The following is a 129,990-nucleotide window of genomic DNA, read 5'->3' as shown; positions in this document are numbered from 1 at the left end:
TGATTTATTCTGCCTTACAGAAACCTGGTTACAGCAGGATGAACATGTTAGTTTAAATGAATCAACACCCCCGAGTCACACTAACTGCCAGAATGCTCGAATCACAGGTCGAGGAGGAGGAGTAGCAGCAATCTTCCATTCCAGCTTATTAATTAAAAACAGATTTTCTTAAAACCTTATTTTGGGTATTGTAAGCAGACTTATTTCTTTTCTCTTTTTCTAAAAGGGACCTTAAGAGTTTAAACCAGAGAGTGAAACATAAATTCATTAGGAAGATAGTTACTAAGGTCATAGTGTAGGTGAGAAGACTTTTAAAGTACTTGCACATTAGCTTCACTTTTTAGGCCTAGAGGCTACATCCATCTTTATTACCATCTATGTTATAAACCAATCAGTGACATCACACCCGGTTCTGTCCATCTTTGTCTGTGTGCTAAGCTTAACTACCCCATCACCATTAAAGTGGCATCAATTTCCTGACCTAACTCTTTAGGGGGGAAAGGAAATAGTCCTGTTTCATAAAAATGTCAGAATAATCCATTAAATGTGACATTGCAGAGGTAGAGAGTGGCAATAAAATGTGAAGATATGCAAATCTTACAATGGTCTGAAGGATAGGGGAATGGGAGTTTAATCTAGCCTGAATAGTGGGACACATTTAAAAAGGAGCGATTTACTATAAATCGCTGCAGCAACAATATGAAGAAGTCTCTGCCATTTTGCCCTGTCTTCTTCAATAAAGCCATTTCTTGTTTATTACTGAGTCTTCCTTCAGCCTGACTCTGCAAAAAGAATTAGCTTGGGAGGCCACCTTGCTGAAATTTGAAATTATCTGCGAGTGAAGTGATGGCTGCAGTCCTGCCAAATTCACTCACTCACTGTAAGTGCTCTTAATTCAGTTGGCATTTCCTGACTCCTGCCAGTCTCCCCATGAGAGAACAAGCGCTTTTGGCCCATCCTCACAAAATTCAGGCTTTAACAATGACAGCCTATAAGGGTGATATTTATTGCTTATGCTGCAATAAAACAGCATTACTTCACTTGAAATGAGGAAAAAAATACCAATAATCCCATAAAGTGTAGTGACCTTGCAGTATATTGTGTTATATTGCTATGAGCTGCTTGAGGTGGAAAATCTTTCTAATAATAAGGAAATCACACAAATCTGATGCAACTTTATGTGTGACATAAAACAAGTAAAAGTGTTTCCTTAGTAATTGTAATTGGAGGGGTTCTTTATATTTGTTCATGAATTATATTGTAAAAATAAAGTTGTCTTGTTCTTTTAATTTTCCTCCCACTGATGATGGTCACTGATGGGTCACCACCGTGCTTTCATAAAAGCATGATTTTATCTTGTTCAGACTTTACAGGCCCTCTCATTGAAGCTACTATTAAATTGCTAATAAAACTGTGCAAGACTGAAAATGCAAGTGTTGGTTTGGTGGAGTTCTCGTGGTTTACGTGTTGTCAAAACTGAATGCATGGCAAATAAAACTCAGCTCCCAGGGGCATAAAAGCTCCTATTCTATTTTAAAGCGTTTTGTTGAGTAGAAATATGAAAAACAAAAAAAAATCATCCAACAAAACCCAGTGCTCCACTGAACTCACAGTTAATATACATAAACTGCATCAGCATGTTTTCTTTCTGCATGCTGACGCTTCCCTCAAACCCCTGAGCTGACAGTTTTAGCGTGGCCAACGACCTGCTCGGTCTCGCTGTAATCCATCATCGGATCCGATGGTTCCTGAGTCACTCATCCATCATAAAGTCATCAACATGCAGCCTTCTCCTCTCACAGGGGAGGTGATGTAGTAGTCAGGATGCTCAGATTTAGTTCAGTGGTGCATGCATTGCAGGGCTCCCTGTACTGTCTGTCTCACCTGCACCTGCCCTGCACCACCCAGTGCAACAGTGATTAAGCAGTCCTTCTGTATCCTGAGCGTCAGCAGGACGTAAACTGGAAGATGGGCCCCAATTTGTTGAAATCGGGACTTCTTCAGCATTACGGCCTTCTGATCGATTAAGGCATGCAGCCAAAGGTCCATTAGTGCGCATACTGTACTAAGAGCTACATGATGGGATTTAAATCAGGCACCACTGCTGTTTCAGAGGGACTTTCCTCAATTTACCAATAACGTCTGCATTGGTCATATAAGTGTAAGCAAGGATTTTCCTGTTTATTAAATTATATATGGCCTTTTCCTGTATTGTTAAAAGTTAAAAAATCAAATAGGATAGTATGTGCATTTATAAAATCTAGCCACAACATTAAGTACCTGCATTAATATTGCACAGGTCTGCCTTGTTTCACCAAAAGAGCTCTGACCCGTTGAGTGATGAATTCTACAAGACATCTGAGGGTGTCCTGGACAATCAGTCACAAATGTGAGCAGCAGATCCTTATAAGTCTCGTAAGTTGCGAGGTTTGGCCCTCATGGATCAAACTTGTTTTTCAGCCCACACATGCATGACAGGTAGTTTTAAGGGCAGCGTACCCTTTGTCCTGTTTCTCAAACTATTCCTGGATACTTTTTGAACTAATTTCTCATGGTAGGGCTGGATATCCTGGTAACACAAGCCACTACTGTTATGAAACGCTATGCAGAGGTGTTAATTGTTTGCGCCAAAGTTTAGGTAGGTAGTATGTGTTGTCATTTCCATGTGAATTACAGGACCCATGTTTTTTTCAGCTGAACAGCTCCCACAACCTCTGTCAGTTTATCTTCTTTCAGTTACATGACATTTAAGTTTTCTATGTTGAAAGCAAATTTAAAAGGTAAAACTAAATACGAGCCTATAAACATCAGCATGCTGCATTTTCTGTAGCTCAGAATCCATGAGCATAATTTTAGTGTATATATTACAGATTTAAACTCCAGTGTAGGAGTGTGAATATACATGCTTTAAATTTGGGGTCCAAACTTGCCTTTGGTATTTCAAAAAATAATGGCTACTAAGTTAAAATGCCTTGAGTTTAAAACTCGGCAGCACAACTTTTGGTAGTTCCATCACAAAGACAAAAGAAGGAGCTGCACTGGATTAAAATCAATAAAAGCTCCCCAAGTAACAGATAACATTGTGACAGGAGTTTACTGATTGCCCACCATTCCCCTTATAACCACTGTTGATCTCTTTATTTTGCCACATTTGTATGCAGAAATGAAGAAAACATCACATCAATCTTCTTTTGGTTGCACTTTATTGCGCAATCGATCAATAGAAACATTCTCTCTGGTGCCTGGGAACGATCTAAATCAGACTTATCGTCTCTTAATGAGTGCACATAAGGCTGTTATTTCACTCTGTGTGTGCGCGGTGGCTACGTTTTGCACCCTGTGTGTTATTAAACAAGACAATTGCTTTGGCCAAGAGTGCTTTCTCTGTTTACATATTCAGGTAAATACACTGTCGCTGTCCATTACACACAGAGATTGTTCTTCAGCTCCTTGGGCACTTTTTAAAATTGAACTGACAGCTCCAGTAACGTCCACATCTGCACGCCAACATAAACAGTGATGCTCATTCTCTGCAGCTACAGCAGATTGTATAGATTTCTGCAAACATGTTGTGTAACACACTATTAATGTCATGAGGATGAAGTAAAGGGATCTGCATGGTCCCAACAACATCTTTAACCATCTTGCTGATTGAATTCATGATGTAGTTCATTATAATAAACAACTGTAGGTAGTTTCATCCTATAGCAGATATGCTTATGGGGTAAACAAGGTCATTGTTGTCTGTGCATTTCAGTTACACTGTGCTCGAATGTGGAGGTAAATATTTCATGTAAAACTTAGATAAATTGGTCAGATTACTCAAGAAGACGTGGGTTAGTTTCTTTGAGATTTAGGCTATATCTTAAGAAAATGCAGGAGTTCCCTGATTAATCACTCTGGCAAGATCCCCAAAAATAATTTTATGGATCATCAGACCAGAAAAGGAGTCCATGAAGCCCATGCTTTATTTTAAATGACGTTGCACTTCTCATCATATTGAGCTAAAAGATTAATTCTTCTTAAAAGAAATACATTTAAAAGTGCACAAATGTAAGCTACATTTAAAAGAGGGCAAACTGCTCACCACTATTAAGATGTAATTAAGAACAATCATGGTATTAATCTTTCTACAAAAAAAATAAATCAATTATCCACAGGGATATCTTGGGTTAATCAAAGAAATCACTGGGGCACAATTCTGCTTGGCAATGCAGCAGCTGAATAATGTGTTCAATGTTTGGTAAGTGCTTTTGGTCTCACAGCACGCCAAAATCGATTTCCATTTTAATGTCAAATTGACAACACAGAGATACTGATACTGACACACTGAAACCTGAAACGAGCAAAGAGTTGTGTCATAACGATCAGAAAGGAGAGACTAGCAAATCAGAGAAGCGAATGCAAAGGAGAGAGAAACAAAGAGAGATGGTGATACAGAGGCTAACCTGCTCCTAAACTTGGACAGAAACTTTTTGGAAATAATGAAGCATTTCCCCATCATTCACCCCTTTTACTGTGGTAAGTGGGGCGCTGCAAATGATCATATAGCTTGTCACCATTAAAATGTTCAGGCTGATTCAGTTTGCATTGTTACTGTGTGATTTGTAGATTGTTTTTACTGCGCAACATTTATCATTCAGTAATAGCAGAACCATCTTTTTCCATAGAATATACATACACTCACCAGCCACTTTATAGTTAATAGTGAGTTGGACCCCCTTTTGCCTTCAGTACTGCTTTAATTCTTCATAGCACACAGTCAACAATGGACTGGGAACATTTCTTAGAGATTTTGGTTCATATTGACATGATGGCATTGATTTGAGCTTTGTAACATGGTGCATTACCCTGCTGGAAGCAGCCATCAGAAGATGGGGGTCATAAAGATATGGACATGATCAGCAATACTCTAACATGTGCCAATTAAACAATACTTAATTGGTACTAAGGTGTGCCAAAAAAAAATCTCCTACACCATTACACTACCAGCAGGATGGGTCCATGCTTGTGTTGTTCAGATCAAAGTCTGACCCCACTGTGCAAATGTTACAGCAAAAATCAAGACTCGCCAGACCAGGATTGAGGGCAGTTGTTAAGTATTAAAGCTTAATGAGATAAACATTAAAATTAATCAATTTAATTGCCTTTATTAAAACACTGAAGAATCATTAAGACTTTTTTGGCAGCTGTAACAGCTGTACAACTGCCAAAAAGTCTCCAAACACATTAGCCAGAGATGCAGCTGCAATACAGACAAATACAGATGCAAATGTAGATTTCAACACATGTGATAAGAAAGAAATTACTTAACTTCAAACTCAGCAAAAGCTACAATAGAAGTCAATTAAGGTATAGGTTTTCACTGATTTTTAATTTTCAGACATTTATTGATGTCCTGAAAGGCTGAGTAGATATAATTATATGGTGCTTGCATTGTATCCTGGCAGCTGTCCCAGCAGTCCAATCAGATGACTTCAGCAGTCATGGGAAAGAATATTACACTACAGTAACTTCCAGCCTCAGTCCTGATAGATTTTAGAAGTGCGTGGTTGCATTTTATGATAATGGGCTGATAAGAGTACTTTACCTGGATTTATTTTTATATTGTGTGAAATTGGTACTGAAGATTTTCTGTGTTTTAATTGCTGTTTATATGTATATTTTCAGAAATCTGAGCAGCATTTCATAGTTGGAGTTTAGGTGTGGAGTAATCAAGATGGGAGAATTTGCATATACAAATTGTAAATACATTGCCACACCAGTTGCATACAATTAATACTGAGGATGCAAAATAAATACATTTTAGTTTAGACTTCAAATTGTTATAGCATACTGAAAACACCAAGCGACCTATAAATGGGGTAAAATAAGCTGCTTTAGCTTAACGCGCTTCCTGTGAGGTCTTTGCATGTGTTTCAGCTGAATACAAGCTACAAGCTATACAAGTCTGAGACAGAGTGAGTTCAGGGGAGCGCAGCCAGCTGACAGTCATCACTGGGGCTATTCATTGATCTCTAGAGAGGAGGTGGAGCTTTTTGAGTGGGAATCAATGGGATTTTTTTTTTTTTGGAGACATCCAGAATCTAGTTGCTGCTTAGCATTATGGGTGAAATCACAATGAAATATCTAGTCTGTTTCTGCCAAAAGGTTAGGAAGTACACCACCAGAACCTCCAGAGCTCACTATTTATAGTGTGTATTAGTAAGCTTATGAAAGTCTAGAAGGTTTAATGTGGTCCGTATATTCTCAGAGCACCTAAGCTTATTATTTCCTTCTCTTTATTTATGACTGGTGTTTCTAATCTTGCCATCTAACTCCTGACAAGACGGTAAATACACATATTTGGAAATACAGGGCTATTTGTTTCAGCTGCTAAAACTCTAAGTAAGATTTAAAAATATAAAAATAAGAAGGGCCTCAAGCCTCAGAAGCAGCACTACAAAATGTCGCTTGAAGGCAAGATGTGTCTTTTCTATTAATCAGCCACAGACACCTCATATTTCTAATGCACCACAACCCAGCTGCACTAGAGATGAATGGACTCCAGTCAAGGGCCATTTGCATAACTGTGAGAGAGTAACACTGCTGACTCTTGCTAAAATACAAACCGATGGGTTTAATCTCATTAAGTGAGCTACTGTGTGAGAGTAGAGTAGTTGCTGATCTACAGCACAGCATGAGGCTCTAGACTGTAAAATGCAGCCGAGCTTTAGGTGGAGACGACACATGTGAAGGCAATCAAAGTGAGAGATGACACGGGGCAGGAGGTCAGCCGTGCAGATTACATCTCTCAAGGCCGCTGACCAAATTTGTGCTGAGTGGTTTGTCAGTTATATGGTCAATATAGTCATTACATGAAGTGATTTTATTTCAGCATCAAGGACAGCTGGATGCAAGCAACGCTCAAGAGATTATGTGCAATGCATACATCATGGCTACAGAGCAAACTGGAGGAGCAGTGTCCTATCATAGTTAACAAGCTGAACAAAGGTTTAAATGCTTTAAACGATTTGATGAATTTATTATTTTGTTTGTTTGTTTGTTTGTTTTTTCATGCTGTTTTCAGACAGAAAGCAAAGAACCAGTGTGCTCTACATTTCCTGCTTAATAATACACATTTCCAATTGAACCTTGTTTTTGATGAGCTGCTGTTTGCTGAATTAATAAACTGCAATTAATGACTTTAATCACAAATAATTAAAGCAATTTAAAATTTTACATTTTTTGGTTCTGAAAATTATTCTTGTCTAACATCAGTATGATCACACGCCTGTAAAAAGCATTTCCAAAGACAGTAATAAATCGTTTTTAACTGAGAGTAGAATATTTATCCATCTTTAATAAAGCAAATGTCCCAGATGTTTGGGTCCATTTGACACCTCCAGGTTGCACCTCAGACTGTCCAGGAGCTCAGTGATGTCTTGGTCCAGGTCGGGCAGGAGATAGCCCAGGTCACCAGCCGATGTTGTCGGGCATGCATACAAGAACAAGGGGGGCATATAAACTGCTGAGTACCATTTTGAGCTGCTGCAATGAAATTTTGGCAAAATGGATTAGCCTGCTGCATCATTTTTCACTTTGATTTTTGTGGAGTCTTTGAATTCAGCCCTCTGTAGGTTAATAATTTTCATTTCCATCAAAGTTTGTGGCATATTTTTTTTGTTCCTAACATGCTAGTCCATATCAGTATAGATATCAGCATGATTTTTCCCCCATTGAGTTCTGATGTGCATTCAAAGTGTTCCTTTAATTTTTTTGAGCAGCATATTTACTTCCTCCTGAAATTACCCCACCTTCCACAATAATAATGCACAGTCCTAAAAGTAGCTCTAAAATTGGAGCTGCTTCACAAAAGACAGCACTGTGTCAGTGAACAAGAGGCATTAATGCTGCTAAATGCTTAAAACAACTAAAGAAAAAGTTAGATTGTGACTCCCTTTGTATTTACCTCGAGTAGTTTTTGGTGTGGTGCACTGGTTAGCACCGTCACCTTGCAGCAAGAAGGCTTTGGGTTGGTGATAAGCTGTGCAGCATTTGCCCCACCACAACCCTGATTTGGATAATTGGTAGTAAATGTATGGATGCATGTGTTATAGTTACCTCCCACAGTCCAAAAACAAACATATAAGTTTAATTTGATTCTGATTTGGAAAGGCTTGGAGGATGCTGCAGTTTTTAAAAAAAATCTATTAACACTAACGAGAATCTTGCCTTTTTAGGTACAATATAATCCTGGAATCACTTTTCCTGAAATATCCATTTAAACTGCATGCGGAATATATAAGAAACAGGTTAGCAACATTGAATTTACCAAAATCTTTGCATATACAGATTTTTTTTTTTTTTTACTTTTTTGCCTTCATCTAGAGAACAGCAATAAAAGGAGAGAAATAGGGGACATCATGTCCTCTGTTCCTCTAATGTCCTGAGGCAGACACAAACCAGGGAGAGAGAGGTTCATGTTGCATGCCTTAACCCCTCCAGGCAACCAGGATGCTTGAGTTCGCTTTGCTTATACTCTACATATTTAAAACCATTTGTATGGATTATGACTTTGGGACAAGGTTCAGGTCTAAGCGTGATGTGTTTACTGGAATATGTTTAGTGGCACAGCAATATAGAACCAATTATATGTGTCACATTCTCTTTCATTTTATGGATAGAAAATCTCAGACAAGCAGGATGTTTGTGAAACTGACAGTTTATGTTTCAAAGCTGTAATTCAGCACCCTAGAGCACACTTTTTTTAATCAGTGAAACTCAGAAACAGACCGACAAAAGATGTAAATCCTTCTTCTGTTCTTTCACTGATGGATCAGAGTGGCAGAAAGGGAAGTGGAGCCTTTGTTTTTATCTTTCTTACCCTCCTTGTTACCCTTCTTATTCAACTAATGCATGTTCTTTATTTCCATTATTTTTTTAAACTATGAATGCACCCACTGGACACTTTATTAGATATACTTTGCTAGTGACAGGTTGGACCCCATTTCCTTCAGAACTGCTTTAATTCTTAGTGGCATAAATTCAACAAGGTGCTGGAAACAGAATTTTTGGTCCATATTGGGATGATAGCATCACACAGTTACTGCAGATTTTTCGGCTGCACATCTATGATCTAAATCTCCTGTTCCACCACATCCCAAAGGTGCTCTGTTGGATTGAGATCTGGTAACTGTGGAGGCCATTTGAATACAGTGAACTCACTGTCGTGTTTGAGAAACCAGATGATATGAGCTTTAGGACATGGCATGTTATGCTGCTGTGAGAAGCCATCAGAAGATGGGTACACTGCGGTCATAAAGGGATGGACATGGTCAGCAACAGTATTCAGGGAGGCTGCGGTGTTTAAATGAAGCTCAGTTGATACCAAGGAATTCAAAGTATGCCAAGAAAACAACCCCCTCACCATTACACCACCACCAGCAGCCTGAGCTGCTGATACAAGGCTGGATGGATCCATGTTTTCATGTTCTTCGGGCCAAATTCAGACCCTACATTACTTTATGTTACAAAGTGGCCTGAGAGTGTATTTTACTGTTGTATACCAGCACCTCTTCTGCGTTTAAGTTCATTTGTTGTTTGTTTTTGTATTTTTGTCATTTTTAATCGCTTCAATGCTAACAGAAACGAAGTATTATCACAGACTAGAAGCGAGATTTGCTCTCTCTTAGTAGCAAAAAACTTTATGATGAATATTGATTGCTTTATTTCATTTCAATCCAAAATTTTATAAATGAACCAGTATTTGAAATGCTGCCTGCTGTATGGTGCTTTATCTATGTCAGTTTCTGTGTGAGCATACTATATACTGTGGCCACAGTTTCCATCCACATACCTACCGCAAGAATGAAACTGACCTGCAGTCACACAGGCCATTCCCAGAAAATGTTTTCTAGCTCACTGACTGAACATTAATAATCTTTCTGCTTTGCGTCAGATTTAACCTTGGCCCTGCTGGAAAAGAGCCACCTATCCTCTCATTCGTCTTCCAGACATTTAGTGACATTGATTTAGCATTTAGCCTTTGTCTCCACTGTGCCACTCCAGTCTGAATTGTAATATCTTCATCTTCTAAGCCCCAAACTATTTTACTGCATCCATATAGGTAGTTAGGTTTCTAATGGAGCCTTATTAGCAGGCTCTGTGCTCAGGGGAAGACATTTGATCCTCACTGAAAACCCGTCATGCTCTGTCACAGCAAAACAGACCCTCAGGACAGTGCGGACCCCACATCATCGCACAAACTGCAAACATATAGCCACACTTTAAAAACTGATATTTTCTAAGTTGTACACTTTAAAAAGGCTAACAATCTTAGGAAGAAACATTTTGATATTTTATAAGGATATTGGTCACTTTCATGTATCTTTCATGTTTCATATTTTGTCTGTCTTTTAGAATACAAGCTGGTCCCTGAAATTATTCATCTACAAGCAATTAACTGCTGGCTTTTTACGTCCCATCACCGTAGTGCAAAATTTATGCTCATGCCACAGGTGATCCATATGGAGCAGACGACGTGATGTGATTAGATTTTAGAGCATCTTTCTGCATAAATCTGCATGAGATTAATCTGATTCATTAAAAACTCTGCCAATATGTAATGAGAAACTACTACTCTGAGCATACACTAGTAATCTGTCACTGCATTGGCCATGTAGTCCGTTGTCATGCAATAAAGCGATTTCAGCTGGGTTATAGTTGACCTTCTCCAGTGAGCTGTTTCTTTACTGTTGTGTAACCTATTTAAACCTAAATTCCCAAAGTACATTTATCCACCATATTTACATAGAATCCAATTTTAAATCTCCTCCTTGCATGTACATTTGTGCAAAGACAATTGTAAACATGGTATCTGATTTCTGCCACCAGGTTTCTCCCAGTAATCAGCTAATTTACTTGCGTGTAAACACAGGCAAATACAATAAAGCAATGACTGTGCCTCGTGCTTCTTTTAATCGTTAGAAAAATGCCAGGTAGTTAGAAATTGCTTTAATGCTGTACAGCAGTTCAATTTTTGACTCACTTTCTCAGGTCAGCCAGTAGCCAATGTGACTAATGTATTAGGATTAACGTTACATTACACAGAGGGTATGTACTGTGTATCTCAAATTCTTTGTGAACTGTTTGTCTTTGTCTATTGGAGTTTAGTGGAGCTTTCAAAACACCCTTTTTAGATGATATATTATAACGCTGGCATTATCCTTCTTCAAATATACACAGACTTTTCTGCACACCTAGAAAGAGGTTATGGGTAACTAAATATAGCAGAAACCCACAGAGGAGTCATCGTACATAAATGTCTAATGTCATGTGTGTCTGCGTGGCAAACAGACTGGTTTATTCAACTTCTGTCATAATGTGAGTCAAAACAGAGACAGAGAAGTGTGAAAGAGGCATGAATTTCACAAGATGTTGCAAAGACTCCTAATAATGCAATTTCTCAACAAAGTATTAAGCAACTAAAGCAGTATAACATGGAAATAATAAAATGCAGCATATTAGACCTCAGTAAAGTACTTGAGTAAATATATTCACAGTCCTACTGCTCCTATCCATGCTATCATAAATCACAGCGGTCAGCGGATGCTGAGGCGCGTAGTGTGCAGAGGTCACCAACTTTCTGCAGAGTCATTTGCTACAGACCTCCAGACTTCATGTGGCCTTCAGATTAGCCCAAGAACAGTGCATAGAGAGCTTCATGGGATGGGTTTCCATATCCAAGCAGCTGCATCAAAGCCTTACATCACCAAGTGCAATGCAAAGCGTTGGATGCAGTGGAGTAAAGCACGCCACCACTGGACTCTAGAGCATCAGAGATGTGTTCTCTGGAGTGACGAATCAAGCTTTTCCATCTGGCAATCTGATGGATGAGTCTGGGTTTGGTGGTTGCCAGGAGAATGGTACATTGTGCCAAGTGTAAAGTTTGGTGAAGGGGGGGTTATGGTGTGGGGTTGTTTTCAGGAGTTGGGCTCAGCCCCTTATTTCCAGTGAAAGGATCTCTTAGCGCTTCAGCATACCAAGATATTTTGGACAATTTCATGCTCCCAACTTTGTGGGAATAGTTTGGGGATGGCCCCTTCCTGTTCCAGCATGACTGCGCACCAGTGCACAAAACAAGGTCCATAAAGACATGGATGAATGGGTTTGGTGTGGAAGAACTTGACCGGCTTGCACAGAGTCCCGACCTCAACCAGATAGAACACCTTTAGGATGAATTAGGGTGGAGACTGTGAGCCAGGCCTTCTTATCCAACATCAGTGTCTGATCTCACAAATGTGATTCTGGAAGAATGGTCAAAAATTCCCATAAACACTCAATAACCTTGTGAAAAGCCTTCCCAGAAGAGTTGAAGGTGTTATAGCTGCAAAGGGTGGGCCGGCATCATATCAAACCCTATGGATTAAGAATAGGATGCCACTCAAGTTCATATGTGTGTGAAGGCAGATGAGCAAATACGCAATATAGTGTATGTGAAACTGGAGATTTTGCTACAGCTTTGGTAATAACTAAGTTATCAACAGTTTGCATTGGAATTTGAGGTAAATTATTCCTTTAATGACTTTTAATGTCATTAAAAGCCATCTGTTATCCTCATTTCCCACTACATTTTCATTCTAGGACTGTAGCAGAGAAATTCAGTACTGTTAAATATAATCCTTATTTTTTCTTATTCTAGACCATCCATTGTCTAAAACAAAATAAGGAAAAGCGTAGTAGGTGCACTTTAAATCCAAGGATCATTTGAGCAAATGTGTATTTGTTCTTACACTCATCCAAACTAAAAGTCAGATTATGTGTTTAAGGCAGCATCTGCAGCAGCAGAAAAGCACGTGAAAGCCACTCAGTCACTGATGAGGGGGAGACAGAAACAGAGCCACTTTGTCTTCAATAATCTCAGAGCAATATGCCTCGCATCTCATCTCCCGAGGGCAACATTTCCCTTTATGGCTCACACTCCTAAATGGCTGAATTATGTCACCAAAGATCAATGCAAAATTTCACCACACCCCAGCATCAGAAGACGAGTTGGCTTTGCAGCCCTTAATCTTAAAATTATAGGCCTCTGGAGCCTGTCTGGCATTCTGTGGGAGACCTGTGAGCACAGTATTAGAAGTAAGTCGCTCTCTGCCCACTAGATGTATAAGGATGTTATGATTTATGAATATAAAATGATGTAAATCTTCATACACAGAAATTTCAGACACATTTATCTCGAGCTAGTTTCCATTGATCTGTGCACAACTGTGAAGGTAAAATCTTACACCACACTGAACCTCTGCCGCCATCTGCTGGTTAACCCAAAAAAAAGACACACTCCTCAGAAGAATATATTTCTTTAATACATTTTTCAACTCATCAGTCATATTGCAGCCAACACGATTACTTTTTATATTATCAAAATTATTGCAAAATGCAGTATCATAAATATATGACAATCTCATATATACTTTTTTGTACATTTTCATTTCAAAGGTCCCTCAGTTTTTAAAATAAGTGTACAACCCACCTAAAACTTTGATAGATCTGCTAAATTCAGCGCTGCGTTTTCCTGTAAAAATGATTTGAAATAGAACTGATTCTGGCTTTAGTTTAAAGGGCAGCAACCATAAAGTGAAGATTGCTCTGATCTGGACAGTTTGCTAGAAAGACATCCTAATTTTCTTATCAAACAACCATTAAAGATTTTGACATATATTCAATTACATAAAAGATATATATATATAATAATAAAAAAAAAAAAAAAAAAAAAAAGGTCCTATTAGCAAAAGCACAGCACAAGTGCATTTATAAAAAAAAAAAAAAAAGGAAAAACATACTCTGAGTATTTCAAAAAGATAAAAATGTGAAAACGTGGAGTGCGACTTTCAGGCTGATGGTGTGAAGCTGAGTAACGGTCAAAGACAGGTCAGGAAACGAGTGAGAAGATCAACAGGAAGACTTAAAAAGCATTCACTTGTGCTTTATTCTGCTCCTCACAGGGCAGTACATATTTTTCAACACCTCCCTGCCTGATTTGTTCACCATCTCCCCTCTATTTACAGGTCAATCCATCTCATTAATGTTTGTCTTTGTTTTGCCGTCAGTGCCAGTCTTCATCGTCGTCATCCTCCCCCTCTGTTGAGTCGTCTTGGCTGCTGGCCTCAGCCTGATCTGACGCTCCGTTCCCATTACCTCCGTGAGGAGCCTGAGAGGCAGCCGCCGCCGCTGCCGCCGCCGCTGCAGCAACCACCGCCGCCTTCCTGGCTCGAGCTTGAGCTGCTGCCTGCTCAGCCTCCTCCTTCTGACGCAGCGCTGCAGCCTTCTTCTCCTGCTCGGCGTGACTCTTCATGTGAGCACTTCGGCTCTTCACTTTATAAAACACTCTGTAAGGGAGGAAAATGATGCAGCATTATGCTTAGCAGCCATTTGGAATAAAGGAGCATTACAACAAACAGTAGAAGAAGCCAGGAAAAGTCTTCTGAACTCTACAGCAAGGAGATGCCCGTGTTTAAGAGAAGTCAGCTCCAAAAATTACACGAATAAATAAATAAATACTTTTTTCAATGTGCTAATTCAAGTTTAGGGCCCCCTTCATGAGGCTGAAGGAAATCCTAGAAAGCATTTGCACTTATTCAGCAGTACTTTATATTACAGCCCACAGTGAGAACCAAAAATATCCCCCACAGACATCTCACCCAGATACATGTTAAATGTTATAGCTCCTGACAGTACAATTAGAAAAAGACTGAACAAGTATGGCTTGTTTGGAAAGGCTGCCAGGAGAAAGCCTCTTCTCTCTAAGAAGAACATGGCAGCATGACTTAGGTTTGCAAAGCTGCATTAGAACATAGACTAATGGAACAATGTCCTTTGGATAGACGAGGCTAAAGTGGAGACGTTTGGCCATAATGCACAGAGTTTGGAGAAAACCAAACAGCGTATCAGCACAAACACCTCATCCCAACTATCAAGCACTGCAGTGGAGGGGTGATGAGTTGGGCTTGTTTTGCAGCCATGGGACCTTGTAGACCTCCTCCACAATATGGGAGGTTTTACTTGTGCTGTTTAATATCTAACAAGACTTTGAGTATTTTTTTCATCATAACAATATGTGGAGATTATGTTTATAACATATCAGCATAATGTACTGCCTCAAATTAAAGTCCACACACTCACTGCTGCTATAGTTATTGCAAAAATAATGACTGAATTAACAAAACAAGCTAGTGCAGGAAAAAACAAGACATAATTTATAAAACCATACTTTGTCTATAGTCTTGAAATTGTGAAATTATGGAGTATCTGCTCACTAAATAATCCAACAACAAGGCCCATCACTGATGGGGATATCCTCCCACGATTGATGAAAATATAAAATAAATGTAGAAGTCAGGGTAACATTACAGACCCGTTTCAGGATTGAAAACCTCTGCAAAAATATTTTGCCCTAATTTGGAGGCCTTGCCCTAAACTTTTATCCAAATACTTTTAGTCACCCCTGGGTTATTACCTCCGCCAAGGAGGTTATGTTTTCGGTCGCGTTGGTTTGTTTGTTTGTTTGTTTGTCTGTTTGTTTGTTTGTCAGCAGGATTACTCCAAAAGTTATGAACAGATTTCGATTAAATTTTGTGGAGTGGTTGGAAATGATTAATGATTCTTCACTATTGCGGGATAGGGGGATTTTAATAATTTAGCTTCTAACTCCGAAACACAAGGCACAAAAGCCTGAAAAAAAATTAAGAGCGTAACATAGTCACATGTTCTATCAAACAACATAGTGAGGCCATGATCATTTTTTTATCGTTTACGGCTCAGATGATCCTAGCGTCTGGGAAAGATGCAAGATTATTTCACAGCATTTAGATACACGTATTACATGGTCAGTGACCCTATGGCCTTGGCGGAGGTTTGCGCTCTCTGAGTGCTTCTAGTTAAAGATATAATACATATTCCAGCAAAAACGTGTTTTCAATAATGCTCATTAAATCAAAACAATTGTAAGCATGCTGTGATATTCTGTGATTACCTTTAATAATTCTACAAATACTTTCTGGTAACCACATCCTACAACACACAAACCCTTTCCAAGGTAAACAAATTAGAGAAAGTACACACTGCACTCTTGTACAAGGGTGTATACTACATAATGGCTTTTGATTTATATAATCTATAACAATAAGCCAGATGTAATGCATATTTACAAGATATTTACATCCTATTATACTCATGTGTGTACAAAAATATTACTACATAATCCATCCATGCTATATAATCTGCTGATGCTACTATATACAGACCGGCTCTTTACTGAGCAATTTAGGATTCCCCAGTTTCTCACTATCACATATTAATGATAAGCCAATCAGGAATGAGAAAGAGGCTGCATATCATTAGTCATATCATATATAATATCATATCATTAGCAGCCTGAAATCCTCCATGCTGTTTACTCTCCACTTCAGATAAATACAGCCATAGGGTACAAAGGTTACTAAACACCCAGGAATATGAACATCTTGCACATCTTTGAACCATAAAGAACACACAAGCCAAATTTCATGCCTGAACTCCTTGTGGTTTTGGAGTCTATAAACCGGAAAGGTAAAACCTCAGGGACAGACACACAGTCCCAGGTATGGCAACAATATCCTCCTGCTTTCTTTTGCACGGGAGGATTAAAAACAATCCAGCCACCCATTTTTTACTGCTTATCTAACTCCGGGTGGTGGTGGTGGGGAGGTGGGGGGCTGTAACCTTATACCAGCTGGAGCCTATACATGGCCAGAGGCAGGGTATAACCTGGAGAGATCGCCAATCTGTCACAGGGTTAACACAGAGAGGCAGACAGGGCTAACAGTGCCGACCACTGTGCCACCACCCACCTCCCAAAAAAAAAGATTAATTATATTGAAATTATATTTTCCCCTGTTTATTATTAGTACATGAAACTTCTAAACATATTGTGGCACACAAAGATCAGCACACATTAACCACTGAAACCACAAACAAAAGTACTGCAGCTCCAAATATCACCAGCATTACTTGGACTGGGTGAGCAAACATTCGTAACACAAAGCAAACAGGTTAGAAATGAACATGAAGAAATTCTCGGCGCGTCGTACCTGTTACATTTCTTGCACGGAAATATCGTCTCAGGATCCTGCGGGGGCTTCTGTGGCACTCGGGGCTTCTTCGCTACAGGCTCGGCCCGAGGTCTGTGAGGTGCTGGCAGATGATGAGCCTCTTTATTAACAGTATCTGGCTCTTTGATCACCAGCACTGTTCCTGCCTGAAGCAGCAAAAACATAAGCCATATCAGTTAATATAGTAATTTAAAATAACGGCAACAAAAATAATAATAATTAAAAAAATAAAAATCACAATTTTATAAATATTATAGTCTAAACTGTGCTAAAACCCAAAGAACTACATCATGCAGTGAAATACTTACATAGTCATGAGCCTGTAGTGACTGAGCGACCCTTGCCTGCTGGCTGCTTTCACTGACCTGCTGGACATAAATGGTCTTCTTGTCACCCTCATCTGCCGCTCCTTGAATCAGCTTTGGCTGCTGTGAACTCTGTAAGGAATCCCACCAGGGAGATTAGGCAGATCATTACCCAGAAAATCCTTAAAAGTTAGCCCAATAAGGAACTGTGTTTAACACATATTCACTCTATGGGTAAATATGTGCTATTCCTTTCTTTTAAATAAATAAATCACTTCCACTTTCACATGCTGTCAAAACCACTGCATTCATAATTTGAAAGCCCACATTCAAGACAATCAGCTCCTTGTTCCTTCTTTAAAGAGGTTCTGATATTTGTTTTTCTACTCTTCCATATTAATCATCTCAAAAAAAAAAAGAGCAGATGTCCAAAGTTTATCAAAAATGCAGTTATGAGAAAAGTTATTTTTTTGGCTTTCTTAAAGAAGAAAGCACATCAACAGTGGATACAGATAATTTACGGCTCTGTTTAAGGAAGCCGAACAAGGGGCAGCCACTCAGAAGAAAGCAGGTGCCTGTTTGGACACACTCACTCATTCACGTGACACTTCTTCACTGTGGGACATGCAAATCCACGCCACTGTAGTTCCAGTGTGAACATGTGGATCTAGACATCTCCATAAAGGGCACTCTTTAAATGCAGTTATTATTCTGCACTTTCAGACCAGCTAATGAAAAACCCTCCTCCTCCTCACAACCACCAACCCAGTGGTCTTAACTTTTTCTGAAGTGATGTGTGGAGAAAACGCAGGTATTTTCATGCTTTTGATAACGCTGATATTGTCTATATATAAATATTGTCATTCACTTCTGAATGTCTTTTAAATGACTTCTAAATTCTTCTTAAGAATTCAGAAGTCATTTGATTAATAAAGAATAGGTGACACATAGCAGACACATTCAACCATAGACACAGATACATACATGATATACTGCAAATACTATATAGACTCCCGCTATATACAGCCATGATTAAAAAAAAAAAAAGTACTATCACTTCTAAGGTTTGACGTATCAGGACATAATATAAAGCATCTGGTGTTTACCATGTCTTACAATCAGGTAAATACACCCTCAGATGAGCAAAAACACAACATGTTACAAAGTGTCATAATTTCTTTAACAAATATTTTTGCCAAAAATGAAGAAGCAGTGTGTGAAAAAGCCAAATACACCCTATAATTCAACAGCTTGCAGAAGCAGTTTTAGCAGCAACAACTTAAACATTTTCGGTGTGACTTTATCAGTCTCTCACATCATTGTGGAGGAATTTTGGCCCATTCTTCGGTTCATTGAGGTTTGTGGGCATTCGCTTATTCACAGCTCTCTTAAGTTCCTGCCACATCATTTCAATTTTTCAGTCATTCTGTTATAGATTTGCTGCTGCGCTTGGGATCATTATTGTTGTGTGACTTAATTTGGGGCCAAGCTTTAGCTGTCAGACAGATGGCCTCACATTTGAATCTACAATACTTTGGCATACAGAGGAGTTCATGGTCAACACAATGACTGCAAACGTGTGTAATATGTCACATTGTAAGATCTGCTAAGGACCAGATTATACTCTGTCCTGATACGTAAAACCTTAAAATTCAGGATATACTTTCTTTTTACCATGACAGCATATTATCTCTTTTATATTCATATTTAACTGCACTTACCTTAACGTCCACCACTGCCTCTGCGTGTTTTTCCACAGGTGAATCAGGAGGGCCGAAGCTTAAAATACCACTGCGACCAATCTTCATCTGCTTCTTGTATGTGTAGTAGAACTCCACACACTGAGCCACAGTTTTAGTCCGCACCTTTAAACAGTAAGAGAAATGCGTACATGGAAAGCTGTATTAGGATTTTTTTTTTTTTTTAATTAAATAGGCACCTATAATTACAATATGTAAACAATATGAGAAACCTTGAGGAGTCATTCTGCCTCAGGTTATTTTTTACGGGTTTTTGTTTGGGTTTTTTTTGCCCACATTTCCTATAAAAGTAGTTACTTCCTGTCACGAGGAGGATGTGAGTTTTTCTGTCTGAGTGACTTTTGCACATTTTTGAAACTTTTTAAAGATGCGGCTTGCCTTTGTGTTGAGAGCTTTGTGTCCTCTTCCTGTTTGCTCATTTTCCATTGCATCTAAATTTGGCATCATGCAGCAAAGACTGAAATTTCTCACTATGACGGCCTTGTTTGATTGTAGTAATTACATGATTGCCTCGAGGAGCGTGCAGAGGATTTATTGATGCTACACAGAGCGCATTTAATCATATTCAAATGTTTGCTTTTTGTATTTTTACACCGATTCACAGTTGTTCTTGCTGCAGGGTCAAATTAACGAGCATACCAGTTTCTGCACCAGAAAGAAGTCCTTCGTGTAGGCAGAGATACCCTTATTGAAAAACCGCTTCTCCTCTGCTGTCCAGCTGTCAGAGCCTGAATGGAAAACAGATGCAGTGGAATTAAGTGAAAGAACATGGGTATAAATTACAGAGAAAAAGAAAGACAAAGAGGAAATGTGAGTTGAATGAAGTGATTAGCAAGAAAAGCTTCTTTCTTTCTTTTTTTTTTTTTTTTTTACCTGAGTAGTGATAATCTGCCAGGTGATGGCCTTTGGGGAAAATTGGATCCTGAAGCATCAAACGTCCAAGTGTTTCCTTAAAAATTGGCGTTACAGTGGGCAAAGACATGTCATTTGAATGCTATCAACTACGAAACAGTAACGAGTAGAAGTCTAATACTGTAATATCTGTAATTCACTTTACTCACAAGGAAATCTCCACCACATTCATGAAAACAGTGTAAAGCCAGCTCCTGATTGGTTCCTCCTCCTCTCAAAACACTCGAACAGGCCATGCTCATCAAATCCTCCACTAGAAAGAGAAGGTGAGGAGTGTTTATAAGAAAGGAAATAGTGACAAAAGTTCAAACTAAATAAATAATAAGAGCTGTCAGTCTATCGTGTGTAATGTGGGACACTTACTGCTCTCTTGGTCACCATGTTTAAGATTGGCATCATCCACAGGAAGCCAAACCAGGTCAGCTTTGTGCTGGTCAGACTGGGAGGAAGGTTGATCTTGCAAATCAGGAATTTCTGCCTGATACTTTTGCCCGATGTTGATCCGCCTGAACGCCGACACAAAGTGCTGAGTTATGAATCTGTCAGTAAGAGAATCCAGTGGGCTGTCTGGATGTTTGAAGTGCTACTTACGGTTCAAGGCTCACAGGTGTGGCCTCAGTGTTCAAGGACAAGAGAGGAGGCGTAACTTCTGAACTTGCTGAAAGATGCAAATAGAAAAGCTCTTTCTCATTAAATAATGATTGAAAATAATGAAGTAATTCATATATGCATAAGTACAGAAGAGCTGAAGCAACAACTGAGACTTACTGGAACGCAACAGGCTGCGAGCTGCAGACTTGGGCGTGGGCGGCGGTGGCAGGATTTGGTTGGTTACAGCTATGTTGGTGAGGAACGTGGAGAAGTAGAGCCCAGAGCCCTCCCGCACAGGAGACAGAATGGGTGGTGGTGTGTACGGGGGCAAGGTAAGGGGGTTGTCCATCAGGCGAACTGGAGAACGCAGGTTACTCTGATAGGAAGTGATGCTGGAATAGATGGATGGAGGGATGAAGGTGGATGGTTTGGGAGGAGGAATGATGAGAGGCTCGGGACGAGGTTTGCGCTTAAATTTGGCTTTTCCATCCTCATCGAGTCCCGGATCGTTTTCCCCATCCTGGATGGAAGAGGCAGAGTTAACACAAACCTACCTTTAAAAGGTGAGTTTTCACACCTGCGCTGATTAGTTTGTGTAAATTGAACTGTGGTTTGTTTTCCCCCACGATGCATTTGTGCAGATGTGAACACAGTGATTGCACTTGGGTGCAGATTTAAACGACTGCACCAAACAAACTCCAGATCACTTCATTTATGGTGAGTGTATGATCGGCCTTCAATCCAACCCAACAACCAGGTTTACGCTGCAGGTTTGAGCTAAACGCCTTGCCGGCATCCAGGTACGCTTTTTTTTTTTTGCGCTCATGCCCCAGACACATCCGATCATATAGGCAGAATGAATGTTCTCACATAGCTTGCAGTGAGGCTATTTGGCTCAATCTGAGTTTTCTCTGTATGAAAAGAAACCAAACCACAGGAAGAAGCTTTAAGCTTACCAACTCATCCGCTGATTTGGACCAGAGCAAACAAATTACAGGTGTGAAAACGCCACACCAGAAAGGTGTGACTGCAGCTGAGCATAATGTGCAAACGAGTTATATGTCTGCTTGTTCACAAACTCATCACAAGCTTCTCTGCTCTGAGCTCAACGCAGGGGTGACTGAAGTAATTCAGGGGAATAACCACTTTGTAAATGTCTAGACAAATTATAATTTATGTTTTCTTAAACTTAAATTCTGCTCTTGATAAAGAAAAAATATTTTTCAGAAGCAGCATTCTGTGCTCTATTATTTTGAAGTTCTTTATTTGCTAGCTAGTTTACATTTTCTGCACAGGCCTTGAACTGCGTTCACTCGCACAAGTGATTTGCACCTGTGATTTTTATAAACAAAAGGGCTTTATAGAGGTCGAGTTAGGAGACAGCTATCAAAGTATCCTTGTTGGACCAAGCTGCTTCTGATGATATTTAAATTATGGTGCTTTTTTTTTTTAGGAAGACTTGAGAGTTAAGTGATAAAAGGTTTGTACTGAAATGTATGTATCTCTTTGGGTTCAACATTTGAGGACCTTATTGGAATTAAAAGGACACCCCCCCATTTAAAAAAAAATAAAATAAAAAAAAAAACATTATAATAAACATATTTTCTCAGACCTGTTGTGCTATTTCTCTGTCTAGATTGTTCTGGTGTGAGTTGCCGAGCTTTGGGGGAAATCAGCTGTGGATTCAGCTAACACTTGCTTTGAAAGTGCAAAAAATAAATAAATAAATAATAAAAAATAAAAAGTGCATTTGAAAAACTCAGCTGCAATTCCAGAAATCATGACCCAGTTTCATGCAGGAACTATTTTCTTTCTGCTGTCTACATCCGCCAGCCAAAAAGAAACATTAGAGCTCAGCTGAAAGGGGATATCATTAATGTTTACTTCCTATTCTGCCGTCACAACCACAAACTTCTCAAAGCCATAAGTGCATGCTTTCTTCTGCAGAGCAATCTATTTGGCAGGTGTAGTTTAGTAAAAAGAAAATAGTTCCTACATGAAACTGCTCTTAATTTTTTTTTTAAGGGTTGAATGTGAACATGAATGATTGTCCGTCTCTCTGTGCTAGCCCTGTGATACCCTGGACAGATTGTCGGTCTAAGTGGTTATGAAAATAGATGGATGAAGTCACTCTGAAGCTGAATTTTTCAAATGTATTTTTAGCACTTTGAGAACTACCAGGCAACTGTGTTGCTTTTCGGTAAAGAATAAGCAGATCTCCGCTCCGCATACACCCAGTTTTCTGCGTATGGATTACACACATAAAATGAAGACATTTAACCAACCAGCCCAGTGATGAGTGCACTTGCTGAATCTGATTTGACTGTGAAATTACAGTCTGTAACAGCTATTCAAGTGTTTCAGGATTTTGGAATTAATACGTCACATCATCTAATTCGGTCCATAAATTGTGGGTCGGTCCAAGTTTGAGCTGCACCTCTCTGTTCCTCCTCAGCTGATGTTTTAAAGACTCAAAGTCTCCAAGTTCAGCCACTGCAAGGTCTGAGGCTACCCATGAGAACTTGAACTTTGAGGTTGCTTGTGTAACTGGGTGGGATGACATTGTCACTGCTAACAATACTCCACAAACTTGAAATACTGAGGGGGTATCAAGGTAGTTATGCAATGTGGTCTGAGCCTGAATAAACATCTGCAAACACAACTTCTGTAAATGTTTTATGGTGGCATGGGGGGGAAAAATAAATAAATAAATAAAATCTCTTTAAAGTGACTGGAAGGAAAACAATTCAAATCTCTCATCCTCAGAGAACCAACCTGAGCAAAGCTCTCAGTCATGGTGCTTCTGAGTGATCTCCGGCGAGCCACAATGACAGAAGGTTTGCGATCAGACTGTACAACAGGCCGCTCGCCCTGACTGAGCCGCCCCTGAGCCCATCCACCCTGAGGATCTGTTTGACTTTTGTGCACTGGCACAGACACTGGGATAACCAGGGGCACCATGGTGGCTTGTCTGCTTGAAGCACCGTCTTCCTGCTGAGGCACAAAAAGGAAAGAGGCAGGAAGATAAGGAAAGACAGAAGAGAGTAAGGAGCAGGGAGGTTCGGGGAAGTAGCAGGGAAAAAAGGAAAAGGGATTGAGATACAAAAAGAGGAAGAAGTGCATATGATCATACACATTTTTTGCATTCGTCTTCAATTTAAAACAGGATTTTTATTTCCAAATTAAAATATACTGTATATAGTATTTTATTCTCTTTTTTGAAATTAAAAAAAAAAGAAAAAAAAAAAAAAAAGGGGGAAAAACATGCCAATGACACATCTAGCAGTACATGTTCAAACGTTGTGTCACTAAAAGGTCTTCAAGTTACAGCAGAAATACATTTCTTAAACTTGCCGGCCACTTTATTAGGTGCTGCAACTGCTTGCCAGTGCAAACATCTAATCAGCCAATCACATGGCAGCATGTATATATAGGCATGTATAGCATCAGAATGGGGAAGAAAGGTGATTTAAGTGACTTTAAACGCGACATTGTTGTTGCTGCCAAACATCCTGGTCTGAGTATTTCAGAAATTGCTCATCTGCTGGGATTTTCCCACACAACCATCTCTAGTGTTTACCAAAAAAAAAAAAAAAAAAAAAAAAAGGTCTGAAAAAGACAAAACATCCAGTGAGCAGCAGCTCTCTGGGCATATCAGAGGTCAGAGGAGAACCGCCAGACTGCTTGGAGCTGATAGGAAGGCAACAGAAACTCAAATAACCACCCGTTGCAACCAAGATAATCAGAAGAGCATACCTTCATTGCTCTTCTGCATACCTCGGAACCCACAACATGAGATACATGGCCACAGTGACAGATGACTACACAACATGACACTCACTATCAGCTAAGTAAAGGAAACTCAGGCTACAATTTGCAGAGGCTCAGCAAAACTGGACAACAGAAGAAAAACACTGCCTGATGAGTCTAAACTTCAGGTGGTAGGATCAGCATTTGGTGTAAAGAACTTGAAAGCATGGATCCATCCTGCCTTGTATCAACAGTTCAGGTGGTGTAATGGTGGTGGGAATATTCTGTTGGCATCACTGTCATTGTTTAAACACCACTGCCTACCTGACCATGTCCATCCCTTTATGACCACAGTGTATCCATCTTCCAGCAGGATAACACGCCATGTTACAAAGCTCAAATCATCTCAAACTGGCTTCTTGAACATGACAGTGAGTTCACTGTACTCAAATCGCCTCCAAAGTCAACAGATCTCAATCCAATAGAGCACCTTCGGGATGTGGTTGAACGGTAGATTTGCATCATGGATGTGCAGCCAACAAACCTGCAGGAACTGTGTGATGTCATCATGTCAATATGGACCAAAAGCTCTCAGGCACCTTGTTGAATCTATGCAATAAAGAATTAAGGCAGTTCCGAGGGCAAGGTGTACCTAATAAAGTAGCAGGTGAGTGTACATTTAAGATGCTTGGCTAAGTAACCTTTTAGATTTTTGAGTCTTTAAAGCACCCAAATGATAAATCTGTAATCAAAATAGCAACTCATTATTTTCCTATAGATTAATTCCTCAGCTACTAAACTAATTATATCAACTCTAACTGTCACAGTTGAGTAGCAACAGTTAGTAATTGGCTTTTTTATTTCAATGTGAAGTACAGTGAGAAGAAACTTGAAAGTCTCTTTCAAAACATGAGAATTATACTTAAAAAATAAATAAACGTAGCACATTGCTTTACCAGCGCAGACTTTTGCAGACTTTCAGACACATTCCTGCCTGGCAATTCTGGTCATCCTAGCTTAAAGAAAAACTTCCATCAATCCTGTCTTCTACTAGTGGGGGCGAAAAGAATAAATCAGTTTTGTGATTTATAATTTAAGTGAAGGTAAGAACAAACGTGAAGGCGCTCAAGTCTCATCTCCTGACCTAGAAAACAAAATGCAGTTTACTAACCACAGAGCAACAGCTCTGGGTTGTGAATATCCACCTTAAACCTGTTTGGCATGTATTGGGGAGAATAGGTGTGTAGCTGTACAGGTTGACAGAGCTGCCCCTCCCTTGCTGCACTGAATGACTGGGAAAAGGCCTGAGGAATGTGGAGGTGTGCAGACATGCAGCGGCTCCAACGTGCGCACACTGCAAAAAAGCCTACGATAAGCTTTGTAACCCCGTCAGGGAAGAGGACTACCTGTCCGTGTGCTGACATTTAAATGGACTAAAACTGAGTTTTACTAGTTTTTGCGTCTGGTGTTTGTGTAATAAAACTGCTAAAGAAACCTTAAAGGAGCAGGCCCCAGTGGGTGTGCCACTTTCAAAGTAAATATTATGTATCCTGAATAACATTACTGAGGGTATCATCTTTCTTACAGCAAAAAAAAAAAAAACAAAAACAGAAAATGAGGTAAGCATATCAAAGCCAAAAGGATGATTCTTCAAGAAATAGCAGACATTCAGGTTTCACCACAATGCAATGCCAGATACCGCAGTCTGTAGTATCACTCTGCAGCTTGTAAAACAGCCCGCAATGGCTGAGGCTCAACAGCTGCACAAGTCGAGTAAACAGGACCAAGAAAAGGATTTTGTAAACCATAGGGAAGTTCTGCATAGAAACAGAGTCCTTCCTCTTTGTACAGCTGCTTGCCAACTTCTCCAGATGAGAAAATCTGCTCTCACTTGCACAAATTAGCTTCCTGGGCTATTCCCTCTTAAGTAACCCGAGCCTAAAGCAAGTATTTAATGTTTTTTTTTAGCATATTAGTGTCATAAATGAATAACACATTTGCTACAGGAGCAGTGTAATGAGTGATTTTTATTTTACCTTTACAACTTTAGGAGGCAGGGACTCCATCTCTGATGCCTTCTGGGCCAGGGTTTCCAAGTTGATCTCCTTGGATGCTCTCCTTCTCCTACGGATGACCCCTCCTGTTGTCACTTGGCTTTCCCCTGCTTTCGCAACCTGCACACCTGCTACTCCATTCTGGGGTGGTGGGGGCTCTTTAGCTTGAGGCCAGATGTTTGTCGGAGGGGGACCCAGTGGGGACTGTCCCTCCCTGGAAAGGCGACGCGAGCGCCGAGGAGCAGCTGCATTTGCAGGCTCTGTGGGATTCGTGCCGGCCTTTTCAGGGCATGGATCAGGTACAGCTGATGTGTCATGGGTTTGAGCCTCTGGCTCCTGCTGCTGCTCCACTGACTGGACATCTTCTTTAGACCCAGGTTTGGATTGTGGTTTGGATGTGGGAGGCTCGGAAGGCCGATAAGCCACAAAGTTTTGGGTCTGTTGCTGTTTCGGCTGCACCTGTGGCTGTGTTGTGTCTTGCTGTGGCACATTTGGCTGTTGTAACTGTTGTTGTTGTTGTTGTTGTTGTTGTTGTTGCTGCTGCTGGTGCTGCATTTGCTGAATTTGTTGCTGTCGCCCCTGGAACTGCTGGTGTTGATACTGTTGCTGTATTTGTTGCAACTGTTGCATTTGATGATGTTGGATTTGGTGCTGCTGTTGCTGCAAATGTTGCTGCTGCTGCTGCAGCTGAATCTGTTGTTGTTGCTGGTGCAACTGTTGTTGCTGCTGCTGCTGGTGGTGATGATGTATTTGTTGCTGTTGTTGTTGTTGCTGCTGCTGCTGAATCTGGTGTAGAAGATGCTGTTGAGTTTTGGGCTGCTCACCGTATGCCAGGTTTGATATTGCCTTGTTTCCTGGAAAAACTGAGTAATAGCCAGATGAGAACTGCTGCTTGCTGGGTCTGAATGTTGCCTGGAAGGGCTGCAGCATGGACCCCGGCAAAGTGTGAGGTGGCACATGTGGCTGGCCCTGGAGCTCTACGCCTTTGTGGCCATGTTGATAGGATTGCAGCTGAGCCTGGTGCATCACTGCAGGATGCTGTTCCCACTCAATCCCCCTCCCTTGAGCTGGAGCCTGGGTGGCATCTCTGTAAACCTCCACAGGTCCAGCCAGCTGATTTTCCCCTCCCATCGGCAAAGCTACACCTTCGTGGACTCCTTTGTGGAACGGCATCTGATTCCTGACATTCACTCCGCTCATATAGGTGCCAAAATTCTGCCCCCAGGCTGACACAGGAACTTCCTGGGACCAGCCGGAGGTCTGTAAGGGGTCCTGGTGCATCCATTTTACTGGAGCAGCCTGTTGATAGTGTGGTAAACTTTGGGGGCCTTTCTCTTGGTTATAAACACCAGAGCTGCTAGCGGAGTCACTGTGGCTTGACTCTAAAGCCGATGGTCCCACATTATAATAAACCTCTGGGTGCTGCACAGCCTCTTTCATGGCTGCAGCACGGTGCTTACCACTCTTGTCAGTATTTACTTGAGCAGGAAGACTCATAGTAATAGAGCTTTCAGTCTTGATCTGTGAGCGTGCAAAACCAAGTTAGTGCCTCTGTAGTGTGCTTTCACTGCCTGTGGTTAAGAAATTCTTTGACTGTGTATACAGAGAGGAAATAAAAATCCCAAAGGAAAGCACAGGGTGGAGAACATGCAGAAGAATCAAATCTGAGGCTCGTTGTCCATCTTCTTTAGGGGTGCAAGACCTTATGACAGAAAGAAGAAGTCAGACACGTTGTTTTCTTAGAAGACACAAAGTTTTTCAGCCGACTTTCAGTCGTCTTTGGCAATGAGGAAATTGAGGCCTACACCAGCACATAGCCCTGTAAGTAAAGTGAAAATATACAGGATTGCACGCATATTGAGCAGAGAAAAGGGTGCGTGCAGAGAGGACATTACAAGTTTTGAAGCGACAGTCAACCTCAACAAGGAGGCGCTTACAGTGTAGCTGCCATTTGGCATAACAAGAAATACAGGAAACGAAGGGGCTCGTGCAATCACCCGAGCGATAGCCAGTGATGTTGTGTAAAAAAAAAAAAAAAAAAAAAAAAAAAGCAATAAGGAAGCTTCTGAGGAGCGCAGTGCTATGAGGTAATACCGCAGTTTAGAAAGCATTACTTACACACAGTGTGATCACCTTATCAATGGTGCACAGAGTTCCCCGTGGCCACCTCCACGGAGTCACTTTGGTTTCGATCAACTGCGCGCAGCTCCATGAAGGGACTGTGCGCAGCAAATGTCATAACTCTGACAACTTTCCCTCGAGTTTCACAGCGCGCAATATGGCGAGCAGGCGACCGAACGGCCCCGCGGAAAGATACTCCAAAGTCCGGACAGGCCGGAAAGGCTGTAGTTACAATGTTGCACACTGTATCCGTAAAACTGTGCACTTCCAGGAAAACATGTCCACAACTTTCCCCTCCTGCATCAACGTAAGTAAACCACACGCGAGACGCTGAATGCGTGAAAGCTCTGCCGTGCAGCGGCCCGCTCGGGTACTTCCTCAGATCTGAACACTGTAGCTGCGGGAGCTCCGAGTATTTAAAACTGCTGTTTAGGTTTGTCCAGAGTGCGTGAAAAGCTGCGAAACTGCGCAAACACGCAGAAAGTTGTGCACCTCAAAACGCACCGCCTCACCCCAAAACAGCTCAAGTCACATCCTGTTATCCAATCCGATTGTTTGGCCACTCCCATCGCCGTATCCGTGTGCGTTCGTTTCGCAGTGGCGGCTTCCCCGGAAATCGAAGCCTCAGCTCGTCACACGGACACAGTTTGTTGTTGGCTAAAATGAGACCTCCAACCAGGATCTTTATCAAGAGGTTTGCATTTGAATAATTCTTCTGGTTTAACAAATCCAGCTCTATTCTCTTCTATTATATTTTAACATCATTTTATTGATTAAAAGAGGTTAATTACACGCCGATCCCGTATATTTAAAGCTTAGATACTCACTTTTGTATTGCATCCATGTTTATTTTTTCATGAGAAACTAATTTTAAGCAGCCTCTTTGTGTCCTGCCAGAAACTTAATACATTTCCCATGACTTCCCTCTACCCACAGTGGTATTTACAACCAGGCAAAACACTGATTACCTGGGGTGCATCCACAAACCATGAGGCCTCATATTTCACATGTAAAAGACCTAGATACACTCACCAGCCACTTTGGTGGTACTCCTGTTCAACTACATTTAGGCATGCAGACATGGTTGAAATGACCTGCTGAAGTTCAAACTGAGCCTCAGAACAGTGAAGAATGGTGATTTAAGGGACCTTGAACATGGCAGATGGGCTGCTGATTCAGTAGCTGCTGATTTACTGGGATTTCCCCACACAGCCATATCTGGGGTCTACAGAGGCTGGTCTGAAAAAGAAAAAAATATCTACAGAGCGGAAGTTCTCTGAGCCAAATGCTTTGTTGATGATTTATATTTTTCATCCACTCAATGTGAGATGAACCTTCATGCAAAGAAAATGTTGGCCTCCACATAAACCACTGATGTAATAAGGACAACTAGATATCAGATTTGAGGATTATATTTTCTTTTTCTTTTTTTTTCTTCTTTTTTTGTGGCTCTTACTCCAAGTAAAAAAGTAAAATAAAAAAAATCATCACTAAAATGTTTGCTAAGGTTAAAAATCAAGTGCATAGTGGCTTCATTTTATATAGTTCAAAATTTGCAAGTGGACTTCTTGTTTTAGAGGAGCTGCTCCCTGGTTGATTTCAAACCTAGAGGCCGCCTGATGACAACTTTTATATCCAGTCTGTGATGGAACCTCCTGCAGCCACACAGCTATAAATTTGGTGACCTCGTGCACCAGCACAGCACATTTTAGTTATCTTGGTGTTTGATACTCATTGCATATGCAAACACATTAACAACACATTACAATTTTATAAAACATACTCGTGTTTATTTGGCACGTATTTAGAAGACATTATAGCTATTTGTAACACACACATAAAGTTAACTTTTGCATGTTCAGCTGTATCAAATGACTTCTTATTTCACATTAAACCCATTTTCTTGTTTTAAAAGTGTCAGGGGGTTGTTTGTTTAACTAGAATCTCCATTCTTCCTGGGGCCCTTCATTCACGCATCCACATACTGTACAGTCAGCATTCACAAAGACAAAAACATAAGCAATCACGCTATGCTCGTACAAATATTATTTAAATGAATAGATAAGAACATAAAAAATACAATAATTATCAAACTTTAAATTAGACACAATTCTTTTAACAAATGGGGTAACTTGGCTGCTGAAATCCTCTAACCCAAATGAGGAAAAGATGGGCCTTGTAATGCACTACCTAATGACGCAGGAACTGGAACGTACCAAGTGTCACATCATAGGGGGGAGGCCAAGAAATGTTTACTTTAAATAGGTTGTTTATTTCACTTGACATTTGAGTTAGCCATTTCTTTTTTCTTTTTTGATTAGATCGTTCGTGGGTTAAAGTAACTGATTAACCAGTTGCTGTTTTATTTATTTGTTATTAGATAATTTGATAGTGTCAATTCCTCTGTGGATCAACTTCGGTCTGATCAACCAGTTCCCTTTTATTTGCTGTCTGATAGGTCAGTCATATTTTCAGTCTGGTTTTGTGTTTTCGTTACTAAACTATCGTGCCTAACCTGCTTGGTCCCTCACAGTCTGTGTTTTTACTCTTTTGTATTTTGCAGACAAATGTTCAACTTTGTTCTCCATTACATATTGACATTATTTTGTTGGTTTAGATCATTAATATTAAGTATAAATCACTTAATAAATTATTGCATTATTAGAAGTTTTGTACAGAGCAGTACATTTCAGCTACACTCACAAGGATGGACAAGAAAATCTTTAATAGCTCTCTATAATGCAGCACATTTGTTCTCTTATGTTAACATTTTATTTCAACCCTGCACAATCACAGCACTTTACACTCGTACACTAAGCGAATTTTTTCACTTTTGAGCCTCTTTAGTGTTTTTTTTAAAAATACATTTAGTTAGACATATTTGCTCTTCTTCTTTCAGCTGCTCCCTTCAGGGGTCCCCACAGCACATCATCTGCTCCATCTCACCCCATCTGTAGCATCTTTCTCTGTCACACCAACCCTCTGCATGTCTTCCATTGCTACAGCCATGAAACTCCTCTGTGGTCGTTCTCTTTTCCTCCTGCCTAGCAGCTCCATATTCTGCATCCTTTGTCTAGTGTAGCCACAATCCCTCCTCTGCACACGTCCAAACTATCTCAGCCTTGCCTCTCTAACTTTGTCTCCAAAACGCTCAACCTGAGCTGTCCCTCGGATATACTCATTTCTAATCTTGTCCATCCTGGTCACTCCTAATTAAAATCTTACATCCTAAACCTGCTGCCTCCAGCTCAGCCTCTTGTCTTTTTGAGGGTGTCAGTCTCCAAACCATACTCCACAGCAGGTCTCACTGTCATCTTGTAAACTTTCCCTTTCACTCCTCTCAGAAATCACCCCTGACACTTGTCTCCACCCTGCCTGCACGCTCTTCTTCCCCTTTACCTTCCACTACCTCTCCTCCTTGCATCTTCACTTTTCCACCTGCCTCCCTCTCATTCACACACGTATTGTGTCTTACTGACTTTCATTCATCTGCTCTCCAGAGCATACCCCACCTCTCCAGGCTCTCTTCCATCTGCTCCCTACTCTCACTACAGATCACAATGTCGTCCACGAAGACTCCTGTCTGACCTCATCTGCCTGCCAGCTTGTTCATCACCATCACAAACAAGAAGGGGCTCAGAGCCGATCCCTTATGTATTCCCAACCCCACCTTGAACCTATCTGACACTCCAACGGCACATCTCCCCACTGTCTAGCTGTCCTCATATAACAAAGGAAATTCACAACTTTGGGATAAATGGTGTATATCTGACCCCCACTTAAAGTAATACTAGGACATTTTTCACCATGATTGCCCCCACGCTGACTGGCGTTTGGCCCCCCGTTTCACCACATCTGTGTCTCGGGAAGTGAAGGATTATCAGTATTTTTCCAAGGGCAGAAAACTGCCGCTCCTTCTTCATTTCACAGCTGCCGTAGTGAGAGCTAACGCTACTGGGTCCTCTGGAGCTTTCTGGCGCTCCTCACCGGCAGCGTCTCGCGGATGCGGGATTTCGCGGAACAATCAGTGGACTCGAGCCCTCTGACGTCACCGCCGCCGCTGCTGCGAGAGAGCGCTCGGGGCATCGGCATCAGGCTAGCTGGCTAACTGCAGCTAACGTCAGCTATGGTCCACCACCACTGTGTTATTTCTAAAATTAACACGTCTTCGGAATCACTTGCCTAGCTCAGAGCACACCGGGAGCATGGGGACCGTTTGGATTTTACACATTAGCCGGAATCGCGACAGCGCACTGGAGTGTGGTGAGTGAGGGTTTCTGCCTAACCGTTATCCACTGGTAAATGTGCTAGTTAGCTTGTTTACAGGACCACCGGGGCATCTGCAGTGAATACCATGAACTGACGAGAGTGGCTTATCTTTTCTAACGGTCTCTAAATGTGCTGTGTTAGCTGTGTTATTCTTTGGCTCTGATTCCAACTAATAACAAGATAGTAGCTGCTATCTTTTAAAAATCAGCTAGCCCTGGTTTGAGTCTTAAATGTACCTTGGAGACGTGAGATTCAGCTAATATGTAGTCCTTACATATGATCCACATGGTCCCGTCAGGGCACACTACGACCTTTATCTACTGCGGATTCAGCAGCATGTAGTTTACAGTATTTTGAAAGAGAAGAGTGAACTGGTCTCTAAAAGCTGTCCCCTCTTTGCAGTGAAGAGTTTGCGACACTGATGCCAGCTGCAGGCTGTAGCTGAGAGCACTCAGGATGAGTGGGGCTGGAGAGCACACAGACATCCTGTCAGTGGGAGACTTGGTCAGGGACAGATGGAAAGTGGTAAGTCTCACTTTAGAAGGAAGAAAAATCATGCCGGTTCATTTCTTTGCTGCAATACCCTTGAGTTGACAATGAGGATTACCTTCCTTTTCAGGCCAGGAAGATAGGTGGAGGTGGGTTTGGGGAGATCTATGAGGTTCTGGATCAGCTGAGCCAGGCCACTGTGGCCTTGAAGGTTGAGTCTGCTCAACAGCCCAAACAAGTGCTGAAGATGGAGGTGGCTGTGCTGAAGAAGCTTCAAGGTGAGTTATGTTGTTCCAGATCACTGACAGTAGCTGAAGTCATTCCTTGGGCAGGGCGTTTTCTGCACTTAAATACATTTGGCACCCATCAGAGGGGTTTGGCTTTCCTCCAAAGGAAAAACTAGGACTGAGATTTTTGAGAAGTTTTTGTTAGTAAGGTTGAATTTACACTGGGTTAGAATAATTTGTGTTCATCAAATGAAGAAAAAACAGGGAATACACAGACTTCTGTTGTCGGGTAGCAGAGACTCTTTGCCTTTCTTCCAGGTTATTTTGTAAAATAGACATTTTTTTTTTAAATTAATCCAGTGGTGGTTATTGTTTCATGTAAAAGTGGATCAATAACAGCATGCAACATTGCAGAGAACTGTGGTGTATTAGAATCATTATTTACAGCTTAGTCAAACAAGAATGTAATGAATGAGCAATAATGTAGTATCTCTAAGGCAGTGTCTAGGGATGTACCACTTCATCCATATTTACCTGTTTGAGTGTAGTTGGGTCAGTGACAAATGAGATGACATTCACAGATGACGTTGGCTGATGTTTCTGTAGTCTCCCATCAGTTTTGCAGTCTTTGTAATGGGTGTGATACAAAGCTGAAAGAATTTAAAGCTTAGGAGTTTTTTTTTTTTATTAATAAGGCTTTTTCCCTTGTATAAAAGTGAAATAGATAATAGAAAAGCAAACTATACAAACACCAAGAAGTGCATCAGTTATTGGTCAAATTCTTGTTTTATACATAACTCTTGTGTTATAACTCTTCTCATTATCTTATCATTACACATGAACACTCCTGGCGAATATGTATTACTGAGAGCAGTGTATATGTTTTATATGCACATATATTTGTTTCTATAAAATATATATACAGTATAAATATAAACATCTAGGAAATAAACATTGTGCGTCAGATTTGCTAAGTCAGGCTGCAGGTGAAAAATGCGTCGATGGTGATGGAAAGTTCTGTGGGTGATCTACTAACAATGCAGTAATTTTATTTTCAGTTCATTTCAGTAATGACCAGCAATCTACCAGCAGCAGTGCAAATTAGCAGGTCATAAACGAGCAAAAGGTTGAGGGAGGGAGTACTCTACTAACAAAAATAGGTGTAAGCACAGCTTTTACACATGTTTTTTATCTCGTAGAAAGCATGGCAGTTCAGACCAATGAGAGGCCGCTGAAGGAGAATCAATATGTTTCTGATATAAGGGCAAACTCTTCCCATCTGTTTTAGAGGTTGAGGCATCTGTTCTCTGGAAACACTGTAAACCTATCACTCACTGTAAAAAAAGTAATTTCCAAATCCAAATTTATTTATAAAGCACATTTAAAAAACAACAGAATTAACCAAAGTTCTGTACATAGGGAAAATAAGATAAAATGAATACACCAAACACACACACGTTTAAAGTATATCTAAAATTACAAGATTATAAAATAATACAACAGCTCAAAAAGATAGCTCTCACTCCGATTTGAAGGCCAAAAAATAAAAATAGCACTTTAAGAATCAACTTATTGGTGCAAAGATTTGATTTTATGCCTGTCAGAAATGGGAACAAATTGTGTGTGTGTGTGTGTGTGTGTGTGTGTGTGTGTGTGTGTGTGTGTGTGTGTGTGTGTGTGTGTGTGTGTGTGTGTGTGTGTGTGTGTGTGTGGTTTTTTTTTTTTTCAGCAGGCTGCTAGTAACAAAGTGCCTAAAGATACAAGATGCCTGTTATGTGTAGACACAATGTTGGTTCAGCCTTTGAGTTAGGTGCCTTTTTTATGCTTGACTGAGTCTTAGCTCAGTGTTAAGTGGCTTAACAAACAAACAAACGAAAAAAACCCCATTCCTCTGACAATAGTCAGGTACAAGGACTGGAATGAAAATGAGTGAAAAAGCAGCCAATGTCCAAAGAAAAACTTTGAAAGATCTTCAGAAAGCCTGGAGAGCAATTGCTCAAGACCACTTTAAAAATTACAAGCAAGTCTGGTTCCTCAGAAGCAAAATGTAAAGCAATAAGAGGTGACTCCCCAAAAATCTCCTTCAGCAAAAATAACTCTGTCCACACTGGAAAAACTAACCCTGAACCTCATTAGTAAATCCTGATATCAGCTTTTCAACACCAAAATAGGGTTTTGAACAAGAAGACCAGCAGTGCTCAAGCTGTCTAAATCTTTCTTCGACAGGCAAAGACCACGTATGTCGCTTTGTGGGCTGTGGCAGAAATGATCGCTTCAACTACGTGGTGATGGAACTCCAGGTAAGATCCTTACGAATCAGCAGTAGTCAGCTAATTAATCTGCTCTCCATCTTAAATTTGACGGTGTTGACTTTCTATCCGAAGGGGAGGAATCTGGCAGATTTGCGCAGAACAATGACTCGCGGCACTTTTTCCGTTTCCACGACTTTGAGACTTGGCAAGCAGATTTTAGAGGCCATTGAAAGCATCCATTCTGTAGGCTTCCTGCATCGTGACATTAAACCAGTAAGTTGTCCCTAGGGTCAGATTTTCCCTTTATTTGAATATCACAGACAAAAACTTGCTAAACTTCTTTGTCTCTGTTAAAATTGTAGTCAAACTTCGCGATGGGAAGACTAGCCAGCACCTGCAGGTGCTGCTATATGCTCGATTTTGGTTTGGCCCGTCAGTTTACCAACTCCAGCCAGGAAGTCCGTCCAGTAAGTACTCATTACGAAGTTTTTTCATTACTCACGACTTCATTAGAGCATAGGTTGAGAAATGGTTTTATAGCATGGTCTGTCAGCCGTTAAAGGGTTTATTTTGCATTTTAACTCTAAAAAGTGCCCATAATGAATCAAAAGGAAAATATAAATGTATTGCTGTTGGGTTACTCTTAGAGCAGCAGTGTCATCCAGGTGAAATGATATTTAGGGATTAAAGAATTAAAGGTATACATTTAGAGTTCACACACAAGTGCTGTGTGAACTCAGCATCTCATGTGACTTCAAAGCCTGGGACTTCACATTCAAAGCTAAAATGTGTACAAGATGAAAACCGTCAATTCGGTTTCCTTTCTAGTGTAGTACTCAGAAAGGGCTTTAAATGTGGTTTTAACAGCAAAGAGTGCCATGCATGTGCCTTAGAGTTATACCCATTTACCACTTTCACTCTACCAAATCTTTTTGCTTTTTTCAGCCTCGTCCCGTGGCAGGTTTCAGAGGAACTGTGCGATACGCTTCAATCAATGCTCACAAGAATAAGGTGAGCTTGGTCTGCAGATGAGTTCAGCAGGTAGATGGGATGAAAGATGGATGTAGCCAGCATGAAACCGCCTTTATGCTAGAACACTAACATGAGTTTTATACCACTAACAGGCTCACGAGGGTAAAAATCACTCAATGTTAGTATTCTAAAGTGAAACTTCCATTCCCTTTAATGGCCAGCAGGGGCTCACTCCCATGGTTACAAAAAAGATTTGGGGTTGTATAGAACGCTAACCATCGGGCAACGTCACTGTGGCTACATCCATCTTGTGTAGTGTCTATGATTCGGTACCCCAGACTCTTTTTGTCATAGTCTTGTGAACACGATAACACAAGTTCAGCACATATAAGAAACATCGTATTAGCAAAAACACAAGTAATGTGCTCTCTGTGTAGATTTTATTCAGTTTTGGAGTGAGGGAGCACTTTTCCTGAAGTTATGCTTCTAGTTTTGGGAGCATATGTGTGCTTTTGTCACTGAGATGGCAGGAAAGTCAAATGCTTACTGTCATTACATCCAAATTTACCCTTTAACCTCCCCCTTGTGTCTAAATTTGCAGGAAATGGGTCGTCACGATGACCTATGGTCTCTCTTCTACATGCTGGTAGAATTTATGGTTGGTCAGCTTCCCTGGAGAAAAATTAAAGACAAAGTATGTGCTTTGATGACTTAATTACTCGATACTGGTAGTACACTGTAAGGTTATCCACTCACCCTTTTCCCTCCTCTCTTCCCAGGAGCAAGTAGGAAATCTAAAAGAGACATACGACCATCGACTCATGCTGAAGCACCTTCCCTCAGAGTTTAGTACCTTCCTGGAGCATATCATGACCTTGGACTACTACACTAAGCCTGACTACCAGGTTGGTCTCCTCTTTCTTGTTTAGTGTATTTTGCATGCGCTGTTTATTCTTCTGGCAGCTTTCAAATGCTGATGTATGTGTTTTTATTTTTATTCTCCCTGACAGCTCCTGATGACAGTGTTTGAGAATGCCATGAAGAGCCACAACGTGCTGGAGAATGACCCCTACGACTGGGAGAAATGTGATTCAGAGGATATGCTGACCATCACTGCCGCAGCAACCACTGCTCAGCAGCTCACCCGCCTCACACCAGCATACTTAGGGTACGTTTTTGAAATGCTGCAGGCCCGTCGCTTCACTCACACTTCCTTCACACTCGGTTGGGTATGCGCTCAGTTATATAGCTGCGGCTTTTTTTAGACTTGAAATCTGCACAGTCAGATATCCCTGAGAAATCACTGCTCTAAATTATGTTGTGGAAATGAGTTGCAAGGTGACCTTCTTCTTCTTCCATAGCATGGCCAATGCTTCAGTGCTTCCAGGCGAGCTGCAGAGGGAGAACACTGAGGATGTCCTGCAAGGGGAGCGCCTCAGTGACGCCGACAACTGCCCCCCCATCCCCACGCCGACCACCCCCGGTGCAGACGTATGGGAAGAGATGGACCGCAACAGAAACCATAAACACGCACAGCCGATGATCAGGAAGGTCAGGGGAATGCAGTTGAATGTGAAGTATGATGCTCTTGGCTGCAGCGGTAATATTATTCATACAGTACTGCTGCTGGATAATTTTACAACAGTACACTGGCTGCACATGCCCCCCAGTCATCAGAATCAGAATCTTTATTGTCATTGTACACAGAAGTTGCACAACGAAATTTAAAATGCATTCCTTTCTAGGTGCCTCAGACAATAAATAATAAAATAATAAAAATATGAGTGATAAAAATGATTACTAAAATACAGTGCACAATAGTAAATTAAGACAAATCTAGCCCCAATACACACACCAACGCAAGCACACAGTCAGCACTACCACCCCACATCACTGTCCAAACCACACAGAGTTCAGTTCAATGATAGCCCTGGCATAAAAGCTGTTCCTCAGTCTGTTTGTTCTGGCCTTCATTGTCCTGAAACGTCTGCCTGATGGCAGTAGCTGAAACAAGGAGTGTCCAGGGTGTGAGGGGTCCTGGAGGATGTTCTGTGCCCTCCTCTGGCAGCGGGCATTGAACAGTTCCTGGAGGGAGGGCAGGGGACAGCCTATGATCTTTTGAGCCGTGTTGATGATTCGCTGGAGTGTTTTCCTGTCTGCTGCTGTGCAGCTGTTGAACCACACGCACAGACAGTAGGTCAGGATGCTCTCTACAGAGCAACGGTAGAAGGACACCAGCAGATTCTGGGTCAGATAGTTGCTCCTAAGAACCCTCAGGAAATGCAGTCTCTGTTGGGCCTTCCTGACAATGCTGGTCGTATTGATACTCCAGGTCAAATCATCCTGCAGATGTACTCCCAGGAACCTAAAATCTGAAACCAGCTCCACTTCATCCCCCTCGATGAACAGAGGTTGAATGACATGTGTTGTCCTCCTAAAGTCTACTACCATCTCCTTTGTCTTAGTGGTGTTCAGGATCAAGTTATTCTCACTGCACCACCTTGACAGCCGCTGCACCTCGTCCCGGTATGCTGACTCATCCCCGCCTGATATGAGCCCCACCACAGTGGTGTCATCCGCAAACTTAATGATGCAGTTACTGGCATGTATGGAGGTGCAGTCATGTGTGTAGAGGGTGAAGAGTAGGGGACTCATAACACATCACCATTGAGTTTTTACATAAATATAATTTAAGCCTTGAGATACGGTAATGACTAAGCCCTCTCTGACCTTTATCTTCCTGTGCTTCCTCTGTTGAAATTGCTCGTGTCTTCTTGATGAATCAGTAAAGAAAAAACAACTTGTCTTCTTACCCCTCTGTTTGAAGAAATTGATGCCTTGCTACAGTTTCTGCAACTCCTGATATTTCTTATTTTTTTTCTTCAGGTTGTAAGTGAGGACGAACATAGTCAGAACCAGGGAAACCAGAGTCCAAACACTGGCTCCGTGCAGAGTTCACCGAGACGGGTGCGATCAGAGACCATGTTTCTGGAACGGGCTGCGCCATTGCTTCGGAGGATGAGACACAGCCAGAGCTTGGCTTTTGAAAAGAGGCTCGGGCCAGAACCCAAGCCCACCATTGAGCGGTTCCTTGAGGCCTAGTCAGTAATTAAAAATTACAATAAGCAAAAATTGCAACTTTAAACAGACACATTATCACTTTAATGCTTACAATGTCTTGTTTCAGCCTGGGCAAACAGCGCCCTGTCCTTTCTCAAGTTGGGGAGAAATCAATTCCTGAGAAGGGCCCTGAGCAGCAAACCCTTTCCTGCAATGAGGAGCGCTCTGGCACAGCAACCCCCGACCCAGAGGAAGGCGCAGCAAGCAGCGGCTTTGTTGCGGTAAACTTCAGTCCTGTGCCTCAGGAGGGAGACTCTCAGGAGTGGGTGATGCTGGAGCTAGAGCAAGGTTCTGGAGGAAGCAAGCCACCAGCAGAAGCAACACATGAGGACAAGTCTGGGTCTCGCATTACTGCTGAAACGGAGAACCACTCCTCTGAGCCACAGGATGGCCAGTCCACCGGTGTGCCCAGCAGCCCCGTGCTGTCACAGATGTCCATGCCGGGCACATGGTTACTGGGCCACAGGAGGCTGCCGGGCATGCTGGGACAAATGCCCTCAGTCATTATGGGAAGGCCCCAGATGGAGCAGGTAGAAATAACAATAATCTTGTTGTACATTAACTGAGACCAGTTAATGACTGAGACTGTGAAAATGAATTTGATTACATGGGCTCAACTCAAGGCTGACTACACAGTTTGCACAGTTGCTATGCAAATGTAAATATTGAAGCTTTATTGAAGACTTATTGAAATTTTACTTCCATGTTCCAGTCATTGAATGTATAGAAAACTAATGGTATAATGATTTGGTGACGTTCTCTCTTTAAGCCTCCATTGCATCACACAGACACAGATACCTGCTAATTAAACAAAATGCTAGGATTTCACTCCTGGGAAACTGCAGCACAGACTTATCGGATGGGGTGTTACAGTTAACTGCACTTAAAACCATATTCTAGATCAGATGGCTGCTTTAAAAAAACTCCAAAAGGCACAAATGTTGCAAATACAGAAAGGCCCAGTAAGCAGAGGTGGAGCCTAGTGGCTACGACTATCTCTGTGGACATCCACCTGTGACTCACAGTCCATCCCTGTAATTTTAATCCTTAAAATACTTTAATGGGGCCGCTTATAGAGATTAGGATTCCACGATATCACCTTTGGCTTGTGGTTATTGCGCCTGATACTTTTTCCCATGTTTTATAGTAATTGATAAAATAACCTGGAGGTTTAGAATAGAGAAATATGTAGTTGTAGCACTAATTGAAATGTATTCAACTGATGCTTGTTTCCTATAATTTTTACAGCTTTCTTTTTTCTTTTCTTTTCATTTTTTAACCCTCTAATAATCATCTTACTCCTCTCAGTCCTCCAGCTGTGTGCCACAATCACCTGTACAAGAGAGAAGTGATGCAATACCGCTAGAGGCTCCATCTGGTAAATTTAAGGACCTCGCAGAGGAAATCTTGCAGGATGAAGGGAAGTTGGACTTGGCTCCGGTCCCAAGCCCAGCCAAGGGCCCCATGGCTCATCTGGCTAATGACAGAGACCCAGAGAGCGATTCTGGTCTGCCCGATCGCTCCTCAGAACCAAATCAGCAGCCTCAAGCTGACACGGCGGGTGGTGCTGTGGAGAGCACCGTCACCGTCTCCTCTTCTCCACCTCCTGCTCTGCTCAAGCGAAGGGACTCTCCCTCATCCCCAAGGTTGAGCCGAATCCCCGTACGAGATCCCAGCAACCCCCTGGACTCTCCGAGCAGGGATGTGAACATAGAGAGGCGTAACCGCTGGAGCAGTCCCGTTCCTGGCTCCCCCACCCACTCACCCTCTCCATCTCTTTCCTGTGATAACTTGCCCAGCGCCTTGCCCAGAGATAGGCTCTCCTCAGAGCGGGGTTCCAGATCTGACTGTGTAGGAGAAGATCCTCTCTCCCTGTCCTTATCATCAGGCAGTAAAAGTAAGATCCCACGTCCTGTGAGTGCCACTTTTGTACCGGAGCAACTCACTAGCAGGTTTCTGCCTCGACCACCTCCTGGGAAACCACCCATCCGCCCATGTGTAGACAACAGGTATGTGTTCCATACTGTTGAAATGTGATGCAGTCATTGTTACCCAGTACATTTTTTCATCTGTCTAGGACAATGACTCCATCTATGATTGATGTACTAATACTAATAATAACCCCTTCATTCTCATTTTGAACGTTCAACTGCTGCTAACCAGTTAACTCTGGCCCCCTGACCAGTCATCGCTATGGTGTATCTTGATGTCATTCAGCTGCATTTCTTGAGACTGTCTTGTCTTGCTGTTGGATGACCTCCGACTCCACCTTCTTGGACTGCATCTGGTGATAGTAGCCTCTTCTGCAAATTCACTTAGAGCTGAAGGGCTACTCCAACCAGAGCCTGCAGCAGGTGGAGAACTCGCAGAGGCTGCAGTGCAGAACAAAGACTTTGAGAACTGTGGTCCAAGATGGTGGACTTTGAGTCTGTCCTGGAAACGAGAGACTCACTGGATAAGCAGCTGGGTCAACGGTCCAAACAAGCATTTGTACAAGTGTTAATAGAACAGTACAGCAAAAAAACAAAAAACAAATAAAAACCCACATCAACCATAAAAGTAACAAAACAAAACAAACTGCATCCTTAAAATCTAATAGATCATTCAGTTTGCAAAAGCAAAGTTTAATCATAAGCAACAATTATGCACTCATTAAAAACATAAGCAATCTTTCCTTCATACACGCATGACATTAAATGCATTGAATGCATAAGTTAAAGCAGAAGGAATTCTACTTAACTCACATACACTTGCTCCACTGCTTCCTATCAAAGTCAGATCTGCTGTTAAAAAAATGTGACAATATGAAAAATAATACTACATTTCCCTTGACTGCTTTAAAAATAAAGTCTCCCTCCAACATGTTAAGTCAGTTTGAACCTGGCATGAGCAGCATGGAGACAGCCACTAACACTAATGCACAGTAATAGCTCTGAAATAGCTCTTGCTGATAAATGTGGCTGTCTTCACTCTACTTTTTTTTTTTTTCTGCAGAAGGAGGCGGCTAAGGGTGCGTGCCAGCAGCACCAGCGACGCAGACTTCCTGGCTAGCCTGACCCAGCTGATGCAGGACCGCAGCGGGATGCTCTTCAGCCCACCTCCTTGCCCTCGCAGCTCCTCTTCCTCACTGCAACGTTCACTAAGCTCCTCCCCGTCCCGGGAGCTCCGTGAGGGCGGGGCACTGCAGGGACGCAGTCGCTCTCCATCTAGCTTGTCTGGCTCCCCTCCCCGGCACGCTCACCCTCCAGACAGGTCTGGTGGGCTGGGTCAGTGGGGCCACGGCTCCAGAGGAAGAGGTTCGATCTACGAAGGTAAAGGATCCGGCAGAGTGACTTGATGCTCGTGTTTCCACACTACTGACTGATCCGGATTGTGCAACTGTAGCGAGAGGCTGCCTCACATCCAGTCCCCTGATAGCATGTGTAAATATGGTATTTACTCAAGGGAATGTACTGTATGTAATGTAAAGTGTATGATAAACTTTATTTATTTATTTATTCATTCATTTCTTGGATGTCTCTCAGAATACTTGACATGGTGGCTTGATACCTGCAGTGGAAACAGATATTGAGAAAGTCTTGAGATTGCCAACTTTTACCTCTCATGTCACTACCCTCTCTGAACACTCCATATAGGCCTACTATGAGACCAAAAAGATTATGTTTAATACTTGAGGGATGTAAAAAAAATAATGCTAATTGTAGATATGTACCATTAGGAAAATGGTATACACTAATAGAGACAATGTACTTACATTCAGAACACTATAATAGTAAATAACACCACAAGCTGCACACCAACATCAACCTTCATGCATAGAAGCAGGGCATGTGGTCCCATATTGACCTCACTCCTGTAAAAGTGCTAGATTAATTATAGTATGTAACAATGAATTGCTCATTTTGGCATATCAGTGTAGTAGTGTGCTCTTACTTTGCTATAAAGTATTTATCATGCAGAAGGCATCAGCATATTAGAATGTACATGTTTAAGTGCACTCATACTTTGGTATTGTAAACGTGCATGAGTGTCATTGCAAATGATTTTCTTTTTTTATTTGTACAATCTGCTGAAGCATCTGTATTTTTATTGAGCTGCTTCTGATCAAAAATACATCCTAACACAGACCAGCAGTGACTTGGACCTTTTATTTCTCATGAGTGGAAATAGATCTTGTTGCATTTCATTCCAATCCTAAAGGCAATTTTAATATACAGCTCCTAAAAATAGTACTTTGTGGCTACATATGTAGTTTTTCATGCTTTAATTTCTTTACTCCTTGCTCCAGAAACTCGAGTCCTGATAATCAACAGAAATTTGTGCAAACTGTTTTGATTAGAATTGGCTTCTGTGCCAATCTTACCAGCACTGCCATTTATCAGACAGAAGGGGAAGGAATGCACAGATCAACCTCATCTAATCACACTCAAGTGTTACTTGTCATTTCCCCTGAGAACAAACTCGTCAGATTCTGTTGAAGCAGCTGCTTTCAGTGACAGATGCCTCTGCAAGCACAAGACAAGCTGCTGACAATTGGGACTGAATGCTGTGGCGGGGCTGAGGGGTTACAGATGACAGCGATAACATGGCGGCATCTGTTTCACAGATTTAAACTGAAAGAAGACGATGTGTTAGCAGCAGCTGACAGGAAGTTAAAGTAAGGACAGATAAGAACTTGTATTCTTTACATAAAGGCAGATTAATCATTCTTTGGGATTCTTTAAAGTATAATGAGTTAAAAATTGAATCTCAGCACTATTTTTGTTTTATAGGAGATATTTTTTTTCAGTGTTTATGCATGAGCAAGTGGCTTTATTAAGGGTAAAGGTAGATTTTGTAGTTTTACTGCCACAGAGAAAACCTAAATCCAGAACTGATTTTAAAATCCTCGCATGCAAAGTCCTAATTAATCAGGCCTCATTGTATCTTACAGACCTCACAGTATCATATTATCCTAAGAGAGCATTTCGCTCTTGGGATTGCAGACTTACTTTTGGGTTCTAAAAGTAGAATGGGAGGCAGATCCTTCAGCTGTTAGGCCCCTCTCCTGTGAAACCAGCTCCCAATGAGATGCACAGTAATTTTAAGACTAAGCTTCAAACTTTGCTTTTTGATGAAGCTTATAAATTTAGTTAGAACTGAATCAGGTGACCCTGAATTATCCCTTAGTTATGCTGCTATAGGACTTCCCATGATGCACTCAGCATTTCTTCTCCACTCTCCTCCTTTCACTATTGCATTGATGTACCAGTTTTGTCTACTCTCTCCCAGTTTGCATTTTATCCTTGTTCCTCTCCGCTGTCACAACCCCTTGTGATAAGAGAGCAATTGAAAAAAAGTTGCATTGTAAATGTAACTGAACCAAAATGGAAAGATGCTGACACCAACAAACCACCTGAACAGTTCCCTCTGTGAAAAAAAAATACTCAACATTTAAATGTTTTGTCTGATACATTCAAATTTTTAATTTTGCATAATTTAAGTATTCTGACCTTGTAGCATCACCTAACATGTAGAAAAGTTTAGGAAGAATCTTTGTAGTAAAAAGAAGTGTTTATTTACAATATAAGATGAGCTGACATACAGTTTTTATGTAATCATGAAGAGTCATAAAAAGTTTTATGTGTATATATATATATATTCTGCCCTCCTCCTATTAGCATACAGTAGCTCATAAACAGCCAGAAACTGGCCCAAATGTATGATGTGCTTAGTTATAGAAGGGTGGATGATTAAAAAAAAAAATGGCTGGAACCCTAAATGAGAAGCCAGCACCGTATGATGGCGACCTAAAAACTGCAGGTTTCTTTTGAAGTCTAGAACAGCGGCGCAGACTGTCTGGGGTCATCTGGTAACACGCTGATGGAGTCCTCCGCCTTTCCACACAGCATGCAGAGCATAGTGTACTCCTGGACAACACACACACACAAAAAAAAGACCCATAAACTAACCAAATCTATTATTATGTTCCTCACATCAGAATCTGTATATGTTTGGCAAAGACAGCATTACTTGCCTGATATTCATCAACAACAGAGAATGTGTACTCGTGCCTGGCGATGACGTGATCACAGGTTTTACAAACATCTGGAAAGACAAAAAGAAGATAGGGGATTATTTTTAAACTTGGGTTTTCCCACACTGTCTGGAATTATTAACACCAGCAAGAGAAGATAAATTCACCATGTGACCACTTTGATTCAAAACTATCATCATTGCATTGCTGTAACAGATTTTCTTTATTTTCTGTCACACATATACTGTTACAGTACAGTATTAATTCTAAATGGAGCTACAGACATTTGTTTTTTTTTTAAATAAAACAATTTCCAGATGCTGGAACAAACATTGAAACATCTAAATGGATTTGAATATTGCTGAAAAGCATAAATACTACATAATTTAATACAGTACACATAAAGTTCTGTAACACAGCTCTAATAGTAGTTGCTACTAAAAGTGCAACTTTGCCTTTACTCATTTTCTCTCGTGTGCACTATATGGAAAAAAAGTACAGTGCCACCTACAGGAGTTGCTCAGCCGTGGAAACCCATACCACGAAGATCCCAGCGCACCGTCTTTGTGCAGATATTAATGCCAGATGAAGTTTTGAGCTGGCAGTTGAGAATGCTGGTGACGTTTACACCCTATGCAGCTCAGCACTCAGTGACCCTGCTCTGTATCTTTATGTGGTCTGATACTTCGTGGCTTAGTTGTTGTGGTTCTTCCACTTTGTAATAATACCACTTACTGCTGATCATGAAATATGAATGAATGAATGACAAATATTTTATTCTTTTGTTACAGCAGTTAAATGATGATGTAATAATAATAATAATATCTAGGAGGAAAGAAATTTCACCAACTGACTTGTTGCAGTGGTGGCATCCTGTTACAGAACCAGGCTTGAATTCAGTGAGGCCTTTAGAATAACCCTTTCACAAATGTTTGCAAAGGCAGACTATGGCTAGGTGCTTGATTTTATACACCTAAATTCAAAGATTAAGAGGTGTGGCCTAATACTTTTGTGTATATAGTGTACATACCATTAGATGGTGGATAATGAAGTCAGTGTATGTGCAAGTAATCTCTGTGAGCCCAAAATTAAAGCTTCACTCAAACACTCAAGTTTCAGGAAAATTCTTCCCCAGTTTTTGGTCTGTATGTTTCCAGTGAGAGCGGACATCCATAATATGATTGTCTCAAGCACTCTGGCTGTGAACACAGAAGTGCCAGTAAGAAAGAGCTCGGTCTAAAAAAAATTAAATAAATAACGGAGGGTGGCCTGCCTTATTTTGTCCATTATTTCATACAGTAGATGAGGGCTGCACCAAGGCCCAGGTTAAGTTGAATGTGACTCAAATCAGAGCTACTCTAGTAGCGTGCATGAATACAATTACAAAGCTGTAAATGAGCATAACAAAGATTTTGGAACTTGGCTCCAGTCATTTGCTCCCATTCATCTACAAGAGCACTGGTTTATCTTCCAAAATGACGCGCAAAGGGAAATTATCATTTTCAAAACAGATGAGTTACCACAAAATTGGAAGCACCGTTTTTGCCTAAAATGTCAGTGTAGCTATACAGGGCCTTACCCAAAACCAGCCTCGGGAGTACATAAAAGTAGATGGACTGAGCTTTCCACATATTTTCGCCCCTATTAAGTGCTTTATCTGGCGGCACCGCTTTTATCTACAGGTTTACTCTTCTAGTTCGAACACTGTTGGAGAGACTAACGATCATATGTGACGATCTCCTCTCCATCGTCATCCTCAGTGGCTTTGTTGCTGATCAGTACGAAGTCCCTCTGATGGCAGTTGGCACAGCCGAGGTAGTTCATCAAGTAAGAGCCGTTCTCCAGACAAGTGTTACCCTGAGCAGGGAATAAAGCATAGCAAACATATTTGGACTCTTTAATTTGATTCTTTAGCGTTTTATCAGAGCAATCACTGTTTTTTTTTGGCTTGTTTACCAAACGGAAGAGAGATAAGCGTCACTTATAGCTAAGTGTGCCGTTAGCTGTACAGTTTACTTAAGTTTGGTCACTCAGCGGCATCAGCTTACCCGATCCGGGTACTCTTTCTGCACGCAGCCGTTGCACATTTTCACAAAATAAAAATTTAACAAATTAAAATAATAACAGTTAAAGAACTAAAAAAAAAAAAACGGCACACAGCTAACAAATTTGTAGCAAACCCGCCTCTTCCGCACAGAACGGCGGTGCCCGTAAGCTCAATTAGAGCTGTAAAACATCCTCTTCTCTGTAAATGCTCCAGCGTACCTTATGCAGATCTACGAAAACTCATTTCCCCTCACAAACTTCCGGTCTCATAGTCAGAACGCGATTGGCGGACGTCGACTTGACGGGATTTACGCAGGCAAACATGGCGGTGTAAGACAAGTGGAGGCTTGTTGCCATGTGAAATTTGTGCGGTAAATATTATCTGTAGCTGCTGTTTTTCTGCGTAGAATCCAAATAGACATCACGTTGACATCACGCTTCACCCGGCGGCTTTGGGGAATCGTAATGCTGGCAGCGTTTATTGGCAACGGTTAAATCAGCTTCAAACGAGTGCGTAGTTCTGACTAGGGAGACCACGTTGAGCTGATTTTTGTGAATTATGAGCTGGGTGATTGCAGTGTTTTAATGACTCTTGACTTCTTTTCCACTATTCAGGTGTAACATAGCGGTTAAATGCTGCCATCAGTGTTGATATGTTGAGACACGGAATATATTGTATTTTACCTGTTGTAGGTTCACCTGTTCAGAAATGGCAAACGTTCAAACTCCACAGGAGAAGGTGGCAAAAACTCCTGTGAAGGCGGAACCTCCCCAGCTCTCCCAGAAGACTAAAAGCATCTACTGCATTTTGTGCCGTAGGTTTTATTTGAAGCATGTAAGTGGCCCTTATTTCATCGAGGCATCGTAATTTGCAGTGGTGCTGAATAGCATGTAATATTTAACTTGCAGCTCTTTATAAATAATTTGTGATCTTGTTGTGTCTCTAACTACAGGAAGAACATGTGCATATGCACAGCATGCTGCATCACAGAGAGCTGGAGTCAGTGTTGGGCAAGTGAGTAATGTGTCTTAATATAAGAAATGTATGTTTATCTCTCCTGAGGGGTGCAGGGCAAGCAGTTTTCATTCGACACACAGTGCTGTGCAAAGAGTCTTGAGTCACCTTCTCATTTATTTATAGTTTAAGTTTAAGGTCTTTCTGCAAATGATGCTGATCAGTCAGGCACATTAGAAAGCAACCACTTGGAGGAGCGTAGTTAGTAACTATTGATGCTGGGACACAGAAAGGTAAAGAGATAACTGGATGTTTACCTGTTATCGCTATATTGAGAAAAATATACCAGTGCTGTTTTCTGCAAGGGGTCAGCAATGGCCAGCCCACCAAATCATAAAGAATGCAATGGTTAGTCAGGTATGTCTGAGGAGGAGGCGTGCCCTGCAGAATCTCACCAGATTCAATCACAGGCAGAAAAGCAGCTTTCACAAGTTTTTCCTCAGAGTAAAAAAGAAAAACAAATTTATTTATTCTGAAGTAAAAACCAATCTTCACTTTGAGCTTCCTAAAAGATGCACTTGTGAAAAGATTGGGTTCTATTTTAAGTTACACTGCAAGTCCTAAAAGGAAATTTGTAGAAATATAGGTCTATATTCTTTAAAGGGAGATATGGAAAGCTGTTGTTTTTGTGCATTGTCACTTGTACAAATTATTTTACTGGTATGTTAAAACAAAAGAACTCTTTTATTTATTTATTTGTTCAAATAACCTGCTAGACATATTAGTTAGCACTATAGTTTGTGATATCTGACAATATATTTTGTGCCCTTTCTTGAACAGGGATTCCTTTCATGACTGCCAGGCATGCAAGGCTTCCTCCATGGGTTTAAATGAGTACGCTCAGCACATCTCGACTGTTCAACACAAAGCCAAGTTAAAGAGCTTGATGTCCAGAAATGTGAAGCCCCTCTCCATCTTTAAGACTCTCAGCACAGAAACTATAACATGGATCTTGGAGAGAAACAAGACACTTAAGAAAAAGGAGTAAGTTTTTCACAAAATGATTCCAAATGAAACTGTTAGAATCTGTTTTCTCCATGTTTATAATATGTTGTTGTTTGGAAATGTCTGCTTTTTTTTTTTTCCATTGTAGGAAGAAAGCAATAAAAAAGAAAAAAAAGAAACTGAAGCAGGTAGCTGGTATGAAGCGTGCTCATACGTTGCAGGGAACCGCCGTAACAAAGGCTGGGGCATCCAAAGTGGGAAAGCAGGGACAGTACAGACAGGTGCAGCTGAATCAAAGCCAGGGTGCTCAGCACCAAGGAAGCAATAATGCTGTCTTCCAAAACAAGGAGAACAAAGTGTTCAGTGAGCAAAGACCTCCTCACAGCACAGAATCAACTCTGCATTATCAAAGCAGGAGACTGGCTCCTAGGTCTGGAGAGCCTGCAGGTGAAAGGTGGTATCACGAGAACAGTTCTCTCAACAATCAGTGCAGCACAGTCAAAGTTGAGAACTCCCAAGTGGGCAGATTTCACAAGACTCAAGTGGGTGCCACTGACTCCTGGCACCAGATAACAAAGCCTGCTGTCAGCCAGTACAGCTATCACAGCAGGGAGTATGATAGTGCAACATACAGAGACTTCACCAGTGATCACCTCCCTGAGAATGGAGCCATCATCTTTAGTCCAAACCAAGGTGAGACTACAGGACAGGAAAGTTTACGCTGCTCAGCTCCACCTGCACCGGCAAACAAGTCTATCAGCGCAGCTCCTATACGAGACGTTGACGTCACTGCTGTGCTCAGGCAAATCAGAAGAGAGCTGGGTGTGAGGGAGCCATGCAGAGCAGACCGTGAAGCCCGAAGGCAGAAGAGTGAGGCCAGCTTCCAGGTGGCCGATCGCACCACCTCACAGCAGAATGGAACTGAGGTAGCACAGCCAGCAGGAATCTCTGCTCCAACTGAAACACCTCAGTACTCTGAGAAGAGTTCAGGAGGTGCAGATAGACTGCCAAATAATGGGAATAACGCATTTCAAGTGGCCACCGACAGCCTGACTTCTCCTAAAAGAAGTACTGAAATGAAAACATCCTCTGAGCCCTACTTAAACAAACCTTGTAAGGTCCGAGTTGCTCACAAATCAGGTCAAACACAGGGGGAGAAGGAGACTGGATATAAATCAACTACAAAGACATTGCTTAGCTTATCAGGGGCCAGGAGTAACCAGAACTTGATTGCGATGTATGAGGAGGTGAAAAGGAAGAAAGCACAAGGCATGCCAAGGTGAGGAATTCACCATCTTACAAGGTGTTTCAGTTTATTTCTTATTCACCATTTTTTTTTTTTTTATACCTGCTACTTGTTGTCATTATTTTAACTTTCAGGTTTGGAATCGAGTTGTCGAATCGCTCAACTCGCCAAGAAAGCTCAGTCCAAGCACAGGACTTTGACCTGCCTCTGTCCGAAGGCTTCCACTGGGAGTCGTTTCCAGACTCTCTTTCAGGCCCAAACTCGATTTTACCACCTCCACTCCAAGACACTGCTGATCACACAGAGACTCAGTCAGATTCTCAGAGTCAGGAAGCTTTGGGGCAGCCTGCTGCAGCTCAGGCACACAGCAGCAGCAGCCAGGCAGCAGCAACAATCCAGATGAAAGTGGAACCAAACTTTGAGGAATTGAATGCAGATTTAAGAGGCGGTACTAGTGCCGGCAAGAGGAAACACAGCTTGGTGACGGTGAGTAATACTGCAGTCTGCGACACATTTCTGAAACATCCAGTTTGCTGATGTATTTTCAGTGGTGGAATTGATGTCTTTGCAGGGTGACGGTCTTTATGACAGGGAGCCAAGTGGAAGAAAGAAGAAAACAAAGTCAAATAAAGGTAATTCTGATATGTTCTGATGCTTCATGATTACACTGTGTAGTTGCAAGTCTTTGGAAAGCACACTTAAGTGAAAGGGTGAGATTGGACATCACACACATTACATAGCAAAGTCTGTCAATCAACAGGAAAAATCTGGCAGTGTGGGAAATGTGATCTCACTGCACCTTGGTGGTCCACCTCCAGCGTAATAGGGTTTGATCAAGAAGTGTTGTGATGCCATCCATCAAAAAAAAAAAAAAAAATCTGTTTAAATGTGGATGATTTTTTCCTTCAAGGTCATCTCTTTATGGACTATTTGGTCAAATCTCATTCTGATAATTGCACCTGTGCAATGCTGTTTGGTCTGTAAGTCGTAGATGGAGACCTGGTTGTCATCACCAGTGATTATCCTTGGGTGGAACTTTTGCCTATCAAGTTGCATTGTGGATAAAAAAAAAAAAGGGTGTAATAAAGCTCCCAATCCTGCAGCATCAAATTTCTGCTATAGTTTATCAACTATTCACTGAATCTGACAGTGTTGTGGGATTACCGTTTCTTTTGGTAATTTTCATTCTGAAATATGTTTTAGCAGAATAAGATAATATGGGTATTTTTTAATATTTCTAAACTGTGTTGTTAGTTTCTATTAAACAAAAACAAACAAAAAACATAGAAACGTAGGCCAAAGTTGGCCAAACTCAAGTAAACTTCTAAATAATGTTTGTAATTTTTTCCAGATGTTCTCATTCCCACTTCTTTCTTTTTACACTTGCAGATCAGGACCAAATGGACCAGCTGTTGGCAGTGTCTTTGCGCGAGGAGGAGTTGAGCCAGTCGTTGCAGGATTTGGACAGGTCTCTGGTCCAGGCCCGCAATGCCCTGCAAGCTGCCTACGCAGAAGTCCAAAGAATTTTGCTACTGAGACAGCAGGTAATGTAGAAATGTCAAATAAATAAATGGTTGTCCTCAGTGATCCATTCATAAGTTTGGGTTTCACGATTCTTCTGCTGTTTTAAGTTCACTTCTGAGGTCAACAGCCTGAGAGCAAAGCGCATTGAGATCCTGCAGGGAATGCAAGGTACAGTAGACATTGACATTAAAAGTTGCACTCAAAATGGTTCAGTCGGTGACAAATGGTTTACTGTGCTCTTTCTTAATCTCTTCCAGAGGGATACTCAGGAGCATCTAATGTAGGAGTGAAAGCCACGACCTCACCATCAGGGGGAGCTGCCGGTGTTCGGCCACCTTCCCTTCCTTCTTCAAGTCTGTTACCTGCCTCCTCAACTCGCCAATCACCTGCCTCAGCCCCAACATTATCCATCACCCCACCTCTTCCAGCTCCTCTTGCTCTGCCAGCTCTAGCAATAAAGCAAGAAATGTGCCATTTGCCCACAGTTGGACAAGCCAGTCACTTTGCCACTGCAGTGCCTGTTAACACCAATGCTGCTCAGGTCCCTTTGAACCAACCTGTATCCTTATTTCCCTCAAATCTGCTCCCCCCTCTGCTGCTCCCACAATCACACTTGGCTGCTCCCTTAACTGCAGCTGCTGGTGCTAATCAGTCCAACGCAGAGTCCTCCACATTTGCAAATACCCGTACATCTCTTGAGTCATTTGTCAGGCAGCAGGAGCAAGAAACAAGAGAAGGGTTACAGGACTGTGCAAAGACAGTGATGGTGGCCAAACAACCAGCGCAGGCTGAACGTAATCCTGAGAAAGAGACTGAAGGGAATCTTAAAGAAAAAGTCCCAACACCAGACACATGTGTCCCTGAAAGGGAAAAAAAGCAACCTGTGGCAGAGGATGCAGGGAACGAGAGCGACGATTCTGTCGAAATGATTTGTCGCTCCAACATGGAGGTTATAGATATTGGTGAATCAGACTGTGAGGATTCACACGAAAAAGACGTAAAGGTTCCAGCGCAGCCCCAAGAGGCTCCTCGCTCTGAGAGTGTGGAATTCAGCTCGGCAAGCACGCAAACATCGGTTCAACAAAGTGAGGTCGACAGGTGAGGCTCATGCTTTGGATCATGTCAGGGTTACTCTCCTGAACTATACAGGAAAACTGACCTGTCTCTCTCGACTCCTCAGTAAAATTCAGCCTTCGGCTTTGCAAGTGAAAGATGGCAACACTCCTGCAGGTGCGTCGTCTCCCCCCTGTTTGTCTTGGGTGTAGCATAGAAAGAAAGGACATTTTGGTAAAATGTAGAGATCAGTGTATTCAAATTAAAAGCATTGGAGACTTTGTGTAGGCTGCTGTTCTAAGAGAACAGCATCTCGTAGAATAAGGTATATGCAGACAAAAGTTTGGACTTTCAGGTTTTATTACCACTTTCATCCTGGCACTGAAAAATCCACACAAAAAAAAAAAAGTTTATTTAATGGTTAAATGATAAAAGATACTGTCTCTTTTGAATTTCTAATCACAAGGGCTAATTATTAACATGACAGTTTTGTGACATTTGGATGTACATAAAGGAAGAAACCTATCGGAAAGAAAATGGTTTTACATTTTTCTGTTGCTTTATTAGTGAATGTGTTTATATAAATTTTAATTGCACACAAAGAAAAAAGAAATAAATATAGTTTAGTCACTGTTATTTCAGCGTCTGCTGACGATGAAGAGCCGTTTTTGGGAGAGTTTCTAAATCACGACGGCCCCGTCCACGGCCTGCAAGTCCACGATGACGTCCTGTACACGTGCTCGGGGGACAACACGGCGCGGGCCTACAGTCTAGTGGTATGTTGGCACCTCAAAGTTTGCACCCACTTTTGTCCAATTTGATGGTGACATCTTTTTCAAGAGCTACAAAAACTATTACACTGTGTGCACTGTGTCACTTACTGGTGACTTATTTAGGTGTATTGTTTAGAATTACTGGCAGAAAATCCGTGTGCAGGAGTTCATTAGAGTCTTTGCCCTTTTAGTAAGTGCCATATCGCTGTGAAGACATCATTTCACATACTGAAAGTTGCGCCTTTTGAAACGTGTTAATTTCAGCTGTAAGGCACAGCTTTTACTAGGAAGGCAAATGCTCTTGTTTCCGATTTGCGTCGCACTCTTTCAAGTTTTACTACCACTAGGTGGTTAGTTAGCAAGTGTTTGCAGACAAGTTGGCGTCTTTCATGCAAACAGCTGGAGACTGTGGCAATCTGCTAGCGACCAAAACAATCACAATGAGGCTTTTGGTGCAGCGCCCTCTTTGAGACTGATTTCACCCAGCCAGACAACAAAATAGTAATACAGAGGCTTCAAAACTGAGTAAACGCACCAATGAAAGCTGTCAAGGTGACTACACACATCTTTTATATACAGTCTATTCTTTAAATGAGTTTTATCTTGGTACAGACTGAATATGATTGTTTTGTGTTTAAAGAAATCTTTTCTCTCATACTAGAATCTATGTTTTGTCTCATGTGTCCAGACGAGGGAGTGTCTAACGATATTTGAGGGTCACACAAATAAAATCAACTGTCTGCTGGTGTCATCCAGCCCGAATATGCCGGCACGCCTCTACACTGGATCCAGTGATCAGACTATTCGCTGTTACAGCATAAAGGTATAAAACACCTTTATAGGACTTAATGTGGTTGATATTAGAGATGCTTTTGGAACAAATCAAGTGCGTTTATAACAAAGTTGTCCCCTGCTGGATTTTAGTGTGAAACTTAGGAGTCAGAATATACTTGTTGAAATAAATATATATAAGTTGTATTTTGTATTCAAAGGTTTTATTTGATAATCAACTTATTTCTGCAGTCTAAGAAGTGTCTGGAGCAGCTCTCCCTTCCAGACAGAGTGCTGTGTTTGCACATAGCCTGGAATATTCTGTACGCTGGGACCGCCAGTGGATCAGTCGCTAGCTATGATGTAAAGGTCAGTGAAATTAAATAATTGCATGCACAGTATTCAGTATTCACACACTCTCATTTCGTTCCCGACTGTCTCCTCCCCGATCTTTTTAGACTCTGAAGCAACTGGATGTGTTTGAGTGCCACGGCCCACGAGGTGTGAGCTCCCTGGGGACAGCTCAGGAGGGCGCCCGCCGGCTGCTGCTGGTCGGATCATATGACAGCACCATCAGCGTACGCGATGCCAAGAGCGGCCTACTGCTGCGCTCACTTGAGGGCCACACCAAGACTGTACTTTGTATGAAGGTGGGGTCATTACACGCCCTTTAACAATTAATTTTGTTCATATTTTTGGACCTTTTTTCATCCCCCTGTGAACGTTTTAACACTGGTAAAACATTAGAAGTGTAAAAAAAAACATCTCTTAAACACAGAGAAATTAACCATTGCACTTTCAGTCCCCCTTAACTTGCTGTTAGACATTGCACCACAGAATGAAACATATTAGATGGGTCATGTTTGTAAATGAGAACTGGTTCTCAAACATTTTACCTGGTAAAATAAAGGTTAAAAAAACAAAAAAGATAGAAAAGCCCGAAACAGGATAACAAGCAAATCACAGACCAAAATAGCCACTGGCCAGCTATTACATCCCCTCAGGGTCTTATTAGGGGTGCAAATGCAAACAGAAAAAAAAGGTTTGTAAGGTATGCTGTATTCATGGGACGTCTGTTCTTTGTAAATGTGCTAGGAAATGGGTGGCCTGTGCTTGGTTTGATAAGTGCAGACAGAGCATTTCTTGTATTGTGCTTAACTTCCTCTGTTGTGTTCAGGTGGTGAATGACCTGGTTTTCAGCGGTTCCAGTGACACATCTGTACATGCCCACAACATCCATGTAAGTGTTACACGTTACTTACTTATAAAAGACCAGTAAAAAGATACTTGCAGGCATTTGCCAAGTTATTAGTTTTGTTTTATAAAATTTAAAAAAAAAATCAGTTTCAGGTTTGTTTGTTTGTTTTTAAGTTTTTAATTAGTGTTGGTATGGGCTTCGTTTTTAGCCAGATGAAAGATGTAGCTCAGGATAAGTAGGATAATATTTATGGATACTCAAGGCCTTTGAATTGAGGCCCCCTCATGCTTGTTGTGTTGACAGATTGAACTAAAACTATATTTTTATTTTAGTTTGGGACACACGCTAAATCATTTCAGTTTTTTAACCCCTGGTTTTTATTCTTTCCACACCTATTTTTTAGTTTTTAGTTGTAGTGATTTACTGTATGCAGTATTTATTTTTATTAACTGGGTAGTTTTGTTATTATTTTTTCCTGCCTGTAGACAGGTGAGTTGGTTCGCATCTACAAGGGTCACGGTCACGCTGTCACATCAATTGTCATCTTGGGGAAGGTGATGGTAACAGCCTGTCTGGATAAACTGGTTCGAGTTTATGAGCTACAGGTAATATGACTACTTATTACTGCATATACTATTTTATACTGATGTTTGCTTTGAAAATCAAACAAAAAAACAATGCAACAATTTTTTGATTTGGATGATTAAATCAGTACCAAAAGCACTAAACAAGTTTGGGTTTTTTTTGTTGTAAATTTTAGAAAACCTTTCCTTATCTTGTTATATTTATGGGTTTTGGTGCTGAACTCTACAGTAAATCTGTTGTCTGTTTTTTGCTAATTTGTTTCTTTTTAGTCCCACGACCGGCTGCAGGTGTACGGGGGTCACAGCGATATGGTGATGTGCATGGCTGTACATAAAAGTGTGGTAAGTAGAATAAAAGTGGTTCAGCCATATTTTTATTCTTTTTAAATGGCAGAGGTTCACACAGGAAGGGATGGATAAACACTGCTGACTTGTGTCTCTGTGGTTGGTTGTTGCCCGCAGATCTACACAGGCTGTTATGATGGCAGTGTTCAAGCTGTAAAGCTCAACTTGATGAAAAACTACCGCTGCTGGGTAAGAACCTGATGTTATTAAGTCAAACAGTGAGTCCTGCAGGAATGGTCAGTGTCTGTACTTTAACATAATTATAGTACATTTTTCATGAAGAGTTTTTCTGTTTGCTGTCTTTCCAGTGGCAGAATTGCTCTCTGATCTTCGGCATGCAGGACCATCTGCTACAGCACCTTACTAAAGATCACAGCAGCCCAGACCTGCAGACGGTAAAATGTCGCTGGAGAGGCTGCAACAGTTTTTTTGCCACACAGCATTCAGTCAGACAGGTGATGAACGGACCCTGTTGTTAGGTTCTGGTTATTAGCCAGGTTGTGTGTTTTCAGTTTCTCAGCTTTGTTGTTTTTCCTGCAGGAGTTTCCTGAACACATGCAGAGCCACGTGGAGAACGATAGCAAAGTGCAGCCCTGACGGGACTGGTGGTAAAGTGATGCAGCAAGCCAGGGTGGGGTGTCACGCAGGCTCACCTTTTTTTATTACCAACTGTTTTCATTAAAAGAGGCAACTTAGTGTTGATCCCATGTAAAGGTTTCTTTATTATTTTGAGCTTTAATCCTTTATCATTTATCTGCAGCTGTAACAGTATATTGTAGAATGGAAAAATGAAAGTAAATTGAAGAGCCAAGATTAAAGTCATAATTTATAAAAACAGTTGGATTTTCTCTGTTCTCAAAGTGGTAAATTTTAGCAAAAACAATTCCCAAAATTACAACAATAAATGTTTGAATATTCTGATTTTAAAGTCAGTGATTTGCAAGTAAAGCTCTGAAATTCTCTGAGATTAAAGTTAGAAAATTGGATGTGCCGCAGTGGGGATGAGAGCTTTGGTTTTCCAAATCCAGCTATCACATCATCTAAACTAGTATGTTGCTTTCTTCTGGATAGGTCCAGAAGCAGAGATCCTGGATTTCTTTCATGTGTTGTTCTTGATGTGATCATTACCAACCATGCATCTGAACCACCTTGAGTTTATTCAAGTAGAAGCTTCAGTTCTCCTCCTTCTTCTTTTTATTCAGCTTTGGCTGTTCCCCATCATACACTGACATGGATTAGTTTCTTTTGTTAACATGAAAACCAAATGTTAATTTATAACTTTTACTCAAAATCAAGTAAATGTTCCCCTGTGCGACTTTGTTGTACTTCACATATTTGAAACCAGACTTTCTGAAGATTCTCCGGAGATCTTGTATAATAAAAGTCATACCTTAATTTTAGTACTTAACACTGTACAGTATGTATTTTATTTAGTTTAATACCTAATGTAGGGGTACAGCAATAAAATGACAACAAATATTCACAGGCTTCGCCTCCTATATTTTAAAACAATATATATTAAATATTTTTATAATGACAAGTCATTATTTTCTGCATTGATAGCGACAAATACTTTACAACATAGCAACAAAAGTAAAGTCTACATCTGTTTACAACTCACTGCATCACTGTTGACATTTCACATCAACATCATTCGGGCTAATCTGGTTTCACATTAACAGCTGATGCAACGTGATAAACAGTGTTCATCAAGTGTTGTCACTGCTCTTCAGCATCGTAGGACCCAGAAAATGTGCTTTTTGTAATCTGCTTTAAAAGACCTCAGAAGTGAAGTTGACCATTAAATATGAAGCTGAATGAAATTGGAGCAATGATGAGTTATGTCGTGATACAGTTGGTGTCACACGAGGCTCCAAGTGATGAGAACGTGATTTATGAGTACATGGTCAGCTGAAGCCACTGTAAGAGAATAAGAGAAGAATTGCCATTTAATGATAGTTGCCCTAATGAAACCATTTATGTTAATTTTTTATTTATTTATTTTTTTTAACAGTTGGGTATTTTTTGGTTTTTACTGTGTGTGTGAGACTCAAGTCAGCAAGGAGATATTTAAAAACATCCTTCAGTGAAATGTAGTTTGGCATCAAAGGTAGTAGGTATCACAGAGTACACATCTTTCTTTCTTTGGGGGTTAATTATGCCTGTAAGCGTGATGGTCCGTTATAGTTAAGACAGAGTCTGTTACTTTGTCCACTATGCATTTTGTTATGACCATTAAAAATCTATTTTAATTAACCCACACTTAAAAATGTTTTTTTTTTTTTTTTTCCAAAATTTTTAGTATGCTGCTTTTATGCTCACTGTTCAATTTATTAGGTATACCTTGCTAATACCAGGTTGGACCTTCCTTTTTCCTTCAGCTCTACTTTAATTCTTCGTGGCCCAGATTCAACAAGATGCTGGAAACATTCCTCAGAAGTGTTGGTCCATATTGATACGATGGCATCACGCAGTTGCTGCAGACATGATGGAAATCTCTCGTTCAACTGCATCCCAAAAGTGCTCTGTTAGATTGAGATCTGCTGACTGTGCAGGCCATTTGAGTACAGTGAACTCACTGTCATGTTCAAGAAACCAGTTTGAGATGATTTGTGAATTTTGTGGAGTGTCTGTGATTGAAGTCTGGTAGAATGGTTGCCTGCTCTGTTAACTGCAAAGCAAATCTACCTAAGGGTATCAATAAAGGAACCTGAACCGGAATTGTAGCCTCAGTTTCTTGTTCTTAGCGTACAGGAGTGGTCTTCTGCTGCTGTAGCTCATCTGCTTCAAGGTTCAACATGCATTCAGAGATGCTCTTCTGCATACTTTGGTTATAACGAGTGGTTATTTGAGTTACTGTAGCAGTCTGATTATTCTGTTTCTGAAATACTCAGATCGGCCTGTCTGGCACCAACAACCATGTCACATTCAGACTCACTCAAATCCTTCTTCTTCCCCATTCTGCTCAGTTTGAACTTCAGCAGGTCATCTTGACCATGCCTAAATGCACAGAGTTGCTGCCCTATGATTGGCTGATTAGATATTTGCATTCATGAGCAGCTGAACAGATGTACCTAACAGTGGCTGGTGAGCGCATATTTCACCATGTTCCAATAATAGGTAAATTGGTTAAATCAGTAGAAAAGCTAAGTAAACTTGAAGGTGAGATTATCTCAAATTAATATTTGTATGTTTATTTACAAGGTCACAGATAACCTAAATAGAAACAGAATAGGTTATGGCACATTCTATAGAATAGCAAAAATAAGAATGTGACTTACCTCTAGCACATTGAGCTTGATTATTCCATCTCCATCTTTGTCAAAAGCATTAAATGCTCCTGCAAGAGACAGACCATGCAGTTGGGTAACTTTTCAGTCATCGAGAGTTTAAGGAGGTGCTTCAAAGAATAATTAAATCTGTAAGATATTTAGATTCAGTTTAAAATAAAGAAATGTCACTACAATGACTTTGTAAGTCTGTAAACTAATAATCAGTCATATATATGTGTTTTTGGCCAACAACCCAGTGTGCCAATGTAATATTTAATATGCATAAGCATCAGGTGTGTGTGTGGTCTGTACTTACTGAACATGCCTTCTAGCCTCACAAAACAGCAGATGTAACTATCAAAGTCAATGTTCAGGTGTTCATCTGCATAGCGTATAGCTATGATGTCATACAACTGTTTGTTGAGGTGAAACCCTGATGTGGAGATAAAAAAAAACAAACATACATTATATTAAGTTGCAGAAGACTTTAACTAAATAAATGTGCTAAAAAAAAAAAGAATCCATTTCTGCTGCTCACCTGCATCATTAACAGCATTTCTCATCTCAAAACTGCTGATGGAGCAGTTTTTGTCTTTGTCGTATCGTTTGAAGATGAGCTGCAGGCCCAAAGAGACCAACAATCAGATAAAAACGTGCTGAGCGTGAGCAGAAATTGGCCGAGGCTAAAGCTATCCTACCTGCCACTCCTTGATCTTTTTCCACAAGTGTTTGAACTCCTGCAGATTCAGCTTTCCCGTCCCATCAGTCTGAGCATCAAAAGCATCAGTCATGGAAACATCTGCTGCATACTGTTCAAACTATAACGTGTCTTATTTTATCAATTTCCAATCCCTCATTTCAGTTTTTATAAAAGTTTATGCAGTCAGAATCACTAGAAAGATGCTGGTTCTTCAAAAGTTTGCTTGTGCGTGTCGAAGTTGATCAGAAAACTGCAATTAGCTAAATGCTGAAATCAATTCAAAGGATACGTCCATTAATGCGATCATACTCCGACACGTCTCGAGGCTGAAACCTTCTGTCTTTATGTCACTATCTGTGAAGAGGCACAGCTCAGTGTGAATGCTGAGCCCACTGACAGCAGTTGGAATTGTGATCTTTTCAGCATACTTACGTTTAGAAAGCACATTTTTCATAATGGTCTTGAGTTCGTTGGCACAAATCTGCATGTCCTGAGGGAGGAATGATTTGTTCCACATTAGCAGACAGATGAGTGTCTTTATAGTGTCGTCCTCACCCTCACTATGTAACACTCACCTCACCAGCAATCTGTTGGTAAATGACCCTGAATTGCTTTTCCTCCTCAGTCTCCTCAGGTTGGAGAAGTTTTTGCTGAAGGACAGAAAGGAAAAAAATTATTTACAAAGAGAGGGTCATCAGTCACACAAAGAAAGTGTGGAGACTTAGTGACTGTGACAAAGGACATTGTTCAAGAATTCTTGTGGTTTTTTTCCAGATTCAAGTTTGCAAACCTCAGCTGCACTGTCATCTTCTTTTTAGAAGAGACTTTCTCCTGGGAAACCTTCCAAACAATCCATACTTGTTCAGTCTTTTTCTAATGGTACTGTCATTAACTTTAATATTTAACATGCTTACTGAGGCCTGTAGAAGATTTCTCTTTAACAAAGTCATATGTAAAGGTGGTGTTGTACTAAAATATATTGAGAGGGTGTTGGGCTTGTGTATTGTTTGCATACATGGTAAATGGACTAGTTCTTATATAGCGCTTTTCTACTGTTTTGAGCACTCAAAGCGCTTATACAGCACGTTTACATTTACCCCATTCACACCCATTCATACAAGCACTTCCATGATTATCTAAGCTAAGTGCTTTTTATTATCTAACATTCACTCACATTCACACTCCAATGGTTGCGTCGGAGAGCAACTTGGGGTTAAGTATCTTGCCCAAGGATACATTGGCATGCAGCCTGGAGTAGCCAGGAATCAAACCGCTGACCTTCTAATCAGTGGGTGACCTGTTCTACCTCCTGAGCGACAGCCACCCCTGAGCAAAGTGCAAAATCTTAGAGATGTTATCTAATTACCATATTAACACCTTTATGAAAAAAAAAGGTCTTTATAGGCAAAAACAGATGCACCTAATAAGGTGTAAAGTTAGAAAGGGGTTTTTATAGCTTCAGTCAGTCTATTTGATCATGAAGTGTTACAGATATCACTGGATATATCTCCTTATGGTGCCAGAGGAGAGTAGCACATGGAAACAAAAGACTATGGACAGCTAGGGCTAGACAGGAGAACAGGTGCAGCCGAGTCACTTGAGCTGAGTTGGCTTCAGGCGCAATTATTTTATTCCCAGTGATGTTATTTGACCTGATGTAGATTGCATTTTGGAGTCATCAGGAAGATATGACAGGTCAAAGGTTAAAATGAGCTGTCTGCCATTCGAAGAGTCAACATTAAGAGTTTATCTGCTGTGACCTCGGGCACATTACCTTTGGTTTCTTTCTCTTCTCCCCCTGAATCATATCGTGGCCGATTTCTTTGTTGGCACGTGCTCGGTCTGACACAAATACAATGGGCTGGCGTGTGGGTGGTGGGAGAGGAGGGTTAGGAAAGACAAAAAGAATAAGAAAAAGTCAATTTTTAGTCATCCTACTGATTATAAGCTGTGTGTTTAATATTGTATCTGCCAATACTTCTAATAGCTGACATGGTGGAAAGGGCTGGTGAAAAAGTAAGAGTATAAAAACAGTCCAACAATCCTTCTGCTGCATGCATTCATTACCTTTTCTTTCTTTTTCTTGTCTTGCTGATGACCAATAAGACAGGGAGAGATAGAAGGATGAAATGAGATGAAATGGAGGAGGAAACACTTGGAAATTCAAGTCTGTTAGTTAGTCTGAGTATAGAACAATATGCATCAGGACGAGACGGGACAGGTCGAGAGCAAAGTTGATGAAATATGTAAGATGCACAATCGGGATTTAAACTGTATAAAAATTCAAACTGATATTGCAGTGTTCTGTAGGCCATATTGATCTGGTAAATAATTAAGAGGTCAGCGTATGTACAAGTAATACATGTGAGCCAACTGCTCTAAACACTTTCAGATTTTATTTTCTGCTGTTGGCAGTGTATGATGTCAGTGAGAGTGGATATCCTTATGGTACTCTCTAACATTGAGCTCTGAAGCAAGTTGACTTACAGGGAGGGGAGCTTGTTTCAGACAGTGGATTAACTGAGGGGTGCACCAAGGTCATGTATTAGGTAAATAAGGACTATTTTTGAACTGTGACCATGCAAAACTACTCTAGTTGAGTCCAAGAATATGGAGTTGTAAATGAGCACGATCACTTATGTGTATTAAAGTTAAATGTGGCATCTAATGTCTGTCTGCTGCACTCCATGGAAAGATGACTGATATTTTGATATTGAATGAAGTGGGATTTTTACTCTGTGATATTTTTCCTCTTTTCTGCTTTTCAGTGCTTGGGGTGCAAATCAGCCTGTAAAGAACTGCACCTCCATATTTGTCTGTGTGAATTAAAAACCCTGTCTTTGTGTATTCAACATCCCAGTTTTTCTGTTGCAATAAAAATCCCATAAAAGTAAACTGAAAGCTCTAGTCAGTCAAAGAGGATATAAAACTGTGCAGGTGTCAGGGAACAGCACTCCCACCAATAAGTGGGCACTGAATGAGTTTCAAACATGTTTAAAAACAGTTTAGTCAGGATTGGAAAAACATCACCTGATCTACTGAGTCTCAATTTCTGATGGTAGGGTCAGAATTTGGCATAGACAACATGAAAGCATGGATCGATCCTGCCTTGTACCAACAGTTCAGGATGCTGCTGGTGGTGTAATGATGTGGGCACACTGAGCACACTCTTTGGACCTCTTAGTATTAATTAAGCATCATTTAACTGCTACAGCCTACTTGAGTATTGGTGCTGACCATGTCCATCCATTTGTGACCACAGTGTACCCAGCACTGATTTGATTTTTATCATGTAGCCACTATAATTACATTTTTATATTTTGTACCTTTCAGTCTACTTACTTGTAAATCAAATTCTCTTTTTGGTGAATAATACCTGCCAGTTTGTGCTTTATTAGCACCTCATGTGTAATATGTCACATTGCTGTCAAATCTGAAAAGTGCTTCATCATTTTTTTAGGTATTGCATATTAAATATAGATTTCTAGACATGAAAGATAAACCTGTACATTATTTTATCCACTGCAATATCAGTCAGAATTACTCAAAAATATTTCAGCCCCATTGCTTCTAACATTAGGGTGCAAACCTGTGTTTGATCTGATCCAATTGTGTTCTCTGCTTCCCTGTGAAGAGAAGCACATACATCAGTGGTGCCGTCTTTCTACATCTTGTAGTTTTAAAAACTATTTGGTTGTCAACAATCCCCAAAATAGCATCAACTGTACCACTATCAGTAATCCTTACTCTGATGTGCTCTGCTTCTCCGAGAAGACCCTGAGGATGAACTCTCCTTCTTCGTGGGGTTTAAAGGTTGTGGGGATGACGACGTACTCTCCAGGAGGCAGACGATAGCGCTCCGTTACCTCCCGCAGGTTAATGTAGGTCTTGCACTTTGCCTTGGAGGCTGTATAGAGGAAAAAGTCCTTCTGGAGATGTTGATTCTGCCCACACATCTGTGTGATGGAAGTGTAGAAATGGAAGTGTAGAAATGGTGAAATATTAGTGAAATATTATAATAATAACTTTTCTTTATCCCTTTTTAATATATGTATCGAACAATTTTGCTTTTTTATTTTAAAAATAAAAAAATGCATCAATGTACTGCAGTGCAGAAATCATACAGTGGATATATCTATGTGTAATACAAAGTAACACAATAGTGGGATATAATCATTTTATAATACTGGCTGGATCTGCCATCACAAATGATTTTCACAAAGATTTGCAGCTTCTCTCTATTTCACTAGTTTTCATAATAAGCTATTACACAGTGTACTGCCATAGTCAACAGACAACTCTCTTGAGGATACAGGTTAATACAGGGGAAACACACAAGATGGTCATACCTCCTTCGGCACCTGCAGATACAGAAAAAGTTAAAGGTTACATTAATTCTGAAATCCTGGACACGCATACTTTCTGGAGGAAAGATGAAGCGTGATCACTACCTTATAGATGGAAAAGCCGATGGTGAGAAACATAGCCCCTTGATGGCGCTGCATCCTTCTACCTTTCTGCATCAGTGCCACAACAAGAGTGCAGGCCACTTCATCGTCCTCTGGGTCGTCATCCTCCTCATACAGCTGCAGCCGATACTGAGGGTTTGTCCAGAACGTGTCTGTAAAATACACAAAGTAAATCTGCAGCATAGTGCCATATAATAGAGATTAGAAAATGAAAAAAGCAAAGCAAAACATGAATTATATAAGAGCGAGTTTAAACAATATCATCTAGGATAAAGGCTAAAAGCTGATACAAAAAAACAAAAAACAAAGCCTACCTGGGAAGTTCCTACAGCCACCAGCAGAGCTTCCTCTCACCCAGCGACCCTCATGGACCGACACCGTCCAGCTGTGCCTTTCATCCCCCTGCAGCGTGTCGGGGGTCAGGTTGCACATCTCCAGCTTGGTGAAATTCTTTGTGAAATCATCAAAGGACATCCTGGAGTGAAACAGGAAAGAAGAATGAATCAGGTGTCTTACACTGTCTGCAGAGTAAATACAGTCACTTTTGAAGTTATGTTCACTACTCCCCCACAATGCAATGCGAACAAACTGTTCACAGGTGGAAAAGCATTAAGTAAATAGTAGCAGATCAACTCCAAAGATTTTGATTGTATTATTATATCATAGAATTACTTCTGACTGTAAAATGTTAAAAAAAAATTTTAAAAAACCCAACATACTACAAGAAAAAGTATTTAGAACACAGTCTGCAGAATTTATATATATAGGACGGATTTGGGACTAAGGCAAGCCTGAGGCCAAATGAGTCTGCAAAGCTCTTTGCAGACTCATTTGGCAGTCAACAAACTAGCTTGGTGGATGGATGGGTTTTGTTATTTTGTTATTTATAAGTTTTTATCAGTAGTGGGGGAACAAAGAGGCTATGCATGGTGGCAAAGGAAAAGTCACTCTATGGCCAGTGTCATCTCAAAATAGGTAAATTAGTATTGCCCTGTATCAACATCAGATATCTGAAGGCCAGCTGGGATTAGAGCTGAATATCAACAGTGATCGGCTAGTATGTATTATAGTGGTAGCTACTCACAAAATTGTTGTGGAGAGATTTTACTCTGAACCAATCAGGACCAGTGTTTGGTCAGCAAATGCTGATGTAATTAAAAGTGCATGTGGAAAAATGAGGATGAAGTAAAAGTCACAGCAGTTCCACTCACCAGAACTCACTTCCCTCTATGGTCTGCTTTTTCAGGTTTTCTCTGTCTGCGATGGAAATGGTTGACCACTCCTTTGAACTGTGGAAAGATCAAACAGCGTACATACAAACTAAGGAAATAGCTGCTGCATTGCAAGAAACGCATCAGCTCTCCAAACCACTTTGTAATTATGCTGGCAAATGCAGAGACCTCCAGCACCACCATGTCTTATTTAAATGTTGTATGGTGCTGTATGTTATGAGGAAAAATATACTGACTTTGCACTCCAGGCTCCCTTCCAGAGCACGAAACCCCAGGGATTGCGCAAACGAATCAGGCGAATTCTTGTGTCCTTTGAGACCTCATCACACTAGCAAAAAAAGGAGGAAAAAATAACCCAAAAAATGTCTTGTCTACCAAAGAATACGTAATGTGCATTTATGTGGACATCTTACTGTACCTCCTCCAGGCTTATGATGGAATAGGCATGACCCCTGACCAGTCCCTGGTCAGTCCTAGTTTCTAGTTCACTGGCTGAAGAAACCTGACAGACAAAGCAGATGTCAGAGCAAAACACAGACTCCAGAGTAGCTTTGCATGATTCACAGTTCTAAATAATCCTTATTTATCTTATATTGAGCCTTGGTGTGGCCTCTCAGTTCATTCTCTGTCTGAAACAAGCCATTTTAGCTCCTCTCCCTTTAAGCCAATTTTCTTTGGATGGGATGGGCCTTGCATCCCATCAGAAGATTTGAACATCAGATGGGTGGGACTATGTGTCTGAGATCGGCATATTAAGGATACCTGCTCTATGTGACATCATACAGAGCAGGTATCCTTAATATGCCGATCTCAGACACATAGTCCCACCCATCTGATGTCCAAATCTTCTGATGGGTGGGACTATGTGTCTGAGATCGGCATATTAAGGATACCTGCTCTATGTGACATCATACAGAGCTAAAGAGGAGCAAAAAATGTCAGTTCACATTTAAAACTTGCTCTTAAAATTAAAGAAAAATGTCAGAATATAAGTATTATAGGTCCCCACAGACACTTTAATCTCTGCTGCAGTCTCTCACACATACATCTATGGAGCAGCCCATCAGTGAGCCTCTCTCGAGCGCCTTCTTCATGATCTTGTAGAGCTCTTTGGGTGCCTCAGACAACTCAAAGTACTCAGTAACTCCACCTGTGAAATCCTCCATGGCTTCCAAAGTGTTCCCTCCTTTCAGTGCTTCATAAGACCCATGCAACCTGAGAGAGAGGTCAATCATTCTGGTCAATGTGCTGACATGTCTGTTCTCCAAGGTTGATACCTTTCACAGAGCTTGCTACCAAACTGGGAAACATGAGGACACTGGAGGTGTGTGGCAAGTCAGTGTGAGACCACACTGCAAAAAAACATACAGCTTAATAACACAGTTAGCTCAGGATCAGCTGTTAAATCTGGTTTCAGGTGAGAGGTTAGGAGTTTAGATTGCATTAAAAACACCTGAAATGGTTCATTGTCAGAGGTTTTTTTCTTTTTGGTAAGAAAAAACAAGAACTAAGGACAAAATGTAAAATGTCTTTTGGTGTTTGGACAGGAAATCAGAACCGTACTGAAGAAATTAATAGCAGCACATGCCAGATGATGACGTGCAGACCTGCACGACTGTACAGGACATCAATAGGCTCTGCTTACTTGGCATAAGCTTTTTCCAAAAGAGCGCTCCAGAACTCGTTGTCCCTGAAAGATTTAGTGAAAACCAGCTGATTGTTGCAGGTGGGAATGCGGTCGTCCACAACCACATCAATCCATTCGCCATAACGCCAGAACTGAGTTTGGAAACGACAGAAGAGTAAAAACCGGAGAAAATCATTAATGAAACAGCAGAGAAAATATATTTACTGTGCAAGGAAAAGACTTTTTAAAATACTTTTTGTTGTCATCTAATCGAATGTGAGCTACACTTGGTGGAAGGTATATCTACTCAAATACTGATTTTGAGGTACTTCTTTGCAATTTTATAATGTTTTGTAACACTGTTCTTATTCTAATATATTTTAAACATTAAACCTTTTGCCTCATTTTATTCATTTTACTGACTTATTTATGAGTGAGTGCACATTTGCAGAATCAAGTTATTCACACTAAATGCAGTCAAAAAAAATAAATGTAGGTGCATTTTTACAATTTATCCAAGAGTATACACCAATTAAGAATAACAATATGACCACTGACAGGTGACATGAATAACACTGATTATTTCTTTATTGTGCCACCTGTTAGTGGGTGGGATATATTACTCAGGAAGTGAACATTTTATCTTCAAAACTGATATGTTAGAAAGAGGAAAAATGGATTCGAGTGAGTTTGACAAGGTCCAAATTGTGATGGCTAGACAACTGGGTCGGAGGATCTCCAAAACTGCAGCTCTTGTGGGATGCTCCCGGTCTGCAGTGGTCAGTACTTATCAAAAGTGGTCCTAGGCAGGAACACTGGTGAACCAGCGACAGGGTCATGAGTGGCTAAGGCTCACAGATGCACATAGGGAGTGAAGGCTGGTCCGTGTGGTCCGATCCAGCAATGAGCTACTGTAGATACTGTTGTACTATTGATAGAAAGGCGTCAGAATACCCAGTGCATCGCAGTTTGTTGTATATGGGGCTGCATAGCTGCAGACCAGTCAGGGTGTCCACGGAGCAATGCAAGAAGGTGGTTTGGTCTGATTAATCACCTTTTCTTTTTGCATGTGTGTCACTCCCCTGGGGAACACCTGGAACCAGGATGCACTATGAGAAGAAGGCAAGGTGATGGGGGCAGTGTGATGCTTTGGGCAATGTTCTGCTGGGAAACCTTGGGTCCTGCCATCCATGTGGATGTTACTTTGACACATACCACCTATGTAAGCATTGTTGCAGACCATGTACACCCTTTCATGGAAACGGTATTCCCTGATGGCTGTGAATAATGCATCCTGCCACAAAGCAAATATGGTCCAGGAATGGTTTGAGGAGCACAACAATAAGTTTGAGGTGTTGGTCTTCAGATTCCTCAGGTCTCAATCCAATTGTGGGATCTGTGGGATGTGCTGGACTAATAAGTCCAATCCATGGAGACCTCACCTCACAACTTACAGGACTTAAAGGATCTGTTCCTAACATCCTGGTGCCAGATACCACAGCACACCTTCAGGGGTCTAGTGGAGTCCATGCCTCAATATTGTGTTGGTCTCCCTTTTGCTGCTTTGGCAGCAAAAGGGAGACCAACACAATATTGGGCAGGTGGTCATAACGTTATGCTTGATCAGTGGAAAAATGTATTTCTAAAAAATTACTCTCCCCTTAACCAGTAATCATAACAATAACGTAATATATTTAAATCTAAAATACTCTGGCATATTAATTATTAATACTGTGTGCTTTTACTTACTTTATCTACTTTTTAAGTTGTAAGGATTAGAGATTTGACAAATATAAAATGTTATTTATTCATGGCACAATGCCTAAAATGTCACATTTAAACCTGGAAGTGGAATATGCCAGCATAGTTTTCAGTGAAGCTCTGATCCGGGGGAATCACTCTGTACAGCAGCTTCTCACTCAGCGTGAGACAAACGATGGCAGCCAGCAGCCAGCAGTCACCTGTCAACAATAGATTCATGAGCTGTGAAACCACTACATCCAAACACAAAGCAACACAGTTGTCACAGATTGAGACCAAATTGCTGCAGGTGTCAGATATGTACAGTACCAGTCAAAAGTTTGGACATAAGTGCGTCCAAACTTTTGACTGGCACTATATGTATGTTATGATTTATGGAGCTGATCCCAGCTGTCACAGGGCAAGAGGCAGGGTACAACAATCTGTCCCAGGGCTAACACATACAGACAGAAAACCATTCACTGTCACATTAGCACCTACCATCAAATTAGAGTCACCAATTAACCTAAACCCATGTGTGTTTTTGGATTGTGGGAGGAAGCCAGAGTACCCAGAGAGAACCCATGCAGACATGTGGAGAGCATACAAACTCCACACAGATGGCCCGTCTGGTAGATTTAAACCTGGGATCTTTGTGCTGTTAACTTAGCTCAACATGCAAGCTTAAAATACTGCTGTAATATCTTTTTAAATGTGTGAAATTTGGGCGAAATCAGTTTTTCAAAAGCACAAACAGTTCAGATATTACCCAATTCTCCCTGACAGATGTCTGTTCTGTTGGCACCATCTATGATGAACTGGGGGTTTTCACAAATTTCCTAGAAGACAAAAAGTGTTAGAAAGGGAATTTTTTAATATGTTACAAAATCTCAATCTTTTCACATTATGAAAGTACTGATGCAATCACTCAATAAACCAAAGGATGTTGTCTAGGTGCAAACCCTTCAGTGCATTCTGTGTTAGTGGATGACGAAAATGAAAATGGCGAAAAGACTGAATAATCATTCCTTCCCTGGAGAATCAGTATCGAACGTCAGTTGTTACGTTTTATTCATTCATTCAGGAAGTGAAAATCTTGAGATTAAAAATTGCTTTTGCATAACTTCCTGGGCCCTGACAGGCAGTTAATCCATGAGAAACCAGAGCCCCAAGAAAAAACCAGGACTCTCGTTCTGTAGCAACAGTCCTAACCAGTGTGTGGAACATTGGCTTTGAATATGAAATCAGATTCAAAACCATGGTTACCAGTTATTTGGACAGATTAAGCTCCTGGCTGTAATCAAAATGTTGGTCAGATTGCAGATGATAGTTTGGGCAACAATTTCTGTGCAGCTGTTTGTGTTCAGACATCTTTAAGCTCAGATTTATGTTTATTCAGTTTTCTGTATAACAAAATCAAACAGTTTTGGTCCTGGGATCATCTTATTACAAATCCAATTCCCAAAATGTTGGGGGCACTGTCTGAAATGTAAATAAAAACAATGCAAAGATCTGCAAATCTCATAAGCCCATATTTTATTCACAGTAGATTAACATATGGGTTTAAACATATTGAATGTTTAAATTGAGAAAATGAAAAGTAATAGTTTATTTAGAATTTTATAGCAGCAACGTGTCTCAGAAAAGTTATGATGAGGCAACAAAAGGCTGGAAAAGCAAATAGTACTAAAAAGAAACAGCTGGAGGAACATTTTGCAACTAATTACGTGAACTGGCAACAGGCCAGCAACATGATTGGGTATTAAAAGAGCATCTTTGAGAGGCAGAGTTTCTCAAAAGTAACAATAGGCAAAGGTTCACCAACCTGCAAAAAAAATAAATGTGTACAAGCTGGAACAATTTCATAATGTTTCTCAGTGAACGATTGTGAAGACTGAATATCTCACCATCTACAGTACATAACATCATCAAGAGATTCAGAGAATCTGGAGAAATCTGTGTGCAGGGGACAAAGCTGAAAATCAGTATCGGATACCCGTGATTTCTGGCCCTTAGGTGGCATTGCATTAAAAGCGGGCATGATTCTGTCATCACTACATCACTACATGAACACTTGAGGAACCCACTGCTGGCTTCTTGGGACCAAGGCACATTTAAAATGAACTGAGGCAAAGTGGAAAACTGACCAATCGAAATTTGATTCTTTTTGGACAACATGGATACTCCATCCTCTAGACCAGGGATCCTCACATCCAGGCCTCGAAAGCCGGTGTCCTGCAGGGTTTAGATGTGTCTCTGCTCCAACACACCTGAATCAAATGGCTAAATTACCTCCTCGGTAACCTAATCAAGTCTAATATAAAGGAGAGATGAAACACTGTTCTGAGGCACCTTTGCGTGATTATTATTTACTGGTGTATAAATTAGGTCAATATGAAAAGAATCTGGAAATTTTGACACAAATGGAATCACAACTGGGAGAGGAGCCTGGTATCAAAATGTAGGTAAAAAGGAGACTCTTATGTTATCACATTTTTTGACCATCCACTTATTCAACATGGGGAAATGACCCTTGCAAATTTACCCAAAATTGACTTTTTATTGATTGATTGTGTGCTTCTTGCATTCATGTTAGATTTAAATTCCTCATTGCATCATATTAGATTATGATTTACTGAGGTCTTTATTTTTTTGCATTTTCTATGAAAGGTAAATTTTGCATGGCTTCATTAAATATGCTAAAGCTGTAGGAAAAACAGCTGCATCGGAGGGGGTCGGGTTGGAGGCACTGATTGATTTACCATGTAACGATCTAGCTGCTCATCTAACACTTGTGAACTATTATTTGGATCCAAGTTTGAATCCAGGAATAATTCTAAATGAGTATTTTACATTCTGGTATTGTTCCATAAGTGCTGGACTTTTCTCGTGTCTGCTCATGCCTCTTGGTGTTAATGTCTTTCTCAGTGTGTTTGCAGGTACTATGAATGTGTCTGACTGCCTTTTGCCAAATGTCCTTTTAACAGCTGCTGTCAGGGCTACAAGTCTGACACATACACCTCAAAAAGCAAAGCCCTGGAAAAGTACCAAATCTTTTTGGGAGTGTGCATCATAAAAATATGAAACTCTGAGGTCAACGCTGAGTTGCCACTTTATGTCCCAGCACCAGCTGAGAGCGATCGTCAGCGTGAGAGTCAGCTGTCTGTGATTCTAGAAGGTGAGAACCGCACGCAATTCATCGTCAACCATGCAGCTGCGTGAACCTGACACTCCAGCCATGTGGTGTGGAGGAAGTGATAAGATACACAGATTTAAGAGAAGAAGCTATGTAAACATGTAAGAGACTCATTTGCATTAAGTGCAACTTGGCCAAAAGGACATGACTGAATACTGGCACTCACCGAAGGACGTTTCCAGTCAATCTTCATTGAAGGTTTCCTACTGTAGAAAAGTGAGGAGTCATTTGCAGGGAACAGAGGGTCTTCAAACAGAACCTTCTTCTTCACATATTTGTCTCGCAGCTCCAGAAAGGTCTTAAGACGCTTGGCATCTTTGACAGCCTCATTTCTGTTGAGAATTGCTGAGTAGATGGAGTTTGAACCTGTGTAAGGGTAGTCAGCTTTGGCATCCAGCTGGAGAGATGTTTCAGTTTCATAAAGCACGTTCACCTTTGTTTCTTCAACAAGAGGCACTTTGACATTATGTTTCTTGTCTCCCATCTTGTCAGCCCTTGGTGCTGCTCTTTCAAGGGCAAAAGGGAAACTGTTGCACAAGAAGCTTCAAAATAGCCCAAAGAAACTTGTAACCTCCCTTATTCCGGCGCTCACTTTTAGTTCCTTTATTTGCTGAAAAGTACTGTGATAGGTTATGGACATTCACCAACCAGGCTCTCACACCAGCACTCACTGTTGTGCCCCTGGAGCTGGTTGAACCTAAATATAGACCTTTTAAAGAAGGGGAGGGGGCCTCTCCGAGGGAAACTCTGACCCCGTCCCAACATTATCAAGTCACAGTGTGATGTTAAGGAGGGTGGTCCATAATTTAGTCCAGTTTGAACTTCAACAGATGACCACGTCTACATCCCTAAATGGACTGAATTACTGCTGTATGATTAGCTGATTATATATTTGCAGTAACAAGCAGTTTAGATGGAATATTTCTTGGGAATTTAAAGAATTCCCTTTTGTGTACCTTTATCTTGCCTGGCCAGAATATTAAAAATGCAGTATAATAAAACATGATGTACAATACACAAATATTAGGAGGCAATTACACTTTCTACAACTAAACACCGCACATGTTTGGTTTAACTCTGACAAACTAATATTTTTGGGAGTTAATATCTTGACACAAAACTAGTTATGCACAAAAATAAATGAAAGAAGTCAAAAGTCAGGAAGTAAACATTATCAGCAAAATAAAATTAAGTAAATATGGCCATTACTTCGTGAAAAATTGGTGGCATTTAAAGTTTGGCAGGTGTGTTCTGCTTCAATTTGCGCTCATGACAGGCACTCCAGTTTAATTCAACATTAGTAATGTCAACTATACTGACACCTAGTGGTAAAAACAAACGCCGTGGCATTTACTTCCTTGTGAATGTTTTCTGTGGCTGACAAATACAACCAATCATAATCATTCACTATTCAGTTGGCCTAGATCTCTGTCAGTCAAGCACCATAACAAATACAAAAGGAAGGGCGTTAAGCACGGGTTGCCAGGTCTGAGACCCCCCCCCCCCCCCCCTTCTTTTTTCAGTCTTTTAGTCATCAAACATTATGACAGCCACTCTTTTCTACATTCTTCCTTTGGTTGCTCCCTTAATATGAATAAATCAAATCTGATTTCGGCTTACTTTGTCAAAATTATCAGCTAAAATCATACTAAATCAAGAAATTACAAATTTGACTTACTTTCTTGTAATTGTGGCATTTAGATACAACTACTGAAGTTCTCACTGGATATTTTCTCTTTTTCTGACCATTCTCTGTAAACCCTAGTGATACTTGTGTGGGAAAATCCCAGCAGATCAGCAGTGTCTGAAACTCTCAAATATCTGGCACCATTAATAGCATTGTTTCTTCCTCACCTCACCTTTTTTAAGTAAGGTGATGGACTTAAGATTCAAATTCTCCTTTGGTTCCTCCTTTTATGAAAATGGCCCTCAGTGCTCTGAGTCATTTATCTCATTCTCTCCAATTACACTAAATGACTTAGTATAATGGATAAAATGAAACCCTCATCATCCTCGTGAGAGATCTTACCTCCCTCTGTCCTATTTGGATCTCTTAAAAGCGCTGGCCTTTCATTGTTGTCTATTATTAACAGGTCACTGGGGCAAGGTTGTGTTCCATCCTACTTTAAGCATGCTGAGATAATTCCATTATTTGAAAAACCTAATCTTGATGCCAGTTCTCCCAGCAATTACAGCTTTTTTCAAAATGACCATTTATTAGTAAATCATTAGAAAAAGTTGTTGAAAATCAATTAAAGTTCTTATTATGCACATTACAGATTTCTGACCCTTTTCCAGTCTGGTTTTCAAAAACACCACTCCACTGAAATGACTCTTTTAAAGGTCCATAATGATCTTCTATTGGCAGCATGCAGAAACTTGTTCTGTACTATATTGCTTGATCTCATTGCTGCCTTTGATACTGTTGATCATGATGTACTTAATAGGCTCAATGGTTTGGCTGGTATCTCCAGCCTCACCAGCTGGATAGGCTGTCCTATCCAGCTGGTGAGGCTAAATTAACTGTTTATCCCGGATTAGTGACTAGCTCTCCAATAACTCCAACAAGACTAAGGTCATGATCATAGCTCCTCCTGATATATACATTCAAGAATCAGTCAAGTGAATTGCTTTTGCTTATCTGCGAAACCCAGCGTTCATAGTCTTGGAGTAGTATTTGATTCCTCTTTGGGCTTTGATTTACATATAAAATCTATCTCACTTTCCTGATTATTTCATTTAAATGTGCTGCAAGAATAAAAAGTAATTTAATGCAAATTAGTGTTTTGTTTAAAACACACACACACACACAGTGACTCTGGGTTAATGTTTCCAGCCAACAAGTTATTTAATCACAAAGTCTTTCTAGTAGTGAGTTTCCCCATTTGGCAAGATCTTATGACTCATGTCACACTACTGGAAGCATCATATTTTCAGTGGCCATCACATCATAAGAACTACATGTATGGACTCACCAGTCAAATCTGATACAAACACTTAAAATGTGATTTTTACCCCCAAAATATGGTTTTAAAAAGTATTTTTTTCCCCCACTGGAAGTTCTTGTCTTGATTCCACAGTGCCCTCTCCCTTTCTCCTTTTCCCTAGGAGCTCTAGGAAATCTTCTTCGTTGATTGCTTTTCCTCCATCTGCCATAGAAGCATTTGAAACCATTAATCACGTTCTTCAATAATGACTCACACTTTAAATGCTGCACACATTTGTCCCTCTAGTTTTTTTTTTTTGTTTTTTTTTCGCTTCTTTGTACAAACGTGGGGGAAATGCACGAAAAGGAAATGATTGTTTCTCAGAAGGTGTGCTTCAGATTGACAGTGTGATGGTCTGGGGCTGCTTTGCTGCTTCAGGACCTGGACAACTTGCCGTAATTGATGTAACCATGAATTATGCTCTCTAGCAGAAAATCCTGTGTCTAGAGTCTAGACAAAAGTTTGTGATATAAAGCTCAAGTGCAATTGGGTTATGCAGCAGGAAAATGATCAAACACACCAGCAAGTCCACTCAAAAAAAAGGTTTTGGAGTGGCCTAGTCAAAGAAATGCTTTGGCATGAACTTAAACACACTGTTCTTTGCTAGAAAAACTCTCTAATGTGGCTGAATAAAAACAATTCTGCAAAGAAGAGTGGACCAAAATTTCACAGCGATGAAAGGTTCATTATCAGTTATTGCACAACACAGTTCTTGCTACCAAAGGTGGCACAACCAGTTGGATTGCTTTTTCCCTTAATAAATGAAATCATCATTTAAAAAAAAAATCATTTTGTATTTACTTGGTTTCTCTTTGTTTAATATGAAAAATTGTTTGATCTGAAAGATGTAAGTATGACAAATATGAAAAAAGAAGAAATCAGGAAGTGGGCAAACTTTTTCACAACACTGTATGTGACGTGAGAATTATTTGAACGCTGCAGAAGGGGGATCCGATATATTGTATCTGGCAACCCGCACTGGCTTTGACGTGCCCGAGCTGGTAGTGCGGTGTGCATCTGGAAGTTGTCGCCATCATATCTAGCTAAATATTATCCTAGCTCTCAAGTCAGTCAGCGGCTGTGTTCTAGGATATACAGATAATGATACAGTTAGGCTTACTGTGCTGAGCTTCTGTGGACTGCTGTTATTGATCAGTGCTCAGGACTGCCGTGTTGTGTAGTTTACTGACACTAGCAGCGGCTGTTGTCAAAGCTCACATTAGCGAAGTGTTCTTGAGAAGCGGTGAGGGGCGGAGGACTGCTCCGTCTGACGAAGTAGCTGGCTAGACAGACATTTAACGTCAAAGTTAATAAAGCCACGGCCGTGAGCGTCTTGTATTCTCCCCGTTAGCTTGCCTGCTGTCGTTGAGGTTTGTAACGTCCCACAGCCAAGGAGCTAGCAGCTCCACCAAGCTAGCTGCAACTCCGCCGAGAAACAACGAAGATTCACAGCTGACGGAGCTAAACCTCCGGCTGGGATCGGTCTGCCGCGACGGGAGCCTGTTAAACTGGAGCTGGCATCGTCACATCTCCTGCCTCTAACACGTATGTCCATCTGTTTGTGCTCAGTCTGCTTATAATTGTGACTTATTGTGGCCTTTCCTGTTGGAGCTAACTTCCTTTGCAAAGTCTCAGCGGTGACTCTTCACCTGCAGCTAGATTAGCCGGCTATAGCCACCACGTAGCCACATTGTTGTCGTGCTAACTTTATAATACAAGTTGTACATCAGCAGCAGATGGGAAATGAGTGTGGGGTGTTTATATTCTGGTGGGTCATTTTGTGTGTCGTGCAGCGGGCTGCTGTGCCTGACAACTGGGAAGATGTCTGAAGGGGAGAGCAAGCAGGCCCCGGACACCGTCCAGGAAGTGAAGCCGGAGTCGGCGGCCGCTGCTCCCACAGGTCAAAGTGTGTCATCCGTGTCTCCGCCGGTGTCCGTGGTGACCCAGCCTCCTGCTACTGCTGCCACAGAGGACGAGGAAGAGGAGAGTGAGGATGAGTCAGAGATTTTGGAGGAGAGCCCCTGTGGACGCTGGCAGAAACGCAGAGAAGAGGTAGGGAGGAGACCTATATTTTGATGGGATTAGGTTTACTTTCACTAATGTTTAGATAAAAACCTGATGCGTTATCTGTTTATTTTTTACTTCCCTAAAGGTGAATCAGCGCAATGTGCCTGGGATTGATAATGCTTACTTGGCCATGGACACAGAAGAAGGAGTCGAGGTGGTGTGGAATGAGGTCATGTTCTCAGAAAGGAAGAATTTCAAACTACAAGAGGTGGGTGCAGAGCAGGGCCGGTGCGGTAAAATACAGCTGAAGCACTGGGTGACAATGCATCTATCCACAACTGGGCTGCATATAGTGAGAGAGCAGAGTCTGCATTACCTTACTTGACAGAAGTCTGGGAATTTTTTGTTATTTTTTGGCCATTTTATGAACAAAACCAGTATTATAACTTACGTGAGTTAAGCCTTACTTAAAAATAAAAATATTTCATCACAGTCCTGGTGATTTTTCCTTGGTTTATGGCCAAAACCTCTTTTGTATATGCAGGGAAAAACCCTAATTGTGATCATAATATGGTTGTTGTCAACAAGAGGGCATTCATGCTTGGAACCAACAAAATACCCTAACAAGGGTTTTAAGGATTGGTTTTCATGTGGTTTGTTGTTCTCTTTACTGTAAGACTGCTGATTTACTTTTTTCTCTTTGGTTTTAAGCTCCTTAGGCAAGTGGTTGGGCTCATTACTGCCAGAAACCATAGCAAAGGTCACGCTGTACCTATGTAGTTGCAGAAACAGATCAGAATTTTGGAAGGGAGGGAGTTTGTGGACTAAAAGAACAGAACAGTAGAATCAGTATTTCAAGTGATTAAAAGATTTTTAAAATATTTCAGTCCTGGTTGATTTGGTGACCCCTGCAGTCAGTGGTGGTAACAGCAAGTACAGTTTTATGCTGCAGGTCACAAATTCATGGGGCTAAATGATCCACACAATTCAAAGGATTTTGATTGTTCTCCCAGAAGCATTTTGAGATACAAGACTTGAGATTCTTTAAAGTTCTCTCATTCAAATGTTGTCTCCAGAGGTGGATTTAGTTGAAGATCCACCCTGCTGCTTACCTTTTTCAGCTTTTCGACTGGATTACTGTAATTCACTTTATTTTGGAGTCAGTCAGTCGCTACTCTCACGTCTGCAGCTGGTTCAAAATGCTGCTGCACGACTTTTGATGGGAACTCAAAAGAGAGAGCACATGACCTCTGTCCTGGCCTCACTTCACTGGTTGCCTGTACATTTTAGGATTCATTTTAAGATTCTTATGTTTGTTTTTAAATCTTTGCACAATCTTGCCCCGCCTTACCTCTCTGAGCTTCTTCACCCCTACATACCTTGCCGGTCTCTCAGGTCAGCAGACCAGCTGCTCTTGGAGGTACCAAGATCAAGAAGGAAGCTCAGAGGGGACAGGGCTTTCTCTGTTGTTGGTCCTAAGTTATGGAATGACTTGCCTTTGCAGGTTAGAGCGGCCCCTTCACTGTCCACTTTTAAAGTTCGTCTTAAAACCCATCTTTTTTCCTTGGCTTTTAACTCCAGCGGGATCTAGTTTTAAACTGTTTTTTTTTTTTTTTTGTTTTTTTTTTGTTTTTTTTTTAACCTGAAAGAGTTATTAAATTGTTATTTATTTGTGTTTTAATGTACAGCACTTTGTGTCAGCTGTGGTTGTTTTAAAGTGCTTTATAAATAAAGATGGTATGGTATGGTATGGTAAATATGAGACTGTGGGAGTAGTTCTGTATTGGGTAGCTCCTGGCTTGAGCTCATCAGGGACCGGATAGTTCGAGGCTCTTGGCATGTCACGATCTCAGGTCATTACGAGTAGACATTTAGTGAGATTTAAGTAGTTTGTTGGAGATTTTAGTGTTTTAAAATAGTCAAAAAAGAGAAACAAGTCCTATACTTAAAGGCCTTCATACTCGAGGTCTGTATAGAAAAAACAACCCTGAACCAATGATGGACACTTAAGTGTGGAATTCGCATTTTAATCTTTCAATTACAAGACTGTCCAAACACTAAGCTGTCACGCTAGCCAAGAATCAGCTATTAATATTGTTTAGACCTCTGTCTGACTATTAAACTTTTTTGGAGTAAAACTAAAATGTATGTTTCACTGTGTATTAATGAGTAAAGTTTCTGGGGTTTTTTTTTTGTTTTCACCAAAGGAAAAGGTCAAAGCAGTGTTTGACAATTTAATCCAGCTGGAGCATTTGAACATCGTGAAATTCCACAAGTACTGGGCTGATGTCAAGGAAAACAGAGCGAGGGTAGGAGATCATTCTTTGTTCCTTTTGATCATTTCATCAAATTACGTAAACACAGGTACTATGGCCTGGATTCTTATTTAATTTCACTGTATTTTTTTTTTGTGTCTGCAGGTTATTTTCATCACTGAATACATGTCCTCAGGAAGCCTCAAGCAGTTTTTGAAGAAGACAAAGAAAAATCACAAGACAATGAATGAAAAGGTGGGAACGGCTCTGCTGGAAACCACCAGTGGATTTTGAAATGCAGATCCATTGGAGAGATCGAAAACAGTTGAATAAAAATCGTGTTTAGCCTGTTGAAGATATAAACCTTTCTCTATGTTGTTCTTATCCGGCAGGCCTGGAAGCGCTGGTGCACACAGATCCTGTCTGCTCTCAGGTTGGTCTGAAGGGTTACCAGCTCAGTGTTGCAGCATTTGTAGGGTGTGGCACTGACATGATTCACTGTTACACTAATAAAGGATTTATTTATTACAGCTGCATTAGGTTAGCTATGTTACAAAGGTCCTTGTTTTTATTTGCAACCACTTTTTCCTATTCTCCAGTTACCTGCACTCCTGTGAACCTCCCATCATTCATGGCAACCTCACCTGTGACACCATCTTCATCCAGCACAATGGCCTCATCAAGATTGGCTCAGGTGGGCTCCACAGATCACTTAAAGCAGCAAGAGTTTGTAGTGCCCTCAGTGTCTGTTTGGTTTCTATGTTGAAGTTGCTCTCACTGTTATTTGCTCTCCTTTTTTTTTTTTTTTCCTTCCAGTTGCTCCTGATACTATTAATAACCATGTGAAAACCTGCCGGGAAGAGCAGAAGAGCCTTCACTTTTTTGCTCCAGAATATGGAGGTGAGGTCCTCCCGGTGTATCGTTTAGTCCTGCTGAGGTGTGCAGTTGTGTTTCTGTAGTTCTGATTCGTTTTTGTCTGTTTTCAGCTGTTGCCAACGTTACCACAGCCGTGGATATCTATTCCTTTGGAATGTGCGCCTTAGAGGTGAGAGGATGTCTCTTTCTGCTCCGAGCTGTTACGTCACCTGCTCTCTTGTTTCTGTGGTAATAAAACCAGAAAATATGAGAGCATAGTTTGCCTGAAGACCAGCTTCAATGAATGCTCACTATGTCTATTGTCTTCGGCTTAAAAAAAAAAAATACTTTCACTGTCTCACTCCCTCAGATGGCTGTGTTGGAAATCCAAAGTAACGGAGATTCGTCTTATGTGTCCCAAGAAGCCATAAACAGTGCCATTCAGTCCTTAGAGGACCCATTGCAACGGGTGAGTGAGACAGGCCGGCATCTAAAGCTCTCGCGGCTGTTTGGAAGAGAGATTTACAACCTTAAGTGTTCGTCTGCACATTTTCAGGAGTTTATCCAGAAGTGTCTGGAGGTAGACCCCAGTAAGCGACCCACGGCCAAGGAGCTGCTGTTTCACCAGGCCTTGTTTGAGGTGCCCTTACTGAAGCTGCTGGCTGCACACTGCATCGTCAGCCACCAGCGTGAGTCAAAGCGCACACACACAGACACACAGAGACACAAAATCTGATCCTTTTCCTCGTTTTACAAGCTCTTTGATACAAAAGCAGTCACTGGATATTCAGTTCAGCTGTAGACCCAGTAAAACACTTGACACACTTATAAATACCTACATTTACACCTTATTGCTGTAACGAGCAGTTTGAAATAATGTCTGCAGCTTTGAAAGGTCAAATTGTCCATATTTCTAAGTCCATAAATAATAAAGATGGAACAGTTTAGCATTTAAAGCCATTATGCAGCTTTCAGCATATACCAAAACACTGTGCTATATACTCTTCAGGTGCAGACTTGAAGACTTGTGCACAGTCACACAAATGTCCTGTTATGTTTTTATTTTGAAAAACTATCATTGATCATTGTTCTTCTTTAATAGTGATCTCTTCTGTTTACCTCAGACATGATTCCTGAAAATGCTTTAGAAGAGATGACAAAGAACATGGACCCCAACCTCGTTATTGTTGAAGGCAAAGAGGGAGTTCAGATGAAGTAAGTCTGAGTGTAACATTAGGAAACATGAATTGTGGAGATTTCTGTGATTTTCATCATCTCAATAATAACTCTTACATTCTAAGATATTGGAGCAATTTGGGATTGCACCTTTTTATTGGAGTAATATTTAAATCCAGTCTTTTCCTTGAAGGTTGCATTACTGTTAAATCGTACAGTGTCTAATGTTTTCTGACTGTTTAATTAATGGAGTGCAAATAATAGTCTTTGGTTTGCCCCAGGCTCTCCCAGTTTCCTGCTCTCGAGCTGGACAAATTTCTGGAAGACGTAAGGTAAGAGAACAGTTGGGAACACACTTTGGAACAAATTTGTAGTCGGTTAGAAATTTCTTGCTTGAATGTGTGGATCAGTTGGCAAAATCAGCTGAGGGAAGGTGAAATGTGAGTTGCTTCCACTGTACTGAAACCAAAAACAGGAAACTGCGGTCAGATTTGTTGCGTGTTCAGTAAAAGCTGTTTGGATGCACAAAATGATGTGCAGCTGTCACATTTTAACAAAAGCTGATGCTTGACCTTTGTTTTAACAGGAATGGGATCTACCCTCTGACTGCCTTTGGGGTCCCCTGTCCTCAGCAACCCCAGCAGGAGGCTGTGAAGTCACCCATAGTTCCCCCATCGGTCAAAACCCCGACTCCTGAACCCGCAGAGCTCGAGACGAGGAAGGTAAGAACAGAAAGCAGACCTCAGTTAGAGAATTAATAGTACTCTACATAGGTTTTAAAGTCAAAAATATGTTGCATCACTGTCTTTATCAGCATTTGCCTTTATTAATAATAATGATTCAACCTTTTTTCATCCCAGTCTGCATGTCAGTGCATTAAGCAGTTTTCCTTTTGGTCCTGTCAGGTACTTCAGATGCAGTGTAATATTGAGCCTGTTGATGAGGGCACCAAGCATCATGTAAGTCACACCTCAGCCTGTCTGATGAGTGATGAAGTAATGCCGTCTGTACTGTATGTGAAGGTGCTTTGTTAGACTTCTGAATGGACTCATTTCATTCTTCTTTCAGCTGACCTTGCTGTTGAAACTTGAGGACAAATTGAACAGGCACTTGAGCTGTGATTTGTTACCAAGTGAGTGTCTTGTTTTGAGAATATTTCACCATGCTTTCATATTTGCATCAATTTCTTATGTGAGAAATGCTTTGTCAAGAGAGCACAGTGCCATAGATTTGCTGTAGAGGTTGAGCTCAAAGTATTGATACATTTAGTGTATTTTCTATCTCAAAGGATTTTTCTTTCATCTACTGCTGTTTTTTTTGTTTTTTTTTTTGGTGCATTGCTACCTTGACACTGCACTCACAAGCAGTGTTGGGTAATGTTGCTTTTAAGTAACTTGTTACATTATACCAGTAAAAATAATCTGATACAATGTTGCATACTAAAAATAAACACCTCCACTTTCCAGTTAGCTTGCACAAGTTGGGTCCTGTTGTGCATTTACTTCCTAGTGCAGGTTCCAGAAGTGTGGGCTGTGTCCCCCTGCTGGGCTTTTTAGGCAGTGCAGGTGGGCCACAGGAAGAGATTTACAATAATAAAAAAAAGAAAAAACACAGTTTGCTCTTGTTTAATTTAGTTTAAAAACTCCTATTAAATATTCACTTACAAAAAAGAAATTAATAATGAAACATGTTCATTTGTTGATAACATCTTGGGGCTCATCAATTGTGGGTTAAAAAAAACTCAAGTGGAGCTGTGCCTGCCAGTTGCAGGAAGTAAAGCTGTTAATAGAGAATCAGCCTCAACAAGTAAAGCCTCAGATCAAATTGAATTCACAAAAAGAAAATGCTTACTGGGCTTGTATGACGATCAGTGATGAAATGTTTGAGTGGTGGAGCTGCGCTTAGCTTGCAGGTACCTCTTCAAAATGTGCTGTTGAGCTCCTTAGCGCTTGACAGGAGTAGACAGGATGGAGTAGGTGTCTAAACACTTTGTCACCCCATCCCCGTTTAAATATTGTGCTTTTGTTCAGATGAGAACGTGCAGGAGCTGGCTGTGGAGCTTGTTCAGCTGGGGTTCATTAGTGAGGTGCGTCGAGTTCCTTATGACCTCTCTTACCACATTACACTGCTATTAGTTGTACACCCTCTGCTGAAGATTTAGTCTGACCTCACTCTTTCTATTTCAGGGCGATCAGCCTCGACTCACATCCGTTCTCGAAGAGGCCTTCTCGAAGTTCTACAACCGGAATGGTTCTCTCAATCCGGTGACTGTTTCCTCATAGCGGAGGACTCATCAGGCCTTCCTTCAGCCTTCCTCATCCTTTTACAGCAGGACTAGCTTTTGCTTCATCTCCAAGTTGCAGGAAAGCCTTTGCGAGGACAGAGGAGGAAGCTTCAGTCTGACTGCACATCCCGCAGCCTGTTCTTGTATCTTCTAGTGGGAAAAGCTGCCACTAAGTGGTTGTTGCTTTAGATCTCTTTGTTTTCCCACCAAATACAGCCATCTGCTTCTCTGTTAAGAGGAAATCCTAGTTGCAATGGAAAATACAAATGTTTTCACTGTTTGGCTTATTTCTTTCAATTCTGAAGTAGTGAAGAAATGGTAGAGGTAAGCAAAAAAAAAAAAAAAATGGTAACAGTATTTTCCTTAAGTCAGTGTTAAAATTGTATTTTAAACATTTTTACTTTAAACTGTTTAATAGTTGTCTGTATGGGGGGGGGACACCTTTGTCTTGGCATACTGAAGTGTGTGCGTGCGTGTGTGTGTGTGTGTGTGTGTGTGATATACGGTGTTATAGGGTTAAATCTGGTCGTCTGGTCCTTTTTAACTTCAGCAGCGAGTGTGAAGCATCTTCTTACCTTGTGTCACTTCTGGAAGACTCGCATCAAACGAGCATCAGTTTTACTTCAAAGTTCTGTAATTGTGCAACATAGTCATGAAATATGCAACCGAAACACAATCTGAAGAGCTACAGATAAAATATTCAAAAGATCAAACTATTTATTTGTGTTTATATCTTTTTCTCAGTGTGTAATGTACTTCACTTCCAGCACTAAGGCCGGTGGTTGTTTTGAATGTATGCTCTTACTTGCTCTTTTTTTCTTTAAATTACGCTGTTATTTTTTTTCACAACAAAGAGGTGGTGTCGCTTCATTGTGGTCCAGCTACTATAAGTAGAAAAATTGCAGCACTTATGAGTCTGGGGTAGGTTAATGAAAAGTTGTCTGTAGGTGGCGTTTTACAAGCAAGGGGTTGGTTAGATCCATGTGGACTTCCTTTAGCGTTTAAGCATGTGATGGATGATTGTCATCAAGGTTGGTGAATGCATGTATGCTTTTCCATGTCTAAATGGAAACTGATGCATGCCATTAACTTGCTTCAGGAGTTTGTTTTGTTTTTGCTTTCAAGATTTGTGATATTTTACCATGTAGAGAGACTTGTCAGCTTAGGCCCATCAACCTTTAGCTCATGTAGTTCTGACATAGGTTTCCTTCATGGACACCAGAGCTAAAATCTTTTGAGAAGTTTGGCTAACTAGCTCAGACCACCCAGTCGTTAACTGTCTGGGGATCTCGCTGCTAGTTTGCGCCTTTATCCATCCTGTCGGAGATGTCCTGTGGCTTATGGGTTGTGTACACCAATAGGAAGTTTATGATTTAGAGATGGAAATTTAGTCAGTGATCCAGTGTTTGGTTTCTCCATGCTGTGACAGGGTCTGTAGATACTGTGAGACAAGAGTGTTGGACTGCCTGGCATGCTTGTAACCATCTTGTGCACTGTATGCTGGACACTGCTCTGTTTCTGCAAAGCATTAACCCTCTTTTTTTTTTCACTTCCTGAAATAAAAAAAAAAAACACTGTCAGCACATAATGATGTTTGTGGGTGTGTCTTTTTTTTTTTTTTTTTTTTTTTTTAAATAAAAGCACTGCTGTACAAAGAGATCAACTTCCATGAGCAACCAACCCCTATTCCCCCCCCCCCCCCCCCCCCCCCCAAAAAAACAAATAAACCCAAAAAATGTGTACTTAGGCCAGAGTTGTTATAGTTATGTCTGGATTCTTCCATGGAAAATCCATCAGCGCTTCCCACTTGACTTGAAAATTATTTTAAACTTTGGCAGGTGGAATATCACACTATTCTGAGTAACAGGCCCTTGAAGTACTTTAGGGAGGGTTGAAATTTGGTGCTTTATAAGTCACACTGCTTTTTCCTACTCATTGCTTCGCAAGTACCAGACACCTAAAAACCAAATGTATGCTGTTTACAGCCACTCAAAGGGTCATAATCTACAGTCCTTTTTTTTCTTTGACCAACTTTAAGTGTCAATATCATCGTGTGTATCATAGTTTAATATCAAAACTGCACCAATTTAACGTCTGCAATGTGAAGTAAGAGAAATAAGAATTTGATAACTGAATATTTTTGACAATTTGTTGGAGAAATGTCAAAAAGTGCATTTTTGGGTAAACTTTCAGGAATCGCATCATCATGTGGGACTGGTTGCTGGGCAAAATGAGCCGTATCATCTAAAAGCACTGTTTTTAACTACATTTTGACCCTAGGCTCATCCTCTAGCACTGCACACATGCAGTTAGGCCCGTAAGTATTGAGACAGCAACACCATCTTAGTGATCTCTGCCTGTGTACACAACACGAAGGATTTAGATCACTGAAAATGCGATTCAAGTGCAACTTTTTATCTCAACTGTTCTTTGAATTTTTAACCGTAGCCTCCTATTTTCAGTGGCTGAAAAGCAATTGGACAGGCTAACATTTTTAAATATAAGGATTTTTAATACTTTTGTGGTCAACAACTGCCTAAAGTCTTGAACCCATGGATGTCTCCAAATGCTTTATGCTCTGCTCGTGCCATCACTTTACCTCCGCTTAGTTTGGCAGATAAAATGTGGCATGGTTCGGATCACAAGCCGTTTCCTGACAGATGTAAAATCTACTGTGGTATTAGAGGCGAAACCACAAAAACTGCTATGCGTTAAGGGCAGAAGTAAAGAAAGCTCATAATAGGTCTTAGATATTCTGAAATAATCAGTGTGTCTCTTGTCAATTTGTTGTGAGGGTTTATGAGCCAAAACATTTAGGAAAATGTTCTTCAGTAGCCTTTGCATTAAACTTTTCAGAAACTTTTATCTTTAAAGACAGAAAATGAAACTGTGAATGGCTCCCGAGTGAAGGAACATGCGCACATATACACAAATGAGACTCATTCAGTAATGTAAATAATTTATACAAAACAGGATCCTGGCATATCAGGAGTGTGATCTCCAGCCTCAGAGCATCATTGTTTGAATTAACAATTGTCCGTTCAAAAACGTTAATAAACTGTAGCCCTTGTACAAGTATATTCATGTACATAAAGTCACAATGTGTGCTCAAATAACAGTTGAATAAAACACATTTCATGCTGACAAACACATTGCCGTACAAAATTACAGCAGTATAATAGAAGAACAGCGAGACTAAAAAATATTTTTGATATAAAACACCCTAAAAACACGCTCTAAATAAAAAGCTACCAAAATGGTGACATCCAGTTTGTGAGTGTTTTTCAGATGCGTGGGTAATTTTCAATTCTGTACACAGTAAAAAAAAAAAAAAAAAAAAATTTTAAATGAAGCAAAAACTACAAAGACAGTACATAGCACTTCAATTCAAACACATTACTCTTTCACATTAAAATTTGTTTTACTTCCGAGTTTGAAAGTATATAGGCACAGTAATTTCATCCGTGAGCCACGTTTCGTCACTACCGTCCGTCGCTGTTCACAGCTCAGCTTTAACTCTCGGACAAAGTCACGGTCTCCTCTTTCCCGGATGCCACTGTGGAGCCACAAGCTGCCAAACATCAAAATTAGCTGGCTCTCAGTCGCAGCTCACGCGAGCTCCTTTTGCTAGATTTATCAGGTCAGTAAGACAACAAAATGTCACTTAATTGTTCTCAAGAGTCTCCCGGACCGCAACCGGTAAGATTCATACAAAGACGACACCTGTTACGTAGAAATATTCCAACTCTGAAGGGTTTCATTCCAAAACACTGTGTGTCGAACGCACATCTTTTGTCTGAATTTCAGCACAATTCAAATATTTCTGATTCTCTATTTACAGGCACACGCAAGAACATCTTGGTGGATACTTGCTTTAAAAATTTGGGGTATGGTAAGTAGTCATTTACACTTTGATAGAATGGTACAAGCCACAGCATTAAAACCACTGACCGGTGAAGTGAGGAACACTGATGATGTTACAATTTTCAGCAGGGAGGTTTTGAATTTACTTTGACACAAAGGTCCATCCATCCATTCATCCATGCTCAGACCTCCCTCTCCCCACCTGCCACCTCCAACTATTCTGGGTGGACACTGAGGCATTCCTAAACCAGCTGAGACATATTCTCTCCAGCATGACCTGGGTCTGCCCTGGGGCCTCCTTCCAGCAGCACATGCCTGAAACACTTGACCTAGGAGGTACCCAGGAGGCATTCTTTCCAGATGCACGAACCACCTCCCTTTGATGTGGAGGAACAGCAGCTCTACGCTGAGCCCTTCCAAAATAACCAAGCTCCCCACCCTCTCTCTATAAGGAGGAGTCCAACCACTATTTCAAGGGAGCTCATTTCTGCCGCTTGGACCTCATTCTTTCAGTTGCTACCCAGAGATTGTGGCCACAGGCAAGAATGGAACATAGATTGACAAGTAAATCACCACCACAGAACGTGGGATTATCATCCACATAAATATTGTGGTAAACCAAACACACCACCACAAGGTAGGGGCACTCCCCAATCTGTGGTTTCCCTTAAAAAAATGCCCAGGAGCTACTCAAGAAACATGAAAAAACAGCCTAAGATGGGGATTATACTCAGTTTTGGACAACAGACACCTGCGGAGACCATTGACGAGTAGACCGTCCTGGTACAGTGTCTGAAGTCCACCAACCCAAAGATCTGCAGGAAGACTTGCAGTCACTGTCTGCTGACATTTACTCAGACCCAAGCATACTCACAGATGCTGAAACTATAACAGACTGACCCTAACCTCCAAACTCCCAGATCTCAATCCAAACAAGCAGGATGTGCCTGAAAACTCACAGTCCAAAGTGACCCCACCTAAAAAAAAAAAAAAAAAAAAAAAACTTCAGGAATCAAAGGATCTGCTGCCCCAGAGGTCCTGTGTCCATACCCTGACTGTTGTGATGGCACAAGGGGGGCCCACACAATATTCAGCTGGTGGTTTTAATGCTGTTGCTAATCAGTGTGAGTGTGTGTGTGTGTATATATATTAGTTTGGACCTGTGTTTTTTTTTGTTTTTTTTTTCAATAAAGAGATCTCATTAAGTCCATTAACACAACCACTGAGGTTTGGAGATAATCCTATATTAGGATTTTATCTCTGTATAATCATGTTTAGACATGAATGTTTGCATTTAAACCATTTACCCAAAATCTGTTAAAGATTTAAATCTAAAATACTTGAGAATATCTATTTTTAATGGACCCTTTTTCAAAGAAAAGCAGAGACGATCAAAAGCGTGATGGCTGAATTCCATTTAGCGGCTCCAGTTAACGACTTGCTGAGACACCTGAACAGCAGTCAGCCACTGTGATTTTATTATCAGTACCTGTACTTTTCTAATTGCAGCAGTCCATTCGATCATTATATTCTTATAAACACTGACAATTAAGTGACAAATAGTGATTTAAAAAAAAAAAGATATTACTTTGAACCTTCTTGTCAATATTGCAGCAGATCAAAAAAAGTCTGAATTCTTACACATTTAAGAGTATAATACATATACTGACTTAAATATTTTTGATTGGTTCATTTTACTTTCATGCCAGGAGTTACACTGTACAGAGCAGGCATGAAATATTTTACAGCTGCAGCAGAGAACTTGTCGGTGGCATGTTACAATAAAAATTTACCCCGGATGAAAAACGTTAAACATTTCGGTCCAGTTTTCTCTGGACAAGTTGCTCCAGCTGGCTCTAGTTCATCACACTGTTGATGTCCACATCGAGCACCAGGTCTTCATTCAGATAAATCTGCGGGTTCTGATGTGTTTTTTTCTCTGCTGACTACTATATTTGTATTTCATCATGATAGGTAAACCTTTTCATACAAAATGTGGCTTGAGCAGCTCTGCATATTGGATACCTCATTTTGGAGTGAAACTCTTCGACCACAGGAAATATACACAATAATATCAAGTTAGCACCAACAGTGCAGCAAAAGGCATTCGACTTGTGGAGGCTTATTCTGGTTCCACTCATGGCTGGAAGTAGAGGACTTCACGATGCTGTTTAGCTCTGTAATGAACTGGTCCGGATCTGACGAGGTCTGAGGAGGTGTCAAAGCTCCAGGACGTCCTTTATTTCTTCAAACACTGGTACATCAGTGCTCGTGGATTCAGCACGTAGCGCTCGGAGTTGAGTAACTTGGTGAGATTCTGTGGCACATGGGGCCGGGGAACCACGTAGGACATGCCAGGGCTCACTGCCATCACCTCAGCAATCTTCTGCTTCATCTCACTTATCTCCCTGTCCTGCTTCATAACCTTATCTGTCAGAGAAAGGTGTAGATATTAGGAGAGGGGTAGTGAACTGAGCTGCAGTCCATAAGATTTCTGTTATTTCTGCACAGTTTCCTTTGGCATTGTGTCAGAAAAGGCATCCGGCATAAAAAAATCTGCTAAATCAAACACATGGAGATAGCTGCTGTATCAACCCCTTACAAATAAAGCAGCAGCTGAAATTAGCTTCTTTATGTATAATTAGCTCTTAGAAAGCTAATGTTTGCTATCTGAATGCTGCTGTAGCTGTTCTGGAGCTCTCAAACTGTAGCTCTTTTTTCTTTAATCTTTTATTAGTGAATACCACCACATTACAGTTTTTAGGCATTTTCAGTTTGTTTGCTAGCAAACAGGAAAAGCGAGTGGAGAAGCTGAGAGTAGATTTCTCCTCCTGTGTGGGCAGGACTTAATTATGCTCCATCACTAAGTGCTCAGGCATGATTGCACTTTGTCTAAAACGTGACACGCTTTAACAGTCCTGTGCAGAAATATGATGATGTGTATATCAAAACACACACTCAGAACTTTTACTGAAATCCAAATACATATGTATAATGTTTGGTAAAGTCTGGATCAAATTCGTACTATGCGGCCTGTGTTGAAACATTTGAAAGCAGTGAGGTATTGAATGAAGTTAAAAATATTAAGATCCTGGCAGCCACACGGTGGCGCTGTTGGATCCAACTTCCACTACCTCATCATTTGTTCCACAGGCCATGATCTACTTTTCCTTAAAATTAATTTCTAATCTATTGGACAGGATTGATAGGCAGGCAAAACAATTATCTCAATTATTATCAGAAATAAGTATATCAACCTTGGGCGATTTCTAGCTGTCTGCGAGCGTCTCCCAGCGCAGAGAAGAGATCGAGTTTGATGCGAGTCTCAGCACTCAGGTTGTACTCCAGATGTTGAGCTTTTTCCTGCATGGCTGACAAAGTGGACAGCAGCATATCTGTCTCTTTCTCCACACAGCGGTACTTTCCCAAAGCCTGAGTCCAAAGAACACATTAGCAGTAAGGACAAGTGCAAAACATCAATACGCCAGTAATACCTCCTGCGGTGACCACCTGTGGGAGTCGGTGCTTTGGTTTCCTGAGTATCTTTATTTTTTTTTATTTCAGACAAGCAGAGTTTCAGTGGGTTCACTTAGAAAACCAATGCACCACACATAAAATTACTTCCACACAGTGATGATGATCAGCCAGCCATTCAAAAAACATAAAATCTGCACCACATTTGTTACTGAGGTATTCTGAAAGATGACTCTTTCTGGGTCAAAATTACCTTTTGACAATTTCCACTTTGTGAAAGGTGATAAAGAACTGTCATGTTTTTATGAAAGACCTGGCTTCTATTCCAGCATGCTCCATGGAAAGTATGTCACTAAAATGAAATCAAATACCACACAGAACCACAATTTACACACCTAATGCCAGACAAAAAAAAACATCCATACAGTAATACTGCATATTGATGTGATGACAGTGCAATATGGCGACTGCAGGCCAAAATAAAACGGATTACAGAAAATGCTCAAGGTCCCCAATGAAAACCATTCTGTTTTCTTAGAGAACGAAAAGAGTCAAACACACAAAACTCAGAAACAGCAAAAAAAGGACTTCATGACCAAACTGAGGACAACCGAGCACTGGACCACTTGACTCACAGACACTTAAACTCACAAGTTCATTCCCAAATAGAGTAAAAAGATACCTCAACATCACTCTCTAGATCTACCACACGACTCTCTTTCACTTGATACTCCAGCTGTAGTTGTTTGTACTCTGTCTCTAGCTCTTTAACTCTTTTCCTTAACATTTGGGTTTCACAGTGTTCCTGCCTGGTGTAGGAGATGGAGAAAATAAGAGTGTTTGAACTGAAGACTAGTTTGCACAGAAAGAAACAGGACATTTAATTTGCATTTTTAAACACATACAAGAGAGATTCTTTTAAAAGAAGCCATTGGTTATGGTAGTAGGGATTAAAGGATAGTTCTATTTGTTGCTTATCTGTTTTCTTGCTGAGAACTAGAGGAGAAGATCAAGCTCACTCTTGGTTAGGTTAGCGCAAAGACTGGAAAGTGGGATAACCTTGGCTTTTTCAAAGGTAACATAAGCTCAATGGGCACCTGTTCAACTGCTCACTAACCCAAATATCTAATCAGCCAATCGCATGGCAGCAACTCAGTGCATTCAGGCATGTGGAAATGTTCAAGAAGAACTGCTGAAGTTCAACCTGAGCATCAGAACGGGGAAGAACGTGGCATGGTTGTTGGTGCCAGATGGGCTGGTCTGTATTTCAGAAACTGCTGATCTGTTGGGATTTTCTCACACAACCATCTCTAGGGTCTACAGAAAATATCCTCTGGGAGGGAAATGCCTTGTTTTCTGTTTCAAAATGTGTCAGCCCTGTGTTGGATATTTCTTGGCTAAACACAGTGAAAGAAAGCCAAATAAAACAAATAAGTAATGTGTTACTCAGTAAGGCCTCAGTCACACAGGCCTAGAGACTGTTCAGTGTGCTCGTGCTCCTGGCAAACCCTCTGGTTGCAAGTGAAATATGTGCATTCCCCAAACATTTGATGAATGACTGCTCATTGTTCCTAGCTGTTGCTAGGTAAAATTGTTCACAAAGGATGCTGCACCGAAAACCTCCCTGGACTGCTTTGGTCACTAACAAGTTGACACGGTGGCCTAGTTTGTATGAAAGACACCGACTTGTCTGCAAACGCTGGCCAACTATTCACTGAGCAGTAGTGAAACTTCAAAAAAAGCGACACAAACATGTTTCAAAAGGCGAAACTTTTACTTTAAAGGTAAATGGTCTTTTTTCGCATCACACTTTTCACTGTTTCACTACAGGTCGGCCAGTCATTGGGGAATGTTTGCTTCCACGCAAACTAAGGGCGACCGTGGCAATCTGCCAGCAACCAAAGTGACTGCAAGGAAGTGATGACTGGCAGCCTTCTTAACCACCAAACATTGCAAGGCTAACTTGCTAAGGAAGGCTAATCAAAGTAATCTTAATCTCCTCATTTAACTCTCAGTAAGAAAGCAAGTAAACAAGTAATTTATTCCATTTCTTCAAATTTTTGGCCATATGCTCACAGCATCATTTAACTCGGAGTAAGTTTCAGGAAATATAGCAGGGAATTTAAAAGTGTGGGTTACCTGTTTGTGAGGCTCCGTGCTGTGCTTGCCGCCTCCTCCAGTTTCTGAGCCTGTAGCTCAGCCAGCTGCTTTTCAGCAGAGAGTCTGGCCTCTGCCTCTGCTCTGGTCTTCTTCTCCAGCATCACACAAGCCTGCTTGTCCCTCTGCTTGTTTTTGGTTAGGCACAGAATCCTGAAGGGACGATATTAAAGTAGCTTTAAATAAGTTCCCGAAAAGAACATCAATATGTGGGTTACCGCAAATGGTCTCGTTTGAGATTAGCGTCAGTAAACTTCAAGAACAGACATAAATGTTAAACAGGTTTCTTATCATCCTTGTAGTTGTTAAGTCACTGGAGAGCACCTTCCTTTAAAACTGGAGCACGCCTTATCAAAGCTGGTGGTGCTGATCAAAACTGCATAACATGCTCATCTCAAATGGGATTTTAAAGCCTCTGGCAGCTGGACGTGGCTTTGATCTGGTAAATGTGTTAGGAGTACCTCTGTAGCAGGATGAAATAACTAACTGAGACACTCCTCCGCCCCACCCTAATCCACCCCCACACACTTTTTTTCTAGCTCCAAATGTGCTTGGAGTGATAATCTGTTTTGGTAGATAAAAGTGGTCACATATTGGAGGAAATGTGGGAGTGGGAAAAAAATGACATAAAAACATAAGCAAAGTAGATACTGTGGCAATATAGGGGTTAAAAAAAGATTTGTGCAGCAGAGAAGCTCAGCACTGTCTGCAGTACATGCAGCAAAGTAGCATCACAGCTGATCAGCGTTGCCTTCAAAGTAATAAACAAAGACCTCCTCATATTCCGTGTTCTGGATCAATATACTATAATTCATGCACACAGCATATTCACTTTGCTTTATGAATAAACCTTAAATAGTTGATTAAAAAAAACCTAAACTTTTCAAACATTTTCTAGTGCAGGTTATTCTTTTTTTCTTTTTGCATGATAGCAAATTTAAAATCTTTTGGTTTGCTGCTCAGACAGAAGAAGCAATTTCAGGGTCACTGGTTTTGAAGAGGATGCAATTTTTTTTTACCTGTTTGTAATATTTTATTGACCCAGCATTTAAGTGACTGATCAATAAAGAAAGAAAATAGTGGCAATAGGTACAGTAATGTATAAATATATATAAATATAGTTATTGTCTGATAATAACTGGTTCTCTACTCTAAAGCAGGGTTCAAAGTCTCACAAAGAAACAAAAAAAAAATCTGTTTGTCGACCTAATATTTTTAGGTAGCATTTTTGCATGTTTTCACTTGTTATTTATAGACTGAAATAATGTGTAAAATACCAGAGCGAAGGAACCAAATACCACTCACTTGCTCTGGAGCAGCATGTTGGACTGCCTGAGCAGGGAAACCTCTGGTCTCAGGCTCCTCTCGCTGTTGGTCAGGTTGCAGATGTGACTTCGAAGCTCCTGTTCGGACTGCCTGCTCACCTGAAGCTCGCTCTTCAGCCTCCTCAGCTCTTGCTCCAGCCTTCAAGATACACAAAGACCTTTAAGCGCTGCTTTAAGCATCGCATAATTCAAGCTCAGCTAAATGGTGACTTACCTGCTTATCTGGTCAGTGTGGTAATTCTGAGCTGCTGCAGCGCTCTTTTCTGCTGCATCCCTGTTGGGGCTGACTGTTTTAGAGCTGGATCTCTGTTTCTTCTCAGTCCTTCCCGCAGGGGGTGAAGGAGTATTTGAGCTGCTTCTCCTGATTTTTGGTGAGGAGCTCTTAGCTGCCCGCATCGCTTTGCTTCCATGCTCCTCTTGAGGTAGATTTTCTGGGGCCGATGATGATTCTGTTCCTCCTGTGCTGCTGTGCAGCAGATCTTTGGACTCACCCACACTGGGTTTGGATGATGAGGACGATGGCGGCCGGCGGTTTGGTTCGGCGGACCTCACCTCTTGTGACCCTTTTTCTGTTGCTCTCTCTTCACTGCGGATCTGGAGGCAGTCTACGGTGTGTGCCTCATCATGGGCCACCACAGCACCATTCTGACACTGATATTGACTTGACTCGGGCTTGATCTTCCATTTGGAGGCTGTAAAAACCACAAAAAAAAAGGGTCAGTTTCAGGAGTCTACTATGCAGCTCAGCCATGAAACATCTAGAATTAAAAAACAGTTTGCTCACTGTGGTTTGAATTAATATTCAAAACTTTAAACAGGGCCAACATTATTACTTATTAATAGAAAATATTTCTCTCTGACTTAACTCAAGCAGGACAGACTTGCCTGCAGTCTTTTCACTGACCCTTTGGAGAGACTCTCCACTGATTTTACACATGAAAACCTGTTTACACCTATAAACTGTACATAAAAGATGGAGAGAGCCACCCTGACATCACTGATTGTAAGTGAGGACTTCAGGCTTGAGGTGAATGTTTTAGCTTTCACTATCTTGCTGTTTTTTAAACTGGACGTGAAGAGCGTGGGGTGGATTCGAGTGAGAAACCGAGGCCATCACACATTTACAAACAGAGACTTATGAGCATCAAGGTAAGTCCACCCTAAAGCATACACAACTTTATCATCCTTGTTGACTTTAATAAGGACCACGATTCTGGTGACATGTCCACGATGTACTCTGCCTTTTGTTCTATGACAACTAAAAGACAACTTATTTGCTAAGACTCAAAAGTAAGAATCTGCTCTGGAAAACTTTTATAGCTTTTATATAGTCTATACTATAAGTTACTTTTTTGACATTTCGCTTTCCCCTCCAATTAAGAGGAGTTAGCGAAATGTCAAAAAAGTAACTTAAAGGGTCAAATTGTCATATTTTTGACATCAAATCGTGGACCGGAAGTAGGGGGCGTGGCCGGATGCGGCCCGTGGACCGCAAGTTTGAGACCTCTGGTCTATATCTTACAGTTACTGGCCATTAGTGTGTGCTCAGTTTGTAATTCAAATTAAAATAGCCAGAAATTGAAAATATGAATAGTCTATACTGGTTTTTAAAAAAGCATACAAACATTCTACAACTAAAACTTCAAAATGTAATTATCATGCATGTATTTAAGGAACCATAGACTGACATTTTTGCACCTGTGCTTCTATCCTCTTCCCTTCACCTCCCTGTGTCTGATCTGTGAACTGACACATGCTTGTTCTAATCACCTCACTGAGAGGCCCCACGATTGGAGATCGTAATAAACTGTCAGCCTGAAAACAAGAACGACTGCTATCAGAAGAAGAGTGAAAAATCCTGCAGATAAAACGAATGATAGGTGGCAGTGCAAATGCATGGATGGTGCAGGTGCACAGACTCACTGCTGCTGCCATCTGTGCCTGTCTTGGGATAAACCTGCAGGCCTGGGGGGAGCGAGTGCTGAAGTAGGTGCATGTGGAAGTCATTCTCATTCTGCACTGCTTTCTGTATGCGCAGCTTAAAGATATTGGTGAAGTAGCAGGTGGCATCAAACCCCAGATAAACTACAGGATATCCGATACTGAAAGTGAATAAAGAAGCAAAACAAGGGAGTTACAGTAGAATATACTGGATGTTCCCACTTAAATACAGAATCTATAAGTATTTAGGATTAACGTCAAATGTATTAGTTTTTTTTTGTTGTTGTTTTTGTTTTCACACTTAACTGGTCAGTGGTGCACACAAAGTATACGCTTAATGAAGTAATACATGTAAATTTTAAGTATACTTTTATATTTGTATCAAATCAACATACCAGTGTGCAGCAAAAAGATGGGACAGGTTGGCATGCGAGGTTTTAAGGTCTTTGAGTCGAAGTGAAGCCTCCGTGTACACGAGCAGGATCCACAGGGACACTGTCGATATACAGATGCCCTTCTCTAAGGAGAAAATAATCAGATGGAAATAAAATTACTTATAAAGTAAAATAATTACCGTCAAACATGAGTTATTATGAGAGCCACAAAGTGAGGTAGATTTTGCCAAACAGATGATAATCTTCATACTCACCTGTGTGCCATATGTAATTGAACAATACATAGGTGCTCGCCACAAAGAACAGCCAGTGCAAAGGAACAAAAATCAAACAAAAGATGTCCAGGGTGAAGGCAGCACAAACAAAAACAACACAAATAACCTGCAAAAAAGGAAAAGAAAAAAAAAAACAAGAAAATAAAATGTGAGTAATTCACTGAAAATAGAAGAAAAGCCATGTTCTTGTTCACTGCATGAAGCCTACTACACAGCATTGGCTGGCTTATCATCATCAGGGCCAGTGCACAGAATATGAAATCAAACACAGCAGGAATCCTCACCAGCCCATGACAGTGGAAAGTGGTGTACACACTCCCAAAGAAGAGCCAGCACGGCCACAGGTACTCCAGTCTGAATTCAAGGATGAAGTCTGCCAGCAGCACCAGTGTCCACATCACCATAAACTTCAGGAAGGTGTATGCACTACAAAGACATGCAGATTTTTTTTTAAATCCACTGTCATTATTATTATTTCACTTTCATGGGGGGAAAAAAAATGTGCCTCTTCTTCTGATTCCAGTAAATAAAGGCTTTCACATAAAGCATTAGATATACACACAGGCCCAATATGAGACTGGAAATTAAAAAAAAAATAAAAATAAAAAAAATCCCAAAAAACAGTGCTAGCCTGTAATTGAGCCAGCTGCATCTTAAAAATACAAGAGGAGGCACCATAACAGGAAGAATGACTGTTCCCTCGTTCATTTTATTAGGCGGCCACAAGCCAAACAGGAGCTGTGCTTTCCTCCTTTGTTCTGCTCATCCATAGGCTGCTATCACATCACCCCTTCTTTGTTTGGTAACCATGGCAATATTTCATCTGGAGGAGAGAGGGAGCACCACAGCATCCTTCTGCAAGTCCACAACAGCCTTTCAATTTTATTAATAAAGAATGCATTTAAATTAATCTCACAGGTATTTATATTATGATTACTAAACATGCACGTTGTTATACAAGAAATTAGAAATAATTTAATCTGTAGGTGATGGCTATTAAACAACATATTAAATTCATGCTAGAAGCTCAGTTTTGTCTTATTATTCTCCTCAAGTACCATGTTTAATTAGATTAACAAAACTGTGATGTGTGCAAGTTATTCAAGAATAAAAAAGCAACATTTAACCTAAAAGAGTGATGAGGAACAAAAGGAGAACATCAAAACATCTCATAGAGCTGATGTAACTTTAGTTTCTCCATGTTTTAAATATAATTACTGAATGTGCTAGTGCAGTCACACACAGAGAAAAATAAGTATAAAGGGATCGTCACAGCATCTTAAATTCACTTCTTTAAGCAAGTTCTAATCTGCCTTATAATATTTCCAGTAGAGTGTAATATAATTCAGTATTTGCACTTTAAAGGCAGGGGATTAATTCCAGGAAGCCCAAGAAAGAGCACACAAAGAGCAAGAATTTTATCTTTGACTGGCTTGCAAATTCAAAACAATCTCTAAAATAGGATGTTTAAATCTCCCAAATAAACACTATTTCTTGCATTTGTCATATTGTTTCTGTATAAAGAGGCACAATAAAAAAAAAAAAAAGTGTATTTTTTGTTCTTATTTGCTTGTCTTTTCTTGTCTGGACTCAGTCTAGACGCTTCCAGATTTTATGTGCAAAATGAGCCGCCTTCGTTCAGCCTAACAGGAAAACACGGTTATTTAAATTATTTCAAAGAAAAAAACCGAAAAACAAACAAACACTATTATTACGTTAATTTTACACGCAACTAAGTCTGAAGGACGCAGGAGGCGACGAAAAAGCAGATAAACGAAAGAAGGCCGACGTCAACTTGCACCGCTTGTTTTTATTCTGTAAACAACGCGGGCTGAAGTAGCCCAACTCTGCGCAACATTTGCTCCTTAATTCAGCCGCACTGAGGTTCATTAAAGCTCCAGACTGGTGCATTTAAAATGTGAGACACGGATGGAGTGATGGGGATGCGAGTCAGACAGGTGACCTGGGATGACGACGGCTGAAATTTACACAAAGACGGGTACCACAACAAAAGCAGCCGCCAGGCGACGCGGCTCGCTACCTTTCAGACAGCTTCTCCGTGATTTTCAGCTTTTTCATTTTCCGTAGCCTGTTCGCGTCCACATAACGTTTCTTCATCTTATGGCTTCTGCTCCCTCCGTGCTGATGTTTGACACACTGCAGTAGCAGCAGCAGCGAAGGAAAAAAAAAAAACTCAGAGCCGAGAGGAAATATACAACAAACCGGATCCCTGTTTGTGGACGAGGATGCTCAATTCAACCTGTGATGATGTCTGCGAGCAAATATAGCAGACTAACGCTTATGCGCATGCTCAGTGGAGGTTGTACCTACAAGTGTTTATCGCAGGAGGGGAGCAGATCAACACACTGTACAAATGTGTTATATTAATTATGAAAGCCACTGCACAAAAATATCAATCAGCCTAATTATAAATGCAACAATAAACGGATATTTAATATAGAGGCGCATTCATTGTTCAGATACGTTACTTACAGCTGTAAGAAAAAATTCAAATCCACAAGATGATTATCATTCAATTCAATTTATTTATTTTTGTTTACACCCCATAATTTTACTGTTTTGGTTATAACATACACCTTATTTATCCCCGAAATCTGAGAGATTACTTTGTAATAGCAACATTATTTTAAGAACGACTGCTATCAGAAGAAAAGGAAGGCTTTTGTAGGTAGTGGCCACAGACCACCAAGGGTTAACCAAGGACATGCCTCCCCAATCATCACTGATCACTGCCAAAGCGATCAGCATTTTCCTTCATAACTCACAGACTACTTGAAATATACTAGTCATCTTTTGAGACAAATGAATGACACAAAAAATGTAAACAGTAGGACATCTGTATATCTGTGCAACATGTTTTTAGCGACTGGTCTTTACAACTAGTTTTTATTTATAAGTCTGTATACAGGAAGAGATTTTGTGCTGCACTGAAAGTGTTTCCACTGCATGGGAGCAGATTGATTTTTACTCAACACAAGTAACCTGCTCCTACAAGTCAGGTAAGATTACTTTTGTTGAATGAAGATCAGCAAAATACCCTCTACAGGTCAGTTCATGTGCCGTAAACAGAGAAGGATTCCCATAAATAATTCTGATTAATATTTTTGAATCAAATCATAATGGATGGATACACTACACATTTCATTTGTCATACATTGACCAACATTGTATGTATTTTTGTTCTTCATATTCTCTGTTTTCAGTTTGTATGAATTCTGTGTTTTTGCTTGGCTAGAAAAAGAAATATAGTTTCACATGTGTCATTTTGCTTTACTCGGTTTCAGCAACTGTATTGTGTAAAGTTTCATTAGGAGGAACTGAACATGATTTATTGATAAGAAATACAATTAGCTATTTGGCAATTAGACTCCGATGGTCCATCAAAGCAGAAGGAAATCCCAGTGGAGATAGGAATTAGGGCAGGGGCCAAAGCAGTTGAGAAAAACTGTAACACACACCTGAATACTCCAGACAAGCAAAACTGTCCAAACCTCTGCTTTTATATGGATGCTTGCACTTGCTGATGATCAGTTAATTGAATGCACGTGATCAGTTTTCATTTAGGCACCTTCCTGGCCACCACGACTGAGAAGAATGAGGTTGTAAACAAGCACACAATACTCTGAGGAGAAATGTTCAGCCTACTGCTGGCAACATGAAGAAGATGGTAAAACTTATAAAAGGCTTATTCATGTAAGAATTTCAAATGTGTGCTGGACGTGAGTTAATAGAGTTTACTCTGATCATAAACTGCTTGTTAGAACTTTAACACATCATGCATGAAAATAAACAAAAGGTTTTGCAGACAATAGACAACACTTAAGCATCATTTGGTGTGCGTATTTGTTCTTGTCTACATGTGCAGATTTAATGGCCACTCTTGTCCTCTGCTCCGAACAACGAGGCTGGAACCAATGCTGAGAAATGGGCCAAAACCTGCTCTATGAGTTACAGCCCTGCCAGCAGTAGAAATCAGCAGTAAGCTCATTACACCTCAGACCTTACATGAAGTCTGCCACAAAAGCATAGAAGCAAGCATTAGTGTCTTTGTTTGGTTTTTTGACTGTTTTAATCCAAAAATGAAAATAAATCAGTCATTTTGAAGTAGTAGAAGAGCATATTTAAAAACAAACAAACAGAGAAGAATGCATATAGCATATTATGAATCATTGTTTTTTGGAGAGAAAGAACTGTTATCCCAACCATTTGATGCATTTGTTGTTTTTCATGGCATAGTTTTGTTGGTCTAAGTTTATAAAAATGTTATTTTATGTTTGTTGTTTTATGTTTGTCTTTCTTTCTGTACTGATGTCATCATGTTTCATTTATTTGACCATTTTATAAAAGAGCTGATTGGCTCAAAGAAGGCCAATCATCACCAATTTCCTAGAATTCACAAGACAAGAATTTCCTTTGGGTTCTTAATGTGAGCACTCATTCATTTTGTGAATTAAAAAGTCTCACACTGATTAAAATATCTCTCTCCTTCTCCTCTTTAAATGCAGCCTGTGGCTGTGGGGGAAATCTGTATATGTCCCGGTTTAAGAACAGGTGGAGTAACATAATCCAGACCTGGTTCAACGAGGTGAAGGACTTCAGCCATGGAGTGGGATCTATTAATGGAGGAGTATGAAGAACCTGTACGTGGACAACATAAACAGGTTCTTCTTCTTTCAGCTCCCTTTATAGGTCACCACAGCAGGTCATCTATCTCCATTTCACCCTGTCCCTGGCAAAAATAATATGGGGAATCAAATAAACTTCCTTTTTTTGCCAGCTTTTATTTCTTTTCTGTCTCATTATTATCTGTACATTTTAAAACCTGGGGAGATACTCTACTGAGTGTTTTCAAATACACATAATGTTGAAACTATCATTAGAAGCAACTTGTGATTGAGTAGCAATTTCTTGAGTGAGAGTAAGTGAATGCAGCAAAAGTACTGTGAGAAATGTGAGCAACTTGCATCTAATTTGTCATTAAATAGTAATTCAAAAGTGCTTTGCCTCTACAGAGGATAATCATGACATGTTTGGGGTGACATCCTGGGTGAGTATTCACTGTAATGGTTAATATTTGATGATCTAACTAACTTACAATTTCAGTGGAAACTACTAGAAGGGATCTCCTCCTGTGGTGACTGCCCCATCTCCTGTGAAAACAAGCTGTGCCATAAGTACAAAAATCCCATCATCATAGAATTTGTAAAATAATACAATTTAGCAGCTCTTTATTTGTGATCACAAACTACCTCTATTCTCAGCAGTTGATAACTTAAACATATAAAACATATATATTCTATAATAAAAGAGCTTGTACCCCTCTTGCCACCTCAGTTATTTTTATGTTTTATGGTTCTTTATCAGTCTGATCAGAAAACTACCTGATGCAGTAATGGGGCTACAACCACCCAAATATGGCCTCTTGGTGACCCGCCTCCTGCAAGTGCACCAATCAGATTATAATAAATGGACTGGTTCTTATATAGCACTTTTCTACTCTGCCTTGAGCACTCAAAGTGCTTTATTCACCCATTCACACACATTCATACATGCACTTCTCTCTATAACTAACCTTGGGGTTCAGTATCTTGCCCAAGGATACCTTGGCATTGGGCAGGAGCAGCCAGGGATCAAACCACCAACCTTCCAAATAATAGGTAACTCCTGAACTACAGCCACCCCATTATCTAAATGCCTCAATAAGGATATGCCTATAAAAAAAAACAAAAAAAAAACTGTGTTTGTGTTGTATCTTCTCAGCTTCTCACCTAAAACCTCCACATGAAAAATGTCAACTCTTTATGCTGTTAGAGAGTAAATGGTCTGTTTGACATGCTCAGTAATTAGCAGAGATTAAAGAGGAAATTTACTTTGGCACATTAACTCTGAGGACAAACACTGCTGTGAGGGGCAGATGCCCTTTGACTTTATGTGAGGTGTAAACGTATAGAGAGGAAGAGGAGCAGACCTGACAGGATGGATTTGTTTGGAGAAAATATAAAAAAAATCACAAACCTGAGCCAAGAAACACCCACAGTTTGACCTGTAATAATACTTCTTATTAATCTTTTATATTTAAATTCCCTCCTTAAATACCCTGTTTACTTAAAGCACAGGTTTGAGGTAGTTTTAATTCAATAAGTCTGTGTTATGCTGCATTGCATCAATGCATCACTGAAAACTTCAAAAAGGATTAGAATTATTTTTATGTAGCTCAAAGTGTTCAAAAGTGCACCAGTACATCAGAGGTGGGAAGTAACAAAGTACAAGTATGAAGTACAACGCCTCTCTTTACCCAAGTGTCCAGAACATACAGATCTGATGATACAATTACAAAATTGAGGTTTTCTTTACTTTTGTACCTACCTTGTCTTCTGCTCGTGTCATCAGCCACAATAAAGGCTCTCCTTTGTTTCCCTCCGTCTGCCTGCATCCGAGTCCTGCATCTGGGTCCTCACCTTTCACACGCCACATGGTCAGCTTCCACGCACTGTGACAATTTGACTGAATTATGAGAGTGCACACATTTTCACATATGTTCATGCATATAGAAGTCATTGGAGATGTCATGGCCCTGGGCTTGTTGCTCAGTGTTTTTGAGTTTTGGACCCTGTGGTTTTGTTTATTTAATTATTCTTAGAGTCTTGGTTTGCCTTGTGGTTATATTGTTCGTATATTTTCCCTTTGAGTGTATTTAATTACATTCACAGTTCACAGTGCCTTAATTTAGTTCTCCCTCTGTGTTCCCTTGTACTGATGTGCCCTTCCTCTCGTGTCTTGTCTCCTCTGTTAAGTTCGTTCACGTGAGTGGTTTCTCTGTGCGCCTGACTTTGTGTGGCTCTTGCCTCCATGTTGAGTGTTTCTTTACTTTCAGTCTTTTGTCTCTTGTGTTTTTTCTACTTCACTGTATTGTTTGCTGTGATTTAGTTCAGCTGTGTGTTTCCCCAGCTGTCTCCAACTGCCCTTTTGTGTATATATTGTCTCAGTCTTTCTCAGTCTGTTTATGCTTTTGTTTTTGTCCCTGGTCCCCTCACCTCAGTGTTTCCTAGGTTCTGAGAGGTTCACCTGTTTCTGTTTCACCTTATTTTTCCTGTCTTCAGCTATCATTTTCAGTTTAAACCTTGTCTCGACACATTCTGCCTTTGGGTCCTCGTACTTTTCATGCTCCACGCGGTCAGATACCACTGTCTGTGACAGGCAATGATAGATCCTAGTTTTAAAGGACAGCTTCCTTGATGTATAGACCTTTAAAAAATAGTAGTTAGGTAGGTTTACACTTTTTCCTGTAAAAACATGAGGCATTGTTTGATTAAAAATATCATTATACACGAAGTCTCAAATTTAGTTTTTTTTTTAAATAAATAGTGAAAAAAATCTGCTCCTGTAAGAATATTTTAACAAATTTTTTTTATTGTCTTTGTGTTTCAAGATGCGGGCAGCACGGTGGCGCAGTGGTTAGCACTGTTGCCTCACAGATAGAATACCATCTGGAAGGCCTGGGTTCGATTCCACCTTGGCCCAGGCCTCTCCCTCTCTCTGTGTGGAGTTTGCATGTTCTCCCCGTGCTTGCGTGGGTTTCCTCCGGGTACTCCGGTTTCCTCCCACATTCCAAAGACATGCACTTACTGGGGTTAGGTTGATTGGCTAATCTAAATTGCCCATAGGTGTGAATGTGAGTGTGAAAGGTTGTTCGTCTCTCTGTGTTGGCCCTGTGACAGGCTGGCGACCTGTTCAGGGTGTACCCTGCCTCTCGCCCTATGACAGCTGGGATAGGCTCCAGCTCCCCCCGCGACCCTGACCAGGATAAGCGGAAGCGAATGGATGGATGGATGGATGGATGGATGGATGTTTCAAGATGCACAATCGCATGTTTTTCACACATAAATGCATTAATAATTGTATTTTTAGGTACACCTGTGCAAGTTTGTGTTTTAAAGATACTCACTTGTGTTTCAGCACTAAGATTAAAGTTATACTTAGTTTGTAACATTGTGACGAGGAAACACTTCAATATATTGTTCACACTGGTGACAGATTCAGCCCTCCCTGACCAATAGGATGCCCCCATTTTCTTTCAAATTGCATGTTTTTACTTTGACTTCTCCATCCATCCATCCATCCATTCGCTTCCACTCATCCTCTTCAGGGTCGCGGGGGGGGGGGGGGGGGGGGGCTGGAGTCTATCCCAGCTGTCATAGGGCAAGAGGCAGGGTACACCCTGCACAGAGAGACGAACAACCTTTCACACTCACAATCACACTCTCATTCACACCTATGGGCAATTTAGAGTAGCCAATTAACCTAACCCCAGTAAGTGCATGTCTTTGGAATGTGGGAGGAAACCGGAGTACCCGGAGGAAACCCACGCAAGCACGGGGAGAACATGCAAACTCCACACAGAGAGAGGGAGAGGCCTGGGCCAATGTGGAATCGAACCCAGGCCTTCCAGATGGTATTCTATCTGTGAGGCAGCAGTGCTAACCACTGCGCCACCGTGCTGCCCACTTTGACTTCTCATCCCTCAGCCTGAGAGAAAGTGCCTCTCCTCAGGGGATCAACCCCACATGTCCTGGCTACACAGCGGGTTGCTGGTTCAAATAAGGCTGTGTCTGTGTGAGTCACGCTCATGCAGTCTACAAATGAGGAGCACGGATAGATCTACAGGCTCCTTTGGCTGGAATTCATCCTGACTGGATCCCTTTTCTCTTGAGTTTCCACTCTTCACTAAGTAGCGGGTGTTTTCATTTCAGCTCATCAAATATTCCACTCCAACTCAAACATTTGATTTCCTATTGCCACATTGTCACACGGACCGCTATTGTGTGGAAATTAGTTCCTTTCCATGCGATAACAAACTTCTTTGAGTGAAAATAAACACTTGGACTGCATTTCTGTAACCTTGAGTGCATGCCAAAAAAGCCTCTCTGCTCAGATCTGGGGAGCAAGAAGGAGTTTCTTCATTTTATGGCTTCCACTCCCTCCAAGCTGATGTTTGACACACTGCAGATGCTGCAACAGCAGCAGCAAAAGAAGCAGCAGAGCTGAGAGGAAATATACAACAGACCAGATCCCGCCTTGTGGATGAGGAGGGATCCTTTCAACATGTGATGAAGTTTGTAGGCAAATATAGAGGACTAACCTGTCTGCACATGCTCAGTGGAGGTTGTACCTGCAAGTGTTTATCGCAGGAGGGGAGCAGATCAGCACACTGTACAAGTGTGTTGTACTAATTATGACACCCACTGCACAAATATAGTGCAGCCTTATTATAAAAGCAACAATATTGGGATGTTTAATATATTTAAAAAGAAAAAAAAAACATTGAATTTGGCAGATAACTGTCATACAATTCTTTCTTTTTTAGGCTCTTTCAGCTACTTGTTCAGGTTTTACACCCTATAACTGGACTGTTTTGGTTAAAAAATACACTTTATTTATCCCCAAAGCTTAGAAACTACCTTGTTACAGTAGGATTAAAATAATCACAACAAACATATAAAAATAGTAAATAGAATGGTCCATAGCTCAATTAGAAAAGGTGTAGGTTTGTGTTTGGGATACATGGAAAGCAGGGAACAGTTCAACCAAAAACTGCTGATGCAGAAATTCCCAGCAATCACTGTTATTATTATTATTGATGCATAAAGAAGCATTTTAACTTAGCACAGTCTGTTTAAGAAAAGTAAGCCTCATGATGACATACAGGTCTTTGTATGAGAAAGCTAAATAAAAGTGTCAGTTCAGCACAGCTTTATTTAGATAGTGTCAGCTCACAATGACATCATCTGACAATATTTATATACAATCTCAGATGAACAACAGAACATATTACATTGTGTCAATATTTTTTTAACAAAAATTAAGTCAAAATGCAGAAACTTTGTGTGAAAATCTAAAGACACCCCATCATTCAGTAGCTTGTAGAACCACCTTTGGCAGCAATAACTTTAAGTAATCATTCTGTATGAATTTGGAGTACGAAAGTGTTGCGACCTTGAAATATCCCTTTTAATCTTATTTGTATTTTCAATTATTTAGTTGGCAGTAACAGATTTAAACAATAGGTAAATATTTTACGTTTCTATTTTATTTTGATGTTATGCCAAATATTACTGTGATTAATGTTGCTACTATGGGGTCAGAGTTCAGGATGTGATGTCATCAACTACCGCGAGGTTGGTGAGCGGTGCGACCTCTGGTGAATGTTTTTTTTTGTTACTTTCTCTCGTTCATCTGTGCTCATGTTTGTGCCTGCTTTGTGGAGTCATTCAGAGAATCGGGAATAAAAAAAGTTGCTGAACTGAAGATGGAATCCTGTCTTTTTAAGAGGGCAACAAAAGCAGGACAGAGAGGTCTGTGAAGTAATTTATGTTGAATAACAGCACATAAAGATCCAAGACAAAAGGAGACAATTTATCCTTGTTTATTTTACACAAATTTTACGGTGGGGTTGTGGCTGAGGAAAGATAAATTGCTTAATGGCTTTCCTGGAATGCGAAGTTCACAGGAAGGCTAGATTAAAACTGATTTCAGCAGATACAAGAATGCTTTCCCTTGCTTTCTACTTCAAAGTTCAAAGCTTGTCAGTTTTTTGTGTGCCTAAACAAGCCAACAACATTCCTTTCGAGCAAGAACAACAGCATCTGAGTGATGAAATCTCCAACAAATTCCATATAAAACTGAGTGTATTACAAAGTGGAAAAGAAGCTTTCTTGAATGTTTCACAGATTTGGTGATAAGGATAAAAATCTTATTGTGCCTTAACTAAAACTCCTTTTCATGCAGGGTTCACAACATGAACAGAGAGAAATAAACAATGGTCAAGCTTTTATTCAGACTATTTACACTGAAAGTTGCTGGCCTATACTTGGGAAGATAACATGTTTAATAACCATGAAAATGCTCTCAAAATTGCCTCTATTTTTCTGTTGATAGCTGTCACTTTGCTTGTTTAATAAAGAGACGACATGGTTAAAAATGTGTTTTTACCATCAGCTTCTATTTCACATACTGTGCCTAAATCATGGAGCAGCTTAGAGTCTAACACAAGAGATTATATGGATGGATGGAGCACCACAGTTTAAGATAGCTTATACCATTTTAGACTCTCTAATCTTCAGAGTTCAGCAACACTTCATGGGTCACAACAAATTTGTATTAAAGTTAATGATATTGTAAACAAATTCACTGTGAGCCATTGATTTCACTCAAAGGCATTTGTTTGGGACCCTGCCTTGAAAAATAAATACTTCCCCACATTTAATGTGTTGATTGTTTGCTTGTTCTGCAGCTCACACTTGGAGCATTCCTGTGGCTCACACTGAGTGTGGCTTATGACACCAGCTGCCCCCCCAATCTACAACACAGCCCTGAGCTCCCTTCCCAGGTGCATCAACCCCCACTCACACCTGTCTTTAGGTGTCTTCCCCCCACCATATTACGTGCTAATATTGGTTTCACCTGAAACCACTGGTTGTAATGAACCACTCCTTTTTCACACCTTACTCAGCTCATACGATTAAGTGGACACCCCAATAGGGTTTAAATACCTAGGTCTCTCCACTAGGCTGAAGAAGCCTTTTGGATGAGAGGTGAAACATCTTCAAGAAACTTTCTTTCTTATCAATATATTGTCCACATTGGTGACAGATTCAGACCACTGTGACCAGTAGGATGCCCCCATTTTCTTTCAAATTGCATGCTTTTACTTTGTCTTCTCATTGGGGGAAAAAAAAAATTCTCCTGCTTTGCTGCATCTCAGCCTGAGAGAAAGTGCCTCTCCTCAGGGGATCAACCCCACATGTCCTGGCTACACAGCGGGTTGCTGGTTCAAATAGGGCTGTGTCTGTGTGAGTCACGCTCATGCAGTCTACAAATGAGGAGCACGGATAGATCTACAGGCTCGTTTGGCTGGAATTCATCCTGACTGGATCCCTTTTCTCTTGAGTTTCCACTCTTCGCTAAGTAGCGGGTGTTTTCATTTCAGCTCATCAAATATTCCACTCCAACTCAAACATTTGATTTCCTATTGCCACATTGTCACACGGATCGCTATTGTGTGGAAATTAGTTCCTTTCCATGCGATAACAAACTTCTTTGAGTGAAAATAAACACTTGGACTGCATTTCTGTAACCTTGAGTGCATGCCAAAAAAGCCTCTCTGCTCAGATCTGGGGAGCAAGAAGGAGTTTCTTCATTTTATGGCTTCCACTCCCTCCATGCTGATGTTTGACACACTGCAGATGCTGCAACAGCAGCAGCAAAAGAAGCAGCAGAGCTGAGAGGAAATATACAACAGACCAGATCCCGCCTTGTGGATGAGGAGGGATCCTTTCAACCTGTGATGAAGTTTGTAGGCAAATATAGAGGACTAACGTGTCTGCACATGCTCAGTGGAGGTTGCACCTACAACTGTTTATCGCAGGAGGGGAGCAGATCAGCACACTGTACAAGTGTGTTGTACTAATTATGACACCCACTGCACAAATATAGTGCAGCCTTATTATAAATGCAACAATACTGGTATGTTTAAAATAGAGGTACATTTATTGTTCAGTTATGGGGTTTACACCCCATAACTGTTTTATCCCCAAAGCTGAGAAATTACCATGTTACAGCAACATTAAACTATTTTTTTAAATATGTTTGTTGAGATGAATTTAAATAAGTAGAATGGTCCAGTGGTCTCAATTAGAAAAGGGGAAGTTTTGTATTGGGGCTACAGGGACACAGGGATCAGTTCAGCCAAAACCTGTGGATGTAGAATTTTCCAGCATTGCATTATTGTATTGATGTACAAAGCAGCATTTTACTGTAGTAATTGTCTGAGGTTGACACCACTTTCCTCAGCTGTTATTTTATAGCCATTAGAATTAAACGTTTTTATTCTTTAAATTATGGAACTTTATAAATCTGCAATTATTTGTTAGATCAGAATTGCTTGAGAATTCATAGTTTGTTCTGCCAGCTCTGCAAATAGAGAGTAATTCCAATCCCATCACCAGACAGCTTGTTTTGTCCAATAGTGAAAATGTTATATTTAAAAAACTAAAAAAAAAAAAAAAGAATAAAAAGAAACAAGGACACGCACATCCAAAATGAAGGCTGGGTGCTAGAACAAAAGAATTTGTAAAGAGAAAAAAAAAGGGGGTCCGTACACCTGCAAAGCTCCTAAACCACGTTTTTAATCCAAAGAAATCTTAATGAGAAGTAATGTAACTTCAGACTTAGCGAGAACAAAGCAGGACTCATCATACGTGTACACAACACGTCATGTGATGGACGCTGCCCACCTATCAGAAAGGAGGAAGGCAAAAAACACACGTGTATATAATCATCCATCAACAGAAAAGAAAAAACAAATATATAAATCCATTACAAAACAATATATTGCAAATATACAATGAATATTCAATAAATATTTAAAGAATCCAACTAAGCATACATAGAAAGATACACATATGTATATGTAGAAAATACTACAATTATTAAAAAGTGTTACATGTCCTGCAATTCAATTAGAATGTCAGAACACCGGTCATGTATACGCAATTAGGATCCCAAAAGTTCTGTTGCTGTCCATTTTACACAATGTTTCTACTCTTACTTATTGTGGCATTGAAGTTGTTAAACCCCATTGTCGTGGTGGGGACATCAATTCCTCTCTATTAAAAAGAGAGGCTTTTTGGATTTTTACTTTGAACACATTGGCTCCTCATGGCCTTAACGAGGAATTTAGACTTAGCTTTGTTCTCGCTAAGTCTGAAGAAGGGCGATTTGTGGCCCGAAACGTTACTTCTCATTAAGATTTGTTTGGATTAAAAACGTGGTTTAGGAGCTTTGCCAGTGTGCGGACCCCTTTTTTTTCTCTTTACATATTTAAAAACTACACTTACACAAATAACGCTACACTGCTGATTGTTTTTTTGGGGGGTTTTTTTCATATTTAAAGTGTGTCAGGAGACAGTGAAGAAGGCAGGTCTGGACCCAAATGAAGGACTCAGGACGCTCATGTGAACTTTAACAAACTCGAGCTTTATTGCTGGTCTTCATAAAGTACAGGGTAATAGATAATGCACAGAGTAGAAATAACAGAAAGACACTGAACTAAAGGACTCCCTCAGGAAATGAGGGTACGACACAACAAGGAACCGAAGAAGAGACAGACAATATATACACAAGAGCTAACGAGGGGAGAGAGGACACAGCTGGGATGAACAGGAACGAGACCGGGGAAAGCAAAACTGAATACTGAACGCACAATAGAGGGACTGCCAAAGTATGACAGGAAGTAAAACTGGAACACAGGGAGGCGGGGACGCGGAGAAAAGAAACACTGACACAGGAATGAACATAAACACGGGGGACCGAGACACGTGCAAGAAGACAGCGGAAGGAACTAAACAAAGCACTAGAAACTGAGAACATATATAAATACACTTAATTTTACTTTCAATTCACATCTATCAGTCATGTGATTTACTTACACTTACATGTCTAATGTTTTAGCTTTACATTATCTGCATGGTTTCAGTAGCTGTGGTAGTGGTTTTCCACTGCACTTTATTCTTCCACTTGCAAAGAAATGTGCTAATTCATGAAGCTTTGCTTTCATAATGCACGTGAATACAGTTTTGAGGTACTAGACACAAATGTTTTTTTTTTTTTTGGCCTATATTTTAGTGTTTTGCTTAATATTCAGATTGACACTGCAGGATGAAATAAAACCTGACTGCTGGTGGAAGTTCACAAGCTATGAATTCGTATATAAAATAATTAGCTACAGCAGCAACTACACTGATGCACACATCAAGCACAGATTTTCACCTGTGTAAAATAAATATTTTAACCCAATTTAATTTATTTTGAAGAAGGAAACACAAACAGAACGGGCAGAAGATTTGATACAGTGTTCTGTTTGATATTCAACAACTTCTCTTCTGCCTCTCTTGCGGTGCGGTGAAAAACACACACCTGCAACACAAATACAGGTGCCCCAGGTGCGGTCGTTCTCTTGTATGCCCTTGAGTTCTTGTGTTCATTTCATTCGTGTCTAAGTGGTCCTGCCTGTATGAATGAGACCTGTGGGGCTCTTTCAGGTTGACAGTCATGGATTTTACCATGACGATGTTCACCTTTTCTCTGCTGTGCGCTCTGAGCCTCGTTGCAGCCCTTCAGGTGCCTGGCACCTTGGCAGATGTGGAGCCCTTAGAAGTAAGTAAAGTTAAATATCCTCTCTAATGTTTTGTGAGCACACATTTTCCATTTTGTTGAGCAATAAGTTAACCATTATTTTCTCTCTCATCTCTAAAAATCACATCTGAAAGATGGTGAGAGTAATAGTTATTTCTACGTGTGTATATTTAATCTCTCATTCAAATTACTTCTTTTGTTTTAATTGTTTTCATTTTGGCACGTCCTCACCACCACGACTGAGAAAAATGAGTTTGTGAGCAAGTACAATACCCTGAGGAGAAATGTTCAGCCTACCACTAGCAACATATTGAAGATGGTAAAACTTTGAAATTATTACAAAATGCTAATGACTTGTACAACAAACATTATTCGGTTTATTGTTCACCTGTGGCTTATTAAATGAAATAATTTTCCAGACAAGCACACAACACAAGCATCATTTGATGTACACCACGAGGCTGGAGCCAGTGCTCAGAGGTGGGCCAACACCTGCTCCTGTCATAAGTCTGAGGTCTGTTATGGACTGTTAATGACTTTCTTTGATTCTTAGTTTAGTGGTATTTTTGCAGTTTTGAGGTTTGTTCCTTCTTTTAGTAATTCCTGTTTGGGTTCTTATTTGATACTCAGGCCTTCTTAGTTTAGTTAGCTGAGTTCTGTTAGGGGTTATAGTTTATTTGTATTTAATTATTTGTATAATTTCTGTCATGTTTAATCACTTCTTGTCTCATGTGCATTGTGTTTATTTTTGCTTCCCCTCTGTGTCATTGGTTTGATTCAGTTCACCTGTTGGTTCCCCAGCTGCATTGTGTTTTCCCCAATTAGTCCCCTGTGTATTGAAGTCTGGAGTTTACATATATTCATTGTGGTGTTTTCTGTCCCATCATCTGTTTTTCAAATGACTGTATAAGCTGCCTTCATTTGGATTTATGGGCTTTGTTTTTGTTGGACTCTGGTTAAGCATAAATAAAGGTCAGTTTTTGTTTAAATCTGTTCAACTCTCTGCATTTGGGTCCATATTTCCACCACCACACAGCGTGACTGCTCCATGAATCACAGCCCTGTTAGCTATAAAGAGATCAGCAGTAAGTTCTTCATTGCATCTCACAGCTTACAAAAGGTTTGCCACAAAAGCAAAGAAAAAAAAAAAAGTTTTTCTATGCATGTTTGACCAGGAAGTACTGTGACTGTTTTCAATCTAGAAATTCCAAAGATTTTTTTTTTTGTTTGTTTGTTTTAAATAGAAGTGTGTGTGTGTGTGTGTGTGTGTGTGTGTGTGTGTGTGTAAAATGTGAAGGACTGTTGTTGGAGTGGTAGGATGTGCCCTGGACTTGTCACTAGTGCATTGCCAGGCTTGTAATCTATCACGGCTCAATCTAAAGTTATTAAGCAGTTTGATTTTTTTATTGAAGGTAAAAAGTGTTATTCAGCCTAATGAACTGTAATGTAAAGAGTGACCAAAATACCTTACAGAAAAACAGAAGCATGCACATAACAGCACGATACAAATTATCTTAACAATTTAGTGCATTTATTTATCTCTAATGTAGGTTTGTTGGTCTAAGTTTATAAAAGTGTTACTTTGTCTTCATCAAGGCCTGACTTCTGCACTGACTCTTTGTAGAGCCGACGTCACTGCCAGCATTTCTGTTTGTGCAGCTGTTACTTACCGTGTGGTCATGTCCCAGTGTTTTATGTGGTGCCAGGCAATAGAAACAAATAAAATGCTGGGACTTCTTTCCCTCCTGGGTCCTCGTGCTTGGTCAGGGTTTTTTTTTTTTTTTTGGTCCCTCTAGTTTTTCTTCCTTTGTACATTCCCTCATCCATTCCAATAGTTTCAGCAATCTGCCTCCAGGAATTTGACATTTGTGAGTCCTTATATTAATGCTATGATTATTATTCCTTATATTGAGACATATTGTTGTTACTGATAAATTCAAAAACTGAGGTGAAAAAGTAGCCAGAAATGCACAAGAGAAATAGGCAGTGCTGAACAGGCCAATCACAATCATTCCGAGCCGCACTGACTCAATTCAGTTTTATTTATATAGCTCTGAATCACAACAGTCTCCTCAAAGAGCTTTATATTGTAAGTTAAAGGCCATACAATACTGCAATACAGTACTGGCAAAAGCCAGGAAGAAACCTCCAGCAGAACCAGGCTCAGGGAGGGGCAGTCATCTGCAGCGACTGGTTGGGGGTGAGGGGAGAGAGGACAAAAGACATGCTGTGGAAGAGAGCCAGAGATTAATAACTGATCAAATGTAGAGTGGTGTATAAACAGAGTGAAAAGAGGTGAGTGAAAAAGTAATACTCAGTGCATAATGGGACCCCCCCCCCCAGTCCTTCTGCAGTGTAACTAAGGGAGGGTTAAAGCTTAAAACCATAAGCTTTATCAAAGCAAAGCAAAGTTTTAAGACTGATAGAGAGGGTGTCTGTCTCCTAAATCCAAACTATGAGTTGGTTCCACAGAAGAGGGACCTGAAAGCTAAAGGCTCTGCCTCGCATTCTACTTTTAAATACCCTAGGAACAACAAGTAAGTCTGAGAGCAAAGTGCTCTACTAGGGTAATATGGCACTATGAGGTCAACATGTAGTTACATTTCTCGAGACGTGCCCATCAGGTTATGTTGTAGGGTGAGGTTTAGATTTCCTGCTCAAGCATAAATTCCCAGTAAGCAGTGGATGCTTCATTTGACAGTATCTTATAAATAGGCTCATCTCAATTCCCTGAATTTTGCAGATTGTGATGATGAATTTACTGTGGTGAGTGATCTTGAATTGAGCACTCATTCATTTTGGGGTTTAAAAAGTCTCACCACATTGTGTAAAGTCTCTCTCCTCCTCCTCTTCTTTAGAAGAAGAAGAAGAAGAAACAGCCTTTATTGTCCCACAGAGGGGAAATTTGGGTGTAACAGCAGCCGCAGTTATTATAAATATAAATAAAAATATAATAATTTACACTATTAAGAAAAGAATATATATATATATATATAATCAACAAACAAGATTAACCTTAATACTACTAATAATAACACTATATACAATGTACATGATGTGCCTGTGTGTTGAACCTTAACAGGCCGGACTATTTACAGTATATTATATATTATCCTACATTGTGTAGGTTATTGTGGTTTTTGTTGGGAGCAGTGATGGTTATAAAGTCTTACAGCTGCTGGGAGGAAGGATCTGCGGTAACGCTCCTTTGTGCATTTAGGATGCAGCAGTCTGTCACTGAAGGAGCTCTCCAGCTCAGCAACAGTTTCATGCATGGGATGGGAGACCTTGTCCATCAGTGATGTTATTTTGGTCAGAGTCCTTCTGTCTCCCACCACCTGCACTGAGTCGAGAGGACATCCTAGGACAGAGCTGGCTTTCCTGATGAGCTTGTCTATCCTCTTCCTCTCAGCTGTAGACAAGCTGCTGCTCCAACATACTGCTGCATAGAATATGGCTGATGCCACCACAGAGTCATAGAAGGTCTTCAGGAGTGTCCCCTGCACTCCAAAAGACCTCAGCCTTCTAGCCAGAGGCTGTGAGGAAAATCTGTACATGTCCAGCTTCAAGAACACCTGGAGTAATGTAATCTAGTCCTGGTATAGCTTACTTCAGCTATAGAGTGGCATCTATGGATGGGGGAGTGGTCGGACACGACACACAGATACAGTGATACATATCATACACTTAACTAAAAAAAACCCTTTAGCTCAGGGCTCTTCAACTCCAGGCCTCAAGAGCCCCTGTCCTGCAGGTTTTAGATGTGTCTCTGCGTCAACACACCTGAGTCAAATATAGAAGTCATTAGCAGGACTCTGGAGAACTCGACTGCATACTGAGGAGGTAATTCAGCCATTTGACTCAGGTGTGTTTGACAAGGGGCTCTTGAGGCCTGGAGTTGAAGAGCCCTGCTTTAGCTGAAACATTTGCCTGAGGAATTTGTTTGGAACATGTCTAATCAAATCGGCTGTGCCATGGCCTGTTGTCCCAAATCTATTTACAAGTACTTCTCCATCTGCCACTACTGCCCACAGTGGCATCCTGCAGTAATGATGTGCCTTATGATGTTATACTACATCTTTTAAACTCCCCCTTTGTCTGTATTCTGTCACTATTTGTATATTTTAGACCCCGATGAGTCACTTTAAGTGATTTCTAACACACATAATTATCATTAGAAGCACCCTGTGATTGACCTGCATTTATTCAAAAAAAAAATAAAAAATGGATGTTGTAGTTCATGTAATGAGCAATTCACATCAATTTTGTCATTAAATAATAATTTAAAAGTGCTTTGTGCTTTTGTAATTGTGACATGTTTGGGCTGATATCTAGTGTGAGTATTTGCTGTAATGTTTAATATTTCATGGTCTGACCTACAATTTGAGTGGAAACTACTAGTTGGCTCACCCCTCCTGCAGTGGCTGAAATTTAGTAGGTCTTAAACTGTGATCATCTAACAGCTGTGTTTGTACTGGTTTATAAACAAAGCTGATCTAAACATACTGCCTTGAATGGTCAGAACGGTTATAAAACTATATTCTATAATTAATTATGTTGGACCCCTCACCACCTATTGTGTTTTTCTGTCTCTCTCGCTCTCTCAGCCAAACCCCTGTCCCTATCCTCATCACTACACTAACTTTCCTGAGATGAAGCAGCAGTGGGGCTGCAACCACCCAGACGTGGCCTCTTGGTGTCCCGCCTTCTACAAGTGCACCAATCAGATTATCTAAATGCCACACGTCCACATATGTGCTGACTGGTCAGCTTCATTAAAAATCTGTTTGTGTTGTGCATTCTCAAACCACCATATGAATATTGTAAACTTTTTATGCTGTCAGAGAAAATTGTCTGTTTGATGTGTTCAGTAATTAGCAGAGATTAAAGAGGAAGTTTACTTTGGCACACTGAGGACAAACACTGCCAGCAGGAGCAGATGCCCTTTGACTTTATGTGAGGTGTAAAGGTATAGAGAGGAAGAGAGGCAGGGTGGATCTGGCAGAGGTTAGGAGGAAATATTAAAAAAGAAATCACAAACTTGGGCCAAGAAACATCCACAGTTTGAGACTACGCCTACTAGCAGTGACTGAAGTAGAAGTACAAGCGGAATTTATTTTTCTTTTATATTATATCTTAACCACCAAACTACTTTTCCACCTGCATCTGGATACAACACTTCCTCACTCACCACCCACAATCCTGTCAGATGTGGCCCCCATCTCCCCTCCACACTCCACACTCGCACTGATCCCCTCAAGGCTGTGCTTAGTCCTCTACTGTACTTCCTCTATACATATGACTGCAGTCCAACTCACCCGGCTAACATCATAAAATATGCGGATGACACCACCGTGGTTGGTATATACAGGGCTGAGGCAGCAAAACTCACATTAGTGCTCAGCGAACAATCTGACACTGAATGTTCTAAAAACAAAAGAACTTATTATGGACTAAAGGAAGCACCAACAAGACCACACCCCCCTTGAAATAAATGGTGAACATGTGGAAACTGTCACCACCGTCAGGTTTCTTGGCACCCACATCTCAGCTGATCTCTCCTGGACTCAACAAACAAAGGCCCTAGCGAAGAAGGCTCAGCAGCAGCTTCACTTCCTCCTTGTCCTCAGGAAAAAACATCTGGACAAGAAGCTACTGCTGGCCTTCTATTGCTTCTCTGTGGAAAGTGCACTGACGTACTGTCTGGGCGTATGGTACATAAGTTCCACAGCCAAAAACAGGAAGGCAGTGCAGAGGGTTATCAGCACCACCCAAAAGATCATCGGCTGCCCTCTGCCATCCCTGGAGGACATATCCAGAACCTGCTGCCTCAGGAGAATCAGTGCAATCACAGGAGACTCCTCATGTCCTACCCATTACTTGTTTGACCTGTTACCCTCTGGATGGTGTTTCAGGTTGGTTAAATCACACACCACCAGACTCACCAACAGTTTCTTCCCCTGGGCCATATGGGCTGTAAATAAACAATGACACCCCCCCTGCATTGTTTTATTTGCTTGTAGCTTTCGTGTCTGCTGCTCTAAGAAACACTGACTGATGATTCGCTATTAGAAATAGAGCTATCATCTAGAAGAAGAAAACCATCAAAAATGTCAACACAATAGGAATAACAAATATGGGCTAGTGACTGCTGAATGCTGCAAAGTGCCCTTCAAGTTTTTGACTCATAAAAACAGGAAGTTATGCTAATCCTACCAGATTATTGCCGTCTTATCGCTTACCAGGACCCAACGCTACCTCTTTGCTTTGGTGCTAGCTCTTGACCAGACCTAACCGAGCATGACACACTATTATGCTATAAATAAATCTAATGATGGCATTTATGTATAGATGGCAGAAGGGAACATGCAAACACTCATTTTCTGAACATTACAATTCAGACTAGTATTCTCAGGAGAAGTAATTATTGTGAAAATGGAAAAGTATTTGTAAACCAGCAGACATAACCTTGGCCTTGAGCATAGTTGGGGTAAAGGCCAATCATTGTGTGCAAGTTTCACTAAAATCTGACTCTAGGAGGAGTAGATATTCTTGTGAATAGTGGATGGATGGATGGATGGATGGATGGATGGGCGACAGATGCCGCCCTTTGGCCAGATGGGCTAAAAAATGAATTTTTTAAAAAGTGCTATTTTGGCACCTGTGTCTCCATGTCTGCAGTGACTGCTCTGGTCTAAAGCATCCACAGCTCTTTCTGACTCTGAATTATGAGAGCCCATACATGTTCATCATTAGCAATGATATAGCCGAGTTTTGAATGACAGCTTCCCTGCTGTATTAGCCCTGAAAATAGCATGACATCCAGAAAAGCATGATTAAACTGTCATTACCGGTGACAGATTCAGCCCACCGTGACCAGTAGGATGCCCCCCCTTTTTTTTTCATGTTGCATTCTTTAACTTTGACTGCTCATTTGAAAATAATATGCCTCTCCTCAGGGGATCAACCCCACATGTCCTGGCTACACAGCGTGTTCCTGGTTCAAACAGGGATGTGTCTGTGTGAGTCACGCTCATGAAGTCCACAGATGCAGAGCACAGGAAGATCTACAGGCTCGTCTGGTTGGAATTCATCCTGACTGGATCCTTTTTCTCTTGAGTTTCCACTCTCCACTAAGTAGTGGGAGTTTTCATTTCAGCTCATCAAATATTCCACTCCAACTCAAACATTTGATTTCCTATTGCCACACTGTCACACGGACCGCTATTGTGTGGAAATTAGTTCCCTTTCCATGCGATAACAAACTTCTTTCATTGAAAATAAACAATTGGGCTGTATTTCTGTAACATTGAGTGCACGCCCCCCCAAAAAAGCCTCTCTGCTCACATTATAGCATGTAGGAGTCAAACCAAGAAATAGGACACAGATGAGTGAGGCACCTGAAGTGAACGAACAGGGGAGCTGGAAGGAGCTTCTATTCCCCCAGCAGAGGGGTGATAAGGAGATGTGTTTTTCCCTCTGCCAGTGGGTGCTGCGATAGCAGAGGTCCTCTGGTTTGCTCAGGCTTGATAAGCCCTGTCTTGCCATCCTGTGGTGCTTATCAACTGCAGCAGCAAGCCTCAACAGTTAGTCCCAGAGCCAGAAAATGTTTACAACTTTGGCGTCAGTTTGTCTTCCTGAGCTGCAGATTGTGTAATATGGGAAAAATAATTACATGTTTGTTAAAGCTGTTGTAGCTTTTATTCATGTCTATAATTAGCTGTAGATGGACTCTTTCTGTATATCTCTATCTCTTTCTTTAAACTCACTCTGGCTAAGTAAGAATCAGACCGCTTATGTTAGCACAGCTAAAATAACTTACTATATCTGCTCCAACAGACAGCTTGCTGCATGTCTAATAAACAAGAAATGATACATTCCCCTTGTTGTTTCTTTTAATAAACCAGTAATAGAACAGAAAAAAGGGAGGGAAGGAAATAAGTTGGCAGAAGCACCGAAGAGATGTTTTAATAGGCAGGAAGACACAGAGAGATCAGTTACATCAGTCTGTCCAGACTAACGACAGTTCATTTAGTCTGAGCTGTTATCTCACCACATCAAAACACAGTCCCTTTGGGTTAGAAACAGGATGCCTAAAAAAAGAGCTGAGTGCATCTGAAACTGACAGATCTCAGAGCTCAGTTCAGCAAATTATTTCATTTGTCCAACTTACTTGAAAACTAAGCTTAAATACGGCACACAGAGAGAAAGTAACGCTTATGAAAGTTCTTAAATGTCTTGAGAAACAAGCATGAAGGTTTTACTTGCATCACTGTTTGGAAGCCACTCATGACTGATCAAGTGGTTATTGTTCATCATTCTCATCACTAGGGAAAAAAAAAATATATGAAATGAAATTTTTTTTTTCCAGTATGTTCTTTGACCTGATCTCAAATCTGGGTAAGGATAAAATCTTTCCTGTAAATATAAAGTTTTAATGATGAGAGTGGGATATTTGTGGTGTACTGTAGTATTATGCATTACTTGTGGTAGTGTTAGTACCATTAAAAATGCAATCACTAACTGAACTTCTGAACTAGACATCTTTATCTGAGCTTTGATGTTTGTCTGAGAGAACTCAAACATATCGGTTTTAAAGCACTGAGATAATTGAGGTAGAATGATAAACTGGTATTTCCCACAATCATGAAGAATTATGTCCAGATGGGATCATTTCGCACTGCAAAATTAATATGATATTGCAACATTCAGTGCAAGAGGTAGGGTCTTGTATGTGGAAGTTGCTTAAACGTGAATTTGAAAACACTGGCCTTACATGTTATCCAGGCTGTTGCAGAATGGTCCAGTATTTAATCGTTTAATTAATTGTTGGACTGAAATCTTTAGCTTTCTTTAGAGGATTTGTGTAGACACTATTCCAAGTCACTCCTCTTCATTCATGTGGCATCAATATTTTTGTGCACTTATCATCACATCTCCCTCTTGAAGCCCAGTATGCCTGTTTTCCACTGCACAACCTGCACAAAGGCCTCATCCACGCTCCACGTTGCACTCAAGTATCACCTGCTACAGGAACAGTTAGAAAGGCTTCTAATGAAAGCAGAGTGCTGGAGTTGTGCAGCTTCCTTCCTTCAACTGAGTGCCTTTAGATGCGGCACAACAAAGCTTGCCGGCAGGATCCTGACCTTGCCTCTTAAGCTTTCAACACACAAAACAAGGGACAATCTGAAGCAAAGCCCACTGAGAACAGATCTCCTCTGTCATATGCCAGGGCAATGACAGATCACTTTTATTGATAAATACTTGAAAGAAGGACTGATGTAGCATGACAAACACTGCATTAGCAGATGGGTGTTATTCTTTCTCTTTGGTAGTAATACTCACTCAAATTCTCATCATGACGAGATTGGGAGAAGGGGAACCCTCTTTCCTCTGGTCCGACTACATACCAGGCTGGCTACATTATGGATGAAGATAACGTGCCTGGCTGTACTGTGTGGACATGGCATATATAGATACCAGGATTTTTCCTGAATTGGACTTGGGGATACCTGGTTTCTGGGCATCTGTTCGGGCCCTAGTAAGGCTGCCTATGATGCAGAAACAGTACGAACTCAATCAGACTCAGTAGAGCTGAATCGAAATGGATTAGATCTGGAGGAGTGTTGGAGTGTCTGTTTCTGCGTGGTGGAGTAGAACCAAAAATTGAGATTATTGGATTTTTCACCTGAGAGATAACCAGAAAACTGTAAGGTCTGTCAGCAATCAGTTATGACAGCCCGTACCAAAACAATTGTAGTATTTGGAATTTGGCTCCCAGACAGCCTCAGATGGCTGTGTATCTAAATCGTCTCCTGGAGATGTTATGTAAACAGATGCTCTACGCCCCGCCCCGTGCTGTGACCTTTATGAACTGGTATCCTGGCGACCAAGGCTGACTATACCTTATATATCTTATCATGAACATTATCATGAACTGCTTGGCTTGCCATCACAGTATCCTGGCTTACTTGTCTCCACTGGCACAGCCCCTCCTCTCCCCACCCTAGTGCTCTCCAGTCTTTAAATGTGCTATTGCTTTGCCGAGGTGTTTTTTTGGAGCCTCGTAAGGTGCTCATAATGAACACAGTACAAGATGATTTTTTTTTAACCTACATATCCTACTGTATCTCTTTCTGTTTTCCTGCTAAAGGTAGCACCTGTATAACGGCTACATGACCTCAGATCAAAATGTATTTAAAAAGTAACAGGGGATGGAACAAAGGACTTGCTGACTCAAGGATGCCGAGGGTCTGAAATGATGGCTTGTGTGCTTGAAAATATGTTCACTTCTAGTCACACAAGTTGATTGAATATTAACTTATGTACAAAAGTGCTTTAAAGAGTTACCACAAAACTAATGCCAAATGCGAGTAATAAAATGTAACAAATGAAAACTCAGAGTAAATAACAGCCTGTGTGTCTGTAGCAATGAACTAACCTCTCATTTAGGCTCACACGTGCATTTGGACTACAGTAGATCTCTGTAATACATACATCTTACTTCTTAGTAGGATCGCCTGATTGTTGTTTTTGGTGTCTTTGTATGATTTGGGGAATATCCAAAAAAAATAAAGACAGATTTGTCAGATCAAAATCCATTTTTCTGTTTCAACATTACTCGATAAAAATATGTTCTTTCATCACAGTATACCATGCAAAGAAGTGTTGCAGAACTTCACTTCAATCAGCTTCAAAGAAATCTTATTGAATGCTGTTGCCAAATGTTTGTGTAAGAACTTGGGAGTTCTCATGAAGCGGTGACCTCTGGGGCTGAAAAATGATTCAACTTGAAAGTGAAAAAGAAAATTAAAAGCTCCAGTTTTACCATTTCAATGACCACTCAAGACTGATCTTTTAATGTCCAACTTTTGAACATAAATGAAAAGTAAACAGAAAAAATGGTTCTGCTCTCTGTCATATTTATCTTTATATTTATTATATATAAGAATTTCCCAAATCTGGGATAAAGTATGCCTTTTCTAATCTTACATTCCCTCTTCATAACACTTGTGATTTTTTGTAACTCGTTCCAACTTTTTAGTTGCAGTTTATGGATGCAGCTTGCTAACCGAGCTTGCTCGCATTAGGTGATAACTCATCCATATATGGCTACTCCTGGTGATGCAGATGATCATAAAGCTGAAGTCATGGCTTCAAAACAGGACTTCACAAACCAGAGGATGATGTCATGGTGGCTATGTCTGTCTTTTATATACAGTCTATGCTTTTCAAACCCTTTAAGAGTTGCTTGTGTCTCAGCCAACATTGGCTTCTGTGACTTATTTCAAGTTTCATATTGCACATTTCATGAAATACATTCCTGCATGAAACTGTGGAAAACTGTTATCTTGGAAAAGTGCCTAAACATGTCCTGTGTGTTATCACAAAGGCTGACAAATGCTCCATGAGAGCAGGACACCATTTTCTCCAGAGTGTCATTCTCACTGCAGCACTCTGGGTACCCCCCCCCCCCCCCCCCACACACACACACACACACACACACACACACACACACACCGCACCCCATTCTTGGCCTTAATAATAAATAAGCCCCATGGGTCTTTACATCTGCTTATCGCTGCTGCCACAATAATCTGACACAGACGTTTGCCAAGCCTGACATTTACAAAGAAGACTAGGAGAACAGTTCTCTTCCTCATCCTGTAAATCTGCTTGGTATTAACTCGTGTAAGACAGCTGCACGGCCCAAATCCATAAGCTTCACTCAGGAATGCCTTGGTCGTGTAAGAGGTCAATCACTCACGGTTCATTATTTCAGTGAGCAGGAGATACATCCCTGGTACAGCAGTGATGTGAGAGTTTAAAAGGTCAGGCTTTCCTGGAAAGAAATTCAAGACTGGCACGGAACCAGTTATTTGTTAATGTATCTCATCAAGTTTTGTGTAAGGTTGCTTTAAAACACTTTGAAATACTCCCATAATTCTATTTAATCAAGTGTAATCAGTTAGTATACAGCAGTGAGACATGTCATGTAACCTTTAAAAGTATCCTTTTTATGATAAATGGACCAGTTCTTATACAGCACCTTTCTACTCTACCTGAGCACTCAAAGCGCTTTATACAACATACTTCATTCACCCGCTTACACCCATTCATTAATCTCTTTTTTCTAAGGCTAAGTGCTTTCATTCACACACATTCACACTCCGCATCGGAGAGCAACTCGGGGTTCAGTATCTTGCCCAAGGATACTTTGGCATGCAGACTGGAGCAGCCAGAGATCGAACTATTAACCACTTGTGTTAGATTTAGTGGGAAATATCTTTGGCCATTTCAGTTTTCTCAGTTTACATACAAATACTAGAATTTTGGCTGGACACCATTGACATCATATGGACTAAAGGGACTGTTATTTTTACAGTGCTTTTCTAGTTATATTTCCCACTGAAAGCCACATTCACTTTTGAGTCTAAACAGCTCTACACAGTCATGTGAAAAAAGTACACCTCTTTCAGTTCTAAGGTTTTCCATATCAGGACATAATAATTAGTTATGTATAACTTCATCAGTCACTTACATCGTTGTGAAGGAATTTTGGCCCACTCTTCTTTGCAACGCTGCAAAGAAGAGTGCATTGCCACATTAATATTATTTATTAACAGTTAATTTACAACAAGTTGCAGATAGTAAGTATAATATTTAGAAACAACTAAAATTCTTATACTAATTTGTTCGATTCAACTGAACTTAATTTAGTTTTATGTATTTTAAAAGGGTTAAAAATCAAAAACCTTTCATATGAGTGCAAGTGCTGCAACGTGATCCAGGATCTCAGAGGCATTTTTGATGAGTGATGTGTGAACAGTTAGAAAAAGAAGCAAAGTAGACTGACTATAGTAGCTGATTCAAACATGAGTTTTTAATTACTGCTATAATTTTAAACTGAGAAAATGCATCAGCTCATAGAAATTCCTCATATGTTTCATATTTTGTTCTGTGGTTGTATCTTACCGAGGGAGAAAATATATATATTTACTCTGACAGTCTAAATTTCACAGGGAACATAAATGACGAGATTCATAGCAGGTAATTATGTCTAGAGTTGCATAATCAAAACTCTACCCTCACCACTAAGAACTCTCCAGCAACAGGAAGCAATAATTGTCATGTCATCACAAATCTCTCATTTCTCTTTCTACCATAACCGACTACATCTTTTACGACAGTATGCATTTCACCACAAGCGTGAAATATTCTCATTGTGCTCTACAAATATGCACATGCTATTTAAAGCATCAGTTCACTATATTACTTAACATTAAAAAACACAAAAAAAGACCAGCATATTTTCTCACTTGCCTCATACAAATATAGCTGCACAGATATAAATTATTTATTTATTTTTCTCCAGTTTTACCTTATTCTCTAATAAAATATTCCTAGCAATGTTATCAATATTAGAAGATATTCCAAAATTCCAGATAATGTCCAAAATATATGTCCAAAATTTTCTGTTGTACTACAATAAAATAAGAGTCAGGGAAAGAACTTTTAGGCAGGTTAGGTTAGGACTGTCTGTTTGCATGTCCTCCCTGTGCCTGTGTGGGTTCTCTCCAGGCTTCAGCCTCTTCCTACAGTCCAAATACATGCATGGTATGTTAATTTGCAATTCTAAACTGCCACAGGTGTGAATGTTAGTGTGAATGGTTGTGTTGGCCCTCCAATAAAGTGGTGACCTGTCCAGGGTGTACCCTGATCTCGCTCACCCCGACCCCAAGAGTGCAAAAAGATATGGTTAGAAACTTGGAGTTTCCCTGATGTCAATATGGTCTCAAAAAAAAAAAAAAAAACATCCTTCCGAAAGCCCCAGCCATCCAATAAGCACCTAACAACATGAAGCTGTGAGCTGCAGACACAAAGCACTGCACCACCTTGCTGCTCTGCACTAAAGTCAGGCACCATCATTCCCTGTCAGTGACAATTATTTCATGATTATATGCATTTAAACATTAAAAGTCCCATGATAAAATCTCGCAAACTACCCTTGTATTTACTGAGCAACTCACAATAAGTTATCTGTAGCGCTGAATTTATCCAACATTTAAAATGTTAACGTTTTATTATTGCCCACTGCCTGAGAATAATTGCCTGTTATTATACCCACAGCCACAGCCTCCTGGTGACCTTAAACATAAATCAGCAATGCGTGCACACAAGCCCACATATAAACATAGTTTTCTAAGAAAAAGGTATTTTGCACATCGAGCAATTTGTAGAATTCAACCACAAGTTGTTAGATTTGAAATTAACTGTGACTTCCTAAATTTACACTATTGCTTTCACTGATTTGACTCAAGGTGTTAAACTGTGATGAGAGGAGGGAATATATATATAGTCTCTCATATATAGTTAATAAACTCTCCACTGCCCTTATGTATTTAACATGCCTTCTGTAATAACTCAGATGTGGGAAAATATCTGATTTATATATTTAACACATATCTTCTTTAATGTGGCTACTCTAAGAATAATTAAAGGGATTCCACTGCACACCAAAGCCTGCGTAACATTCCTCTATTTCCACCAGCTGCCAAACACTTCTGCAGACTGTAAATGTTTTAAAATACTCTGAGTTTTAATCATTAAGTCACTGGTTACATCATAGCTCCTCCCGGCTGTCTGTTGTTTGCGTGACAAGTCCTTTTCTCTTTTTCCTCCCATTACTACATCTCTGTCATGCCTGAAATAGCAAATCTCTATACATCCTGTACATTGAAAGCCCTCTCCCCATGTTGTTTGGGCTACAATGTTTTCTCATTTTGCTACCCCTCCAATCCCCCACCCCACTTTCATTCTATTTCTGTGGGAAGTCCTGGGTTGTGGCCCAATCATTTTAGTTTTTATTAAGATGTGGTGATAGCATGGCAGGTTGATTGCCACATGGAGCCGCATGAGGAAAGGGTGCGGCAAAGGCCCTTAATTAGGCGTCATTTAAAGAAACCCATGCTAGATAAAGCAATTACCACATCACTGTAGGGAAGCTGTATGACATCTGGCTATACTGCAGAGGAAGCCGCAACTCTGGCTATCAAACCCTTTCATCCAACAATAATATTGCAGCAATTCCTTTCAAGCTGGGTAGTTTATATATAAGGATAATCAGCGTGAAAGAATAGAACAGTGGTGATATTAAATGCCCTTTAACGCATCTCCACTTGCTGCTGTGCATGCAATTAGTTTGACATTTAAAAAGCAAAGAGAAGAATGCAGCTTAGCGCTGACATTATGAAGTTCTTGACACGTCACCTGTCGCCTTGTTTGAACGCATTTCTGCACCAGAAGAAATGTCACACTTTAAATTTAATAGTTTTATCATACATTTAATGCTTGCAGTGGCCTGGGATCAGATGTTGCTGGTGTTATCTTTGTAATTGAGGAAACTAGAAAGTAAAGTAAAGAGTTATCTCTGTGTGTGAGCAAACAGAAGAAGTCCCACGGCACTGCAAAGCAACCCTCCAACCCCTCACCCCTCTGCTGCCTTTCTGCAGCTGGCCTGTTACACATACTCCCTCAAATAGACTGCATAATGTGTCTGTAAACAGTAGGCATGATTTGAAATGAATCTGTGGAAATAATAGGTGTTCATGAAGTCAAACCTACTATGGATGGATGGATGGATGGATACATTTTTACATTTTGATGAATCTTTATTTACATTCTAACTAAAGCTAAAATCAAACTGATGACTCTGTAGTGTGCTTACTCCTGAAAGTTAAGCTTCTCTAAATCTTCTGGGATTAAAAATACTCCATACTGATTGAACAGCCACACCTTTTTAAAACTACCTTGAGAGGGTCAGTTGCAGTTCATCTTTCTGCTGTCACGGAAAAGAACAAAAGTCTTTCTCTCTATCACATTTTGCACATGTGGTTTTGGTCCCACTGTATTCATACATACACATACATTATTCTGTCTGCACTCTGATGTGACTGATGCCTGTTGCACTTCCCATGGTAACATGATAAGCACACATAGCATTAGATCCTGCTCACACCTGTTAACCATTCAAAGTGAGCAATGCAGCTATCAGCAACTGCAGGCAGTTGTGTGTAAAG

General features: G+C 40.6%; 8 protein-coding genes across 15 annotated transcripts; 4 read left to right on the top strand and 4 right to left on the bottom strand.

Annotated features, from left to right (window-relative positions):
- Positions 1–13,789: 13,789 nt before the first annotated feature.
- Positions 13,790–29,090, bottom strand: mideasa (mitotic deacetylase associated SANT domain protein a). 3 transcript variants are annotated; one of them, XM_030720844.1, is made up of 13 exons: positions 28,620–29,090; positions 26,484–28,203; positions 23,473–23,691; positions 20,875–21,217; positions 20,698–20,764; positions 20,470–20,612; positions 20,256–20,359; positions 20,068–20,143; positions 19,834–19,922; positions 19,156–19,299; positions 17,438–17,566; positions 17,109–17,275; positions 13,790–14,369 (listed from the first exon to the last, which is right to left on the bottom strand). In XM_030720844.1, the coding sequence occupies exons 2-13, from the start codon at positions 27,996–27,998 to the stop codon at positions 14,087–14,089; spliced, it is 3,279 nt and encodes a 1,092-aa protein (XP_030576704.1). In that variant the 5' UTR covers positions 27,999–28,203; positions 28,620–29,090; the 3' UTR covers positions 13,790–14,086. The 3 variants fall into 3 exon arrangements, with proteins under 3 accessions (XP_030576704.1, XP_030576703.1, XP_030576702.1); XM_030720843.1 differs by having other exon boundaries at positions 17,495–17,566; XM_030720842.1 differs by having other exon boundaries at positions 28,635–29,090.
- A 3,572-nt stretch (positions 29,091–32,662) lies between these two features.
- On the top strand, positions 32,663–44,072 carry ttbk2b (tau tubulin kinase 2b). Its single transcript, XM_030722395.1, has 15 exons — positions 32,663–32,885; positions 33,294–33,416; positions 33,511–33,658; positions 35,834–35,907; positions 35,992–36,132; positions 36,222–36,326; positions 36,805–36,870; positions 37,433–37,525; positions 37,611–37,736; positions 37,842–37,999; positions 38,193–38,382; positions 39,718–39,932; positions 40,019–40,481; positions 41,260–41,960; positions 42,946–44,072. Exons 2-15 carry the CDS (start codon positions 33,348–33,350, stop codon positions 43,286–43,288), a joined length of 2,892 nt encoding a protein of 963 aa, XP_030578255.1. The 5' UTR covers positions 32,663–32,885; positions 33,294–33,347; the 3' UTR covers positions 43,289–44,072.
- A 1,329-nt stretch (positions 44,073–45,401) lies between these two features.
- churc1 (churchill domain containing 1) lies at positions 45,402–48,210 on the bottom strand. Its single transcript, XM_030720812.1, has 4 exons — positions 48,016–48,210; positions 47,689–47,824; positions 45,968–46,038; positions 45,402–45,860 (listed from the first exon to the last, which is right to left on the bottom strand). The coding sequence occupies exons 1-4, from the start codon at positions 48,052–48,054 to the stop codon at positions 45,768–45,770; spliced, it is 339 nt and encodes a 112-aa protein (XP_030576672.1). The 5' UTR covers positions 48,055–48,210; the 3' UTR covers positions 45,402–45,767.
- Positions 48,152–60,180, top strand: znf106b (zinc finger protein 106b). Of its 4 annotated transcripts, XM_030720806.1 has the most exons (22): positions 48,152–48,384; positions 48,707–48,848; positions 48,967–49,028; positions 49,809–50,012; positions 50,122–51,252; positions 51,354–51,705; positions 51,791–51,851; positions 52,609–52,763; positions 52,851–52,911; positions 53,001–53,841; positions 53,924–53,973; positions 54,439–54,572; positions 55,258–55,392; positions 55,593–55,709; positions 55,799–55,990; positions 56,518–56,580; positions 57,024–57,143; positions 57,393–57,464; positions 57,585–57,656; positions 57,776–57,922; positions 58,008–58,098; positions 59,849–60,180. In XM_030720806.1, the coding sequence occupies exons 1-21, from the start codon at positions 48,236–48,238 to the stop codon at positions 58,062–58,064; spliced, it is 4,317 nt and encodes a 1,438-aa protein (XP_030576666.1). In that variant the 5' UTR covers positions 48,152–48,235; the 3' UTR covers positions 58,065–58,098; positions 59,849–60,180. The 4 variants fall into 4 exon arrangements, with proteins under 4 accessions (XP_030576666.1, XP_030576665.1, XP_030576668.1 ...); XM_030720805.1 differs by lacking the exon at positions 59,849–60,180 and having other exon boundaries at positions 58,008–58,948; XM_030720808.1 differs by lacking the exon at positions 59,849–60,180 and having other exon boundaries at positions 48,302–48,581; positions 58,008–58,945.
- capn3b (calpain 3b) lies at positions 59,255–74,355 on the bottom strand. 2 transcript variants are annotated; one of them, XM_030720809.1, is made up of 23 exons: positions 73,870–74,355; positions 71,277–71,346; positions 70,610–70,728; positions 68,786–68,919; positions 68,187–68,355; positions 67,559–67,642; positions 67,377–67,468; positions 67,120–67,197; positions 66,223–66,383; positions 65,891–66,060; positions 65,789–65,800; positions 65,187–65,395; positions 65,029–65,065; positions 63,507–63,530; positions 63,214–63,300; positions 62,015–62,089; positions 61,872–61,929; positions 61,729–61,793; positions 61,438–61,506; positions 61,278–61,356; positions 61,056–61,172; positions 60,749–60,807; positions 59,255–59,387 (listed from the first exon to the last, which is right to left on the bottom strand). In XM_030720809.1, the coding sequence occupies exons 1-23, from the start codon at positions 74,185–74,187 to the stop codon at positions 59,361–59,363; spliced, it is 2,313 nt and encodes a 770-aa protein (XP_030576669.1). In that variant the 5' UTR covers positions 74,188–74,355; the 3' UTR covers positions 59,255–59,360. The 2 variants fall into 2 exon arrangements, with proteins under 2 accessions (XP_030576669.1, XP_030576670.1); XM_030720810.1 differs by lacking the exon at positions 63,507–63,530 and having other exon boundaries at positions 73,870–74,187.
- Positions 74,356–77,660: 3,305 nt separating this feature from the next.
- Positions 77,661–86,855, top strand: nrbp1 (nuclear receptor binding protein 1). Of its 2 annotated transcripts, XM_030721461.1 has the most exons (18): positions 77,661–78,235; positions 78,484–78,742; positions 78,843–78,965; positions 80,905–81,006; positions 81,118–81,207; positions 81,345–81,385; positions 81,552–81,646; positions 81,769–81,852; positions 81,939–81,997; positions 82,178–82,276; positions 82,364–82,496; positions 82,932–83,022; positions 83,265–83,315; positions 83,570–83,705; positions 83,889–83,942; positions 84,052–84,115; positions 85,014–85,069; positions 85,170–85,265. In XM_030721461.1, the coding sequence occupies exons 2-18, from the start codon at positions 78,512–78,514 to the stop codon at positions 85,263–85,265; spliced, it is 1,605 nt and encodes a 534-aa protein (XP_030577321.1). In that variant the 5' UTR covers positions 77,661–78,235; positions 78,484–78,511. The 2 variants fall into 2 exon arrangements, with proteins under 2 accessions (XP_030577321.1, XP_030577322.1); XM_030721462.1 differs by lacking the exon at positions 77,661–78,235 and having other exon boundaries at positions 78,512–78,742; positions 85,170–86,855.
- A 1,390-nt stretch (positions 86,856–88,245) lies between these two features.
- Positions 88,246–100,935, bottom strand: LOC115774697 (macoilin-1). The gene is made up of 11 exons (XM_030722070.1): positions 100,740–100,935; positions 98,983–99,124; positions 98,678–98,804; positions 98,424–98,547; positions 98,011–98,189; positions 96,302–96,779; positions 96,068–96,226; positions 94,745–94,915; positions 93,288–93,414; positions 92,389–92,563; positions 88,246–91,561 (listed from the first exon to the last, which is right to left on the bottom strand). Exons 1-11 carry the CDS (start codon positions 100,814–100,816, stop codon positions 91,371–91,373), a joined length of 1,950 nt encoding a protein of 649 aa, XP_030577930.1. The 5' UTR covers positions 100,817–100,935; the 3' UTR covers positions 88,246–91,370.
- Positions 100,936–102,258: 1,323 nt separating this feature from the next.
- LOC115774619 (cysteine-rich venom protein-like) lies at positions 102,259–104,205 on the top strand. The gene is given in 5 exon segments (XM_030721976.1): positions 102,259–102,330; positions 102,333–102,386; positions 102,606–102,684; positions 103,225–103,346; positions 104,113–104,205. Coding segments are annotated over 5 exon segments (420 nt in total).
- Positions 104,206–129,990: the final 25,785 nt, after the last annotated feature.

This window comes from Archocentrus centrarchus, chromosome 24 (assembly GCF_007364275.1).
Source record: "Archocentrus centrarchus isolate MPI-CPG fArcCen1 chromosome 24, fArcCen1, whole genome shotgun sequence".
NCBI classification, from domain to species: domain Eukaryota; kingdom Metazoa; phylum Chordata; class Actinopteri; order Cichliformes; family Cichlidae; genus Archocentrus; species Archocentrus centrarchus.
This window is presented reverse-complemented; position numbering and strand designations above follow the sequence as displayed.

Coding starts and splice junctions, on each gene's coding strand:
- mideasa (XM_030720844.1), bottom strand. CDS start 27,998: ATGAGTCTTCCTGCTCAAGTAAATACTGACAAGAGTGGTAAGCACCGT. Junction 20,765..20,874: donor TCGCAGCCTGTTGCGTTCCA/GTAAGTCTCAGT, acceptor TGCATCTTTCAG/CAAGTTCAGAAGTTACGCCT. Junction 20,360..20,469: donor ACATGGTGACCAAGAGAGCA/GTAAGTGTCCCA, acceptor TTCTCTTTCTAG/TGGAGGATTTGATGAGCATG.
- ttbk2b (XM_030722395.1), top strand. CDS start 33,348: ATGAGTGGGGCTGGAGAGCACACAGACATCCTGTCAGTGGGAGACTTG. Junction 33,659..35,833: donor TGTGCTGAAGAAGCTTCAAG/GTGAGTTATGTT, acceptor TTTCTTCGACAG/GCAAAGACCACGTATGTCGC. Junction 35,908..35,991: donor ACGTGGTGATGGAACTCCAG/GTAAGATCCTTA, acceptor TTCTATCCGAAG/GGGAGGAATCTGGCAGATTT.
- churc1 (XM_030720812.1), bottom strand. CDS start 48,054: ATGTGCAACGGCTGCGTGCAGAAAGAGTACCCGGATCGG. Junction 46,039..47,688: donor GGAGATCGTCACATATGATC/GTTAGTCTCTCC, acceptor TTGTCTTTCCAG/ATGTTTGTAAAACCTGTGAT. Junction 45,861..45,967: donor CTGTTGTTGATGAATATCAG/GCAAGTAATGCT, acceptor TGTGTTGTCCAG/GAGTACACTATGCTCTGCAT.
- znf106b (XM_030720806.1), top strand. CDS start 48,236: ATGCAGATCTACGAAAACTCATTTCCCCTCACAAACTTCCGGTCTCAT. Junction 49,029..49,808: donor CTGGAGTCAGTGTTGGGCAA/GTGAGTAATGTG, acceptor TTTCTTGAACAG/GGATTCCTTTCATGACTGCC. Junction 50,013..50,121: donor AAGACACTTAAGAAAAAGGA/GTAAGTTTTTCA, acceptor TTTCCATTGTAG/GAAGAAAGCAATAAAAAAGA.
- capn3b (XM_030720809.1), bottom strand. CDS start 74,187: ATGGGAGACAAGAAACATAATGTCAAAGTGCCTCTTGTTGAAGAAACA. Junction 66,384..67,119: donor ATAGAGGGAAGTGAGTTCTG/GTGAGTGGAACT, acceptor GTTTCACTCCAG/GATGTCCTTTGATGATTTCA. Junction 61,173..61,277: donor AAATGCTGTTAATGATGCAG/GTGAGCAGCAGA, acceptor TCTCCACATCAG/GGTTTCACCTCAACAAACAG.
- nrbp1 (XM_030721462.1), top strand. CDS start 78,512: ATGTCTGAAGGGGAGAGCAAGCAGGCCCCGGACACCGTCCAGGAAGTG. Junction 78,966..80,904: donor AGAATTTCAAACTACAAGAG/GTGGGTGCAGAG, acceptor TTTTCACCAAAG/GAAAAGGTCAAAGCAGTGTT. Junction 83,316..83,569: donor AAATTTCTGGAAGACGTAAG/GTAAGAGAACAG, acceptor TTGTTTTAACAG/GAATGGGATCTACCCTCTGA.
- LOC115774697 (XM_030722070.1), bottom strand. CDS start 100,816: ATGAAGAAACGTTATGTGGACGCGAACAGGCTACGGAAAATGAAAAAG. Junction 96,780..98,010: donor AGGCACAGATGGCAGCAGCA/GTGAGTCTGTGC, acceptor TGGTTTTTACAG/CCTCCAAATGGAAGATCAAG. Junction 94,916..96,067: donor AACATGCTGCTCCAGAGCAA/GTGAGTGGTATT, acceptor TCGTCCCTTCAG/GATTCTGTGCCTAACCAAAA.